This window comes from Brassica rapa, chromosome A10 (genome assembly GCF_000309985.2).
Source record: "Brassica rapa cultivar Chiifu-401-42 chromosome A10, CAAS_Brap_v3.01, whole genome shotgun sequence".
Classification (NCBI taxonomy): domain Eukaryota; kingdom Viridiplantae; phylum Streptophyta; class Magnoliopsida; order Brassicales; family Brassicaceae; genus Brassica; species Brassica rapa.
The window spans coordinates 5829128-5952124 of record NC_024804.2 but is presented as its reverse complement, the minus strand read 5'-3'; the positions used below and the strand labels follow the sequence as shown (position 1 = coordinate 5952124).

The 122997-nt window shown below is 41.7% G+C and overlaps 6 protein-coding genes, 1 long non-coding RNA gene and 1 other non-coding gene across 10 annotated transcripts; 3 read left to right on the top strand and 5 right to left on the bottom strand.

The window, feature by feature from the left end:
* Positions 1-12660: 12660 nt before the first annotated feature.
* Positions 12661-14162, bottom strand: LOC103843884 (nifU-like protein 2, chloroplastic). Its single transcript, XM_009120658.3, has 4 exons — positions 13902-14162; positions 13757-13832; positions 13275-13585; positions 12661-13031 (listed from the first exon to the last, which is right to left on the bottom strand). The coding sequence occupies exons 1-4, from the start codon at positions 14004-14006 to the stop codon at positions 12843-12845; spliced, it is 681 nt and encodes a 226-aa protein (XP_009118906.1). The 5' UTR covers positions 14007-14162; the 3' UTR covers positions 12661-12842.
* Positions 14163-17320: 3158 nt separating this feature from the next.
* LOC103843885 (mitotic spindle checkpoint protein MAD1) lies at positions 17321-22369 on the bottom strand. The gene is made up of 16 exons (XM_009120659.3): positions 21599-22369; positions 21434-21533; positions 21174-21334; positions 20896-21093; positions 20718-20810; positions 20473-20589; positions 20150-20397; positions 19629-19800; positions 19292-19402; positions 19013-19216; positions 18670-18832; positions 18386-18476; positions 18227-18296; positions 17855-17983; positions 17709-17747; positions 17321-17618 (listed from the first exon to the last, which is right to left on the bottom strand). The coding sequence occupies exons 1-16, from the start codon at positions 21770-21772 to the stop codon at positions 17529-17531; spliced, it is 2160 nt and encodes a 719-aa protein (XP_009118907.1). The 5' UTR covers positions 21773-22369; the 3' UTR covers positions 17321-17528.
* A 12084-nt stretch (positions 22370-34453) lies between these two features.
* LOC103843886 lies at positions 34454-37176 on the bottom strand. Its single transcript, XR_004452539.1, has 2 exons — positions 36418-37176; positions 34454-36318 (listed from the first exon to the last, which is right to left on the bottom strand). It is a non-coding gene; the product is annotated as an uncharacterized LOC103843886 (long non-coding RNA).
* A 714-nt stretch (positions 37177-37890) lies between these two features.
* LOC103843888 (exocyst complex component EXO84B) lies at positions 37891-41488 on the top strand. Its single transcript, XM_009120662.2, has 7 exons — positions 37891-38233; positions 38367-38464; positions 38542-39550; positions 39979-40497; positions 40689-40877; positions 40946-41082; positions 41180-41488. The coding sequence occupies exons 1-7, from the start codon at positions 38093-38095 to the stop codon at positions 41334-41336; spliced, it is 2250 nt and encodes a 749-aa protein (XP_009118910.2). The 5' UTR covers positions 37891-38092; the 3' UTR covers positions 41337-41488.
* Positions 41489-41908: 420 nt separating this feature from the next.
* LOC103843889 (probable leucine-rich repeat receptor-like protein kinase At5g49770) lies at positions 41909-48676 on the bottom strand. The gene is made up of 19 exons (XM_009120663.3): positions 48179-48676; positions 47974-48094; positions 47815-47886; positions 47658-47732; positions 46600-46671; positions 46343-46507; positions 46173-46247; positions 46027-46098; positions 45886-45957; positions 45731-45799; positions 45536-45610; positions 45386-45457; positions 44229-44366; positions 43660-44135; positions 43420-43572; positions 43202-43338; positions 42902-43121; positions 42591-42826; positions 41909-42516 (listed from the first exon to the last, which is right to left on the bottom strand). Exons 1-19 carry the CDS (start codon positions 48264-48266, stop codon positions 42082-42084), a joined length of 2823 nt encoding a protein of 940 aa, XP_009118911.2. The 5' UTR covers positions 48267-48676; the 3' UTR covers positions 41909-42081.
* Positions 48677-64573: 15897 nt separating this feature from the next.
* Positions 64574-64680, bottom strand: LOC117129398. Its single transcript, XR_004453047.1, has one exon. It is a non-coding gene; the product is annotated as a small nucleolar RNA R71 (small nucleolar RNA).
* A 1114-nt stretch (positions 64681-65794) lies between these two features.
* On the top strand, positions 65795-66602 carry LOC103849630. Its single transcript, XM_033282869.1, has 3 exons — positions 65795-65982; positions 66048-66526; positions 66568-66602. The coding sequence occupies exons 1-3, from the start codon at positions 65795-65797 to the stop codon at positions 66600-66602; spliced, it is 702 nt and encodes a 233-aa protein (XP_033138760.1).
* Positions 66603-92348: 25746 nt separating this feature from the next.
* LOC117128956 lies at positions 92349-106102 on the top strand. 3 transcript variants are annotated; one of them, XM_033282061.1, is made up of 3 exons: positions 92369-92621; positions 103968-104055; positions 104584-106102. In XM_033282061.1, exon 3 carries the CDS (start codon positions 104584-104586, stop codon positions 106039-106041), a length of 1458 nt encoding a protein of 485 aa, XP_033137952.1. In that variant the 5' UTR covers positions 92369-92621; positions 103968-104055; the 3' UTR covers positions 106042-106102. The 3 variants fall into 3 exon arrangements, with proteins under 3 accessions (XP_033137953.1, XP_033137952.1, XP_033137951.1); XM_033282062.1 differs by lacking the exon at positions 103968-104055 and having other exon boundaries at positions 92349-92621; XM_033282060.1 differs by having other exon boundaries at positions 92373-92621; positions 103968-106102.
* The last annotated feature ends 16895 nt before the right edge of the window (positions 106103-122997 follow it).

Genomic DNA, 122997 nt, shown 5'->3' with positions numbered 1-122997 from the left:
GACATGTAAAATATTCAGAAATCAACCCATGATGTTAGCTAGCATGTCCAGTCCATTTTTATGAAGTTACAAGTCCAAGAAGAATGAAACGCAAGTGGTTTCTTTACTATCCAAAAAAGTGACGAAAATCAAAAATTAAATTGCATGGAAAGCTTATGTCTCTTGCATGCAATGATGCTTGTTTCAAGAACACTCACTCTCCTCCATGCATTGCTTTTTGTGATTTCCTAAAATAATAAATATCTAGCTTTGTTTGAAACTTTTGTTTTCCTATAAATAAGTTGTAATCTCTATTGATATAAAATAAGCTTTGAGTATTATTTTTGGACCTTGAGAGTGATTCTGACTTTCTTTTAATGGTATGTAATATCCACTGATCTTTTCGATCCGTCTTGGTGCGCTATATCCAAAGAATAAAACCTATTCGTCCTAGGTGTGTCATATCCATGGAATCAACCTCATTGTCTTCTAGGTACGTTATATAATAGGGCACTGAGTTGGAATATCAGAGGCCTTCCGCATCTTCTGTGCGACCTAACGATCCACTGTAAATCAGAAGCTTTCCACATCTCTTGTGTCACCATTCAATCCACCAGTTTGTTTCTTTGGAGTTTTGCGTTCCATTGAAGTCAAAGATTATCCCTGCCAGTTCAGAGTGTCGAGTCCTTGGGAGATTCTCATTAGACTAGCAACACCATGCCATCCTTTTTAATCACACATCAGTTCAAGGTAATTGTATATCAGATCCCATACATAAAATGCTGCTAAGGCAAGGCAGGAGAAAGCGATGAAACTCAAAATTACAAGTAACACACTTGCTGCTCATCTAAATCAGTCTATGATTTTAAATAAAAAAATCTCATTGCATAGCGGTCTCTAGGAATGCTTTAGCCTAAGAAATCAAAACTAAGAAGCAATGTCACAAAGTTATTCAAATCATAGACAATAAAGCACAAAACACGATATTAATTTCAAAGTGATTCAAATCACAGACTATAAAAACTCATCTAAATCACAGACAATAACGCACATATCATCTAAAAGAAGAATTGATTATACATTTAATTGAGTCGGGTCTTCTTTCTTACACTTTCTTATGCTTCCTCATCTAATCCATTTTTATCTTCCTCGTCTTAATCGCATTCACCTATAAAAAAAAAAGAAGTTTCTCAATAGTCGCTAGTTTCACATATCAAAAACTCAATTATGAATTCAACAAACTCACCATCACTTCAAAACCACGAAGCCATTCGAGACAGCTCCTTAAACCGGGTTGAATTTTCCTTCCAATAATTGACGACATCTAAGCTTTTAAATGCTATCGTATCCAGCACCGGTTCACCTAAATTCACATCCAAAGCAGATTTCCCTGTTCATCTTATTGAGAAAAAAAACAAATAGAAGCCACCCTAACCAGCTGGTCGAGTATCTGTTCTTGCTTCTTGTAACTTTGTTCACTAGTATTCTTTTTCTTGTAAACTCTGTACAGCTTCAACATCTTTGTGTATGTAATCCATTTTGGATTTACAACTTGCTGAATCTATACTGGGCTAGCAGTACTCCAAAACCTTAAACTTTAGCCTAGGATCTAATACTGCTGCAATGGCGAGATTATCATTGTACTCTTCCCACTACTTATCGAACTTCTACCTCATAGAAGCCACCATTTCACTAATCACTTCATCTTCACAAAACTTGTTTGATCCCGACAAACTTTGAATTTTCCATACTTCCATAAAGTACAGATTCGCTGTAGGATAAGTGTTGGTGTCAAAATCGGTCACGACGGAATCAATGGCTAAAAGTTTCCGCAAAGATAAAAATACGTTTTATAAAACACAAGAAAGTGTTTTATAAAAATCTAAGGACTTTCCGAACAAAGAAAATCCGCGCGAAACTTGGAAATCGTCATCTCAGAAATCATCGGAAAAATGAACGAAACAATCTTCGATTGCACGATTGGCCAAGTTAAGCAAAAAACCGCATCCGCCACACACTACGAGCAGGTTCGACCAACAAGTTCAGTTCGCCGTACGGCGAGCTGAACCAACTTGGTTCGGCTCGCCGCACGTCGAGCAGACCATCCCCAGCCTTGCTCCCCGCGTTCTTGACACAAGGCATCCGTCCTTCGATTCGATCATGTTCTGAACCATGATCGAAACGTCTCTCCATTCGTCTCGATTCGTCTTACCATTCGAGTTTTACGATAAAAACCGTAAAAGTCTTCTTTCCTTGTAAGAATTCGAGAAGATCGTATAAAACGGCAACGATTAGACGAAACATCGGAGATTGCCCAACTATACGATTAGCTCGAGACGTTTTATAAAACGGCATCGTATCAGGAAACGATCTTGTCTAAAATCGTAAAACGGTTAAATCGCAAAGCGGCTTGGAAAGTCCTAAAACGCAATAAAAGTCCACTCGCAACTTTAGACGAAGTCCAGCCCGTAGATACGACGAGGGTTTGACTATTTACTCGCAGAAAGAAGATGAATTTCAAGTTTGAAGATAACTGTCAATTTTGAAGATAAATGGAAGATTTCCGATAGACTCGAATCTGGGCGAAAAGGAAGGACTAAACCGCCTAAGGAGGGAGAATATAAACAGAAGGCCAAGGACAGAGGAAGACACGATTTTCAGAACTCTCTGCACTTAGAAACTTATGCTTATTTCTCGACAAGTTTGGTTTCTATGACTAGCACTCAATCACTAGACGAACTCGCCTAGGCAGTTCGATCTCTTGTCCAGCTCTACCAATTGAACTACGTTCGGCTTGATCCTCGAAAGGGGTACTTAGGCAGCCTTTCATAAGGTTCAGTCCAAAATCAATCAAAACATTTTTCATATCTTTTTCGTCTATTGTTATCGAGCTGCGACTCAACTGGGTTTAGGGTTTTATGTTGCTAGAACTAGGTAACTCGCTGACGGCCCCTGCGGCCAAAGCCTTTGTAATCTAATGTAATGATCACAACGCTCTTATACGAATTCGAAATAAAATCTACTTTCTTTATAAATTTGTTTTATCATGTCTTTTCATATTTTCCGCATTTATTTGGTTACTTCTCGTTGGCTCTCGCAGAGATCCGGGTCCTCTGGGAAATTAGGGTTTTTCCTAAGTTCCTTATTTTATGGAAATCGACAGGGGTGAATTTTGGTTCCCATAGTTTGGCGCTAGAAGGAGGGGGGGCCAGATTACTCTTACTCATAGCCGCAAAACGCTTGATCAAAACGATGTCTGGATATATGAAAGACAAAGTCGCAGCTCGCAAAAACATTGGTAAAACAACTCCAGCAACGACTACTCCTACAGCCAACGCTCATGCAAACGCTGTAGTACTTAACGAAATCGAAAACCTAATGAAGACTCTTTACAGAAAGAGCACGAAACGAGGTCGTGATTTCTCCGTTTAAACAAAAGGGCAACGATAAAACCTATCAAACCCCGTAACCAAATCGGAGAAATCTCAACGTGTGAGGGTTTGACCAAAAGATGTTTTCCAAAAACTTTTCGGAAAAATAAAACTTGCTCTTCTAAAAACTGCGTAAAAACCCTAGGTTACACGCGGAAACACTCTTGGTTACTCGCAGAAAAAACCCTCAACGGACCTTTCCAACCATTAATTCCGCCTAACTTACCTAAAATTGGCTAACCACTCGCAAGAACCTTACGCTAGAGGCTCAAGGTTCTAGCAAGCTGGGGGGCTAACTATTGGTATCAAAATTGGTCACGACGGAATCAATGGCTAAAAGTTTCCGCAAAGATAAAAATACGTTTTATAAAACACAAGAATGTGTTTTATAAAACTCTAAGGACTTTCCGAACAAAGGAAATCCGCGCGAAACTTGGAAATCGTCATCTCGGAAATCATCGGAAAAAGAACGAAACAATCTTTGATTGCACGATTGGCCAAGTTAAGCAAAAAACCGCATCCGCCACACACTACGAGCAGGTTCGATTTCAGCTCGCCGCACGGCAAACTGAACCAACCAGTTCAGCTCGCCGCACGGCGAGCTGAACCAACCAGTTCAGCTCGCCGTACGGCGAGCTGAACCAACAAGTTCAGCTCTCCAACCAGCTCGCCGCACGTCGAGCTGACCGTCCCGAGCCTTGCTCCCCGCGTTCTTGACACAAGGCATACGTCCTTCGATTCGATCGTGTTCTGAACCATGATCAAAACGTCTCTCCTTTCGTCTCGATCCGTCTTACCATTCGAGTTTTACGATAAAAATCGTAAAAGTCTTCTTTCCTTGTAAGAATTCAAGAAGATCGTATAAAACGGCAATGATTAGACGAAACATCGGAGATTGCCCAACTATACGATTAGCTCGAGACGTTTTATAAAAACGGCATCGTATCAGGAAATGATCTTGTCTAAAATCGTAAAACGGTTAAATTGCAAAGCGGCTTGGAAAGTCCTAAAATGCGATAAAAGCCCACTCGCGACTTTAGACGAAGTCCAGCCCGTAGATACGACGCCAGTTTGACTATTTACTCGCAGAAAGAAGATAAATGTCAAGTTTGAAGATAAATATCAAGTTTGAAGATAAATAGAAGTTTTCCGAAGAAAAATGGAAAGATTGAGATAAATGGAAGATTTCCGATAGACTCGAATCTGGGCGAAAAGGAAGGACTAAACCGCCTAAGGAGGGAGTATATAAACAGAAGGCCAAGGACAGAAGAAGACACGGTTTTCAGAACTCTCTGCACTTAGAAACTTAGGCTTATTTCTCGACAAGTTCGGTTTCTATGACTGGCACTCAATCACTAGACGAACTCGCCTAGGCAGTTCGATCTCTTGTCCAGCTCTACCAATTGAACTACTTTCGGCTTGATCCTCGAAAGGGGTACGTAGGCAGCCTTTCATAAGGTTCAGTCCGAAATCAATCAAAGCCTTTTTCATATATGTTTCGTCTTTTGTTATCGAGCTGCGACTCAACTGGGTTTAGGGTTTTATGTTGCTAGAACTAGGTAACTCGCTGACGGCCCCTGCGGCCAAAGCCTTTGTAATCTCATGCAATGATCGCAACGCTCTTACACGAATTCGAAATAAAATCTACTTTCTTTATAAATTCGTTTTATCATGTCTTTTCATATTTTCCGCATTTATTTGGTTACTTGTCGTTGTCTCTCGCAGAGATCCGGGTCCTCTGGGAAATTACGGTTTTTCCTAAGTTCCTTATTTTACGGAAATCGACAGGGTGAATTTTGGTTCCCATAGTTTGGCGCTAGAAGGAGGGGGGGCCAGATTACTCTTACTCATAGCCGCAAAACGCTTGATCAAAACGATGTCTGGATATATGAAAGACAAAGTCGCAGCTCGCAAAAACATTGGTAAAACAACTCCAGCAACGACTACTCCTACAGCCAACGCTCATGCAAACGCTGTAGTACTTAACGAAATCGAAAACCTAATGAAGACTCTTTACAGAAAGAGCACGAAACGAGCTCGTGATTTCTCCGTTTAAACAAAAGGGCAACGATAAAACCTATCAAACCCCGTAACCAAATCGGAGAAATCTCAACGTGTGAGGGTTTGACCAAAAGATGTTTTCCAAAAACTTTTCGGAAAAATAAAACTTGCTCTTCTAAAAACTGCGTAAAAACCCTAGGTTACACGCGGAAACACTCTTGGTTACTCGCAGAAAAAACCCTCAACGGACCTTTCCAACCATTAATTCCGCCTAACTTACCTAAAATTGGCTAACCACTCGCAAGAACCTCACGCTAGAGGCTCAAGGTTCTAGCAAGCTGGGGGGCTAACTATTGGTATCAAAATTGGTCACGACGGAATCAATGGCTAAAAGTTTCCGCAAAGATAAAAATACGTTTTATAAAACACAAGAAAGTGTTTTATAAAACTCTAAGGACTTTCCGAACAAAGGAAATCCGCGCGAAACTTGGAAATCGTCATCTCGGAAATCATCGGAAAAAGAACGAAACAATCTTTGATTGCACGATTGGCCAAGTTAAGCAAAAAACCGCATCCGCCACACACTACGAGCAGGTTCGATTTCAGCTCGCCGCACGGCGAACTGAACCAACCAGTTTAGCTCGCCGCACGGCGAGCTGAACCAACCAGTTCAGCTCGCCGTACGGCGAGGTGAACCAACAAGTTCAGCTCTCCAACCAGCTCGCCGCACGTCGAGCTGACCGTCCCGAGCCTTGCTCCCCGCGTTCTTGACACAAGGCATACGTCCTTCGATTCGATCGTGTTCTGAACCATGATCAAAACGTCTCTCCTTTCGTCTCGATCCGTCTTACCATTCGAGTTTTACGATAAAAATCGTAAAAGTCTTCTTTCCTTGTAAGAATTCAAGAAGATCGTATAAAACGGCAATGATTAGACGAAACATCGGAGATTGCCCAACTATACGATTAGCTCGAGACGTTTTATAAAAACGGCATCGTATCAGGAAATGATCTTGTCTAAAATCGTAAAACGGTTAAATTGCAAAGCGGCTTGGAAAGTCCTAAAATGCGATAAAAGCCCACTCGCGACTTTAGACGAAGTCCAGCCCGTAGATACGACGACAGTTTGACTATTTACTCGCAGAAAGAAGATAAATGTCAAGTTTGAAGATAAATGTCAAGTTTGAAGATAAATAGAAGTTTTCCGAAGAAAAATGGAAAGATTGAGATAAATGGAAGATTTCCGATAGACTCGAATCTGGGCGAAAAGGAAGGACTAAACCGCCTAAGGAGGGAGTATATAAACAGAAGGCCAAGGACAGAAGAAGACACGGTTTTCAGAACTCTCTGCACTTAGAAACTTAGGCTTATTTCTCGACAAGTTCGGTTTCTATGACTGGCACTCAATCACTAGACGAACTCGCCTAGGCAGTTCGATCTCTTGTCCAGCTCTACCAATTGAACTACTTTCGGCTTGATCCTCGAAAGGGGTACGTAGGCAGCCTTTCATAAGGTTCAGTCCAAAATCAATCAAAGCCTTTTTCATATATGTTTCGTCTTTTGTTATCGAGCTGCGACTCAACTGGGTTTAGGGTTTTATGTTGCTAGAACTAGGTAACTCGCTGACGGCCCCTGCGGCCAAAGCCTTTGTAATCTCATGCAATGATCGCAACGCTCTTACACGAATTCGAAATAAAATCTACTTTCTTTATAAATTCGTTTTATCATGTCTTTTCATATTTTCCGCATTTATTTGGTTACTTGTCGTTGTCTCTCGCAGAGATCCGGGTCCTCTGGGAAATTACGGTTTTTCCTAAGTTCCTTATTTTACGGAAATCGACAGGGGTGAATTTCGGTTCCCACAATAAGAAGAGCCGGAAATGAGATTTGTCATCTGGTCAAACGGCTGTGACAAACAGAAACTACCTAAGCAATGAACCATGTTACAACTTACAAGCAATGACCATAAACATGTTACTATCTTCAGGCAGATTATAACAAGCTAAAACGTCAATAACCGAAGTGAAAATAACAGAAACGATCAAGTTAAGACCTTGATAACCATGAGACTTTACATATTCACAATCGAAAAAAGCCATGAGATCTTTCAGGTTTATCAGAAAACAAGCCATGAGACTTTACAAATTCATCGGATACAAGCCATGAGACCTTACAATTTTATTACAAACAAGCCATAAGACTTTACAAATTCATCAGAAACAAGCCATAAAGTTTACAAATTCATCAGAAACAAGCCTTAAATCAGAGAAACATAAACGAACAAGCAGACCCATCAATAGACTTTAACAAACCCATCAAACCCGCTTTATTAAGATGATGAAATCAGAGACACCCATCTGAAGAAGAAGAGTATTTCGATATAGTAGAGAGACGATATAGTGAAAGACTCGAGAGACTGAGAGTGAAAGGGTCGAGAGGTTCTTTCATCCAGGAGAGTGAGAGAGATGAGATGAGATAGCTTTGATTGGAGACGAGAGGGAGAGACTGAAAGTAACATAAACGCTTAACACAATCAGAGAAATCCATCAACACAAATCCATCTTGAAATGGTTTTTGACCCATTATTACTATTTTATTTGGGTCTAATATGGTCAGACAATTTTGATTTGAACTGGGGTAACCCATGGTCACTAAGCCTAATTGATATCTCTAACAGTGTGGGATAGACTAGCAGCAGACTAATTGGGCCAAGTATCAAACCATATTGCCATGATAACTTAGAGCATTTTGCAGAGATGGATGGTCAACCTAGTGGATGCAGTTCTTTTTCGGATTGTGTTACAAACAAATATTTACCATGTTTGAAGGAAGAGAAACACAAGAAGGCATCAAAAATCCTCTAATCATTGAGTTCTTATTGATCCTCGAATTGATAAAACTCGATAATGTGTAATTATGTATAATTGGGTCATCTATGTAGAAGTATATTTGGTCACATCAAGTATAACACTGGTTAATGTGTTTTTAAATTGTGACACCTCGATTTACATAATAATAAAAATAATACGATAAATAAAAATATCTAAAATCTTCATTTATAAATATTTGAAAGTCAACGTCTACGCTGAAATATAAATAACAACATAAAGCCGAAAGTCTCAAATATATAAATAAGCGAAAACGTGTGAAGCCCAAAGGCCGAAAAGCCCAATAACACCCAAAGCACCAAACCGATGTAATCATTCTAGGTCGCCAGTCTCACCTGAAAGGGGAGAGGAAGGAGGGGTGAGCAACAGGGGAGTTTTCCAGCGAGGTATGGGATGCTAAACCGCGAACCACTGACTCAGTTTATAGCACTACAACTATGTAGGCTTAGCTCTAGAATGAAACAAACACGTTGTCTAATACACCACACAGAAAATCAATATGTACCACGCATTTCCTCATAAGGATATATATAACCAGTGTGTCGCTAGTCCAGTCTGTTTCTGTACCCTCGCACAACCACCTGCTGCGTCGCTAGTACAAACGTCTATGTACCCCCGCACAAACATCCACTACGTCGCTGGTACCGCACTGTACCCCCGCACCACACCCGCTGCATCACTAGTTCACACGTCTGTGGGCCCCCGCACAACATCACACCCGCTGCGTCAATAGCTCAGACATCTCTGAACCCCCGCACTCGTCACATAATCCCTACTGTATAACTATATATGCATATACATAACAGTCTTTAACATCATTCATTTCACACAACCGTTGAATCTCCTATTATCCTATTTCCGGTTTACAATCCACAATACGATCAATAATCAAGACTCTCAAACAGAGTCGATTCACAGAGACGGATCACATTTTAAAACTAAACTTCCCATAACGGTAGTAATAAACTAGCTCGAGATTTGACGGAGTAGTCCTCACCTTAGCAATATATAGAAGTGGTATCTATAAACTCCAGATGCTCAAATAGACACTAAATCTAAGACCAGGGCGAAAAATCGAGTCAGAACGCCGTTCGAAAGGTTAAAAACGGGCATGATCAAGATCTACGAAAAAGTCAACCCGCTGGTCAAAGGTCAACCCGGTCAATCCTTGAGCAGAAATCAATTTGACCTTACCAACCGGTTAACCCTAACCGATTTCAAATTCAATTTAAACCGGTCAACGAGTTGACTCATCGAGTCACCGGCGAGTCACAGCGGCCGGCAGCAGCCCGGCGGTGGCGAGGCAGTGGTCGGGCGGTGGCGAGGCGGCGGTCCGGCGGTTGCGAGGCGGGGGTCCGACACTGTAGGACAGCGGCGAGAGCGGCGGAGACGATTTCTGGCGGCGGCGCGTGGCAAGCCCGCGTGCGCGGAGACAAAACTTCCGGAGGCTCTAGCAACTTCGTGCGAACTCTGATTGCGGCATGTAGGGGTGGGCGTTCGGGTACCCGTTTGGGTTCGGGTCAGGTATTTCGTATTTTTGGGTATTTCGGTATAGATGTGTTGAAGGACCCTAAGATCGGATTGCCCTCGACTGGATTCGTTTAGGATATGAACTCCGAAAAGGAGAACTCATGGATTGTTGGGTCGCACAAGGGTTGCGGATGTTCCCTTGATATTCCCGGCTTCAATGGCGCTTGATATGACTCACAAGTCCGCCAAGGAAGATCTCGAACTGGTTGCTTGATATGACTCACAAGACCAACTAGTTGAGAAGTGAATTGCTCGGATTTGACTCACCAAGACAATCGAAAACAAGTTCTAAAGAGAACAGAGAGTTTAAACTCAGAAACTTAATCCAAAATGATCTGATTTTATTAATGAGAAAGGATCACTTATTTATAGTACAAGTAGGAGACAAAGAGACTACTTGACTAGAAGTTTGAAAGACATAAGAAAATTAAAGACATTGACTAGAATTTTGAAAGACAAAAGAAAAAAGACTCTTCAATTTGCGGACTAGTCAAAATGACCCTTCGGCTGGCTTGTGTCCGGCTGGCTGAACCGCGGTAAGGATCAGTACGGTCGCGGGCTGATCCGTCCGTTCCGATTTGTCCATCTTCCGAGCCATCTTCGACCACAAGCGTCCTAAGTCTTCTGAGAGGTGAAGAATCTGTGCCTTAGAAAGATTCGGATGATCAAAGTCCATGAACTGATCAAACTGATCGATCAGTTCGTCCATACGGCCGGTATGTTCCAAATGGGCGAGCAAAGAGAAGTCGCGTCCTGTTCCTTGTCCGGCTCGGCCCAAGTTGCTTCTGGCTAGACCGTCAGTCTGAGATTGGCGAGTTGTCTGAGAGAAAGACGATCCGGTACGGTCAGTTCGGCTGATAGGTCGAGGATCCAGTCTAAGCTTCTTCCCGTCCGTCCGTGGATCGATCCGGTACACAGCTCGGCCTTGCTGATCGGTTCGGCTGGGACGATGAACCTCGGTTGGAATGTCCTGATCTTCCTGATGGTCGAGTTCCTCGGACTGAGGCATATCAGGTGTAGACCCCGTTCGGGTATTTTTGTACTTCGGGTCGGGTTCGGGTATTTTTAGTTCATTTTCGGTTATTTCGGATCGGGTTTGGATATTTAGATTTTGAAGAAAAAAAATGAAAATTTTCATTTCTCGACGTATGATGAGAGGAACACGGCGTGGTTGGTGGCTACGGCTTCGTCTTGACGAGAGGAACACGATGGTGATTTCGCATGCGCGAGATTCTCAACGGTTAAGGAGATATGTCCGATTTACTAAACGGAGGAAAACAAAGTTCAAAGGCATGGCGGTTTCCGGCGATTCTCAGCTGAGGCGAACGGTGGTGACGAGCTGAACGTGCGGTGGCTCCAGCTGTGGCTCAGTTTCTCTGGTGGTTCCATATCCACAAAGGTTTCCCATTTTTTTTGTTCTTGAACTCTCTCTCTCTTTCTCTCTTTTCTTCTTTTTCTTCTAACTTCTGATCTTTTATTTTTTGCAGGAGAAGAAAACAAAGCTGGACAATCTAATCTATTAAAACTGAAGTACATTGGTATTTAACCCCAATTTTTCCTAAATAATTACAAGTCTATGCTACTGCATTTAAAACAAATAATTATTCTAAATATAACAATTATCTTCTCTATGAATTTTATTATAATAAAACGTGATCCACTCTAAATCTAACTTTCTTAATTATCTTTCCTACAATCAAGCATAATTAATTTGAAATCTAAACGTGATTCTCTTTAAATCTAATATTCCAATATAGATTACGATTTTAAAATTTTGCTATTTATTATTCTAAAAGAAATTAATATTACATTTTTGTTGTCCAAAAATATGTACTCCATTTATAATATAATATTTATATATATATGTAATTAATAATTTCAACATTTTAAATATTGTGGTATGAGTACAATATAAAATTAACAATGAAACTAATAAAACAAAATAATTAATAAATGAATGTATTACTAATCATTTATTTGTGTTAAAAAATTAACTCTACACATTAACAATCCAACAAAAATCTAATAATGTTTGCCACAGTTTATACAAACAGTAATTACCAATGGTTTATAATGATTTTACAAGTTAAAACAAATACCCGCACGGATGTGCAGGTCAAGTTATAATGAGTTTTTATATCCAATACATTTGGGCCTTCGGAAATGGTTTGGGTCTTAACGGGCCAAAACTTTCCGGGGCCATAATCGGGTCTTTACAATATTAACAAAGAAATACTTTGAACGACTGATTCACCATTTTTTAAAAATCATTGTATAACAAGACAATACTTTTGAAAAGTGGTTATCTTGTTAATAAGAGCTTAGGATTATATAAACTTGATTAAGAAGAAAAATAGTGGTTAACCTATTTCTATTGTTAACAAAAAAGTAGAAATATCTAAACAAATTACCATAACCTAAAGTCCGGATTCTGAATGACACCCATGAAATAGACCTATCTCATTCCTCCATGACAGAGTCTATTGTAATCATAGTCCAACATTAAGAGAAAGGTATTATCCAGAAACCCCTTTATTGTTTATTCACAGTATGAATGAAATATAGGCATATAAGAATATTCTCATTCCAGTTAGAGAGCAATCAATAAACCACAGCGCAAAGTTTTTTAGCCAAGAGTAGTCTTATATGGACTCACGAAGCCACCATGTCGGTAGGAGAGTCCGTCTTTCTCTAAACAAGCTGTTTTGTGGCCTATACGGAAAGAGTTTTCAAAGAGGAACCCAGCATATCCCCTGTTAGCGAGATTTCAAACTTCCATATCAGAAAATTGAATTCTTAAAGTTAAAATGAAACAAGAAGAAACGAGGAACAAAGAAGTTTTGACACTCATGAGGCACAATATAAAGATAGCTTAGAAAAGAAGTTGACCAGAAATGTTTAAAGCTTATTTTGGAAACAAATATCAAACATTAACACAGTAACTATGCACTATACAAGGATGCTAGTAATACAAGGGAAAGAAAGATCGACAGGTACAAGAAAGGAGGTCGTGTTTATATAAGTTGAACAGCTGCAATTGCAGGAATTTTCTCTCTGAGTTTCTGAGTTACTGCTACTCGTACTGTCATGACTCCAGCAGCAGGTCCTGTGATTCTTATCTTCACGATCGGCTCTTCGATCTCCACCAGCTCAAGCGACCCATCTGCTGTTCCAATCAAGTAAGGCCTGATTTCTTCCAGCACCTAAATAAAATGTTTTAACATCGCACCACAACTCAAAAACATCAAGACATAAATATCTACTTCGCACACAAGCATTTAACAACTTTAACTTTTTAGCATTTGAAAATATCAAGCACCATATGCATGTAGATAACTTAAGCAACCTAGAGCTTATACCAAAACTAACACTCTTCATGTTTTGGGCATTCAGATCAAAGCCCAAACAAGAAAAACAGATGGGTTTGAGCAAAAAAACTAACATACCTTTTCAATGTTTTCTTCAGTGAGTTCAAGGCCAGTCTCTTCATCTGGAACTGATTCAACAGCCACTATTTCAGGTATCTTTTCCATAAGGCGACGCTCAATACCCATCTTCATAGTCATAACAGAACTTGGGCATGACCCGCAAGCTCCCTGCAATTTGACTCGCACAATATTTCCATCGATCTCATGTAACGCCACATTACCACCATCAGACATGAGGTATGGTCTGATTTCGTCCAGAACGCTCTCTACATTTTCCTCAGTAAGGGGTACTTCCAAGAGTGGGTCTGGGGTTGCCACTGCCTTTACAACTGTTAATGTTTCAGACAATCACATGACGAGGAACAAAAGAGAGATAGTTGAAATTATATCTTCTGAGTAGTAACCACCTAACTACGTCAAGCTCTCGGCTACTTCATCACAAGTTCAAGATTCAAAGACATTTTAAATCACGATGAGGAAAATAAGACAAGTATTCTGACCTTGAGATCGTGATAAACCTCGAAATCCATAACGAGGCCTAACTAGGAGACCAAAAGCGCGATGAGAGCTCAAAATCTGCCATAACCTTGGATCAGAGATACGTAGAGAAGAAGAACAAGGAGCAAAACGAAAGATCAAAATTACCTGAGCAGAAGAAAGAAGACGAGAGGCCGAGGAAGAGGAAGAAGGCTCAAGGCCTAGGGTTTGTCGCACCGACATGGCTGCTGGATTTAGCGCAAACGATTGCATCTCTCCTCCACTCTGGTCGAAAAGAAAAACTCTTTAGGGAGAAAGAAAACCAAATCACGACATTGTTTCTGAAAAATGATGTGAGATTCCTTTTTATCGTTGAACGCTTTCTTGGCCTGGCCAATGATTATCTTCGTGGGCCTATGGTAGAACGACCGGCTATTATTTTTATTGGTCTGGGTATCCTTGCAACCTTATATTAAATTTAGGGCCTTTTACGTTTTTCTTTCTTTCGAAGTTCACTCTTTTAATGTTGTCAGCGGTTTTTTTTTATTTTGAAAACAAACGGCTAATATGTTATCGGTCTGGGTATATAGACCGAGAAAAAAACAATTAATATAGCAAAGCGATCTATGAAAAAATATTACAATCTTAGCAAAAAAGTTATTTAACATTATACTCACATTCAGAGCATCTCCAAAAATCAAACTCTCAAAATTTTCTTTCTAGAGTGGAGATTTCCGGTTAACTTCCTTTGTGGTGGTTATTTCTTTTTTTTAATTTTCTCTTCCCACGTTGTGAGTAGTAATTTTCTTCCGGCCTTGCTACGGTTTCTAAAGCTTTTGGAAAGTTTTAAAATCTTTCACCTAAAAATCCTCCTATTTCCTTTTCTCCTTCATATAATTCTCCAGTTTTTACTGTTTCTTTCCTTCCTGGTTCCTTCGATCTGAGGACTTTACTTTTAACATGATTTCACAAAAGATTGTGGTGGAATTTTGCGTCAATAAAGGTTTATTTACGTCAATCACGCTTGATTTATTACCCAAGAACTTTCTCCACCGCAGCTCGGCCACCGCCGTAAGCTTCTGTGATCGAGATTCAATGGCTGATTTATTGCAAAAAGCTATTCAAGCTATCTCACTCGAGGAAGAAGAGCTGCTTACTCTCCCGGACAGTCCGACGTTCAGAGTTTTTGATGAGAATGAAACAAGTCTACTGGGACGTTTTCTGAATCCAGACTGCCAATCTATGGCAAGAATGATTGATTACATGCCAACGGCATGGAGAGTGTATGGAAAAGTCAGGGGCATAGCGTTGTCTAGAGAACGGTTTCAGTTTGTGTTCTAGAGAGAGGAGGATCTTCAAACTGTCTTCAAGGATAGACCGTGGTCTTATAATCACTGGGCTATGGTGATGGAAAGATGGACAGCTAATCCACCAGAAGATTTTCTCCACTCCATGGATATCTCTTGATTAGGATCCGCCATATCCCGGTCATTTTTTTCACATCCGGAACCATGTTTAAACTTGCTTCGGAAATTGGCAAGGTTGAGGAGATTGCTTATGATCCAAAAGTATCTCATACAAAGGATTATATCAGCGCATTAGTGAAGTTCAATGTCAATAATCCAGCTAAGGCGGCTCGCAAGTTCAACATGCCAGAAGGAGACACTGTGACGATTGAATTTGAGTACGAGAAGATTCATAAAAGGTTCTTCCACTGTCTCCGGTTGACACACGAGAAGATAAGGTGCCCGTTGCTTAGAAAAGGTGCTAGCAATGAGAGGAAGATGGCAGAAGGTTCTAAATTGCAATTGGCTACCGTGGTCTCTGCTGAACAGAGGGATGGTCCTCCAGGGTTTCCTGTTTTGTTTCCTGAACTCTCGAGGGAAGATCGCAAGATGGCTATGCTTTATATCTCGCATTCTGATGAAACAAAGAGGTTAGCAAGAATCCAGCGTGTGAAACAAGGAATTGCAGACAACATAGCCGATGCCTCAGTGCGCTTAACGCGTTTCACACATGAGTTGGATAAAGGGAAAGAACATGTATATGCCTACAAGGAACCTAATGTCTTATGATCATTATTATTGTAAACATGACAAAAAAGCAAAATTATCTAAGATCATTGAAATCATAACACATAATCAAAATTAGCTCACGATCATTGAGATTGTTCTCAGAAGAAATGTGAGAGGTAGCTCACGATCAGACCCAAATGACCATGTTGACCCATTGACAGCCATGCAAGCGATGGGTGATCATATGGCCCAAGGAACCAATCCAGTCGGAACCATGCACGAAGCTAACGGAAGAAAATCTATTTGGATATGGACCATGAGCTGAATATGTTGAGCCTAAACCACCAAACCCTTGATGAAGAACCACAAGATATAAAACATGGTATCAACTACAACTTTCAAAATATTATGCTAGAGTTGTATTCAGTTGATTGATTATAGGTTATTTGGCTTTCATATAAAAAAACTTCTTTTGCCTAAAATTGTATTCAATTAATTATTTATTTATAAAAGAAAGAGATTTCTAAATTAGTTTTATAGCACGGGAAATAATGTTTCCAAACCCTAAAGAGTTTTTGATAAAGCATTAAGAAGAGTATTCTCAAACTTTAGTTTCCGGGTATTCTTAAAATCAATGGATCTAATTCTATCATAAAAGCTTCTGCTACATCACAAAGGCAATGGAGAAGAAGAAACGTCTCAGCCAAAGCACATTATGCAAACCAAAAAGAAAAAAAAATCAGAACAAGTGATTGTTCAAACAAACTGGAATTATGTTTTTCAACAACCAGTTCAGTGGTTCTTTTCATGTCGAGATCATTTCCGAGCATTCTTAGACTCAACGAATTTGGTTCTATCCTAGAAGTTTCTGCTACATCATAAAAGCTATGGAGAAGGAAAAACGTCTCAGCCAAAGTACATTATGCAAACCAAAAAGAAAAATCAGAAGAAGTGATTGTTCAAACAAACTAGACTTATGTTTTTCAACAACCAGTTCAGTGGTTCTATTCATGTCGAGATCATGAACTTTGTTGCATTTGAGAAGCTTTAACATTTGCAATTGTTGGTCCTTTATGGCTTATACTAATTGAATCTGACCCAAAATATCTAAATCTATATATCTGAATTGAATCCAATTTATAAAATCACCCGAACATATACTAAACCCCTAAACTAAAAAACTCAAAATCTGGAATCCACCGAATCCGATCCCACTACCTGTATACGCAGACCTAATACTGGCTCCTCACTCACTAATTATGTGCACAAAAATTAAATTGACAGTATTCGTCGCAAGTCAACATTTCGATAGAATAGTAGAGGTTTTATTCCGGAAGTAACGATTTAAAAGACAGGTTTGCTAACGTAAGAAAAAAGAGTTTGACTACAGTATTTCTTAAAACATAATTTCAGATAAAGTTAGAGATTTTCGGTAACATTTTGATGCCATAGTTAGTAATACAAAATCATCCTAAAGGTTAAGGAATCTTATAGAGATATAGAGCAACTGCAACACTTGCTTATCGGGATCAAGGTGGTCTACAATCAAATCAGAGCCTCCAGCTTCTAAAAGATGCAAACAACACTGATCTAAATCACGTCAGCATCTTTTATACCAAAATAGAGTGTTACCAATCACCACACTTCCCGCAGAGATAACACAACCACAAATATGGATATAATAAATAGATGAGTTTGGTTTTAAGCCTGCGGTCTTTCAGCGGAATTTGTATTTATACAAACCAAAAAAAAACGAGTTGGGAATAATGACTCGGTACTCTCAGTATAGCGTGCGGCGGTTGAATGATTCCATTGTTAAATTGGCTGTAAAAGCTGGAATCGAGTTGAATTTCCTGATGAATATTTCTATCTGCAATCAACACACATAGAATGAGGACTGTACACTGCTATACTAAGAGGATGATCATGTTACCAAGGAAAAATAAGTTCTGCACTTTACCTGCTTCGCTATCTCACCCTGAGAGGTGTATTGATTGTCCTGATGGGATGAAATCAGTATTACTAAATCAACCGAGACAAAAAAAAAGCTTCAAATGCAACATTTGAAGTGTATATATATATAAAAGTTGCCATATAATGACTTACTAGGATGCTAGTGTTTCCAGATTCGTAATCAAATTCAAGTTTTTCATCGTCACTTTGAGCATAGATCGACTGGAGAGTAAAACGAGTAACTGGGATTCCATTGGGACGCTGATGTTCATCCATTACAATCTGCCACGAATAAGATAACAAGTTTCTATAGGTGAACAAGGATGTATGATCATCATTAATAATGGAAGGAATCACAATTAAAGACAGTAATACCCCCCCCCACCCCCCCCCCCCCTTTCGAATTTGATAGTTTTTTTTACATTTTATCAGAAATGTTACGCATCCATAATCATTGCCTTCATGGAACCATTGTAATGCTCATCAAACTTAAAGACATGCGAGTGCTACGAGCAAGTGGCATACCTTATAACCGAAAAGCTCACAACAAGCCCTCCTAAACACGGAAATCCTATCAGCAAAAACAGTTTTGTACCTGTTTCATAGTCTCCACATGCTTCAGTATGAGGAAAGAAAGGTTATATTTCGGACAAAAGTATGTATTCAACATTTACAACGACATACCTCTCTTCACGTTTCTCAAGTGTAGCAATTTGCTCTTTTAGTTGAGCAATCTTTCCAGTTATATGAGAATCAACTAGCTTACCTGCATCTCCTGTGAAAATATTCACGAAAAAAAATTGTCAAAAAGCTTACTCTGTAAACTACGATGACTTTTTTTTAAATGCATGCAGAGTATCATGACACAGAGAAATTAATGCATGCTTCTACAGGCTTAATTTAATTTGTAATTGTTGACTACTGGCAACATCATAAAAAGGAAAAAGGTTAAAAAATTCGAAATTTACCTGACTGGCTCTTCAATTCTTCAACAGCTTGAAGTCTTTCTTTTGTTTTTTGTAACTCTGCTTGTAAAGCTTCTATTGTTTGTTTGGCCTCATTCTCTACACCAAGAGTATTCACCATGCGCAAAACCCTTGTATTTGCAGCAGAGAAATCACCATGTCCCAGCTGCCATATAAATGTTAAATGGCATTTTTGATTTTGCTTTTACAATAATGGAACATTTCATGGTACCTTACACTAACAAAAGATGAAGTACATAAGACTCATTCTAACCATGGAATATGTTCAATTTTCAGTAAAAAATGTCAAGAGTTGGTCTTCAAACAGTGTGTTACAGTTAAGTACCTTTGACTCCAGTAAAGAGATCTCAGAGCGTAGGCGATCACTATCCCTTTCCAGCGACTTCATTCTCCTTGCTTCACTGACTAATTTATCATTCAGATGTTCTATTTCATCGCGTTGACGATTATTGACATCTTTAAGTTGGCTTAGCTCCTTCTCCAACTCCTTAAGATAGTTCTCCTTTTTCGCAAGAGAAGATTCAAAGCTCTGTACATACATAAAACGCAAACTAAGAATACGCTACGAACCAAAAATAAATAGTCAATAATGGTATTCTAGAACCTGAGCAAGGGTTCCATCTGTTGTCGCGGACACAGATCCGTCACTGTTGGACTTCCTTCGCTCACTAACAACAGCTTTTAGTTGTTCTTTCTCTTCTGTGACCAAAGCAAGCTGTCATTATAAGATAATATATCTGTTAGCAAGAGTGCCAAAAAAAACAGGTTTTTATCAACGATGTCCCGGCAAAACACTTGGGATATTATCCTATGAATATTGACTCTATTTACATAGCATTAATCCGCTTCTTATGAGCGCACAAACAATTTATCAACATGAAATACGGATATGATGAACCTTCCGACTCATACACAGCACAAGTAACAAAATTCAATCGTACCATTGCTTCAATCCTCTTCACATCAGATTTGAGTGCCTCAAATTTCTCTTTAGCTAATGCAGCCTCAGTTTCAGCATTCTGCTTGCCAAGTTGAGTAGCATCCAGAGCCGCCTCCAGTTGGTTAAATCGTGTACTTGCTTCCCCAATCTTCATAGTGCTATCAAGAACCTCCCTTCAAAAGACATAACACAAGTCACTAGGAAGTCAAAGATACAGGGGTAACCTCAGATTGGTATAAGACTACTCTAGATGATTGCTCTCACGCACACTTACCTCTCCTAAGATTTTCACTAGCAAGCCAGAATATCTCTAAAATATAAAGTTACATTTGTACAAACTGGTGTTGCAAATGTCTATGATAAATAATATCTTGTTCACCTACGAGAAATCGGGAAATGAGCAATAACGACCATCTCAAATCTCTCTGCACAGAAATCTTTTATGCACGTATAGTTATTTGAAACAACACCATAAGAAGACTAGTGATAAGCTTATAATCTGCTAAGACTATGTTGACATACTTTTGCAGCGCCGAGAATTTCATAACAACGTCATCAGGACAGGATACACCAGGAATGTTGTTTAGCAATGACTTCCAAGAGCACAACTCATTCTCCAATTTGTCAAAGCTTATCTGCAATTCAGGCAATTTTAATAACTCTGATTCTGCTCTCTCCCTACGGCTTTTTTCTTCCAGTAATTTCACTTTCAATAGCTCAGCATCTAATTGCTGTGATTTTAACTTTCTAGCTTCTCGGACTTCAGCTTCCTGATACAATTACCAAGTATCAATATTGTTAAGAAATACAATATGGAAACTAGCATAACATTTTGTCAAACTTACACAGCGCTTAAGTTCCTCCTGGAGAGTTTTAAACAATACATTGTTATCTGAAGGAGAAGCTGCTTCAGAAGTGAACGACGAAAGCTTCTTGTATACTTCAGTTTTTTCGTGCAAACACTGCAAAAGAAACAAATAGAAAAAAAAGTCAAATGAGTCAGCGAGAAATCTACCAAAATAGTTGAAAACATACATTATAAAGATTTGTTTTTATCATATTTAACATTTACGTCAAAAAAACAGCCTACCTCGTCAAATTTCTGTTTAAGATCCTCCAGCTGTGATCTTAAGAGATCTGACTCCGTCTCCGCACTCTGTGCTCTACATTGCATCCTTTCAAGCTAAAGAGCAAAGAAAAACTCCAGTCAAGATATCATGAGAAACATGCCTTGAGTGAATACATCAAGTCTCCTAATTGATACTTACATCTGCACCAATTCTAGATACAGAAAGCTTTGCTTCTTTACCCAAGTGGGCAATATCATTATTCAAACGATTTCTCTCCCTCTCCACACTACCAGACAACTGACTTAGTTTTTCTTCCAAAAGTTTAGCTTTTTCTTCTGCTGTTGCAACTGAAGACTCGGCTTTCGTTCGGAGGTTCATTTCACTCTGAAGCTTTACCTGGTGACAAAAGGATTATGTTAACAAAAACTTTTGCCACCAATGATATTGACAACAAATTAAAAGGAGAGTTGAACAACCTCCAGGTCATGGCAAGACTGTAGTGCTTTTGTATACCGCTCTTGAGAATTATTCATCTCCATTAGGAGCTGCTCCTGAAGCACCTTTTCACGCCCTTTGGCAGCAGCAAGTTCTTGCTCCGAGTATAAGAACTTATCTCGAAATTGCTTTCTCTCTTCGTCTGTTGTTAGTATAAGAAACCAAATCAGCAGCCAGAACCTAACTAGCATTTGGAATCAAGACTCTCTCTGGTTTCAAACTGAAAACAACACACACACACCTGCTTGGGTGAAATTCTGATTTAGAGTCTGTAACATGGTCTGATACCCCTGCGCTTGTTTCTCTGCTTTGCTTAAGGCATCTAGAACATCAGATTTAACCTACAAAACAATGAGAAAACCTTTAGATTTGAGCACCGTTGAGGAAGAAGATATGATTTAACAACCATTTGGCGGCACTGATAGGTGCAAAGGTGCTGATCGGAATGGTCATGAGAAGCTGTTTGAAGCGGAGCAGGAAGAGGAGAATCTTCGTAGATAACGAGCTGGTCCCCGGTGGGGGTGGAGCTGCCGCCCGCTTCGGACCGGGCTTTCTTCGGCGGCGGAGTCCTCAACATCATGTTGGACTTGAGCAATTAGGGTTACGTATCTCCCAAAAAGAATCTAGCTTCTCCGATTTGAAAACCAAGGCGCCACTGCCTCGAAAACCGACGAAGGTTTTGATGAGAGAGAGAGAGAGGTAGAGGCTTTCGGAATTCGGACGAGGAAGGGGAGCTAGATGGGTCTCTCGTCGATGTGTAAATGCATTTTAAATGGGCCGTTTCTCAATGGGCTTACGATTGTGGGCTAATTATCACATTGTATATGACAAATTGTTTTTTTTTTTTTTCCCGTCAAGTTTATTTTTATTAAAATTGAAAAGGGTTTTAGCCCAATTAACAGCCCGAGGCCCAACCAAAAGCCAACAAGAACCCATAAAATACGGGGGTAACATACACGCTAACGGCCCTACGGCCCAACAACCAAACCCGAACGACTTCAGCCGGCTCACGGCTCAGGGACGCTCGACACGTGTAAGGATAACGCCCCATCAGTGCGGCACGCGTCACTTCTGCATCAACCTGACCTTCACCATCTCGAGAAGTCGCCGGAGATACACCACCGGAGGCCAGGAGCTCGGACAAACCGCAAAGCCTCCATCGAGACCACCTCTTCTCTTTCACGCTTTGTTCTCGCTTCGGAGAGCATCATCGATCCGATCGAGAGCTCCTCCGACAGCACAAAACCATGAACCACTTGGAATCACGAACCAAGAGTCACCTACACACACCCAACGAAATCAAAAGCCGAACCAAAGGACTGGAACAACAAACCGGCGACGCAAGGTTGAGGAAACCTTCACCCCCCGGAGAACAGAGCCGACGACGGCGGAGCTGCAAAAGCCTCCCCTCCCGGAGACAAGAACCGGCGGCGACAGAGCTGAAGGAGCCTCCATCTCCCGGAAACGAAACATCCACTGGCTAAAAACCTTTAGCTTCTCCCCACCGTACCTTCACCTGACCGCGTCTTGACTCCAAAGACAGAACCGCCGCAGAGGAGACCTGAACCAGAGCTCAGACAAGGCGGAAGACGGAGGTGACGAAGAAGAGACGCACGACCAACATCTTTGAAGATATTCTAGGGGCTCCGGCGATGGCACGCACGCTCACGCGCCGGCCGCTCGCCGGATCAACCTTAGATCTACTTTCTCTCTCTGCTACTTCACTCTCTCTCAATATGTAAATTACTTACAACAACTTGATATGACAAATTGTTAAATGGGGAAAAAAATTTAAAAAATCTATTTATACAAGGGGGTGATTGGTTAGGATGTAGAAAGTGACTTTACCTTTAATTTTCATCTACAATTTTAAAGATTACCAATCATGTTTTATCTTAGTTGTTAAAGATACAACAAAAAATTAAAACTATAGCAAAAACATACAAAAAATGGTTGTAAAAATCTTATTTTCTAAAGTCCCATCTTTTTAGCCGTAGGAAATTTTAAAGCTATATCTCTTAAAGCTAAATCAAAAAATTATACAAACTAAATTCTAAAGTAAATTTTCTACTGTTACAGCCCAACCAATCACCCCCAAAGTTGTTAAACCCATTCATTAATAATATGTTTTATTTAATATTTGCCTTAATCAATCAAAATATCTCTACTCCTATTTATAAGGAATACACTAAGTTAATTATGTTAATTGTTGTTACTAATCAATTTAAAGCAAACACTACGGCCAAACAATAATTAATCTAATATTAAATAGCAGCTCACGAAACTAATTGATTTCTATTATAACATATGTACTTATGATATTACATTTTTAATGATTCTAAGTTTCCATCAAATCTAGAGTTATTGGGAATTGAATTCTAGATAATTTTACTCATAAGACAAAACTTCAAAAATCTTCCATATTTCTTCTAGATTCTTAAAATCCTTGAATTAGAACATTTTCATAAACTTTTAAAATATGAAATACTCTTTATAAGTCTTTACAAATTTACCAAATCTCTTGACTTTTAGAATCAACCAATTCTATAAAAATTTTACTCCCACTAACCCCCTAAAGAAAGAAGCACAATAACAAAGCACATAGTATGGTATGAAAACAAAATCATAATAGTAAAATCATTAATCTAACAATTTTGGGGAATATGTACGAAAAGTAACTAAAACAAAAAATATTTATGATAAAATTTTGTTATTTAATATAAGTTTAGAAACTATTTAAAACCCTATAAATCTATACTCTTAAATCATCCAAAAATCTGCTAATTAATCTCGATTCTCACAAACTTAACAGATGTAACTATTATAAAATGCACAAAAAATATAAGAAATATAGGCATCGAATATTCAGATTTGGAACAGATTGATTTTTTTTTGGGTATAGATCCTTAAAGTCCTAGCCATTTGGACCTAATTAGGTCTTTGAAAACATTTGGTTTGGGATTTAGGTTGGTTTCTTTCAGGTCTGAATCCATAATTTAAATACATCTAAATAACTCTAACTTTTGGGTATATAGCGGGTCCGGTCGGTTCTAATATTTTAAACCCGAAAAGATTTGAAATATCCAAAAAAATCTAAAAAGTACACGAAAACCCAAAAGATACTTGACACGAAAAACATACCTGAAAACTCAAACGAATATCCAAAAATATTAAAATATCTAAAAAGACCTAAAATTTTACCTCAAAATCTGATCCGAAAACCAAAAAAATATGTAAAATTTTATCAGAATGCGATTTTTTAAATGAAATTTTGTCTAAAACCCGAAACTATAACAAAAATCCAAACTTGAAAATTAAAAAATATTCGTAATTTCAAAAAACTTATTCAAAATATTAAAATATACCTAATAACTAAAAACTATTTTGGATGTTTTGGATACTCGATTGGGTCTCGAATAGGACATGGACTCGATAGAAACTTGCGGGTCCAAAAACTACCCAATAGGTACTTTGCCCTGGATCCATACATAAGTCGAACCTGTAAACTAATTCATAAATTATACAAATTTAAAAAATTCTCTTCAATATAATATGAATTTTAACATAATAATGTACAACATCACTAAATACTATTTCATATCAAAATTTGTGTATCATCCAAAAATAACCCGTGCTTTCAAAGCGCGGTTCAAAATCTAGTTCTTCGTTATTGCTCGGTGCCATTGTTGGGTCAAAATCGGTCACGACGAAATTAACGGCAAAATATTCTTTGAACATGAAAGCATATTTTAAAATTTTTAAGAGAGGTTTTATAACTATTTACAAGTTTTAAGAAACATTTTTCCGCAAAACTGAATTTGGAAAGTTTCGCGGAACAATCTTATTGGGAAAACTATGAGATAGTCTTTCGCAAAACAACTCTCAGGAGATTTACACAAATTTTTTTACGTAAAACAAATCAATTGATACCAAAAATTCACATAAACAACCAATGCAGATGTTAAGAGAGGGAGAAGGGGACCAACAATGTTCAAATCGCCCACATAGCTTCCTCACATCTCCAAATCGCCCACATAGCCTTCCTCACTTCTCCAAATCGCCCACTGTGGGAACCGAAATTCGCACTGTCGATTTCCGTTTAAATAAGGAAACTAGGAAAACCCTAATTTCCCAGAGGTCCCGGATCTCTGCGACAGCCAACGACAAGTGATCGAATATATGCGGAAATCATGAAAAGATAACAAACGAGTTTAGAGAAAACAGTAGATCTTATTTCGAGTCCGCGTAAGAGCATTGCGATCATTACAAGGGATCATAAAAGCTTTGGCCGCAAAGGCTGTCAGCGAGTTACTTAGTTCTAGCAAACTAAAAGCTCAAACCTATTTGAGTCGCAGCTCGATAACGAAAGACGAAAAAGATAAATAAAAGGTTTTTGATTGATTTCGGACTGAACCTTGTTAAAGGCTGCCTACGTACCCCTTTCGAGGATCAAGCCGAACGTAGTTCAATTGATAGAGCTGGACAAGAGATCGAACTGCCTGGGCGAGTTCGTCTAGTAATTGAGTGCCAGTCATAGAAACCGAACTTGTCGAGAATACAGCCTAAAGTTTCTAAGTGCAGAGAATTCCGAGTCTAAAAAGTTCTCCCCATGCCTCTCGCCTAGGACTCCTTATATACTAGCTCCAAGGTCGGTTTATGCTTTTACTCTTTTGCCCTTAAGCCGTCATAGCATAAAATGGAGATATTCCATTTTTTTCGATCTTCGTATTTATCCTCAAAATTTCGTATTTATCCGCGGAAACTTGACATTTATCCTTTCCTTGCGCGCCAAGCGTAAACCGTCATACGGTTTATGGACTTTTGGTTAAGAAATCGTAAGTTGGGCCTCGAGTCGTGTCTTAGGTCCCTTTGGGCCGTCTTCCGACTCGAAACGTTTATTACTACTTCTTTTGATAAAGAACGAACTTTCCGCGGTTTTTACCGCAAAGTTTGATTGATGTCTTAGAATGGTCGGAAGACATGAACTGAGTTCGCTACGGTCTTCGGGAGATAGCATCGTAGGATAGACGAGAATGCATGAATTGGTGTCGTATCGACGTTTCGGAAGAGTTCGGTCGCTACGTAACGACCGAACACCACGCACGCTCGGTCGCTACGTAGCGACCGAGCGGGACGGACGCTCGGTCGCTACGTAGCGACCGAGCTGTGTGCATGCTTGGTCGCCGCGTATCGATTGAGCTTGGCTTGTCCGTGGTCCGATTTCCGTACTCGAGCTTGTCCGCGGCCGAATTGGATACATGTCTGTTTCCTTCGTACAATCGGTATTGAGATTTGATTGAGGTTTGAACAAGATTTTACCGCAAGGCTCTTTGTAAAGATATCTTTACGAAGATTACTTTTTCGTAAAAACGTTCATGCTGACTTTTACGGACTTTCAGGCATTGATTCCATCGTGACCGATTTTGACCCCAACAGTTAGCCCCCCAGGTCGTTAGAACCATGAGCTTCTAGCGTGAGGTTCTAGCGAGTGGCTTGGCAAGTTAGGTGAGTTAGGCGGAATTAATGGTTGAAAAGGTCTGTGGTAAGTGATCTTCTCGCTCTCCTAAAAGTAGAAAACGCGATAAGATTGGGGCTGCGCCTTATGACGGCTGCCTACGTACCCTTGTTGAAGGGATCAAGTCTTTCGTCTTTCGTAGTTCGTCTTGGAGTTAAGGTTCTTATGACTAGTTTTCCAGTGGGACCTTTATGGTCTAGTTTTTATGTAGCTATTATAAAGCGTATTGCTGCCGATGGCATTTTGTATGGGTGTAGAGGGAAGATTACGAGTTGTCATCTCGTAATCTAACTCTATGTGAACTGCTATATCCGTAATCTGTTTCGAGAGTTTTCCGCAGTGTGTAAACTTGCGGGATTTCTGAAGATTCTCGAATAATGGCAAAGAGACAAATTTTGGGATCTCGTATCAGGGTGTTTAATACTATGCCTAGAGATGTTAGGGACCAGTGCACTAGGTTTAGGGCAAGACCTAGGTTTACTCCTGGTTTTAGAGGGTGCGATGACTAATTCGACTTACGTATCCGTTTCAGTTTCATCCTGATTCCATACCGATTTAAAGTCCGCGATAGGTTCTCGGCTTATACGACATGTATGGTTGGAATCGAGCATCTCTCCGGAGATCGGAAGTGCTAGACCAAAATTTTGAATTTCTTTTATAGCGCTATTATCCTTGTGTCGGATGTACAAGAGTCATCTCTACGAGATGGCTAAGTCTGTTTAGGACGTTGAGAGTTTGTTGTGATCAGCAACAAACTTAATGGTAAAAAATACCGTTTCGAGTCTTCGCGAAGGATATGTTTTGAGAAGATGTTAGTGCGTATGACTGTCTGGTCTTCCAAGAAAATGTTTTTATCGAGGAAGGAAATTTTGTCGAAGAATGAATCTTCAGGCGTCTGCGACGTCTCGCGATGCTGAAGATTTATTATTCTTTCGTATGCCGCATTTCGGGCTTGAAATGTTCGCGGGTTTGTAGATGTTTCGCGATGTTGCGAGGGTTTAGTCTTAGCCCTGTGTTTGAGAAACATTTTGGTTTGACTACGAATGTTCGCAGCCAAAATTGTTGTTCCTGTTTGGATGCTAATAGTTTTATTTGCGATCGAGGAATTATGACTGAGGTGTCATGTAAATTTGTCCATGGGAACAGGCCTTTTCCTTCATAGTGTTTTGTGAAGTGTTGGCCTTCCGAGATCTATTTCGTGGATTCTTTAGGATGTTTCGTATAGCTCTAGGAGCTTTGTTATGAATTTTTCCTTACATGCCGCGTATTACGGTTAAAACGTTGCGCGCTTGAAGGAGCGTATTGAACTTGGTCAATTTTCGAAAAGTTTAGATTTTCCGTTAACCGTTTGGTTGTTAGGACTTAGTTTCGTTACGGAAAATTTATCATATGATTTTCGACTGTGGGCTATACGATAATTTATCATATCATATAACCGGTTTTACGAAGGTTGTAAATCATTGATATGTATACATATGTCAAAGTAGCGTTGTTTCTGTGGGTTTTACAAGAAACGTTCCTGCTGTAATTTTGATCTTAGGTGAAAGTTGCTTGGAGTTACTCATGGAGTGTTACCGAAGTTTATTTCAATACGATCTAGTCGCATAACGTTTTTCATAGTTTTTTTGAGAGGATTCTCATGACACATTCGTTTCTTGAATGAATTGGTCATCCAGAGGTGGATCTAGCTAACCATCGGGAGGAAAGTGCTCCTTTTAACGTGCACGATGCTACATCTATTCTCGAGTTTTCTTCGTCGCAAATGTTTTCGATGCTTTTCCGTGACTTACTTGGTACAACGGAAACTGAAAGAAATGCTTTGGTGATTGAAGATTTCTCGTAAAAAATTTTTAAAACGAAACTAGCTTTCTGAAGCCGGAAAAGGCTTCAATACTTTGGCTAATCGTCGAGTTTCAGTTTGATATTGGTACAAGTTTTCTGTACGCATGATTGCGACAAGAAATGATGTATAGTTTTTGAGATTATGTTCATGGTCGTCTGGATATGTTGCTAGTGTTTAGACGAATATTAAGATTGTCGTTTGCCTATTCTTGACGATTTGCAGAAGTTTTTGAAGTTTGGGAGTATACGAGTATAGTATACGTACCTACTCCCCCCTTTTTTTATGAAAGAAAACGGTTGAACCGATACTTTGAAGGGTTGTGTACGTTTCTTCTTCTGATGTTTGGAATGATCGATAATTCGGGACGATTTATAGACGACGCTTGGACTGTGATTTGGTTGTTTCCAAGTTGACGACTTGGGATATGTCGGTTCCGAGAAAATTGCCAAAAATGAATCGGTTTTAAGATGACGTTCATGTCTCTAACTTTTTCTCTCTTTAGGAAGCGAGCTTGATATGCGTGGCGATCGTTTCTCGACTTTCGGAGAGTTTAGATCGGTTTGCAAGATCTGGATGAACAATTATGGAACAATATATCGAGACAAGAAAAATCGCTTAAAACTTAGTTCGCTAGACTATCCACCTAGATTTTACGTTCCCTAAAGTTCTATGGCAGCCTCAAAGTAATTTCCTACGAAAATTCCAAGTCTGATTTCAAAAATTTCAAGTCGGAAATACCTTAGTTTTCTCGAAGATGCAGTTTTATTTCTTCTCAGTTTTGCTTGCTCATTTCCCTTTCCTCTTCTCGTGTATGTTCGCCATTTCTGATATTGGTGTTTATCCTTTGAAACTTGATATTTATCTTCCGAACTTGACTGTTATCTTCTCCTTAGATAAAACGTTGATTTTTGTAAAAAGGTTCAACGTAATCGTATAGTTAAGGCGGCTAAGATGTTGAGTTAACCGTTGCCGTTTTATACGATTAATCTGAATCCATGCGAGAAAACAAGTTTTTGCGGGTTTTTTTATCGTAAAGTTTCAATGGTAACTCTGATAGAAACAAGAGACGTTTCGATCGAGATTTGAAGGAGAATACAAAGCTGGAAGTAAGCGCGAGTAGGAGCAAGCGAATGAGTTTAGACGAGTCCTACTTGTTTTCGTCGTAAAATCTCAACGGAAACTCCGATTGAGGCGAAACGAAAAGTGTTTTGATCGGGATTCAAAAGAGAACACAAAGGAGGAGATTTTTGAGGCCTTACAGGTCGCTACGTAGCGACTGACAGTCTGACAGGTCGCTACGTAGCGAGTGGAAGCAAGCCGAGAAGCGTCCTACTTGTTTTCGTCGTAAAATCTCAACGGAAACTCCGATTGAGACGAAACGAAAAGCGTTTCGATGAGGATTCAAAAGACAAACCAAAGGAGGACCTTTCTGAGGCCTTACAGGTCGCTATGTAGCGACTGACGGCCTGACAGGTCGCTACATAGCGAGTGGAAGCAAGCCAGGAAGAGTCCTACTTGTTTTCGTCATAAAATCTCAACGGAAACTCCGATTGAGACGAAACGAAAAGCGTGGCGATGTGGATTCACAAGAGAACCCAAAGGAGGACCTTTCTGAGGCCTTACATGTCGCTACGTAGCGACTGACGGCCTGACAGGTCGCTACGTAGCGAGTGGAAGTAAGCCAAGAAGAGTCCTACTTGTTTTCGTCGTAAAATGTCAACGAAAACTCCGTTTGAGACGAAACGAAAAGTGTGGCGATGTGGATTCACAAGAGAACCCAAAGGAGGACCTTTCTGAGGCCTTACCGGTCGCTACGTAGCGAGTGCAGAGTTGGCTTGAGCTCGGTCGCTACGTAGCGATCGAGTAGTGTGCGTGCTCGGTCGCTACGTAGTGACCGAGCGGTGTGCGTGCTCGGTCGCTACGTAGTGACCGAGCAGTGCGTGCTCGGTCGCTACGTAGCGACCGAGCAATGCGTGCTCGGTCGCTACGTAGCGACCGAGCGGTGTGCGTGCTCGGTCGCTACGTAGCAGCCGATCGGTGTGCGTGCTCGGTCGCTACGTAGCGGCCGAGCGGTGTGCGTGCTCGGTCGCTACAGTGCATGCTCGGTCACTACGTAGCGACCAAGCAGCGTGTGCGTGCTCGGTTGCTACGTAGCGACCGAGCAGTGTGCGTGCTCGGTCGCTACGTAGCGACCGAGCAGCGTGTGCGTGCTCGGTCGCTACGTAGCGACCGAGCAGCGTGTGCGTGCTCGGTCGCTACGTAGCGACCGAGCAGCGTGTGCGTGCTCGGTCGCTACGTAGCGACCGAGCAGCGTGTGCGTGCTCGGTCGCTACGTAGCGACCGAGCAGTGTGCGTGCTAGGTCACTACGTAACGACCGAGCAGCGTGTGCGTGCTCGGTCGCTACGTAGCGACCGAGCAGTGTGCGTGCTCGGACGCTACGTAGCGACCGAGCAACCTGTGCGTGCTCAGTCGCTACGTAGCGACCGAGCTAGGTAATCGTTTTGTTGTGTTTCCTTTTTCCGCGATTAACCTAGGGGTTTTTCAGCGGTTTTTGGGAGAACAGGTTTTATCCTTCCGAAATGTCAACGGAAAACGTGTTTTGGTAAAACCCTTACGCATCAAGATTTCTTTTGTTCGGTAATGAGCCAAACTTATGGGGTTTGATAAGATTTATCGTTTCCCTTTACGTTTAGAAAGAGAAATCGCGAGCTTGTTTTAGTGCTCTTCCTGTGGCGGAAGGTCGCAGCAAGGCTTTCAATTTTGTTGAACATAGGAGCAGTCAGTGCTGCAAGTTTGTTTTTCATATATCCAGACATAGTTTCGATCAAGCGTTTTGTGGCCATGAGTAAGAGTAATCCGTAAACCCCCTCCTTCTAGCGCCAAACTGTAGGAACCGAAATTCGCACTGTCGATTTCCGTTTAAATAAGGAAACTAGGAAAACCCTAATTTCCCAGAGGTCCCGGATCTCTGCGAGAGCCAACGACAAGTGATCGAATATATGCAGAAATCATGAAAAGATAACAAACAAGTTTAGAGAAAACAGTAGATCTTATTTCGAGTCCGCGTAAGAGCGTTGCAATCATTACAAGGGATCATAAAAGCTTTGGCCGCAAAGGCTGTCAGCGAGTTACTTAGTTCTAGCAGCCTAAAAGCTCAAACCTATTTGAGTTGCAGCTCGATAATGAAAGACGAAAAAGATAAATAAAAGGTTTTTAATTGATTTCAGACTGAACTTCGTTAAAGGCTGCCTACGTACCCCTTTCGAGGATCAAGCCGAACGTAGTTCAATTGATAGAGCTGGACAAGAGATCGAACTGCCTGGACGAGTTCGTCTAGTAATTGAGTGTCAGTCATAAAAACCGAACTTGTCGAGAATACAGCCTAAAGTTTCTAAGTGTAGAGAATTCCGAGTCTAAAAAGTTCTCCCCATGCCACTCGCCTAGGACTCCTTATATACTAGCTCCAAGGTCGGTTTACGCTTTTACTCTTCTGCCCTTAAGCCGTCATAGCATAAAATGGAGATATTCCATTTTTTCCGATCTTCGTATTTATCCTCAAAATTTCGTATTTATCCGCGGAAACTTGACATTTATCCTTTCTTGCGCGCCAAGCGTAAACCGTCATACGGTTTATGGGCTTTTGGTTAAGAAATCGTAAGTTGGGCCTCGAGTCGTGTCTTAGGTACCTTTGGGCCGTCTTCCGACTCGAAACGTTTTTTACGACTTCTTTCGATAAAGAACGAACTTTCCGCAGTTTTTACCGCAAAGTTTGATTGATGTCTTAGAATGGTCGGAAGACATGAACTGAGTTCGCTACGGTCTTCGGGAGATAGCATCGTAGGATAGACGAGAATGCATGAATTGGTGTCGTATCGACGTTTCGGAAGAGTTCGGTCGCTACGTAACGACCGAACAGCACGCACGCTCGGTCGCTACGTAGCGACCGAGCTTGGCTCGAGCTCGGTCGCTACGTAGCGACCGAGCTTGGCTCGAGGTCGGTCGCTATGTAGCGACCGAGCGGGACGGACGGACGCTCGGTCGCTACATAGCGACCGAGCTGTGTGCATACTTGGTCGCCGCGTATCGATCGAGCTTGGCTTGTCCGTGGTCCGATTGCCGTACTCGAGCTTGTCCGCGGACGAATTGGATACAAGTCTGTTTCCTTCGTACAATCGGTATTGAGATTTGATTGAGGTTTGAACAAGATTTTACCGCAAGGCTCTTTGTAAAGATATCTTTACGAAGATTACTTTTTCGTAAAAACGTCCATGCTGACTTTTACGGACTTTCAGGCATTGATTCCGTCGTGACCGATTTTGACCCCAACACCCACATTGCTTCTTGTGAGATCAAATCGCCCACATAGATCACACAAGCTCAAATCTCCCATATGGCCTCTCCAAATTGCCCACAAAGCTTCTTGTGGGCTAAAATCGCCCACATAGCCATTCCAAATTGCTGACATAGCTAGCACAAGCTCAAATCTCCCACATGGCCTCTCCAAATCGCCCAGATAGCTTCTTGTGAGCTTAAATTGCCCACATAGCCTCTCCAAATCGTCCACATAGGTCACACAAGCTTAAATTTCACACATGGCCTCTCCAAATTGCCCACCTAGACTCTCTCTCCTCACTTCATGAGTCCAAATCGCCCACATAGCTCCTCACATCTCCAAATCACCCTCATAGTCTCTCTCTCTCTCTCTCTCTCTCTCTCTCTCTCTCTCTCTCTCTCTCTCTCTCTCTCTCTCTCTCTCTCTCTCTCTCTCTCTCTCTCTCTCTCTGTCTCTATCCTCATTCCATGAGCTCAAATCGCCCACATGGCTTCTCACACTCTCAAATCACTCTCATAGGCTCTCTGAGGTTTAGCGAGACTTTCATTATGTTCTCCTTTGAATCTCGATCGAAATGTCTCTCGTTTCGTCTCAATTGGAGTTTTCGTGACATTTTACGTTAAAAATACGAAAGACTTGTTTTCTCATAAAAGTCTGAATCAATCGTATGCGACGATAATGACTAACTTAAACACCAATGTTATCTCGGTTAAAATGTTGGTTTACATCATCCCATAGGAACAACGCCATGGGAACCAACATCATATAAATATGTAATCTCTATGAAATTAATCGTAAAAACGTTCATGTCGAAAAACGGTCCGAGAATGTCTAAAACGCGATAAAATCCAACTTACGATTAAAACGAGAACAAATCCAAAGGATAATGACGGTTTATTCGATTTTGATGGAAGATAAATGGGAAAAAAGATGAATGTAAAACGTCCAAGATAAACATGAAGATCGAGAAGATAAGGAAGATTTCCGTGAAGAGATAGATTCAAATCGAGGGCAAAAAAGGAAAAGACGGCTGACCTTGGAGGCATATATAAGGAGAGACTGGGCGAGCAGCACGAGAGACATAAATTTTTCTTAGCAACTTAGGCACTTAGAGAAATTTTAGACATTTTTGTTTTGTTATCGAGCTGCGACTTAACTAGGCTCGAAGTTTAGGTGGTTAGAACTATAGATCCCGCTGACAGCTCTTGAAGCCAAGGCTTTTAGGACCTATTGTACGATTGCCACACTCATACACAGATTCGAAATAAGAACATCGTTACTTTGCTCTCAAGTTTTGATTCATTTTACTTCGTCTATTTTAGTATTTCGATCTCTTGTCGTTGGCTTAGTAAATTTTTGAGACTTTAAGGAACGTAAGGGTTTCTTTGCTTTCTTCTGTTCATTGAAATCGATAGTGTGAATTTCGGTTCCCAAAGTCATGTTACAATCTGCCAAATAAGATGACAAATATTTGCGGTGCGTTGATTTTCGAAGTGAAGCCATATAGCTTTGTGACACGAAGTTCCGTTACCATAGCCTATGATTCATTGACGAGGATATTCTTTTTTTGGTAGGAAGATGGGAGGAAGCCTCCCAAATTTATTTAAACTAAAACTTCAAATTACAGTCGAACTTGTCGTGGCTGTAACAGTCCATCGACATCCTCTCGTATCAAACTAACAAACTCAAGCGGAACAACATCAAAACGATGAAACCCAAAAGAAAGAGAAAACACAAGGTTAGCTAACCCATCAGCTAATCGGTTAGCTTTCCTATACACGTGAACAATTCGGACCAACCAGTCCTTGACGAGGATATTCTTTGCAACCTAGTAACTCGATTTAATTGTTTATTGTCCAATTTTGTGTAATTCCAACAAAATTTATCATTTCTATTGGATTGGCATGTATATGAATGTTCTATTTTTTAGGTTCTCCTTGTATAAAGTCACTGTTATTTTTGGATGAACTACTAGAGCAGTAGATTGTGTTGATCTTGCCGGGATTGTAAGAAGGGAAAATTGGAAAAATGGGACACTTTGAACTTTTGTTTGTCACAATAAGACTTCTCATACTTTTGGTAATTCTGGACATGTTTTACCCTTTTTTAATGGGAAAAATAGTAAATTGAATTTTAAAAATGTAAAAAAATATGAAAACTGTTGGAAACATAAGTATGACAATATATATGTTTAAACTTTAAAAAAAAAAAATTGAAATCATATTTTATTTTATCTTCTAGCTACAATTAGAATACTCATTCTGGTAATCTACCTAGTTTATATGTCTGATTCTAAGTTTTAAACATAGATATATCAAGGGTATATACCGTAAACTAACTTTTCTTGTATATTCTAGCAAAGATAGAATCAGTTACGTTATAATCAAGAAAGATGTATTCGGTATACCTACAGCTCGATAACGATATATAGCCACAACTCAATGATATATGTCAGTTATATTACGAGACATAACTTGTTCTGCCTTTTACCTTATATGACGCCTACATGAAGAATACATTTTTCACCTACTATACGGTGTTCTGCTTAGGTAGTGTACATATTCTAGGCAAACCGTGAAAATATGGAAACTTTCATATTCAGTTAAAGAAGTTTTCTAATTCTAAACTAAATCTAACATAAATCTCTCAAAATATATTTGAAAATATTTTATCCACGTTCTTCTCCTCCTCCTCCTCCTCCCACGATCTTTTTCTCTTTGTTTGTGTTTCTCTCTTCTTCATCCATAAAATCACCTCTTTTCTCTATCAGTACAACATGGTTCTAATCTATGTTATTGTGTCTTGTTTATTATATCATTCTCTTACCCATAAATACCGAGATTGTATGCCTCTTTACTCTACAAAATTAACGGTGAAAGTTTATGTAAGTGATGACTACTAAATGTTGCCACTTGCTTACCTTTATTGTCCAGTTTTACCATTTTCTTGTTTGTTTCTGTTTCTTGGAATATAATGTATGCCATGTATCGTATTATTTATGAAATTTATGTATTGTGTGAAGACGTCAAACAACTTCATGCCAACAAGAAAAGCAAGACAAACATTCAAGATCAACTTCATGCAAACAACTTAAACAATATGCTATGGAAAAAAAAAAGTGAACTGCAATGAGCTAACACTACATGGTAGGAGTAAAAACAAAAGCTTGGGACTGAACAAGAGTGTAATCAAGCTGTTGCAAAACGCCGGATTTAAATTTCATAGCTGTCTTTGTGTTCCAGATTGAGCTTGCTTGATCACATCAAGACCCTTGGATCAAAGCTATCACAGACTTCGGTTAAGCTCAATCTTGGTTAGCTATCACAGACATCAAGACCATTTCCTTCCTCACTGAGTCTGACTTGGATTGGTGCAACGTTAGGGGGATTCACCAATCCTTTGTCATCTCCATAAGTCAATATCATCACTCCAATCTTCAAAACAAATGTTAGAAACTTCAATAGTAAGTTTCATATGAGCAAGCACAAATACTTTTATACAAAACTAAAAAAAGATTTTCAAGATTTTCTTACCGTTATGGCACTATAAGCCCAAGAATTCGCCACACCTTTTACTTTTTCCTTCTTTATTTGTGAATGTGATGTCAAACATCTTTGCACCTTGTATACCACGACCAGTTTCTGGTATGAAAGCCTAAAACATAATCGCATTTACTGATTTGTAAATAAAGAGACTACATGACAACTTATAAATACATCAGTCCAAGTTTTTAAATGTAATTTTTACCTCAACGCTTGTGGTATAACGTGCACCTGCAAACTTCTTCTCACTCTTCATACCTTTTACAACTGGGACTGCAAAATACTCTTCATAAATGTGACGGTAATGGTCCAAAGCCTCAAGAACCTAAAAAAATTAAACACAGAAATTAACATGTTTTTCAAGTATATAAATGTTTAAGGTTTAGATCACGAAGAAAAAAAAACTAGTGTTACCTCTTTATCTGCGTCTTCTTTTGTGGCGTGAACAGTGTGTCCTTGCCAGAGGAACTCTCGGCTCCTGCGATGATTATAATTCAAGATTCAAACACACTTAAAACTATTAAGTGTCTTAACTCAAGAACTTATTAATCTAAGAACACTTTTATTTCGTAATGAACCGTCGAAACTCGTACGATTTCGTTTTTTCGTATGTGAGAACGAAGAGGAGGATGACGAAAACGAGATTAAAGACTAACCATCTGACGAAACATCGATGAAGAACAATGATTTTCCAAGAACCCTAAATCGCCATGAATGAAGTCAAGAGCTACGGCAGAGAAAAGAAGATTAAAAAAATTAGGGCAACTTTACGGGTTTTACCTCGACCGTATCTTTTTTTTCCTTTTTTTATTTTTAATACTAATCAATTACGAAAAATCATTGTTATAATTATAATTCATATTAATTGGTTTATTTTAAGGGTATTATGGTATTTACAAGAGTTAAAATCCTATTTTCCTAAATAATCTTCTAAAAATCCCATTGAGACAAATCTAAGTTGAGAATGTCCTATTTTTCCAATTTTCCCTTGTAAGAACCCATGGATCTTTCAATGCTCTTATATGAAAGCATAAATGCATTTTTTTTGTCTAATTTCCAAAGTCAATAACGGCCTAAGTCGTCTAACTACCATTAAAGTTTTCCATGTATAAGAAGGGTTATCAATATCTATTGCGCACAAAGACGAACTAAGCCTATAATATTTTCTACAAGAACTCTTGCAAGTAGAAAATTTGGAAACTGAATCAATTTTCATAGTCGTTTCGCTAACAAATTCAGATTAATCTCATTGATCAAACGAAAATCCAAGGTACCTTCTTCTTTGGCATTGCATAGTTTCTCTCATGTCGCAAAAATTGATTTTTAACGGGTTTAAAATGGCTTATTCACTCAAAGTGTGAGATTTATTTATGTTTTTAATTAGATTTGAAAGTATGATATTATTTTGATGATTTTTATTTAATTTAATCAAACATTATTTTTTTGTTGTTTTTTCTTCAAAGAGAAAAACCTTTATTGGTGACCGAGAAAAAGGAAAAATCTTTATTAAAATCAAGGTTCCGTGTTGGCTTAATCGCTGGTTGCCAACTCGATCGTCATCTATCATTCATCGCTACCTTTTCAATCTTGCAATTCCCTGCTCTGATCTCTAGCCGCCGCCTCAGATCTGAAACCGAAACACTGTAAAATTTAGGGTATAGGGAAGATGGCGGCGAAGACGGCCAGATCAAAAAGCACATCGACGAAGGAAAACGGCGTCAGAGTGGAGGAAGGCCTGAGTCTGTTCAAGTCTGATAAGTTCGACGCCGACGCTTATGTTCAATCCAAATGTTCTATCAACGAGAAGGTTGGCTTTTTCTTTTAAAAGGTGTTTCCGTAGGGACTTACTTGGTGGTAGTCGCAGGATGATACTATTTGTTTCCTGTATCAGAGACATCATTTGTTGCCTAGTATTCGATTTGGTTATGATCTGTTTGCAGGATATAAAGCAGTTATGCTCTTATCTATTGGATTTGAAGAAAGCTTCTGCGGAAGAAATGCGGCGGAGTGTTTATGCTAATTATCCAGCCTTTATAAGGTTAAGCTGATATCCTCTCTGTCGTTTTTTTTATTTTTTTCAATCTTAGCAGTGTGTTAATCTTTTGTTATGTGCAGGACATCGAAAGAGATATCAGACTTGGAGGGGGAGCTATCATCTATTAGAAATCTTCTGTCCACTCAGGCCACTCTAATTCATGGCTTAGCGAATGGAGTCAACATTGACCACGATGGATCTCCCGCAAATGGTGTGTTGAGTTTTGAAGACAACGACCTCTCTGATCTGGAGAAATGGGCTGCGGAATATCCTGACCAGCTTGATGCTTTGTTAGCTGAAAGAAGAGTAGATGAAGCTCTGGCAGCTTTTGATGAGGGTGAACTTTTGATATCTCAAGCCAACGAAAATCACACTCTAAGCTCTTCTCTACTTTCATCTCTTCAGTTTGCTATTGCCGAGCGCAAGCAAAAACTAGCTGACCAACTTGCCAAAGCTGCATGTCAACCTTCGACTCGAGGTGGGGAACTTCGTTCAGCAATAACAGCTCTCAAAAGGCTTGGCGATGGTCCTCGAGCCCATACTGTGCTTCTTGATGCCCATTTCCAGAGATATCAATACAACATGCAAAGTCTTCGTCCATCTAGCACCTCATATGGAGGAGCGTACACTGCTGCGCTTTCTCAGCTTGTTTTCTCTGCTATCTCTCAAGCGTCTAGCGACTCGTTGGGAATCTTTGGGAAGGAGCCAGCATATAGTTCTGAGCTTGTTACTTGGGCTACTAAGCAAACAGAGGCGTTTTCCCTTCTTGTTAAAAGGCATGCATTAGCATCTTCCGCAGCAGCAGGAGGACTGAGAGCCGCCGCAGAGTGTGCACAGATAGCTCTTGGGCATTGTTCTTTGTTGGAAGCTCGTGGTTTGTCCCTCTGCCCAGTGCTTTTGAAGCACTTTAAGCCTATTGTGGAACAGGCATTGGAGGCCAATCTTAAACGCATTGAAGAAAACACTGCAGCTATGGCTGCTGCAGATGATTGGGTGCTGACGAATCCTCCTGCTGGTAGTCGTCATGCCAGTACAGCATTTCAGAATAAGCTTACCTCCAGTGCCCACCGCTTTAATCTGATGGTCCAGGTAGCCAATCTTTTGTAAAACGCTTTTCTCAAAAAAAATTTAGATTTTGTTTCAAAGTTGTGCTAGAGAATATGAAGTTTTAGGAAATGCTTGAAGTTGGATTATCTGTGAATCTTAAAATGTCGTCTTTGTCACTGTTCAATATGCCAGTATCCTATGATAATTGCTTATTTCATAACTTATGAGTTAATACGAAATTGACTAGCCATTGTGGATGATGATTAATTAAACCCTTCACTAGAGTATGTCAAGGACTGAAACTGTTGCCATATTGCACGTGCATCCCCACTGAAAATATTGATGAAGTCTATGCAGTACCAATTCTGGCTTAGTCTGGTCTGATAGGCAAATGGACTGCCTAGTGGATTCTCCTGAATTCTGGAGATGTATTCCTAGTTGATCCTCTTACGATTTGTCTTTTGTTGCAGGACTTCTTTGAGGACGTAGGACCTCTTCTAAGTATGCAGTTGGGAAGTAAAGCGCTGGAAGGTCTGTTTCGAGTGTTCAACTCATATGTAGATGTGCTGGTAAGAGCACTTCCTGGTTCGATGGAAGAAGAAGAAGCAAATTTTGAAGGTTTTGGTAATAAGATTGTCCAAATGGCTGAGACCGAGGCGCAACAACTTGCATTACTTGCAAACGCATCATTGCTAGCTGATGAACTACTCCCGCGTGCTGCCATGAAACTGGCTCCTCTTGATCAGACAAGTCACAGGACAGACGACCTAAGGAGACATTCAGACAGACAAAATCGTAATCCTGAACAGCGAGAATGGAAGCGGCGTTTACTTAGTACTGTTGACAAGTTAAAAGATGCATTTTGTCGCCAGCATGCCTTGGATCTCATTTTTACCGAGGAAGGAGATAGCCATCTGTCCGCGGATATGTACATAAACATGGATGGAAATGGCGATGATGTGGACTGGTTCCCATCTCTGATATTCCAGGTAATTGTGGTTTAATCTCCATCTGTCCAGAAAGCCTTACTGTGATCACGTTGTGTACCAACTTAGGTACTTTGACTGTCGGATTCTATCTTGTCTAATTGAATCTATGTTTTTCATGGTCTATTTAACAATATTTTTGTTCTGTTAGCTTATTTTTCATATACTTTGGGTGTTGTGTCGTTGGAAAACAGGAACTTTATGCGAAACTTAACAGGATGGCAAGTCTAGCAGCAGATATGTTTGAAGGAAGAGAAAGATTTGCCACTTCTTTGTTGATGCGATTAACAGAGACAGTGATCTTATGGCTTTCCGGAGACCAGAGCTTCTGGGATGACATTGAGGAAGGACCCCGACCTTTGGGGCCTCTTGGCCTCCGGCAGGTTTGTAAGAAGATTTTACGTGCATCAAAACTGCTGAATACTTTTCTAACAAGCTGCATCTGTCACAGCTATATTTGGACATGAAGTTTGTCATATGCTTTGCATCCCAAGGTCGCTACCTATCGAGGAATTTGCACAGGGGAACTAATGAGATAATAACTAAAGCCTTAGCAGCTTTCAGTGCAACAGGACTGGATCCATATAGGTAAGTCGGTTTTGAGGGTATTTTGGTACATAATAACTTCTTCATTTTTTTTTTCTGGTTGTACAAATGGATAAATATGGTTTTGAATGATGTGCAGTGATCTGCCAGAAGACGACTGGTTCAACGAGATATGTCTGGATGGAATGGAAAGATTGAGTGGTAAAGCAAAAGGCAACAATGGGGAAGTCCACAGTCCGACTGCTTCAGTGTCGGCCCAGTCTGTTTCATCCGCGAGATCTCATGGCAGCTATTAAACCAATCGCATCTTTCATTTGTAAAGAAAGTGAGTGGTAATAACTTTCGATCTTCTCTTCTCAGCTCTGCTTCTTTTTTTTTTTTTTATAGACTCAGCAAATTATATGATGAGACATGATTCTGGGGTTTGTAAATGTGGTTGTGTTGAATATGTTATTGTTCTCTTTTATTGATTCTATTATCTGCATCGTTTGGGTTATGAAGTAAAGAGTATTGATCTTTAGTCACTACACAGTACACACTTTTTCTTTTGGTATGTAGTAAAGTTGATGCTCTGTTGGAAATTTCTTTAGCTTCTCTCTGCCTTCTGCTAAAATTTTTTTTGGCGATATAAACGGAAATCTTAAAGTAGCTGTTTTCTGAAGGAGATTATCAATTAACATTTTCTCTTGTACAAAAGTCAAGGTAAAGGGAAGAAAATAGAGTCGGCTTCGCAAATAAAATCTTTTAAACCACAGTAACAACAACACTCGAGATGAATTATATTCTTATTTGTCGAACGTTTAAAAACCGGTGTTTATGTTAAAAAGATCTAGTAGTTATTTTAATACTGAGTTTTGCCCCATTCCTCTGCTACGTGGGAAACACAAATAAAAATTAGTGACACATACAACAAATTAAATCATGCATGTCAACCACATTCACAAGGCATTTCAAATATGAAGTCAATTACAAAATATCAACAACAAAAAAAAAAACAATCGATCACTGGGGTTCGAGCTTTGAAGCTGGGAAATTCCCACTTTACTGGAACGAGTCCTTGCCATAAGGATCACCAGATCCTTTGATTGCATCCTCGTACGTTGCCGAAGTCGATGCTGAATCCCCGTTCGGGTTTAACCCAGCGAGCTGCATTATGTTCTCAATCTCTTTCACAACATCACCCATGGATGGTCTATTCACTCCTTCCTCCTCCACGCATCTCAGAGCCAAATCTACGTACTTCTCAAACCCTTTAAGGTTGCTGCTGCTTGTGATGATCGTCGTGTCCAACAGTTCTTGCAGGTCATACAAACTCCTCGACTTATTCATTTTCATCTTCACCTCTCTCACCACGTATTTACCTTTCTCTATTGGACTTTTACCGGTTAATAGCTCAAGCATCACCACACCAAACCCATACACATCACTCTTCTCGGTCAACTGATTTGTCATGTAGTACTCAGGATCCAAGTAGCCCTAATTCCAGATATATTGCGAGGTTAAATGTATATGATAAAAGAGAGAAAAGATGATGATGATTCTCTACTCACCATGGTTCCTTTCACTTGTGTTGTCACATGAGTTTTCTCAGGGTCTCCCACAAGTTTGGAGAGGCCAAAATCGGCAACCTTTGCAGTTAGATTTTCATCAAGTAATATATTATTTGATTTGATGTCTCTGTGTATAATTGGAGGATCAGCAAGCTCATGAAGATAAGCCAGGCCCTTCCCTGAACCAAGTGCTATTCTGAGCCTTCTTATCCAATCAAGTCTTATCCCACTCTTCCCTGTATTTTTTTTTAAAAAAAAATATTCAGCACCCAAAAAAACTATTTTAATTCCTTGAAGAAAGAGTATATTACCTGAGAGACTGTCTCTAAGAGAGCCATTTGGAATGTACTCGTATACAAGCATTTGTTCACTTCGATCAAAGCAAAAGCCCAAGAGTCTGACAACATTTTTATGATGGACCCTTGAAAGTAGTTCGATCTCAGTTTTGAATTCCAACCCTCCTTGCAAGGATCCTTGTTGAGCTCTTTTGATTGCAATGAGTTGCCCCGAGGGAAGAATCCCTCTGTAAACCTGTTTCACCATCAGACAGATTCGGGATCAGATATTTCAAATAAAGACCATTGATCAAGGCCACTGAAAAAGACACAAACCTTGCCATAACCTCCACCCCCAACATCATTTGCCTCTGAAAAGTTGTCTGTACATTTCTTCAACTCTTCAAAAGTAAAAGATTTTGCTCCCATTAGCTGCGGAGCATCAATACTGCTCTTGCTCGTACTCCACTTGGCTGAAACATACGAAAGAGAAGCTGTCAGCAGTTTCAGTCTTAAGGGATAAATCTTTTGTACTAAACCTTTTTTCCTCTTACCAAAAGGATTATTTTGGTCAGTTGCTCTGTCTGCTCTCTTCCTCTGGCGGAGAGCGTAAACTCCAGCTAGAGTTAACAACAACAGAAGAACCACACCACCAACTGCTGCTCCGATTATGACGCCCATGTTTGATGACTTAGAACCTCCTCCATCTGTGGAAAAGAAAGAAAAAAAGGACAGAGCAAATGAGTCATATTGATCCAATATAGAATGGGTTTGGCTGTCTGTATTGATCATACCAGAGAACTGAGTGTAGGGATCGGCTATGAAAATGTAAGGGCCAAATATAGGGGGAGGCTTATAAGTCTGGTTGCTAAAGGCAAAATTAACAAGTAACATTCCCGTCTCATTAAAACTCTCTCTGCCCAATGGAAAGACTAAAAGATCGATTAGAAGCTGATGATCTGTTGTGTTCTCTCTTATGTTTCTGACGGCCACGGAGTCCACTGGATAACTGAACTTATTGAAGAAACCAGTTATATCCTTCTGAAGAATTTCGAAGTTGGTGGAGTTGAATAACCCTGAGAAGGAAGGAGCCCTGAAATTGAATGTTCCTGTGAATGGATGCGCACAGCGGCACGAAGGACTCGCTTCCCTGCCATGATCACACGGAGAACAGGTTGTTGGAATGGTAGAATAAGAGGTATTGTGTGGGATTGCTGAGCAGTAACTTGGACTGTTTCCCCCCTCCTGGCACACTGGATTATCTGCCAATCTGTAGATTAGTATAAAACATAAGTAAATGACTGATGAAACAAAAAAAAAACAAAAAAAAAAAGTTTTTTTGATTTTTGACCAGGATACGTACATTACTTGGATGCGTGTGTTAGAGGATGGTTGTGTATAAACATCTATGTCATTGTATTGTAAATCAACAAACTCCAACTGGTTGCTATAGCTGGTACCAAAGTCCAACGCTGAATTTATTCGATTCCTCTTTAGGATACTGAAGTTAAAAAAAAAAAAAAAAAAAAAAAAAAAAAAAAAGTAAAATAAGAACAGATGTGGCAGCACTATGTTGATTTTGATATGGGTGCTGTTCGTTTGTTCATCTAGATGATCCATCTGGGTGAAAATGCAAATCAATGTTCGTTTTGTGCATTAAAATTTTACATCCATATGGATCACCCAACTGCATTTGTGAAAGCTCACCTCAAATTCTCACCAAAATAAGAGTGAGTCTTCACCAAAAAAACAATTTTTTTGTCAAAAACATAAAAACACATTACCTTGCCAAAACCGGAAAACACAATTTTCTGTCAAAACCGAAAAACACAATTTTCCGCTAAAATCGTAAAAAGGAACTTTTCCGCCAAAACTGCAAAAACACATTTTCCGTCAAAACCGTTAAACCCCACTTTATGTCCAAAACAGTAAAACGAGCTTTTCGACAAAATCATAAAAATGAATTTTTCCGCTAAAACCAAAAAATGCGATTTTTCGCAAAACCGTAAAAACACAGTTTTCCGCCAAAGCCATCATGGATCTCTTCATTACGGTTTTTTGCGAGAAATTACATTTGTTCGGTTTTGGCGGAAAAGTTCCATTTTACGATTTTGTGGTAAAGATCGTTTTACGGTTTTGGCAGAAACGTGGGGTTTTAAAGTTTTAACGAAGAAATGTGTTTTTGCGGTTTTGGCGGAAAAGTTCATTTTTACGATTCAAGCGGAAAATTGTGTTTTTCAGTTTTGACGGGAAATTGTGTTTTTCTGGTTTTGACAAGACACTGTGTTTTTATATTTTTGACAAAAAAATTGTTTTTTTTTGGTGAAGACTCACACAAATGCTCCGTGAAGACTCATCCTCATTTGGGTGAGAATTTGAGGGTGAGTTTTCGCAAATGCAGTTGGGTGATCCATCTGAATGTAATATTTTAATGCGCAAAACAAATATTGATTTGCATCTTCACCCAGATGGATCACCTAGATGAGCAAACGAACATCACCAATATATTGTTTGACTCACACTGTCTGCAACTGAGGAGGGCTGAAAAATGAGTTTGGTATTGAACCATTAAGGTTGATCCCTTCCATCCTTCTGCAGAGGAGAACCATTTGTTCTTAGAAAGTAAACACATGGATATCAAGAAGAAAGAGAAGAGAAAAATGCTCATACAATGTTGCCAAGGAGCGTAATGAAGAGATCCATGATGGTATAGGTGAGAATTCCAAAGTGTTATTGCTTACATCTCTGTTATATATCAATCACATTATGTCAGTTAGATTGTTTAATAATGAAGGTCTGAGAAGAGTAGTAATGGTAAATTGAGCAGTAAAAGAGTGAGATAAATATAATAATAATAAAACTTACAATGTGAAGAGACTGGTCAAGCTGGTTAAATTTGGAAGACTACCTGTAAATTCGTTGTTGGCCAAGTACCTACAGTGCATTTAACTAGAAACTATTTTACCTCTTTCTATATATATTTACAAACACAGAACACAACTTTAGTTGCTCCCACTTACAGTTCTTGAAGATTTGTGAGGTTATTAAGACTTGTAGGAATATTGCCAGTAAGTTTATTCCTATCAAGGCGTCTGTAATAGAGAGTAAAAAATAAAGAAATTGGGATAAAATAAACAATTTGAAAAGAATCTACTACTTACAACACTGTCAACGTTTTAACGAGGCTAAGGGTGTCTGGGATGTCCCCCGTGAGGTTGTTCCCATCGAATAGTCTATGGATAAAACAACAAAAAATGCAGTCAACTTGTGCTGAACTCTCAGCATTCATAAGTAATATGAAGCTTACACATGTATCAAAGTCATTTTTGAGCTGAAAAGTGTTTCTGGGATAATTCCGGAAAGCTTGTTTTTTCCAAAATGACTGCAGGAGGAAGTGAGGAGTGTAAGACTAATTAGCATAATACTAAAACGAGTGATTATATTAAAAAAAATGAAGAGATTTGGGATTATATATACAAATGCTTAGTTCCAAGAAGCATATCAAGTCCAGGTGAAGAAGTCCCATTAGAAACTGGAAGCGTTCCTTCAATCTGATTGTCAGCTATATCAAACCAATATAGGTTTGATAACCGTCCAATGGAAGCTGGAATTCTTCCACTAAATTGATTTAAATTCAGGGAGCTGTAGGGAAGCAACACAGATTAATACTACAAAGGCTCTTGATATCGCAAAGTAAAAAGAGACTTTTATATGAATAGGAAGAAACATCTTACAGATATATAAGTTGTTCAAGATCTCCAATGGACTCAGGGATTTGACCACTGAAACTACAGGCCACAAGGATCCTGGAGAGTAAAAAAAGTGTTGGTTATAATAGGAAAGTAGACAAGGAGATATATTAATCAATGACCCAATGATCTATGCTTGAAAGGGCGCAAGGTAAGGCAAGGCAAGGCAAGGCTACGAAGTACTAGAAACACGCTCCAAGCCTAGACGAATGCTCAGGTAGTCTTTGGTATCTGAGGCACAAACTACACAAGAAAATATTAGGTTAGTTATCTTCATTAATCCCTAAAGTCCTAACCTATGCATGTTGCCATTATTTGTGGTTCTAAAATCATGGGTGTGACTGATAACCCTGGGTTATCAGAATTGTGGGATTATAGTTTGAAAAACATAGAAAGGGCAATCCGATAAACTCTAAAGTCATGAGTCTGAAATAAATAAATGAAATTACTATAGAAACAAAGTCTTTCTTTTAAATGTCTGAAAATCAAAGTCTAATTGTTTAAAAAAAAAAAAGTCTAATTGTTTAAAACTCTAAAATTCCATAGCATCATATATCATCATCAGCTTCCATAAACAATCCATTACCCCGTCTTCTCCAAAATCTTCTACAGTTTCATTCTCATAATGCTCAACAATCAACATTATGTGTGTTTAAGATGGCCTTCGAGATGCTCCTGATCAGTTAAAGAGTGAAGACTTTTTGCAACGAGTTTCAAGACTTGGTTGGAAACTTGAAATAGTTAATTAGGTCTTAAGTATATTCTCACGGGTAAATACGTTTTGTAAACGTAAAAAGTAACTAAACATTCAGTTGTAATCATATTACCCAAAAATCCCCATGCAAAATGATGTTTTATGGAAAATCTACCTTTTAAGAGTCGCGCGAGCGGTGTGAGGCGCTATGAAGCGTTACTGAGCGAGCACATTTGTGAAATAGCATAGCCTCCTCACTATGCTACATGATGGATGCTGAGCCTTGCATTGCCTTGCCTTGAGCCTAGGTGCTCCTTTTAGAACACAGCAAATGGTCTTGTTTGCTTACAAGTTTTTCAACTTCTTAAGTTGACCGATATTTGATGGAAGTGGTCCAGTCAATCCAGTGTTGTAAGACAAATCCCTACAAAGAGTAGGATCATAAAATGAGAAAAAATAAATCAATTTCTAATTAAGGAATAACAGAAAGAAGAAGGAAGACATACAAGATCTGCAATTCAGTCAAGCTTGCAATATCACTGGAAAGCTTTCCTTCCACGTCAAGGTTACCTAGTGATCTGCAACAAGCAACAACATAATGTTAATACTCTGCGAATGATTATTGGAAGAAGAAGAAAAATTACAAATCACAAACAAGTCGTTACATTGAAACAACGCGGTCATTGGTACATGTGATTCCAACCCAATTGGTTCCACAAGGATCAGCACCTACCCAACTTTCAGGATACTTTGTCCAATCAGCCTTCAGGGCTTGTAAAGCAGAAGCTACACAAAATTTTCAGAAACTTTCAAAGATTTTGAAATTCTTACGTCTAAAACGGTGATCAGCATCTATTTTATTATACTTACCGTCAAAACCATTTGTGAGAGCAGAAACCGATAAAAATTGGAAGCAAAGCAAGATCAGGAGCATAAAGGCTCCAATTCTTGAACTCATCTTCGAACCGACAAAGAAACTCTTTCCTTTTCCTCTTCTTTTAATTGTAACTCAAAGAAAAAGTCATGTGGTCTACACAAGTTATGAAAGACTTTTTGAATAAAAAATACAGCCTCGCTTTCAAAACATGTAGGCAATAATGTTAACATAAAGGAGAAGACTTGAACAATTTAGTGAAGAACATATAAAAACTTGGTCAATTTGAAACAGCCAATTATGGGATTTTAGAAAGTTTCAATTCAACAGGGTAATGGGAAGGAACAAATCATGAATAATACTTTAAAAAACCATGAGTTGTCGTGATGCAAAACTAGCGTGGGGCCTCTGTATATCTAACTATATATTAAATACACTCATTATCGACTCAAAGAAAATAACAAAATATGTTTTTCGTGGGCGATGGAGTCCATGCTTCAGCTATGTCAAGCTTTTGGCACAGTTTGTAAGGATCTAATATCGATAATTCAAGACTCAAGAGTATGGTCCAACTTCTCAACTGAATTGGACGAGCTGCAGAAGCTGAAGAGCAGATTCCCAAAATTTTCGATTTTTTTATTCCTCGATCTGATGATTCATTAGCAAGATAGCGGAATCTTTTCATAGGAATATGTATTACATTGGTTATTTTATTTCGGTCTGGTTCTAGAAACCACCTCAAGCTTGAGTAATAGATCAACCGTTTGATGCAAAAAGAGAAGAAGAAAATAACAAAATATGTACATAAATGTTTTTTGAAACTGTTATTTCGGTCCATCGGGACCGCAACATCTTTATAATATTATTAAAAAATTATTTTTTATGTGTCCGCTTAATTTTTACAGTAGTCAGTTACAAAGATATTTTTCATAAACTAAAGTTATTACATAGCTGTAATTGTCAATATCTTTATTTTAATTTTATTAATGTTTTATTTTATTTTAATAATAACAAAAAAAGAAAATATCAATTTTTAGATTAAAAACTATTTGAGATATTTTTTATTGAATCATGCCTAAGTTATTTTTTCCAAGGTTAGTTTTAAAATATCTACATAGTCAAATATACATAAACGACATGTCAGCAGCAAATTAAAGCATAAATAACATACAAAGACAAAATTACAATTTCCAATGTTTTAAAAATATATTTCTTCTATTTCATTTTAATTGTCGTTTTAGATTTGGGCACACACATTAAAAAGTGTTTAATTTTGCATATTTCCAAAATAAAACCATCATTACCAATACATCTAACCACATTCTAACCACCAGAAAAATAGATTCAAATATAAAGTCAATAAATTTTGTATTGAAATTATAAACCGACACTTATTTTGAAACGAAAATTTAACTCTATAACGATAATTAAATTGAAATAGAGGAGAGTACTACGGTAAAATCACAAATATCTTCAAATGTATAATTTGTTTGTCCAAAACGTTTACTTATATCACAGAAAAAGAGTTTCGCAGAATTAGAGTCGTGGTCAGCGACTATGCAGTGATATGGGTTTTTTTCTAACAACATGGAATAAAGTATGGTCGAAGAAAAATTCAGCACAAGCGTTTACCAACAACTTTTTGATATGATAATGCTAATTGCAACAATGCTGATGATTTGATGATATATTGACCAAAACTCCTAAATTAATTATAGAATAATCGAGTGGGTATGAAACACATACATTCAAATAAATAACCTTCCCGTTTACCAAAAATAAAATAAAATAAACAACATTTCCCCACGGCCCCACCCCAGCCATGAGAAGAAGATGTGTGACGATTGTGTCTAGATTAAAAGGACTAAACCCCTTTAATATCTCTTAGGGGATGTATTCAACAGAAAATTTTAGGTGATTTGTATTAAAATGACGAATTCACTGTTATTTAAACATGAATTTTAAAAGCTCATTTAAAATTCACTGTTATTTAACTTAACATTTCATAGAGTACTCTAAAATCCACTGTTATTGAAAATATTTTAAGTTGTGGAGTTTTAAAGTTTTCAGCTGATTTTAGGGTGTTTGGGTGGAGTTTCTTAGTTAAAATAATTTAAATTCAAATCCCATGATTTTAGATTATATTCTAGAATGGCTTAACAAAAATCACCTAAGTCTCTGCAACTTATTAAAAACATCTAAAACTTCATTAAAAATCAAATCACTTCAAATATTTTATTGAATACATCCTTAATGTACTTATAGTTTACCAAGGGAAACAAAGAGAGTACAAGTAGCAGGACAATTAAAAAAGTAGGTAAACGTAAAGGCTGTGATGTAATGCTTCAAATATCTCCAACATAATGTTTTTGCCGATAATCTTGACAGAATTTGTTTCTGCATGCTGAGTGACTGCTACGTCTACAAAATACCCAACGCGTTATGCACATGATATTCGTGGTGCAGCAAACCACTTACATTGAAATCATCAGCTTTATAGTCGAAGCAATCATTAGAATTTTATGCCCTCACTTTTTTTTAGAGTTAAAATCTGCACAATCAAATTTGCTTATATTAAAAAATAAAAATATAAAATTGTCAAGTTGTCCATCAGCAGAGAAAATTTTTAAGCGATTATTTTGGCGACTGAAACTCTAGGGCTTTCACTAAACTTCTTGCTCACGCAATCGAGGTTAGTGCACCGAAAGTTACTAGTGATGATAATCTGGTGAAAGAAACAACATCAACGAGAGGGAACGTAAAGCCAATGGTCCCAGTAGAAGGAAACAAGAAGGGTTGGTGGGTTAACACTATAAATAATCATCAGAGGTAGATGGTGTAGTAGTTGTTCTGGAAGAGGTTCAGATGAGCCATTGTGGAAAGATTTTTTCGTCAGTCGCTTTCTTTCGGCAACACCCCATGTAGCGAAAATCCATGTGATTGTGAACAAAGTTTGGCCTTGAGGGGATTAAAAAGTTAAAATAGATGTGTTTGAGATGGTTGAGATGAGGGTGAAGTTTCAAATCTTTGATCAAAGAATGTGAAACATGATCTTGCGCAGAGGTATGTGGAATATTGCCAACATTCCGATGGTTGTAACACAATGAGCTCCGGTCACTGTGAAGGAAGAACAATAAGAGCCAATGATAGTGCCAATGTGGTGTGGGTAGCTAAAAAGAAGTTCCAAACTCAACATGTTTATGGAAATGGCTTAGCTTTGTTGCGAGCAAGGTTGAGTTTCCAAAGAGACTGCATCCAAACACAGCGCTCTGCAAACGTTTTAAGGAAGCTAGAGTGTTCGTTGAGGTTGATTTAACAAAGGATTTATCAAAGTAGCATGTCTTTAAACTTTGAGAGAAGACAATTGTTGTTAAATTTGTGTCTGTCTCCCATCAAAATGCACATACTGTGCCAAACGAATCTAGTGGGAAAACTTCCCTTTGTTACGTAGAGAGGAGAACAAGAAGGTGGGTGAAGGAGGTCCAACACTCTGTTTTAGGAAAACATAGTACATAGAATGAAACTGAAAAACAGAGTGCAGCGACAAAGCATGAACAAATGGTAACAAAAGGGAAAAAAGCACATTGTTCAGATGTAGAAGTGGTGACTGAAACACAACATGGGGAAGAAGAAATGGAAGATAAGAAAAACAGACAAATCGAGGAAGCAAATACATCTTTGCTACTTATGGTGGATCAAGGGAAAAGTTGGAACTCAGTTTCACCAAAAAAAAAAGTGTCTATCCGACATGCTTAAAATATTTGAATTTCAATGATATGTTACCATTACGATTCTCAATTCTAGAGAATAATGAGAATGACCCAGATGTGAGGTAGGATCTGCACATAGTGAAGAACGAAAAAATGAAAATAATGAGATAGAGAAAGACGTGGATGATGAGAATTCTGGGGAAAGAGAGGAGTCTGAAGAAGGAGAGATCTTGAAGAAGGTGGGAGAGATGAAATATGGAGAATTATGAAACATGGGGAATTCAAGCATGCCATCAATCTCGCGAAAATCTAAAACTGGATAGTTCCCGAGGGTCAATAAAAAAGAACTGCACAATCAACAAACCAACGACACTTTTGGTGGTCGAGAAGATAACCTTGCAAAAGGATAGTTCCCAAAGGGTCAAACAAATATGTTCGAGTTTTCCTTGCAACCATCCCCTAATTCTGTTAGGTTCCAAAAATTGGAGTTTAGGATACTTCGGGAAGAAGAGAGTGCCGATACTCCTCCTGAATCATTGGTACGAGATACAAAAACTTGTCTCTTCGTTAGTACTTGGACGTTGATGAATCTTTGCAAATATAAACCCTAAAAAGGGCGAGTAGGACATAAGTCAACATACTTATTACAAACATGGAACACATTCCTTCTAAATGCAAAACCTGTCATTGGGAGAAATTATAAAAACCGGAGCATGAATATCCAAACCCATAATCACCAATGTCAAGCGAAGCCTGAGACTAGTTAACCTCCTCTCCTCGCGTGGAGCAGCGGGTGCAACATCTTCACAATCAGGAGAAACATGGATCGGAACCAACCTTTCCTGAATAATACCCTCGATTTTAGACAGTAAAGGCTCTGAATAAGCATTCTGACCTTGATGATCGGAGTTCAACGCAAGCTTTGCATCATAGTTAAACGCCTCGGTCTCCCTCATATACTCCAAAACACCAATGTCACCACTACACTCTCAAAAATCATTGAACAGTACACATCTCCACCAACAATCTGAATCAAATGGTTCTGATAAATCGAGGCGGCCTCCCGCATTCCCTGCTTACTTCGGAGGCATGCACCTTCTCAAACTCGGCCTTACGAGCAGAACACTCACTCTTTTCGGCCTCAACTTCATTCTTCAAACGAGCAGCCTCTTTCTTGGTCTCTTTGGCTCTCAAGCGGATCGTCTGCGCCTCCAAATTGCTCGACATGAGAGCCTCGTTCATCGCACCCAGACCCTACAAGAAAGAGAGACCAATGAGTTAGAAGGAGAATTTGAAACGACAAAAATCAATAAAAGAGTTACCCCATGCACATGTCGAAAGTTTCCACATACTTTTCTGAGCCAGAAATCTCGTTAATTGTCACTGGCTATCTAAGAGGTCGCCTAAGGTGTGCTTGAAAGTACCATCGTCCCCAAACGCTGACATTTCCCGATTTACAATCAGGGTGCAAACTGTGATAGTGTTGTCAATGCTACCCTTTTAGCTCCACTCGGTCCTAAAAAGAGATGAGCATTCTTCCGCAATGAACACACTATTCAAAAAAATATAATGTAGGAGTCTCTCCAACGCCATTCATTTGACGTGAACCCTTTGACTATCGTCATATGCTCTCTCAGTCTGAAGCAATAGGAAATATTCTTCGATGTGTTCGCTATGGTCAAAAGCCCCTCTAGGTAGCCATCGCCAAGAATCATCCTACGGTCGAAACTTAGAACCAATGTCCCAATAAGGTGTTGCTAACCGCGAGGAGTAACCTGACTAAGCGACCCACTGAAGAGGTGCAGAACTTGAACTATAATTGCTGGTATGGGAACCATAAACGGTAACGCAAGGCTGTGCCTTGTAACATGTGAAAAAACTCGGCGGAGGAGTATCAGCACTCTCTCCTTCCCGCGGTATCCGAAACTCAACGTTATTTGGAACTTGACAGAATCGACGGATGGTTGTGAGGAAAACTTGATCACATTTGCTCGACCCTTCCGAAACTATCCTTTTGGAAGGTGGTCTTCTCGGAACCCACAGTTCGGGGGGGGGGGGGGGAAGGTTCCAAATTGCACCGAGCTTTCCAATACGCTGCTGCTTCTTCTGGGTCCACACGAGATACTCTGAACTCTTCTTTTGGAACTGCCTCGTCACTCAAATCATGAACCTCCTCTTTACTAAAACCAACAGAGGGTGGCTTATCAAAATTATGGGCAGAGCGTGAGAAACTCCTTGTCACTCTCCTACTAGTCGACTGATATATGGTGTTTTTGACATCATTGTGCATATGCATTCTAACTTGTTTTTAATGTTTTATCGAGTTAGTCCAGTCCTTTTAGAGTCATTTCAGGTCTGGAGTAGCGTGAAGAAAGGATCAAGAATTGTTCCCCGCGGAACGATCATGCGTAGCAGTCTGACGGTTGATCCTACTAGGAACAGCCCGGCGATTGTTCCCGACATTTATGAAAGTTTCCATATCTTTCAAAGATTTGACCTAATCACTTATTCCCTACTCTGAAGTCGATGGTGCCTCCATATAAAAAACCATCCTTATATTTATTTTGAGCTACACTAGTTTTGCAACAGACCTAAGACCTATTATTGGATTTTGCTATTTAAGAGAGACGACTCCTCTTCTTGACTGAGAAGATCATCCTGAACCCTATTGATTTCTCTTTGGATTTATATGCAGTATCATTCAGCTATTATGTCTGGTTAATCTTGTTTTATGGCTGACTAGTCGGCTAGCTTGTCTAGGGTTCTAGGGTGTTGATCGCAAAATCTAAACTTAAGTAAGCGACCTTATTGTGTCTTTGTTAATCTATGTTCTTAATGCTATTTATAACCTGATCACTTACTGCTAGATCTTAGGTTGAATCTGCTCATTAACCGTGTAGTCGATTGCTTGAGATTGGGTGAATTGTGGGAACCGAAATTCGCACTGTCGATTTCCGTTTAAATAAGAAAACTAGGAAAACCCTAATTTCCCAGAGGACCCGGATATCTGCTAATTACCACACGTCAAACATTCAGAACACGAGAATAACAACGATAAAGTATAAGAAATCGAAAAAGAGAGCAAATAAGATCTTATTTCCGAATTTGCGTATGAGCGTTTACAACAAGGTATAAGCCTGGGCTCGAGAGCTGTCGGCGAGATTCCTAGTTCTAGCAACCCTAAGACGGCTAAACCTAATTGAGTCGCAGCTCGAAATAATAAAAAGGGAAAAATGCCTAAATTGCTCTAAGTGCTAAGTTTGCTCTGAAAAAGTTCTCTTCCTTGCTCCTCGCCTAGGACTCCTTATATACTAGCTCCAAGGTCCGTTTACGCTTTTACTCTTCTGCCCTTAAGCCGTCATAGCATAAAAATGGAGATATTCCATTTTCCCGATCTTCACAATTATCTTCAAAACTTCCGTATTTATCCGCGGAAACTTGACATTTATCCTTCCTTGTGGACCAAGCGTAAACCGTGCTGTGGTTTACGGGCTTTTGGTTAAGAAATCGTAGGATGGGCCTCGAGTCGTGTTTTAGGTCCCTTTGGGCCGTCTTCCGACTCGACACGTTTACTACGAGTTCTTTCGATAAAGAACGAACTTTCCGCGGTTTTTAATTCGCAAAGTTTTGATCGATGATTTAGAATAGCGAAAAACATGGACTGAGCTTGCTACGGTCTTCGGGAGATAGCATTTGAAGGTTTTGACGAGAATGCATGGACTAATGTCGTATCGATGTTCGGAAGAGCTCGATCGCTACGCAACGACCGAACTTTGGCTCAAGCCCGGTCGCTACGTAGCGACCGAGCTTTGGCTTGAGCTTGGTCGCTACGTAGCGACCGAGCGGGATGAGCGCTCGGTCGCTACGTAGTGACCGAGCTTGGCCGAGCTCGGTTGCTACGTAGCGACCGAGCGGGATGCGCGCTTGGTCGCTACGTAGCGACCGAGCTTTGGCGTAGCGCCGAGCGGGACGATTGCTCGATCGCTACGTAGCGACCAAACTTTGGCTTGAGCTTGGTCGCTACGTAGCGACCGAGCGGGTCGGATGTTCGGTCGCTTCGTAGTGACCAGCATCGGCTCGGACTTGGTTGCTACGTAGCGACCGGACAGCGTGTATGTGCGGTAATTACGCAACGACCGAGCTTGGTTCGTTTGCTTTTGAATCTTCAAGGATACTTCTTCGTAAAAACTTCGTATCGGTTTTTTACGAAAATTATATCTTTCTTTTTACTATCTCTTTCGGAAATATGATCTCCGAGGATTTTCGGGTGGTAATTCCGTCGTGACCGTTTTTGACCCCAATAGTTAGCCCCCCAGCCCATTAGGACCATGCATCACAGGGTCCTATCGTGCGGTTAGGCATGTTTGGCAAGTTAGGCGTGTTGGATGGAATTAATATCTGAAAGTCCGAGCTTGAATAGTAAATTCTCATGCCTATAAGAAGGGAGGTAACTTGTTTCACAATTTTTTCACTTTCTTGTTTTCTCTAAGATCTTTCTTAAGAAAAACTATCTTTCTTTCTCTCCACCCTTTTCCTCTATTTTCTCAGGAGAAGTGTAAAATGTCGGGCAAGAAAAAGATTTCGAAAAAAGGGTCTTCATCCGCGAGTGCTTACGAAGAGCTCATTTTTCCGAAGATGGAGTTTGTGCCTCACTCGGTACATCCCGCCGAGAATGAGGCATGGTGGGTTGCGCATTATGGTTCGATGACTCCTCCCAAAGAAAAGTCGTTCCCGGTTCTGAACCATCGTGGAGTCGAGAAAGAGGATCCAAGCAGGAGTACCGACGAGTTTTTCGCGATCATGCGATCGTTCTACCATATCCCGGATTCTGTGGAGTTTCGGGTTCCCTATCCCGGAGAGTGTGCTAACAGCCTCCCAGAGGGTTACTTCACTTGCTACGAGGCGTTCGTAGTGCGTTGTCGCTTATGGTTCCCAATCTCCGAAATCCTCGTCCGAGTGTTGGACCGTTTCGAGGTTGCGATAAGCCAGTTGACTCCTCTCGCCATTCAGCATCTTATTGGGATCCTGATCCTGAGCTACGAGCATGGCCTTTCCCTTTCCGTCGATCATTTTGAAGCGCTTTTGAGGCTTCAACTCGTCAAAGATACGGACAAGCATAGGCTGGTCCCTCGGAACTTTATGCAGTGGTTAAGAAGTTCATTTCGAACTTCAACTCGTGGAAGAAGTTTTTCTTCTTTGTTCGTATAGACGTTGCGTCTGTCGAAGAGAGTTGCATTCCACTGTTCCGGAGGTTGCGGAACGATCGTCCTTTCATCAATCCTCTTGCTCCGTTCCCTGAGGACATCATTGCTGAGGGATCTTCTTAGGAATGGTCCCTTCTTTTGGACTTCCTTTACGCCGAAGAAGATTCGGAAGGCACTGAGGTTCGTGCACCCTGGTCCTGCCTCGGTTGCGGACACGGGAAGCGACTCCGAACCTGATAACCAGAATCCCGTTGTAGCCCTAGCAGTTGTGCCGGAGTCGAGCTCTGGGAAGGGAAAGGATATCGACCTTGGCGACATAGAATTTTCGATGGATAACTCTATGCTTCCAGGATGGGATCCGAACCTTGCTTATGGCGATGGGAGTGGCTCGAGCGAGGTCCCTATTCCGGATTTTGATGATTTCTTTGCTGATCTGCCACCGGGTTTTGATGCTCCTCCACCTGCAAAAGAGTCGGCGAGGCCGAAAGTCGTCGCGGAAGGGTCCCAAATCATCAATGGGGTATGATTTTTTTGAAAATATTTGTGATTGCCTGGGTATTTCTTTTTCTGCTTACAATGCGTTAATTGGTTTCGCAGGGCCTCAACTTGCTTGGCTCGGCCATTGAAGCGAGCCATAGGGAGGCTATGGTCTATCGTTTTAAAGCGGGGAAAGCAAAATGAGATCTCGCTCGCATGCAAGGCGAGATGTTGGAGCGAGAAGCGCAACTTACTCATGATCATGCGCGGGCTGTCCGTAAGGCGGAAAGGAAAGGCAAAAGAGATATCGTCGAGGTGATGAAGACTCGTGCCTATCAATTCCAGGTTGAGTATGGGAACCTCAAGAATGCCTTTACCTCGGTGGGTGATTTCCGTGAGTGCCGCGGTTCAGTCGGAAGTTTTTGGAGGACGCAGGCCGATGACTATGTGTTCGAGAAGGAAATGAGCTTGATGAAGAGTGGCATGAACGAACGCGCCCATGCTGAGGCGCTCATCCCGTCGATCGACGAGCGGATCCAAGGATTCTGGGATTCCATCCCGGTTTCCCATGATACCGAGGAGGTTCCAACCGGGTTTCTGACGGTGGAGAGGAAGTGGATCGTCCCGCGGATGTGTTCGGTGCTTCGTTGTCCGGAGATTTTGACTTTGGATTATGAGAGGTGGAGTGGTTATTGAAAGAAAGATGCTCGTTTTTTTTTTTTATTTTTTTGGCCGAGTGTGGCCGAGAGATTTGTATGGGCCTGTTTTGGCCGTTTTTATTGCTTATCGGGACTGGCCGTTGGTGGCTTTGAATCCATTACCGCTTTTTAAGCGGTTTTATATATATGATGAATGTTTCATTTCGAGTTTTCCCGAATAGGGTCGAAGTAAATATGAGTTGTCGTCTCATATTTAATTCCGATTAGACGTTCAATCTGTTAGTTCGCTCGTGATTCTCGTAAAAATTTACCTATCTTTACGATTTTTGGGAACATTGAGATTCGAACGGAGAGACATGGTTTAGGATCTCGTATCTTTTAGATATCATGTCTTGAGATGTTTGAGACCAGAACATTGGGTTTAGGGCAAGACCTAGGTTTACTTTCGGTTAAGGTTTGTGCGGTGACTAGCCGGCTATCGTTTTTCCTGTTGCGATTTCTTCTTGACTCGTACCGATTTAAAGTCCGCGATAGGTTCTCGGCTTATATGACTTGTATGGTACGAATCGAGCATCTTCTCAGAATCAACTGGAAGTGCTAGACCAAAATTTCGGATTTTTGTTGTAGCGCGCTTTTGTCCTTGTGTTGGACGTTTTTCAAGATCAAAAGAGTGATCGAATTGCGTTTGTTTAAGACGGCTGGCGTGTTCGTCGGGGCCAATCGACGAACGGGGTGTAAGGTTTTTGGTGGTCGTGTTTGGATAATTTGTTCGTATTATCTTCTAATTTTAACTTTGCGACGTCTCGCAGTTGTTTCGATGATTATACGTGTATGTTCAAATGTTTGAAAGATGATAACTTTACGATTTTTGGGCCGGATGAGGCCGCATACAAGAGTCTTAATGTTTCTAGGCGTGTCCTGAAAGTTTTTTGTGTTTAACTGAAGCGTAAACGTTTTCGATAAAAAGAAGAAACGTAGATTGTAGTAAAAGTTTTTGAAGTTTCTAAAAACTCGATTACAATAATGAAGATTTTTCTAAGTGGGAGTATCCGAGTATACGCACCCACTCCCCCCCCCCCTTTTTAGAGAGGGGGATAGCTGAACTCGTCTTTTGACAGGCTGCCTATGTACACCTTTCGAGGATCAAGCCATCTCGTAGTTCTGTTTCATGCCGCGAGTGTTTTTACTCGGCGGTAGATGTCGCGATGTCCGCCTTGACCATGTCGATCGTGGCTGGGTCAACGCTATTTTCCGGATGTTCCGGTTGAGTTGTAGCGTGGGCTTCAGACTCGTGTTGAGTTTCGACGTCCAATGTGTTTGCGTCGGCAGATGATTTTAATTCGTCTTTTCTTGGGGCGTTTTTGGCCGAAGATCGATCTATCTTCGTGCGTTTGCCGTTTGTAGCTGCAGAAGTCGTGATTTGGCTTAACTTGTGCTCTGCCAGGAAGCATAGCCGTGACTGTTTTTGGCATCCCCAGATAGCCGCGACTCCGCTTGGGGTTGGGAATTTGAGACCCATGTGGTATGTCGACGGAACTGCCTGCATGGCGTTGAGCCATGGGGCTCCCATGATCACGTTGTAGATAGCGGGATGATCGACTACCGCAAACTCGACGATTGTCGTGATCTCCTTGGCCATGACTGGCAACTGGATCGATCCAAGAGTCATCGATACTTCGCCTGAAAAACCAGTGAGCGATTTTGGCGTCAGAATTACTTCTCCGAGTTCGATGCTCATCCGCTTGAGAGTGTCGCGGAAGATTACGTTGACCGTGCTTCCCGTGTCGACGAGTACCCTTCCGACTTCTAAGTCTCGTATGACGAGATCTATGACGAGCGGATCGCAGTGAGGTTGATCGATGCCACCGGCTTCCTCCTTTGTGAAGGTGATCGAGCAATTTTGGCCATCTCGGGGAGAAAACCATGTAGGCGAATTTGCATCGACTTTGCCTTCCGTTGGTAAGCCTTGATGGCCGACACAGTATCGCCGCAGTATTGTGATCCTCCGATGATTATATTGACTCTGCGACGATTGTTATCGTTCCCCTTGTCGTCCGGCCTCCTACCGCGTTTATCCCCAGGCTGGTTTCGTTGAGGGGATTTTTCAGCGGGCGGATTTCTGTCCGTGTTTGGAGGGTGATCAGAATCAAGGATGAGATCCTTGACGCTAGTTACTTCCGAGAGCTCTCCAGCGAGTAGCTTCGCGGCCAGTCTTGCTCCCAAGAATTTGCAGTTGGTCGTGGAGTGTCCTCGGGACTGGTGGAACTCGCAGAAGGTGTTTTCGTCATACCCTTGATTGCGAGTCCATGTGTTGCCCGTGGTTCGGCCTTGATCCGAATTGATCGCATAATTATGCGCCCCTTGGAGATCTTCCCCCTCGTGATGGACGTATTTGTCGTTACGAGAGTTCTTATTTCTTCCTTTTGGATCCACGTCCTTCGAGGATGGTCTTACCGCCTTATGTTTTTGTGATAAGACTTTAGTTTCTTCCTCGACTATGATGTAGTCAGTTGCTTTGTGGAGGGCGTCCTGGATCGTTCGCGGTTTGTCGAGAGTTATCCACTTTCTGAATTTTGACTTGTACCAAAGCGTCTTCCTCAGCGCGTCGATGGCTACTTTGTCGCTTATCCCGCGGAGGGGTTCCTCTTCCCTCTGGGAGAGACTCCAGAGATCAACATCGGAAGTTTCTCTGTCTATGAATACAGAGTATTGTTTAAGAAATTCCGAAGCGAGCAGTCGGAAACTCCCGATGGTGTTACGACGAAGGCATGCGAACCATTCAAGCGCTGGTCCTTCCAGGTTTTCGATGAACAGGCGGCAGTAGCCGGCATCCTTTTCGCCGTCCTTCAGTATAGCTATTCCCATCGCGATGTGGAAAGCCTGAAGGTGCGCTTTTGGATCGGCCGTACCATCGTACTTCGGTACTTTGATTTTTCCCGGATCGGACACCCTCATGTCCAAAATGCGACTGGTAAAAGGGGTCTTCCGAGCTCCTTCCAGCAGTCGATCGATTTCGGGGGCAGCACTAGTAGCATGATGGATTTGAGACTTTACGGCCCTCACTTCTGCCGCAGTCTTGGTGATATTGTCGCGAAGATCGCGAATATCCGATGTCTCGTCAGTAGATTTCTGAGCCTGTCGGCGTTTACTGCGAGTGAGCTCGGTTTGCCTTTCAGCCAGCTCCTCTTGTTCGTTCCAATAGGCGATTTCTTCTTCTTCCATCATTGGTTTTTCGAACGGGGAGCCTTCACGAGCAGATCGGCTCCTGGTCCTTCTTGGATGTCTGTAGACGTCCTCGTCGGTGTCGTTGGAGACATCGCTAGGATCCAGTTCAATGCGTTCGGCTTCGTTATCCTCCGAGTCATTTGCAGGGGGCGGAAGACTTTCAGGGTTCCCCTTTTTGATGGGAGATTTCTCGCTAGGGTTTTGACAGGAAGGTTGTTCCCGCGCGACTCCTGATCTGTCGAGTGGGGTAGCAAAGTCGAGCCTCTTCCCGCGGATTTTGGTGGTTCCACGGGGACGGATTGCTTGGGTCCTTGCCGTTAAGGTTTCAACCTGTTTGGTCAAGGTATTCACGAGCTTATCCTGTTCTTCCGACCTTTTCTCATAGGTGGCGAACATCTTTTTAAACTCCTCGAGCATCGCGGCGTTGGCTTGTGCGTTGGCCGCAGATACGTCCGCTGCTGGAGTATGGAGATCGGTGCCGCTGCCTCCGTTAAGAGGGGATTGCACGTTATATGCGTCATTAGTTGACATGTCTGATTGAGAGTGTTGTGGCTTTTGCGGGTTAGATTGATCCGTACCCCCCTTCCTTCTAGCGCCAAACTGTGGGAACCGAAATTTGCACTGTCCCGTTTAAATAAGGAAACTAGGAAAACCCTAATTTCCCAGAGGACCCGGATATCTGCTAATTACCACACGTCAAGCAATCAGAACACGGGAATAACAACGATAAAGTATAAGAAATAGAAAAAGAGAGCAAAGAAGATCTTATTTCCGAATTTGCGTATGAGCGTTTACAACAAGGTATAAGCGTGGGCTCGAGAGCTGTCGGCGAGATTCCTAGTTCTAGCAACCCTAAGACGGCTAAACCTAATTGAGTCGCAGCTCGAAATAACGAAAACAGAAAAATGCCTAAATTACTCTAAGTGCTAAGTTTGCTCTGAAAAAGTTCTCTTCCTTGCTCCTCGCCTAGGACTCCTTATATACTAGCTCCAAGGTCGGTTTACGCTTTTACTCTTCTGCCCTTAAGCCGTCATAGCATAAAAATGGAGATATTCCATTTTTCTCGATCTTCACAATCGTCTTCAAAACTTCCGTATTTATCCGCGGAAACTTGACATTTATCCTTCCTTGTGGACCAAACGTAAACCGTGCTGTGGTTTACGGGCTTTTGGTTAAGAAATCGTAGGATGGGCCTCGAGTCGTGTTTTAGGTCCCTTTGGGCCGTCTTCCGACTCGACACGTTTACTACGAGTTCTTTCGATAAAGAACGAACTTTCCGCGGTTTTTAATTCGCAAAGTTTTGATCGATGATTTAGAATAGCGGAAAACATGGACTGAGCTTGCTACGGTCTTCGGGAGATAGCAGTTGAAGGTTTTGACGAGAATGCATGGACTGATGTCGTATCGATGTTCGGAAGAGCTCGATCGCTACGCAACGACCAAATTTTGGCTCAAGCCCGGTCGCTACGTAGCGACCGAGCTTTGGCGTGAGCTCGGTCGCTACGTAACGACCGAGTGGGACGAGCACTTGGTCGCTACGTAGCGACCGAGCTTTAGTCGAGCTCGGTCGCTACGTAGCGACCGAGCGGGATGATTGCTCGATCGCTACGTAGCGACCGAGCTTTGGCTCGAGCCTGGTCGCTACGTAGCGACCGAGCGGGTCGGATGTTCGGTCGCTTCGTAGCGACCGGCATCGGCTCGGACTTGGTTGCTACGTAGCGACCGGACAGCGTGTATGTGCGGTAGTTACGCAACGACCGAGCTTGGTTCTTTTGCTTTTGAATCTTCAAGGATACTTCTTCGTAAAAACTTCGTATCGGTTTTTTACGAAAATTATATCTTTCTTTTTACTATCTCTTTCGGAAATATTATCTCCGAGGATTTTCGGGTGGTAATTCCGTCGTGACCTATCGGACTAGAGCCGCACATCTCTAGTCAGCGAAAGTAGATACTAGAGTGCTCGGTGAACCTATCAGACTTGATCTCTACTGCTTGTGGTCGATCCTTGATCCAAATGAGAGTTTAGGTGTTAAGGCTGAACCGCAAAGGGAGCAGCACCACGACAGTGGGCTGTTCTACTTGAGTGATCCGTGTTCTAGATTGTGCTACATTATGCTTGAATAAATGTTTGGTTTAGCTTTGACACCCGATGAGAAATCCTAGATTGGCTTCTCTTTAATATTGAATTTACTCTTTGCAACTATTACTTTACTTGCACGTTACCACTTAATTCAAACCCCACTTTTAGTTTTAGCTAAGTTTAAAACTCATAAGAATAAAGTGTAGACTGGTCCTCTGGATTGAATCTTAAATACTACAATTACCACTGTTAACTTGACAGTAGGAAATGTTCAGTTTTGTGTATCAAGTTTTGGCGCCGTTGCGACGGGGACCAGAAATTTTCCTTTTATTTTTCAGTTCAATATTTAGTCTAACACATCTAACTTGCTTTCCTCTCTTTGTTGCTGCAAATGATCCAGGTGCATGACCAGTAGACATACTCGGAGCAACGCACAAGGACTATTATTCACGCTAAGCAACGAAGAGCTCGCAAGATTAGAAAGACAGAACCGCCAACAACTGCGGCCTACTAACATCAGGATGGATGATCACGGAGGCCAGTATGATCTCACTGCTGCAATGGCGCTCATGCAACAACAGATGCAGCAGATGCAACAGACCAACAACACACAGGAAGCTGATCGCCAAGCAGCGGCTGAACTTGCTGCACAGCAAGTTGAACAACAAGGCACTCCAATCGGAGTGCATAACATCCAGCGGAACTTCCCTACCACTCGCTCCGACATCAACCCACTCCATTCACTCGACAAGATTATGAGATAAAGCCTGCTTTGATCGGCTTGATGCAGATAAATATGTTCAACGGCCTCGCATCTGAAATTCTGTTGGATCACATCGAGAATTTTGAGAGAGTTTGCAACTTATCTCGCGCAAATGGAGTGCCACCAGAATACGTCAAATCCACGATGTTCCCGTTTTCTCTTGATGGAAAAGCAGCTCGCTGGCTAGCCTCTCTCCCAACCGGTACAATAACTACATGGGAATAAGTCAGAGCAGCGTTCTTAAGTCACTTCTGCACGAAGTTCAAAACGGCAGCTCTGAGGCATAAGATCTCCAACTTCAAGGAAAAGACTGACGAGCCCTTCTATGATGCTTGGGAGATTTACAAGGAATACCGAAGGGAATGCCCTCACCATGGGTTTGGGGACGATTACATACTGGAAGTGTTTTATGATGGAGTAAGCTATGAGTTTCGAAATGCTCTAGATTCCTCGAGTAATGGAGACTTCATGACTCAAACAACACAAGGCGCATTCGCACTGATCGAGAATATGGCGTCGAGCTCACTCAACAAAAACAAAAACAAAAACAAGGAGAACGATCACTCTAAGACCGTGAACAGAATAGATGATCTAGCGGCAAAGGTTGACCAGCTGATTAAGGGCAATCAGAGCTAAGTGTTTATCATGGAAGAAACCGCTTCGGAGAACGGTGCAACATATATCACACCTAACACATAGAACACTATAGACGATCAACAAGAAGTGAGCTATGTCACTGGACAAGGCTGGCAGTACAAGAACTACCACCCGAACCCTAACGTGAGGAACAACCCTCACCTCTTTACATATCCTAAGCAAGAAAAACCGGTTGACAACGCGCAGAACAGTCAAGGACAGAAGAGCGGCTATCAGAAAAGGAAGAACATATGTTCTGAGCCAGGCGCAGCACAACCAGTTCCAGAACCAAAAGCAGCAGACAGCTCAACAAGCTGCCCCTTCGCCAACGGCCGCTCCGCAAGACGAGATGAAGGGTCTAGCGACGATGATGCAGCAGTTGCTCCAGAGAAAGTGTTGAATCAGGTCACCACGGACATCAACTCCAAAATGAACCACATGTTCAATGACCTGAGTACCAAATGCGACAATGTAGCTAGCCATATGCGTCAGATGGATGTTCAGATCGCGTAGACAGTCGAGAGCGTCAAGAGACAACAAGGTACTCTACCTGGAAAGACCGATAAGAATCCTAAGGAATGCAGTGCCGTAACACTACGGAGTGCAAGAACACTGCCGGATGCAGTCCCTAAGAAACTATCAGCGGCAGAGAAGGGCAAGCAAAAGCAGGGCGAGCAGCCACAATCCGAAGCTGTCCCTCTATCTGACGAGGAACCGGAACAGCCTGCTTAGACTGATCCAACCCCTGCCGATACACCTGTCGAGCCTATTCCTTCGCGCAAATATACCCCTAAGGTTCTATACCCTGTTCCAGCAAAGACATCTCGGAAGGATCGGGAGGAGACAAAGTGTAAGAAGATGCTAGAGGATATAACTATCAAGTTACCTCTGATTGATGAGATGCAGATGATACCTTCTATGCGCTGTTTGATGAAGGGTTTGATCTCCGGCAAGATAACTGGAGACAGTGAGCTATTGTTGGTTTCAAAGGACTGCAGTGCGGTACTTCAGAACATGCCAATTAAGAAATTGGGTGATCCAGGCAAGTTTGTTCTCTCAATACAAATTGGGAAAATAATATTTGTTGTTCTCTTTGCGACTTGGGTTCAAGTGTCAACCTCATGCCTTACTCCATGGCAAAACGACTGGGATTCACACACTTCAAACCAACAAGAATCTCCCTGGTGTTTGCGGACAGATCAGTCAAGTCACCGGTGGGTATTCTGGAAGATCTCCATGTCCGAGTGGGCAACACCTTTGTTCCGACAGATTTTGTGGTTCTAGATGTTGACAAAGAACCAAGATATCCACTCATCCTGGGTCGTTCTTTCTTGTGCATGGTTGGTGCGATTATTGATGTTCGACAAGGGAGGATTGATCTTCACCTTGGGGACATCGCGATGAAGTTCGAGATGAACAAACTGCTGAAGAAACCGATGATAGACGCCCAAACCTACACGGTTGAAGGCGAAAATCAGGCGCTATCCCCTCAAGAGGGAATGATTGAGGAAATCTTGATCGACGACCCACTCGAACTGGCTCTAACCCGAGCTGAGACTGAGCACAACGTCATGAGCGTGGACACGGACGGTTACAACAAGATGCTTGACTCTGCCAGAAGCATGGAAAAGATGGTCACTTATCTAAGTATACGGGAGAAAGATGAGAGCAATCATAGCAGTCAGTCGGAGCAACTGCTTCGAAAAGAGCAACCATGCCGAACGTGCAACTCAACGATCTATGGAGCGAGCTGAAAGCTCCAAAGATCGAGCTCAAATCCCTCCCTATGGGGCTCAGGTACACGTTATTGGGACCAAATTCCACCTATCCTGTTATTGTGAACTCTGAGCTGAATAATGTGGAAACTGCTAAACTTTTGTGTGAGCTACGGAAGTATCATAAGGCATTGGGGTATTCTCTAGCTGACATTCATGGTATTTCACCTGATTTATGCATGCATAGAATACATCTAGAAGATGAATCAATGACTTCTATAGAACATCAGAGGAGGTTAAACCTGAATCTAAAAGATGTTGTTAAGAAAGAGATAATGAAACTTCTAGAGGCTGGTGTGATCTATGCCATCTTTGATAGTAACTGGGTTAGCCCGGGTCATGTAGTTCCTAAGAAAGGTGGAATAACTGTTAGAACAAATGATAAGAATGAATTGATCCCTACTAGAACTGTCACTGGACATCGCATGTGCATTGATTTTCGTAAATTGAATGCCGCGAGTCGCAAGGATCACTTTCCACTCCCATTCATTGATCAAATGCTTGAAAGATTGGCTAACCACCCATACTATTGCTTTTTAGATGGTTATTCAGGTTTCTTTCAGATTCCCATCCACCCAGATGATCAGGAGAAGACGACATTCAAATGCCCATATGGCACATTTTCCTACAGGAGGATGCCGTTTGGCTTGTGCAATGCTCATGCGACCTTTCAACGTTGCATGATGTCCATTTTTACTGATTTGATTGAGGATATAATGGAGGTTTTCATGGATAACTTTAGTGTCTATGGAAGCTCTTTTTCTGCCGGTTTGAAAAATTTGGGGAGAGTGTTGCAACGATGCGAGGAGAAAGATCTGGTACTCAACTGGGAAAAGTGCCACTTCATGGTCAAATATGGTATTGTTCTCGGACGCAAGATGTCTGATAAAGGAATCGAGGTTGACAAGGCAAAGATTGAGGTGATGACACCGACATCAGTCAAGGGAATCAGAAGCTTCTTGGGACACGCCGGTTTCTACAGGAGGTTCATCAAGGACTTATCAATGATCGCAAGACCGCTCACTAGGCTGCTCTGCAAGGACACCAAGTTGGAGTTCGATAGCGACTGCTTGACTGCTTTCCACATGATAAAAGGAGCCTTGATCAGTGCACCAGTCGTTCAGCCTCCACACAGGACTTACCTTTCGAGATAATAACAGATGCGAGTGATCTCGCAGTGGGAGCAGTGCTAGGACATCGGAAAGATAAGAAACTGCATGTGATCTACTACGCGAGCAGGACAATGGATGAAGCCCAATGCTGATTTGCCACAACCGATAATGAGCTTTTAGCCATTGTCTATGCCTTCGAGAAATTTAGGTACTACCTAGTAGGTTCTAAACTGATAGTGCACACAGATCACGAGGCTCTGAGGTGCCTGCTGACTAAGAAAGACCTTAAACCACACCTACTCCGATGGATCCTTCTACTCCAGGAATTCGATTTTGAGATCAAAGATAAGAAGGGAATTGAGAATGGAGTCGCGGATCATCTGTCAAGGATGAAGATCGACGAGGAGACTACTCTCGACGATAGTCTCCCTGAAGAACAAGTCTATGTGATTGGTCTGTATGTCGAGAACAGTCGAGATAATCTTCCCGTAGACTGTTCTGCAGACCAGGAACACTTCGTTGCTGCGATCAAGAAGAGATATTCCCATCTACGTTGGTTTGCTGAAATAGCTAATTTCTTAGCCACGGAGAAGGAACCAGTTGAGTTTACTGGTAATGAGAAGAGGAAGTTCCTGAGGGATGCAAAACTCTACTTTTGGGATGAATCGTTCATGTATCGACACTGCAAGGATGGAATGTTCCGACGATGTGTTCCAGAATCTGAGATTCCATGAATCCTACATCACTGCCATAGTTCCTCTTATGCCGGACACTTTGCAACATTCAAGACAGTCTCCAAGGTCTTGCAAGCCGGTTTCTGGTGGCCCACAATGTTCAGTGATGTTCAAGCTTTCATCTCCAAGTGCAATTCGTGTCAAAGACAAGGGAACATCAGCAAGAGGAACGAGATGCTTCAGAACTTCATCATCGAGATCAGGGTGTTCGACTGTTGGGGGATAAACTTCATGGAACCATTCCCACCCTCATATAAGAACGAGTAAATTCTAGTGGCAGTGGATTATGTTTCAGAGTGGGTGGAGGCAATCACCAGCCCCACTAATGACGCGCGGTTGTGACCGAGATGTTCAAATCTATTATCTTTCCAAGGTTTGGAGTACCTTGGATAGTCATAAGCGATGGAGGCACCCATTTCATCAACAATGTCTTCCAAGGCCTCTTGAAGAAGAACAGTGTCAAGCATAAAGTCACAACCGCATATCACCCTCAAATAAGTGGCCAAGTGGAAGTGTTTAATAGAGAGATCAAAAGCATTCTGCAGAAAACAGTCGGAACTACACGCAAAGACTGGTCTCTCAAATTAGATGATGCACTATGGGCTTACAGAATAGCCTACAAGACACCACTCGAGACAACTCCTTATCACTTGGTCTACGGCAAGGCATGTCACCTACCTGTGGAACTAGTGTACAAGCCGGCATGGGCTGTCAAACTGCTCAACTTTGATATCAAATCAGCTAAGGAGAGGCGCTCAATCCAGATCCACGAGCTAGAAGAGATCATGCATCTCGGTTATGAGAGCACAAGGATCTACAAGGAAAAGACCAAGGCATATCATGACAAGCTGATCATCAGCCAAAGCTTTGAACCGAATGATCAGGTCCGCCCCTATGGAGCAGTGGTGCTGCTGGACACGAATGGAGGAGAGTTTGTTGTTAATGGTCATCGTCTCATGCCATACCTTGCTGAAACAACAATCGCAGAAGGTAAAAAAATTCCCTTATGCGATCCCTGCACAACCTAATTGGCTATCCAAAGTCAACTAGTGACTTAAATCGAGCGCTTGGTGGGAGGCAACCCACTGGTAAGTGTAAATATGTTTTTCCTTTCATTTCTTTTGTAGTTGATTTTGAATTTTTGTTTCAGGAAAATGAAAACTGAAGTTTCCCGGAGGGACAATCCGTAGACTGTTCTCGCTGGAGAACAGCTGTTCCCTCAGGTAAGTCTTCGTACCCTAAAAAGAAAAAAGAAAAAAAAGAAGAGGAAGCGGTTAGGGTTTGCATATATAAGGCTAACCCATCCCACTTCCCACTTAGCCCCCACTCGCCGCAAACTCCTCTCCCTTAAGAATAGAACCCTAAGCCAAACTCTTTAACCTCTTTATCAATTGTCACGCATTTTGGTTCTAACTCCTTGGAATTTCGAGTTCATTCTGTTTTTGCAGTTCTCTCTCTCAACCGATCAAGGTAACAAATCGACATCTCCCACAAACGCGCATGTAAATCACTATTTTTGGTTCTTTCTCTTTTCTACTTCTCGCACTCTCAATCAATATTTGTTAGCAACATCCTTGAATGAACACATCCTAGGTTGCTAGAATGGTAGAAGAATCGAAACTGAGAAAGAATATGAACTGCCTTGTTTTGAGTTTTGACTATGAATTGGCAATATAATCCGAATGTTCGCGAGCCTAGATAATGTGGTTTCACTTGAGTTTCTTGATTGGTTTACTGATTGGTTTAAGTTTATGGTGAATCGCGGGTCATTATTCTTAATGTTATAGTTGGGTTGTTTGGAAATTGAATGGACTTAATTTTAATTTCGAATGGGTAAGGTTCCATCCTTTTCTAGACAACCCACGAATTGTACTAATCAACAACTACTTGTTCTGTTTTGCAGATGCCTCCACAGACCAATCAAAAGTTGGTTAAAACCCCGAAGATTACCCGCGAGAACTATGTGCCGCCTCCAAACCAAAATGCTCCGGCTTCATACCCATGGCCGCGTGAGGGTAAAGAGGGTCAGCCAATCACTATCGACGACCCGATGCTCCTCGACTTCAACGGTACAACTCACTCCTTCACATCGAGATCCTGCCCACTCGCTTCGGTCACGCGGACACCCTTGTCTTCCTTAGGCTCGACACTGATGTGTTCGAAACACTCCACGCCATGGGGATTGCTCCTCTCTGCTACTGAACACACGAGCTCTACCCCGACCTCGTCCGGCAAGTGCTCGCTACAGCTCACATCGGGTACGACGACCCTTCCGCGCCTACATATGAGAACTGCTCCTTCTCATTCATGGCCAACGGCAAGTTCTGCTCCCTATCGCTTGACAAGCTCAATGAGTTATATGAGATTTCGGACGAGCATAGGGAGGTGGCAGTGGAGAATAAGTTAGCGCCAACAGACCGCTTTTGGGACCTCATTGCGAATGGAATATTCACATCCCGCAAGGCGTACGAGTCCCAGATCAGAAACCGTACTTTAAGGGTAATTGCAAAGATGGTCTCCAACCTCCTATTCGCCAAGGATCAGACCTCGAAGGTCACCAAGGGGGAGCTGCTGATGCTTTACTCAGGGCTTGAGGACGAGATTCACAGAGCTAGAGCCATCCCAATCCAGCCGTTTCAAACTAACCCCAGGTACCATCTAATATGGATGTTCTATTCTCGAAAGGACTGCTTGATAAGGGTCGAGAACAAGTCTGAGAACAAGAAGGATCGATGTGGTAGCCTGCTCACTCCTCTGTTCAAATACTTTGGGATCAACCTCAGATCATACGCGGTCAACCATGAGATCGAGTATATAGACACCCTTTACCTGATCGCTTGCCACATCCTTCGCGACGAGTCCACCTACAAGTTCGCAGACAAGGAAGGAAACGTGCTGTACTGGAAGCTCCCGCCGCCACACCTCACGAACTTCAGCACAATCGAGAACATCCGCTTCCTGCCTAACCCGGAGTTCCTGTGCGCTGATCCACGAGCACCACCTCCCGATGATGACATGGATGATGTAGAAGACATCACACCAGACGAGGACACTGCGTATGAATTGGGTCCACTCGATGATGATGCGGATGATGCGACTTACCGCCGCTGGATTGTTGATTCCCAGCGCAAGAGCAATTGCCTCATGAAGAGGATCCTCAAGGCGATCACGGGTGGCTGTTTCGGCAGTCAAGAGGGCAGAACATCTGCACAGGAGCAGACGCCGCAGCAATCACATCGCCCAGGCAAGGAACCGGTTGGATCTTCCACAGTTGGAGAGTGACTGCCGCGGAATAGGAGGACAGCTGGTCGCTCCGAGAGCGGGGAGTCGGACTGATCCGCCCCACCATCATATCTCATTGTGTTATCCATCTGAACAATTTACTTTTCTTTGCTTTGATTTGTTTTTATTTGGTTTGTTTGAGCCTTCCTCGATTTATTGTCCCACCAGGGATGCTGTGAAGTAAGTATGGGGGAGGAGATTGTGTGCTACTAATCTATCTCTTGTTTCTTTTGGCTTTCATGTTTGAGTCAGTCCTTGTGTTTTCATCAATTCAGTCTAAACTCTTGTGGGAATTAGTACTGTATTCTATGATGTTCTTTTAACCACCTCGTGCTTTAATTTTCTTATTCAGTGACCTTAGCAATGACGAAAAACCCACACTTGGACCTGGAACAATCCTGGCTTATCTCACTTGATTCTCCAGAAGTTTTCAGCCGATCATGTTACACTGGGTAGACTTAAATCCACCTAACTTGTACCTAATATTGACTGCAAAATCCTCTTGTTATGGGCATTAGATCAGGAAAACGAGACTCACACTCAGGACTTCTTATCCTTCTTACCTATCTTGATGTTCCTGAGTGGTTAGCTCATTTTTAACTAGTACCTACCTTGTACCTAAACCTTAATTCCACCTTCATGCATTCTGTTTTTCAGTTTCATATGTGCTGATATGTGCAAAAATGTTGGAGAGGAAAGGATCGACGCAGCCTCTTACTCTTTACTGCTGCAAAGTTTCAACCAAAACAAGGAGAACAGTCAGTTTAGAAGGTGGAGCAGCTGCTCGAGAACAGTCAGTGGGGAACAAGGTAGAACGAGTAGAACCGCCAGTGGCACCACTCATTCCATACATTACCCCCTTCTCCGTCACACCATCATCTTTGATCTCATCGTTTGTACATTAAGTAAAAAAAAAAAAAAATATATATATATATATATTTATTTATTTATATGAGATCATTGATGGAGAAGGAGGATTATACCGAGCAGACGTCAACAACTGGTTGGACGTCGATCCTCTCGAGCCAATTTGGTTGGAGCTAGACGAAAAAGAATTTTCTGCTATATATACTTGGCCTGTTGCTCTCTGATGAGATCGATCGCAACTACTTCTACTTGTTTGACATGCCATTTCTTTTCAGACCGAGATTCTGATATGAGCTCTCCTTTTGATATTATGAGGATTATGGTAAAAGAACCAAGGGAAAGAGAATCAGTGAAAGGTATAACAAAGAGAGTTTGTACCATCAATAAGGGAGCATGCATCAGTCGGAGTAGTCACTTCAGAGTCAACAAAACGAGTGAGGGGTTGTGGACATCAATGGATCCGTCCTCTCTTGCTATTTTGCGCGATATCCTGTATCTACTACAAAAATTGGTAGCCCCTAAACACTCTTTAACTCCACTATAGAATTAGCCTGTTCAAACCTAACCCGTCTACCCTAAATAATGCATGTAATGAGAGGATCACACCACTCTTAAATGAATATTGGGAGCTCTGTCTCGATAGTGTGATTTCTCAGGTATGATATGTAGAGTATGGAGCCGATCTTTGAACAGCGATCAGAGGAAGTTCTGGTAAGAGTGTGTGGTCCTAGTTTCCTGCTTGTATAGTGATATACCTTGGATTTGACCCGTTTTCATCCATGGTATATAGGTGTTTTACTATATATATATCTATGTTTTCTACTCTTCTAAGTATGTTTTCAGGTTCAGGTGTATTTCGGAGTAAAGCTATGACTTTGGAGCATTTTGGAACTTAAAGGACATTTCACCCGAGCTGACAACATAGAGGTCACGAGAGGAAGAACAATCGATCGATGCGCATCCTGTGCTGACGATCGATAACAGGAGATACCTCGACAAATGAAGATTAATATCGATCGATGTACACAAGTACCATCGATCGATGTCGAGACATCAGACACGCGACATTTTGGATTCAGCAGACTTTAAACCCAAGGCCAAGCCAAATTACGAAAATGCCCTGACGAGTTTTTAACCTAGTAGATTATATACTGCCTAAGTGTTTTGACGGCAGGAGACCTTTTTTGTTACAAGTTTTACTTTGAGAGAAAAGAGAGTTTTGGAGAGAATATCACTTGTGGTTGGAACTCCTTGTTATCATTTCTTTTCATCTATACTATGAGTTTCTATTTCTTCATTGTTATGAATTGCTTTGCTATGTCTGAGTATTTCAATTATTAGATCCAGGGTTCAGATAGGTTTGTGGGATTAGCCCCAAACTATAGATCTGCCTTGTTGTGATATTCATTGCTTGTTTTAGCCTTGCTCACTAGAACTTGATCATAGGATTGCATATTCAAGCACCCTTGTTATCCCATCATGACATCTATCTATCATATTAGGACTGCTAGAGAGGGCTAACCGCCAATTTAGTATCTTAGTAGAGCATATCATACTCGCGCATAGGCCTGGCTAGAACCCGTCGATCGATGTCCTCAACTGACTGTCGATCGACGTTGGCAAACGTGTATCGGTCGACGTCCTAATAGGACCATCGATCGACACTCTCTCGTTGTCAACATACTAACCATTGAGACACGAGATCTAGCCTGTTAACCAGTGAAACATGCGACAGCTGATCACTGAGTTAAGCGGTTGAGCTCTAATATATCATGCATGCAACAAATAGGCATCTATAGGTATTATAATCTCCAACACCTGAATAGTGGCCCTGCATATAATATCATTTCCAACCTAGTTACATTTACTTGTTACTATTGCTATTTCATTTAAACATTTACAACTCTTAGAATTAATAAACACTAGATTTAACTGTTCCCTAGCTCCTTGTGGATTCGATTCCTAAGTACTACATCTGAACCTCTTTTGATGAGAGTAACACTCCTTAGGGTAATTTGAGTGGTATCAAATTTGGCGCCGTTGCCCGGGGAGTTTTGATCGCCATTAGATTTAGTTTTATTGATTCTTATTCTTTTCTCTACCCCCTTACTAATAATCTTTTTCTTGTCTTTTCAGGTGCATGCCCAGCGGTACCAGAAGCAACAAGGAGAAAGACTTGCTGTTCTCACACGATCCTGCTCATTTGGAACGCACCATCCGTAGAGGTCAACGTTCAACATCGCTCGACGCTACAACATCGTCGTCGATCGATACACACAACGAACCGTCGACTGACACCAGACCTTCATCGTCGATCGATCCCAATCGTTCGACAACAATCGATACTATACCGCGTACGTCGATCGATACCGTGTCCTCAAAAATGGTAAACATTATTATTCTAACACAAGACGAGAACGGAAACCTGTATGACCAGGACGGTCATCTGCGTAATGCAACATGTCAGAAAATAGACGCTCAGGGGACTGTAATCCCTGATGCTAATGCTACAGGAGCTGCTCAACCTATAGATGAGGACGCTCGATCGAAACCACTGGCTCACTGCAATCGCCCAAATGAGTACTATTCCAACAGATCAGATACTACACTCTCGTGTCGTAGATACCCTACTCTGGGTTACTGGACGAGCATCCTATGGACCATATGGAACGGTTTGAGGATCTAATCGCTGCTATTCAGATGGAAGGAGTCCTCGAAGATTACCTGCTGTGCAAGCTCTTCAGATACACGCTGAATGGAGAAGCGATGCACTGGCTTAGGCAGCAACCCACAGGATCTTTAACATCCTGGGCCGACATCAAGAATGCTTTCTTACGAAACTTCTTTGATGAGGTGCGCGCTGAAGAACTTCGGAACAAAATTTCCACATTCTCGCAGGAGGCTGGAAGTCCTTCAAAGATGCGTGGAATAGATTTAGGTTCTTCCAGCGAGACTGTCCACACCACGGATTTAACGAAGTGCAGCTGTTAAGCATTTTCTTCCGAGGTCTCGCCTTACAGTATCAAATGGCTCTTGATACGGCGAGTGAAAGAAACTTCACTACTCGGAATCCGTTGGAAGCTGTGAGACTTATCGAAAACCTTGCTAACAGCAGCAGCACCAAAAACACTGACTCTGAACGGAAGAAGTCTGTAGCCTCTATCGGGAAGGAACAGATGGACGAAGTAAGAGCTAAGTTAGATGTGGTGCACGAGCTTCTTAGGAAGCAAGTCTGTTCAGCTGAAGGAGAAGTTGCAGATACGGAAGGAGAAGAAAATGTGAACTACATCAGAGGTACCGGATTCCAGAAATTTGGAAACCAGGGCGGAACTTCTTTGGAAATGGTCAAAGAAGTAACCAAAGTTCACAATTTCAAAAACCCTTCAACAACAGCAAAAACTACTCGAACTCCTACTACCAGAATCCACCACCCCAGACTCAGGAAAGCAAGAGAGATGCTTGATCGAGTACTGTTGGGACAACAACAAATCACCGTAGATTTTAATGGTAAAATAAACTCCGCCTACAACAATCTGAACACCAAAATCGAGACCTTAGGGACTCAGGTGAGAAAACTTGAAACACAACTAATTCAGACGGGCGAGACTATAAAAAGGCAAGAAGCTTTCGCTAGAGAGGCAGGAGCCGACAAAGGGAAACACCACGTAAATGCCATCATAGACGATGATTTCTGGCAAGTGGTGAGAAATGAAAAGCTTGAGGAAGGAGACTTCAAAATCAAAAGCTCCATGAGTCTCTGCGGATCCCAATGGTGTCGACCGATGTCGATGAACTCGCATCGATCGATAGACCATGACAAAGATCGATGGACAGATTACTCCAGTCATCGATTGACGTCGTCCGCTAAATCGACTGAATGCAATGCACTTCGAATTCTAACTCATGTGAAATTCACAGCTAAGCATCCTCACCCACCCTCCCCTTTCTATGATAAAATCGATCGATCGGTTGAGCCAACCATCGATCGACAGAGTGAGTCCGACGTCGATCGTCACAACACACCTCCCATCGATCGACAGGCACCTCTGACATACCGAGTGCGGTTACCCTCAAATCGATAATGATTATATTAACGCACTCAGACCACCACCTAAACCATTAGCTAGCCCACCCGAAACAAAACCCAACCTTTTAAATAGTTCACCAGAACCAGTTCAAGAAAATCAAGAAACTGAAGGGAGAAGGTTAACGAAAAGAAAGGAGAAGATTCCTAAGAACCTTAAGAGGGAAGCTAACGATAAAGAGATGGATGGTTTCACTAAAAGAATCCTCAGAATCCCAATCGAAAAAGCTTTTGATGAAGCTTACTTCACACACCGGTTGTTGATGTTCTTCAGAGAAACAAGGGTAACTGAAGAGGACATTAGGAGAATGTTTCATCAAGTCAGAGAGAAGATGAAACACATGATCACATTGACAAAGAAGAGTGATCCTGGGAAGTTTGCAATACCATGCGTAGTCAAGGGTGTTGAATTTCTCCATTCAATGTGTGACACAGGAGCATCAGTTAGTATCCTCCCTAAGATCATGGCAGACCAGCTTGGTTTGACCATCGAACCTTCAACAGAATCCTTCACATTCGTGGATCTTTCAGAAAAACGATTTGGAGGTATCATAATAGATCTGGAGGTACAGATTGGTAATGCCCTTGTTCCTGTAGATTTTCATGTCCTAGACATCGAGCTTAACTGGAACTCTTCACTTCTGCTTGGAAGATCTTTCCTAGCTACAGTAGGAGCTGTATGTGACATGAACAAAAACAAATTGTGTCTGACGCTGATAGACCCCAACATCCACTACGACCCCATCCGACCTAAGAGAAAGGTTATTAATTCTGTGGATTACGGGAAAGAACTTGGCTTCATTGGCGTATGCCATTGTGGAGCAGAGTATGAATCGGAGTACGAAACAGAGTACTCGGAATCGATCGACACCCCCACCTTTCCATCGATCGATTCCAATGAGTCAACTGTGACCGATGACCACAACAACACGTCACTCGACGTAAAGCAGCCGGTTGACCATTTCGCTCCACCTAATCATTGTTACCCCCACTTTGCCTTCCACTCTTCAAGCAAGAGAGGACGTGATGATTATTCTATAGGCAGTTGGGCAGACAGTGGTTTCCATGAAAGGTTTGCAGTTGACACTGTAATTACTTCATCTAACGAGGAACATACAGAGGAATACAATGAGGATTATTGGAAAGAACGTGCAATAGAAATGTCTTTGCAGGATCAAAGATTCGAAACACATATGTTCACCAACACGTTTCCAACATCGATCGCCGAAGTGTACTCCACATCAGTCGATACCAACTCTCATCCAACTAAACAACCGCTCACATCGATCGACACAAGTACTGGAACATCGATCGATATTCGCGCCGCAGCAAAAATTCAGGAGCAGGAGAATATTCCCTCTCCAACTAGGTATAGCGATACCTATATAAAACGTTTTGCACCCCCGAAACCACCTCCACACACCAGATCAGACACACAAGCATAAAAGATGAACACTCTTCCATCTACATCAACAGGAAAATCCATGAAGAGCATTCATCTCAAGAACACAAGTTCTGCAGAAATTACTCTGCCATCGATCGATGCATATGTATCTACATCGATCGATACTACTCTAAACCCTAATCTTTCTATTTCTAAATTGACTGATAATGCAAACATTGATTACGGTTTTCTAACACCTGATGAATTTGGTATTTTCAGGGACCCAGATGGCAACGCACGTGCAATGGATGGAAGGATCTTACAAGTGTCCAGAGAGGACATAGCAGATATCCTTCAAGTAGCCAATGGACCTGACAACCTATTCTCACAGCAACGTGGCACTCAAGACGTCATTCACACCGATCCAAACAATCACGCAGGAGTCGCTGTGGGAACCGAAATTTGCACTGTCGATTTCTGTTTAAATAAGGAAACTAGAAAAATCCTAATTTCCCAGAGGACCCGGATATCTGCTAATTACCACACGTCAAGCAATCAGAACATGACAATAACAACGATAAAGTATAAGAAATCGAAAAAGAGAGCAAAGAAGATCTTATTCCGAATTTGCGTATGAGCGTTTACAACAAGGTATAAGCCTGGGCTCGAGAGCTGTCGGCGAGATTCCTAGTTCTAGCAACCCTAAGACGGCTAAACCTAATTGAGTCGCAACTCGAAATAACAAAAACGGAAAAATGCCCAAATTGCTCTAAGTGCTAAGTTTGCTCTGAAAAAGTTCTCCCCCCATGCTCCTCGCCTAGGACTCCTTATATACTAGCTCCAAGGTCGGTTTACGCTTTTACTCTTCTGCCCTTAAGCCGTCATAGCATAAAAATAGAGATATTCCATTTTCCCGATCTTCACAATTATCTTCAAAACTTCCGTATTTATCCGCGAAAACTTGACATTTATCCTTTCTTGTGGACCAAGCGTAAACCGTGCTGTGGTTTACGGGCTTTTGGTTAAAAAATCGTAGGATGGGCCTCGAGTCGTGTTTTAGGTCCCTTTGGGCCGTCTTCCGACTCGACACGTTTACTATGAGTTCTTTCGATAAAAAACGAACTTTCCGCGGTTTTTAATTCGCAAAGTTTTGATCGATGATTTAAAATAGCGGAAAACATGGACTGAGCTTGCTACGGTCTTCGGGAGATAGCATTTGAAGGTTTTGACGAGAATTCATGGACTGGTGTCGTATCGATGTTCGGAAGAGCTCGATCGCTACGCAACGACCGAACTTTGGCTCAAGCCCCGTCGCTACGTAGCGACCGAGCTTGGCTGAGCTCGGTCGCTACGTAGCGACCGAGCTTTGGCTTGAGCTCGGTCGCTACGTAGCGACCGAGCGGGACGATCGCTCGGTCGCTACGTAGCGACTGAGCTTGGCCGAGCTCGGTCGCTACGTAGCGACCAGGCGGGACGCGCGCTCGGTCGCTACGTAGCGACCGAGCTTTGGCTCGAGCTTGGTCGCTACGTAGCGACCGAGCGGGTCGGATGTTTGGTCGCTTCGTAGCGACCGGAATCGGCGACTTGGTTGCTACGCAGCGACCGGACAGCGTGTATGTGCGGTAGTTACGCAACGACCGAGCTTGGTTCGTTTGCTTTTGAATCTTCAGGGATACTTCTTCGTAAAAACTTCGTATTGGTTATTTTTTACGAAAATTATATCTTTCTTTTTACTATCTCTTTCGGAAATATGATCTACGGGGATTTTCGGGTGGTAATTTCGTCGTGACCGTTTTTGACCCCAACAGTCGCCACAACAGAAATCAATCCAGATCTATCACGCCAACCAAAAGGGCAAGCATCGATCGACGGAACAACTGAGACATCGATCGACAGGGTAACTCCAACGTCGATCGATAGGGATGACCCGACGTCGATCGATAGACGTTATGAATTTGGAAACCGCGCTTTTGACATGTACGGAGCCAGAAAGTTCACTTGGGAACGAAGGAACGAGTATGGAGTCTACAGAGATGAGTGTGGACACGCACGAGGCGTAGCTGGTGAGATGATACCTGTCACAAAGGACGACATCAGGATATTACTTGAAAAAGCATCTCTTTTTGAATAGAGCCACATCTGTCTTCCAGAACATGCCACTTCCTTCACACTCACTAGACTGGCACCAGAACTCTACACCAAAGATGAAATCAATGAGATGGTGTTTGGTATTTGTGGAGCTCAGGAAAGACTGGGAGAGGAGCTCAAATCATTGGTAGAAGATACACATCAACCTTTGGATAGAGGCTACAATGAGCTTTTCAGAAGTATGGCAGAAATGAGGACATAAATTGAGAGTTTACGTCAACAACTTGAGAAGGAAGCCACGACTTCAACATCGATCGACGCACCAAATGCACCATTGATCGACGTCAGTCTTCCTACAGCCAGATCCCTGCAGAACCGCAATGTTCAGCACAACACAAGGATGAATAGGAAGTCTCATACATCGACACAAGGATAAACGACGTGTACTACCCTCTCAACAACAACGTGGACTGGCTAAGCACTAAAATCGAGCTACTACTGCAAGATCTGGATACCATTCGCAAGAAGGACCAACAACCAGCCACATCGATCGACATGTGTACCATCACATCGCTCGACGCTAAGGTCTCAGCCATGAATGAGAGGCTGAGGACTTACGAGGACATGCATGACTGCTTTATATCACCAGTCATGATAGATTTAAACAAATTGTCTATTCAATTACTTCATGCCCAAAGGGATATTGATAACATTACTAATCAAAAATTTTTGCAGGCAAAATCAGCATCGATCGACAGGCTACGAGGGCCTTGGATCGATGGCAATAATCCTGTGGAGTTACTTCCCTACACAGTAGCAGAGGTTGATGAGATCACATCGAAGATTTACACTGCTATAGACAACATGGAGGAACGACTTGACAGACGCTGCGATGACATTTACTTTCTTATCGACAACAAAATCAGTGGACTAGACAGCCACGCAGAATGGCTACAGAAAGAAGTAAAAGCCATTCAGAGGCAACTCGCAGATCAGCACCAGATATCAGCATCGATCGACAGGAAGCGAGCGAAATCGCTCGATGGTAAGTCGCCGAGATCGACCGACGCACACATAATCGCATCGATCGACGCCGAGTCTACAACAGCCGGCGAGCAGCTGATACACAAGACGATAGAGTCAATGCAAAAAGAACTGACAGAACTTTCAGCATACGCCTATGACAACATAGGCTGGCACCAGGTCAGCATTGACAACGTTCAAGATAGGCTACAAAACATCTCCAATGTAGTTGAGAAGATGGATGACAAATGGACAAGAAATGATGAGGCCACAAGAAGTTTCATTGCATCTTGGTCCAGAATGTGCAAAGATGACGTGGATGCATGTTTTCCTATAAGCAGCTGTTTCTCCACCAAATAGCCAATCACTACCACAGTCAAGCTAAATGACTATAACCAAGCGCTGAGTGGGAGGCAACCCACTATTAGGTATTTTAGTTTGGTTTTATTAGCTAACATTTATTTACTTTCGTTTTATTTCTTTCAGATTTAGGAAACCAAGTAGGAGGACCTAAATATCGACCGTCGACGAGACGTCGACATCGTTCGACATGGACAACCACACGACGATCGATGTAACATATTCCCATCGATCGATATCTAATCCGGTCAGATGTATCTTCCCTACTTGTTACATTCCGTACATCATGAATTATTCAATCATAACTCCGGCTGAGTTACACTGGGACAGTGTAATTTAAGTCTGAGGGGAGATTTACTGATATAATTTATTTTATTCTTATATAAAAGGAATTTTAATAAATTATGCTTAGCTATTGAAAATAAGGACTATAATCTTATATTGATTTAAACTTGAATATCTAACCAATCTCTACCACCATTTTAGATTTACTGATTGCAGATAGCACTATAGATGCTAAAGCAGATCAACCTATCAACTACACACTTGCCTTGAAACGTATGAAGCAACCAAAGCTGATTTCCAACACTAAACCTGACATAACCGTTTGTCTTGGGGCTTGGTATACATGGGATCAGATTCTTCAGACAAGTCTGGAAGGTAACGCCTGGTGTAGATTATTTATCACATTTTCTCTCTCTAAATTTCGACCCTAGAATAGTAAGTGTTATTAAAAAAAAAAAGATCTATTGTTTACTTAGGATGAATCTGAACAGGACTTGGTGGCTAAAACCATTAAGGCTTGATTCATAAAGACTCCAATAAAAGAGTTCGAAATGGGACTTGGAGGCGTCAATCTTCAAAGCTCGCTTTCGCAAAGAACTCTTGTTTGGAGGCGGCAATCTTCAAAGCTCGCTTTCGCAAAGAACTCTTGGATATAGGTCAAAAAGAAGTGAACAGAGCTTGGTGGCAACCACCATTAAGTTTTGATTCATGGAAGCCTGTCCAATCTTGGTCACTGATCCTGCAATGGAAGCAGACTTTGACTTAAGAGAGAAAATTAGAGAGAGAGAAACTAGGAACTAACTTTTACCTGCAGATCCAGATACTTGTCTGAAATCCTTGCATCCTATGATCGATACTCCCAAGGTAAAGCAAGAACTTATATTTATGCTAAGAAATGAAGTCAGTAGAGGGGATGTCAGACGTGAATTGATGAGTTGTGTTATATTAGAAATGGTTGCTAAGCTAGGATATTGCATAGTGTGCTTCTGTGATTAGGACCTTTTAAATGTGGTTGCAAAATTGTTGAGGAAAAGATTTATTGCTTTAAAATCTTAAGTCCCTAATATTTTCAAACCTCTTTCAGAGAGACTGCCTGTATGTTTTGCTTGAGGACAAGCAAAATGATAAGTCTGGGGGAGTTGATATACCTTGGATTTGACCCATTTTCATCCATGGTATATAGGTGTTTTACTATATATATATCTATGTTTTCTACTCTTCTAGGTATGTTTTCAGGTTCAGGTGCATTTCGGAGTAAAGCTATGATTTTGGCGCATTTTGGAGCTTAAAGGACATTTCACCCGAGCTGACCACGTAGAGGTCACGAGAGGAAGAACAATCGATCGATGCGCATCCTGTGCTGACGATCGATACCAGGAGATACCTCGACAAATGAAGATTAATATCGATCGATGTACACAAGTACCATCGATCGATGTCGAGACATCAGACACGCGACATTTTGGATTCAGCAGACTTAAAACCCAAGGCCAAGCCAAATTACAAAAATGCCCTGACGAGTTTTTAACCTAGTAGATTATATACTGCCTAAGTGTTTTGACGGCAGGAGACCTTTTGTGTTACAAGTTTTACTTTGAGAGAAAAGAGAGTTTTGGAGAGAAGATCACTTGTGATTGGAACTCCTTGTTATCATTTCTTTTCATCTATACTATGAGTTTCTATTTCTTCATTGTTATGAATTGCTTTGCTATGTCTGAGTAGTTCAATTATTAGATCCAGGGTTCAGATAGGTTTGTGGGATTAGCCCCAAAATATAGATCTGCCTTGTTGTGATATTCATGATAGATTTGTATTCATTGCTTGTTTTAGCCTTGCTAACTAGAACTTGATCATAGGATTGCATATTCAAGCACCCTTGTTATCCCATCCTGACATCTATCTATCATATTAGGATTGCTAGAGAGGGCTAACCGCCAATTTAGTATCTTAGTAGGGCATATCATACTCGCGCATAGGCCTGGCTAGAACCCGTCGATCGATGTCCTCAACTGACTGTCGATCGACGTTGGCAAAGGTGTATCGGTCGACGTCCCAATAGGACCATCGATCGACACTCTCTCGTTGTCAACATACTAACCGTTGAGACACGAGATCTAGCCTGTTAACCAGTGAAACATGCGACAGCTGATCACTGAGTTAAGCGGTTGAGCTCTAATATATCATGCATGCAACAAATAGGCATCTATAGGTATTATAATCTCCAACACCTGAATAGTGGCATGCATCTAATATCATTTCCAACCAAGTTACATTTACTAGTTACTTCGCTTGTTACTATTGCTATTTCATTTAAACATTTACAACTCTTAAAAATTAATAAACACTAGATTTAATTGTTCCCTAGCTCCTTGTGGATTCGATCCCTAAGTACTACATCTGAACCTCTTTTGATGAGAGTAACACTCCTTAGGGTAATTTGAGTGGTATCATATGGTTTAGAGATTCGTGGTTAAGGTATGGTTATTGAGAAATAGGAGAGTTCCCACACTTTCAAATATTTTCCCTGTTTTTGATACTTGCCTTGTTCGAGGAAAAACTAGGATCTAAGTCTAGGGGAATTGATATATGGTGTTTTTGACACCATTGTGCATATGCATTCTAACTTGTTTTTAATGTTTTATCGAGTTAGTCCAGTCCTTTTAGAGTCATTTCAGGTCTAGCATGAAGAGTTGAAGGAAGAAGGGTGAAGAAAGGATCAAGAATTGGAGTCTTTCCCCGCGGAACGATCATGCGTAGCAGCCTGACGGTTGATCATACTAGGAACAGCCCGGCGATTGTTCCCGACATTTATGAAAGTTTCCATATCTTTCAAAGATTTGACCTAATCACTTATTCCCTACTCTGAGGTCGATGGTGCCTCCATATAAAAAGCCATCCCTATTTTTATTTTGAGCTACGCTAGTTTTGCAAGAGACCTAAGTGTGAGATTTAGTGAATTATGAGGTGGTTGTGTGATGAGATTAAAGAGATTAAGTAGATTAAGGTTGAATCATAAGAATAAGAAAGAGAGAGAGAGTATTGCAAAGTGAGAGAGTATGAATGTGGAATCTCTTATTCCATACTGATTTAGTTCTTACATGAATTACATAAATAGATAAAAAAATTGACAATGAAACAATAGAAAACTATAAACAATTGGGACCAGATCTGAGAATGTCACTCTCAACTTTGTAGAAAGGGACAGCTCCCATCTCTCCTCATTCCTTAAGAGCACATGTGACCTTTGTTTGTCACAAAGCCTCCAACGGCTCCTTCTCCTCCACAGCCTGGTCTCCACTTTTTTGAAACCATCCAGATCATAAGGAGACTGATGGCAAGACATTTAAATCCAACACAATCCTTGCTTGACTTCCAATGAACTCTTTGTATGGATTAGGTCATCTTGCAAGTATGAACTCAATCTCTCTCATCTTGTTTCCTAAGTTCTGGCTTCTCTTTATGTCTTTACTCTAGATCTTTATTGCTTCATCTTCACACTCCCCCTCAAGCTTGACCATAGGGACTGGCCAAGGTTGGAAACCATGAAGCATTCCCTCATTAAAACCATTAGCTTGGAAAAACCTCATGGGATAAAAACCAAGCCAAGGAAAAAGAGTAGAACACTTCATGGCTAAGAGGATCAGTGTGATGAAAGATCTACGAGTCCTAACTTGGAATGTATGAACTCGCAAACCTTGGTGCTTGCAGCCTTGGTGAAGATGTCAGCCAGTTGATCCTCACTTCTTGTGTAGCAAGGTAAGATGATCCTTTGTTCCACTGCTTGCCTAACCTTATGACAATCCACTTCAATGTGTTTAGTCCTCTCATGGAACACACTGTTGGAAGCAATGTGTGTTGCAGCTTGATTATCACAATGCATGGTGATTGGAGTTGATGTCTCTATACCCAAGTCTTGAAGTAGGTTTCTGATCCAGATTAACTCACTAGTGAGCTTCCTCATTGCCCTATATTCAGCTTCAGCACTTGAGCATGACACTATTTTCTGTTTCTTGCTCTTCCAAGTGACAAGGTTGCCTCCAATGAATGTACAATAGCCTGTGGTGGATCTCCTATCCACTCTGTCTCCTGCCCAATCAGCATCACAATATCCAACTATCTCTGTGCTTTTGTTGCATCCCATCCATACTCCTAGCCCTGACGCCTCTCTTAGATATCTTAAGATCCTTTCAACCATGTTCCAATGGTGTATCTTGGGAGCTTGCATGTGCTGGCTTACTTGGTTCACTGCAAAGCATACATCAGGCCTGGTGATGGGGAGGTATATCAACTTTTCCACCATTCTCCTAGTGTTTCACATCAGTATAGGGCTTGTCTTCAATCTCCCCCTCACGCAGCACCTTATACCCATCTTCTAATGGAGTCTTTGCTGCTCTTCCTCCTAGATCACCTGCCTCATTCAGGAGATCAAGTGTGTACTTTCTTTGGGATAAGAATAGCCCATCCTTGGATCGGCACATCTCAATCCCTAGAAAGTACTTTAACTCTCCCTAGTCTTTGATATCAAAAGATGATCTTAGGAAAGCTGTAGTGAGGAGTATACCTTTTTTGTCACTCCCAGTGATGATGATATCATCAACATATACTAGGATCACCACAATCTCTTGCTTGCTAGTGAGTGTAAAGAGAGTATAATCTGCCTCAGATTTCACAAAGCCCCTTCCATTGAGTGTAGTGCTGAGCTTATAGTACCATGCTCTAGGTGATTGTTTCAATCCATAGATAGCCTTCTTGAGTCTAAGAACATTTCCAGGCTTTACTAGGTGTTCTAGGACAGGAGGTGGCCTCATGTAGACCTCATCTTCTAGTTCTCCTTGTAGGAAAGCATTCTAAAGTGGTGGAGAATCACCAGGAAGTTGAATAAATATCATAGGAGTTGGGATGAAGAAGTTATCCCACTTTCATATAAGGTGATTCCAGTTTGGGAATATCATAGCTTCTTCGTCGTTACAATCAAACCAGGATGAATCTCCTTGTAAGAAGCTTGATTTGGATACATAAAGTGGTGGAGAATCACCAGAAAGTTGAATAAATCTCATAGGAATTGGGATGAAGCAGTTATCCCACTTTCAAATAAGGTGATTCCAGTTTCCCAGTTTGGGAATAGCATAGCTTCTTCGTCGTTCCAATCAAACCAGGATGAATCTCCTTGTAAGAAGCTTGATTTGGTGCAAAGGTATCTAGGTAATCCTCTCCATATGTTTGAGTGAAGCCTCTTGCTACTAGCCTTGTCTTGCGCCTTTCTACTGTCCCTTCAGCATTGTACTTGATAGTGAAGATCCAGCGGCTTGTTACAGCTCTCTTGCCTTTAGGTAGTTCAGCTTCATACCATATATCATTGATGATCATGGCATTAGTCTCACTGCCCAGTGATTCTTTCCATTCCTCATGCTCCATAGCTTCCTCATAGCACCTTGGAATGTATTCCTGATCCAAATCTCCAATGAACACCACATGTTCTTGAGGATACTGAGCTAGAAAACGCACTCCTTGAATGGGATGGGCCACAGCTTGAGCATTGAAGTAGACCCTATTGTTCTTCCAGTTTAGATCAACCGGCTTTCTGATCCTAGAACTTCTTCTTGGAGCCGGCTGTGAACTACTTTCCTCAGTTGCAACTTGATCAATATTAGGCTGAGGCTGGCTTGCAATCACTACTGGCTCCTCTTGAGTAGTGTGATGATCCTGCTCCTCTTGTATATGATGCTCAGCTTGATCATGACTTGCTGAATCCTCCTGATTATGTTCAGCTTGATCAAGGTGAGGAGTCTCAATCACATTAGTATCAACTTCAGTAGATGGAGTGGACTGGTGGGGAGTCGCCTCAGGTGTAGTGGCTCCTTGATCTTGGTGTACACTGATTCCAAGTCCTTCCATTACTCTCCTTAGATTGTTGGACCTATCCGAGGCTGATTGGGACAGGTTCTCTAACTCTTCCCAACTCTTTCCATCATAGTAACCTCTAGATTCCACAAATTTCACATCTCTTGAGATCAAGACCCTCCTGGTCTCTGGTACATAACACTTATAGCCCTTCTGGTGAGGAGAGTATCCAATGAATATTGCCTTTGTGCTCTTGGCTGACAGCTTATCTCTTTGTTCTCCTGGTATCAAAACAAAGCAAAGACACCCAAACACACGCATATGTTCTATAGATGATTTGTTTTTGTTAATTACCTCATAAGGGGATTGATCTTGAAGAACTTTTGTGAGGATCGTATTGATTAGATAGCAAGCTGTTAAGACTGCATCTCCCTAAAACCGCTTGGGCATACTTGTGTGAAACATCATACTCCTTGCTACCTCCATGAGATGTCTATTCTTTCTCTCAGCTACACCATTTTGTTGTGGAGTATATGGGCAGCTAGTTTGGTGGATCATCCCATGTTTGACTAAGTGTTGTTTGAAAGCATTGCTTGTGTATTCTCCTCCATTATCTGATCTCAAAATCTTAATCTTGGCATTAAAGTGATTAGATACATGAGTTTGAAAATTTATGAAAGCTTCTAAGACCCTATCTTTAGATTGTAATAATGTGATCCATGTATACTTTGATTTCTCATCTATAAAGGTCACAAAATACTTATGATGTTCTCTAGATATGCATGGAGCTGTCTATACATCAGAGTGGATTAAGTAAAAGCAATTTTCATAAATAGTACTTGATCTAGGGAACACACTCTTGCAATGTTTGCCTAGGATACAAGCCTCACAATCACTTTTAAAGGAAATACTAGGAAGCATGATGTTCAAAGCACGAGAATGGGGATGTCCTAATCTAGCATGCCATAATACATCTTTAGGTAAAGTAGAAATGCAATTTAGAGCATAAGATAAATCGGCTGAGAGCTTAGTGTCTTCAAGTAAGTACAAGTCTCCCTTGGTTACACCTTTTCCAAGTAACCTACTAGTTTCAATATCCTGAAAGTAGACATCATTAGGAGTGAAAGTAACACTACAATTCAAGTCATTAGTGGCTCTTTTAACTGATAACAAGTTAGAGGTAAAACTAGGCATGTAGAAAGCCTTAGAATCTTTATCAAATAGCCTAAGATCACCTACACCTTTGATTGGTACTTTCTCTCCATTAGCTATCATAACATTTCCTAGGGCAGGAACAATATTTTTAATTCAGCTAAGATCACTAATCATGTGGTGACTTGCCCCTGAATCTATAACCAATGGTTTTGTAATTTTAGGTTCAGTTAAAGCATTCAGCAAGATACCACAAGTGGAGGCATGTAAAGAGGTACCAAGTGTGTTACCAGAGTTGTCTTTGAGGAGTTTGATGAGAGCCTCAATGTCAGAACGCCTGATGACTTCATCTTGATTGTTCCTCAAGGTCAGGTTGCCACTAGAAGCCATTGCTTTGCTTTCACCACCTGCTGGAGCTGGGCACATGCTTGCTGGAGTAGATGGCTCTCCCATGTCACCAGAGAAGTTGGCTCTTGTATCATTGTAGTTGGTTCTGAACTTCTGTGGCTTGAGGTGAGGATGGAGGATCCAGCACTTTTCCTTTCCATGGCCTCTCTTCTTGCAATGATCGCATGTCCACACCTTCTTGTCTTCAGCCTTGTAGGTACCTTTATTTGCAACTCCTTCAGCTTGGTTTGCTAGTACCAAGTCTCTCTTGCCTCCAAAGAGCCCCACTGATCCTTGTTCTTTTTGAATCCGAGCACAAACTTCTTCAAGAGATGGGAGTTCCTTGTCTCTTAGGATGTGCTTGATGAGGTCATTGTATCCAGGGTTGAGAGTAGAGAGAAGAGCAAACACCTTGTCTTGTTCTCTCCTTTCATTCAACACATCTGGATCAATGGTTGCTGGCCTTAGCATCTCTAGCTCAGACCACAAGGATCTAAACTTCCCAAAGTGTTTATCAAAGTCATTGTCCTCTTGACTGAGAGTATTGATAGCCCTCTTGACTTCAAACACCCTACTGATGTTGGACTGGTTTCCATAGACCTTCTTGAGTGTATCCCATAGGTATTTGGAGGTTTCACAGTAGCCATAAGCTTCCTGGAGTGGAGAATCAAGACTGGACTGAAGAATAGATAGCACCATAAGGTCCTCTTGGTTCTTCTTCTTATCGCCAGCTTCACTCACCACCACTTCTCTACCATCCTCTCATAGGATTGTTTTCTTTGGGTTCTTGCCTTCTTCAACTATATCCCAGTAGCCTCTGCCACCAAGAGCTGTCTTAGCAAGCCTTGCCCACAACAGGTAGTTAGCTCCCTTAAGGGTAGCTGGAATAACAACAAGTTTTGAATTTTCTCCAGAATCCATCAAGAACAGCTCAAGAACAATTCAAAAATGTTGAGAGAAAATAGAAAAGATTTGTGTAAATAATCAGAATGAAAGGTTTGCGGAAGTAATAGATTTCAAGAGCTTAAAAGCTCTGATACCATGTGAGATTTAGTAAATTATGAGGTGGTTGTGTGATGAGATTAAAGAGATTAAGTAGATTAAGGTTGAATCATAAGAATAAGAAAGAGAGAGAGAGTATTGGAAAGTGAGAGAGTATGAATGTGGAATCTCTTATTCCATACTGATTTAGTTCTTACATGAATTATATAAATAGATAAAAGAGTTGACAATGAGACTATAGCAAACTATAAACAATTGGGACCAGATCTGAGAATGTCACTCTCAACTTTGTAGAACTCTCCTCATTCCTTAAGAGCACATGTGACCTTTGTTTGTCACAAAGCCTCCATCGGCTCCTTCTCCTCCACAGCCTGGTCTCCACTTGTTTGAAACCCTCCAGATCATAAGGAGACTGATGGCAAGACATTTAAATCCAACACAATCCTTGCTTAACTTCCAAGGCACTCTTTGTATGGATTAGGTCATCTTGCAAGTATGAACTCAATCTCTCTCATCTTGTTTCCTAAGTTCTGGCTTCTCTTTATGTCTTTACTCTAGATCTTTATTGCTTCATCTTCACACTAAGATCTATTATTGGATTTTGCTATTGTAAGGGAGACGACTCCTCTTCTTGACCGAGAAGATCATCCCGAACCCTATTGATTTCTCTTTGGATTTATATGCAGTATCATTCAGCTATTATATCTGGTTAATCTTGTTTTATGGCTGAGTAGTCGTCTAGCTTGTCTAGGGTTCTAGGGTGTTGATCGCAAAATCTAAACTTAAATAACCGACCTTATTGTGTCTTTGTTAATCTCTGTTCTTAATGCTATTTATAACCTGATCAGTTACTGCTAGATCTTTGGTTGAATCTGCTCATTAACCGTGTAGTCGATTTCTTAATATTGGGTGAATGAGCCGCACATCTCTAGTCAGCGAAAGTAGATACTAGAGTGCTCGGTGAACCTATCGGACTTGATATCTACTGCTTGTGGTCGATCCTTGATCCAAACGAGAGTTTAGGTGTTAAGGCCGAACCGCAAAGGGAGCAGCACCACGACAGTGGGCTGTTCTACTTGAGTGATCCGTGTTCTAGATTGTGCTCCATTTCGCTTGAATAAATGTTTGGCTTAGCTTCAACACCCGATGAGAAACCCTAGATTGGCTTCTCTTTAATATTGAATTTACTCTTTGCAATCATTACTTTACTTGCACGTTACCACCTAATTCCCCACTTTTAGTTTTAGCTAAGTTGAAAACTCATAAGAATAAAGTGTAGACTGGTCCTCTGGATTGAATCTTAAATACTACAGTTACCACTGTTAACTTGACAGTAGGAAAGGTTCAGTTTTAGTGTATCATCGACCTGAAGGGAAATAAAAAAATAAGGGAAAGAGAGAAGTAAATTTTTTATCTATCTTAGGGAAATTCCTTGAAGATATAATTGTGAGCAAGTAAGACCATGATTAACGGAGTATTTTAAGTGGGGTTGTTAGTGTTATTAGGATTTTAAAAAAAATTAGCATTAATGTGAAGATGCGTTTCTTATTAGGGTTTTTTAGAGTCGGGTCTTGTGGGACACGTGTTCCCTTTTGCACGTTCATCTCTTTCTTTCTCGAGATAGAATCACTCGGCATCTCTCTCTCTCTCTCCTCCATGACGCCTTGTCTCTCAATCTTTCCTCGGCGACTCCGCATGTCTTTTGATCGGATGAATCAGTCGGCGTCTCCGTCGGTGGAATCTTCGTTTCTCTTGCTCTCCTCGACGACTCCGCCTCTCCGCTTTTGATCTCTCGGTGGCTCTCCTAGATGGCTCCTCAACGAATCCGCCTCTACGCTTTTGATCTCTTGGTGGCTCTCCTCGATGGCTCCACGTCTCTCTAGCTCTCCTCGACGACTCCGCCTCTCCGCTTTTGATCTCGCGGTGGCTCTCCTCGACGTCTCCTCGACGACTCCGCCTCTGCGCTTTTGATCTCTTGGTGGCTCTCCTCGACGGCTCCGCCTCAAGTGCCTTTTGATCTCGCGGTGGCTCTCCTCGACGAAGAAAAGCAGAGACGTCTCTCTCGGTGGCTCTCCTTGACGGAATCAAAACGGTGATTGTTGATGATTGCTCGAATCGAAATGTAAAGCTATGTCTCTTGATTCTGTCTCATGTGTTTGTTTATGTCTCCTGATTAATAAATCGTTCACCACTGATCCATTTTCGATTGGGTTTATTTCTTTGTGTGTTGAGATGTACGGATCAGGAGACATGCTTGGAAGGTCTAAGCAGAGGACTACACCTAGCGAGAAGATCCAGTTGCAAAACAGGTAAAACGTATATCTTGATCTGTTACATAGATTGGAAGTGTTGAAATGTGATTGTGATTCTTGTATTGAATTCGATTGTGTTCTGAAATGAATATATTGTGATTCTTGTGTGAATTGAAGCCTCGGTAATTAATGTTTTGGTTATTGTTAGATTATGGTTGTGCTTAAAATCTTTGGTTAATTTCGATTGGGTTCTTAAATGAATTGAATGTGATTCTGGTCTGAATTGAAGCCTCGATAATTAATGTTTTGGTTAGTGTTAGATTAAAGTTAAGATAGGTAATAAATAGATGAAATCTAAGGTGTTAGCTATATTTCTACTCGAATTCATTGAGTGTTATGAATGCGTTGATCAAAGCTTCTTTCGTTCTTCTCTTCTATAAAACACATACTTCTTCTCTTCCTTCTATAAAAAATCGAGTTTTTTTCTTTTTCTCTTGACACATTCGGATATGAATTCTAATTCATATACTCTGACGTCAAACTTTGTTGACTTTCTTCAACTCAACAACACACTGTCTTTGGTTATGTTCAAGACAGTGTCAAACTATGTTCCATTACAAGTCCCTTTGTTTGGCACTTATCCTACAGAAGCTTCAATCCCAAGTTTAGACACTCATGCAGAGCGTATTCAAAGGAGGAAATGGACGCTAATTGATGATATTGTCCTGATCAGGCAGTCTCTGTAAAAGAGGTTTTTAAACAGGCAGTCTCTCTGAAAGAGGTTTAAAAAAAAACAGTAGGGACTCACATGATTTAAAACTTAGAATCATCATCTTTACAATATTGTAATCCACATCTAAGAAGTCCTAATCACGAAAGTACATCATACGATATCCTAGCTTAGCAACCAAATTCATCTAGCCAACAACTTAGCATAATCTTGTCTTCATTCCCCTCTACTAACCTCATTTCTTTGCATAAAATAAAAAAGTGAAGGCTTTACCTTGGGAGTATCGATCACATGATTCTAGGACTTCCAAACAAGTATCTGGACCTGCAGGTAAACATTAGTTCCTATTCTCTCTCTACTATTTTTCTCTCTTGGTCAAAGTCTGCTTATATGCATGATCATTAACCAAGATTGGACAGGCTTCCATGAATCAAGCTTTAATGGTGGTTGCCACCAAGTCCTGTTCACTTTTTTTTTACCTATATCCTAGAATTATTTGTGAAGCAAGCCTTAATGGTTATAGCCACCAAGTCATGTTCTAATCCTTTACCTATGAAATTCTTATGAAGCAAGCCTTAATGGTTGTAGCCACCAAGTCATGTTCGAATTCCTTCCTAAGAAATCTCTAATATATTAAATTTTTTTAATCATTATTTCGAAAATAGAGAGAGAAATGGTGATAAATCTATATACGCAAGGCTTTACCTTCCAGACTTGTTTGAAGAATCTGATCCCATGTATACCAAGCCCCAAGACAAGCAGTTGTGTCAGGTTTAGTGTTTGAGGTCAGCTTTGGTTCCTTCAAAACAATCTTAGCAGGAGTGGTTAGTTGACAGGTTGATCCACTTTAGTATCTTTAGTACTATCTGCAATCAGTAAATCTAGAATGGTGCTAAAGAGTGGTTAGATATCTAGCAAAATCTATAAGTTCATAATCCCCTTCTTGACTCAATAATAACTTAATTTAAAAACATTTTTAATAAGACTAATAAGTAAATAAATACCAGTAAACCTCCCCCAGACTTAAACTACACTGTCCCTAGTGTAAATTCGGTCGGAGTTATGGTTAGAAATAAATCATAAGGACTCAATGTAAAAAGTAGGAACGATATACAAAACAAGAATAGATGTCGACCAATGTAAGGATGTTGATGTCGGTCGACGCAGGTAAGGCAATGTCGATCGATGTCGACTTGTTCACTTCGGTCGATACAGATGGCAATCGTCTACTCGGATCTTCTTTTTGTTTATTTTATTTTATTTTATTTATGACCTGCAATAAGTAAAAACCAATATAAATAGTAAATTAAAAAAAACTTAATAAATATTACCTAATAGTGGGTTGCTTCCTACTCAGTGCTTTGTTATAGTCATTTAGCTTGACTTTGGAGGTGTTTTGGCTAGTAGTGTTGAGAACTGAGACTTGTTGGAAAAAAAGTATCCATTTCCTCTTTGCGATTGTTGAACCATGTACCAGTGAAGTCTCTCATTGCTTCATCCCCTCTGCGCCATTTATCCTTCATTGCTGCAGTTGTGTTTTAAATTTTCTCAATTTTCACCAAGACTTTCAAGGTTGAATTGATGTCTGGTAAGTGCGGCGTAAGTGTCAGCTGAGATCTCCTTTCCATGGTAAGGTGTGTTGGACATGTCGGATGTCGTCTTTGGTACTAGCCGGCCTCGGTTTGTATCACTGTCGATCGATGTTGAATGGTTGGTGTCGATCTATTTGTTGTTGCGTCTGTCGATCGATATCGATGCTTCTGGTCGACGTGCAATGTAACTTTGAAACTCCACCAACTCCCCTTGTATAGCTTCAACCTTGGAGGTCAATGCACTGATGGTAAGATCCATTGGGAAATAGATGTCATCACATCTCCCATCAAGCCTCTCCTCTGTAGTTTCCAGAGGTCTGTAGATCCCTTCTATCAACTGATCTATCTCTTCTCTGGTGTGGAAATTCGGTTGAGACTTCATTGTGTGTGGGCGTGGCAGATTGGTGTCGATCGATGCAGCCAAGCGGTTGTTGATCGATGCGTGATGATGTCTGTCGAGCAATGGTGATTGTCTTCTGTCGATCGATGGCAGTCGAGCAGTGCCGGTCGCGTTCTGAATTCTGGCTATGTCCTTCTTCATCTTCTCCATGCAAGTAGTTTGCCAACTTATACTATCATTCAATGGATAGTAGACACCATCAAGCTTCATCTGAAAAGCTTCTTTGTTCCTATCATGTTCACCACATACTCCATAGAACATCTCGTTGATATCGTCCTGGGTGTAGATCTTTGGTACCAACTTTGTCTGTGTGAATTGGTTAGCATGTTCAGGAAGACATATGTAGGCTGGTCATCTCTTGAAGCACTTTCCAGAAGTCTTCTGATATCCTTGTTGTGAATAGGAATGGTGTGTCCATCTAGATCTCTGGCAAATTTGCGATCATCTCTGTAGACTCCATACTCATCTTTCTCTTCCCAGTAAAATATCCTGTTACCATAAAGATCATAAGCTCTTTTGTCGAATTCTGGCTGTATGGTGACCGTTGGAACGTCTATGTTGATTGATGGATGGGTTGTATTGCGAGATTGTTGTTTGAAGCTGTTTTCTATGCCACCAGCTATGTCGTAGAACTCCTTTGTAGTCTTCTGTTCGCCGTTGCTGTGTTGATGTGTGAACAAATTGTCTGCTCCATTGGCTGTCTGAAGGATATCTGCAATATTTTCTCGAGATACGTGTAGTGTGCAACCGTCTATGGCTTTTGCGTAGCCATTAGGGTCCCTGAAAATACCAAATTCGTCTGGAGTTAGATACTTGTAATCTAATTTATCTTTTTCGATTACAGTGGTTTTCGGTATTGAATGGGTGTCATTCGACGTGGTATTGTTGTTGTCGATCGATAGTTGAGGAAGCTTATCGATCGATTGCTGATGACGAGTTTCGATCGATTGGCTGAAACGAGTTCTTTCCCAAGCAGCTTCTTCTTGAAATTGATCTGTATCATCGCGCTTTTGCATGTTGAGCAACTCCTCGTCTGTGAAGCTATCTTGTAGTTTAGCTGCTCCTGGTGTGTAGGTTACTGTTTCTACTGCAAAGCTCTCGTGGTGGTGTTCATCTGCCCCAACTACCAATCGAGTAGTCTCCATCTCGCACACAGTTGAAATCAGTGTCGACCGATTTGTAGTAGGCAGTGTCGGTCGATGCTCGCGTTCGGCATCGTTGTTGAGGTTGAGTATCGATCGATGGCAAGTTTGCAATGTCAAACGATGGTGCATTCCTTTTCCAAGAGGAATGATGTAAGAATTTATATTCCTCACCAAGGATGCTCTGTACTCAATGGCTCGTTCCTCCTCTAAGTCGTCATCATACTTGTCTGTATGCATATTTTGTCTTGTGTCCCATTCATCCGGATACGTGTCGACCCATTTCTCTTTGTCAGCGTCGGTCGATTTTGTATTGTTTGTGTCGATCGACGTAACTGGATGAGTGTGTGGGAACCGAAATTCACCCCTGTCGATTTCCGTAAATTAAGGAACTTAGGGAAAACCCTAATTTCCCAGAGGACCCGGCTATCTGCGGAACCGCACACAAGCAATCAAGTTAACGAAGGGAATAAGTAAAAGTATGTTAAAAACGAGATTGAGAGCAAGAAGGATCTTATTTCGATTCTGCGTAAGAGTGGTACAATGAGGTAAAGCCTTAGATGCGAGAGCCGTCAGCGAGTTTCCTAGTTCTAACAATCTAAGACTAAAACCCTAGTTGAGACGCAGCTCGATAACAAAAACGGAAATATTCCTAAGTGCTAAGTTTTGGTGGTGAGAGCTCTGAAAATCGTCTCCCTTCTTCTGTCCTTGGCCTTCTGCTTATATACTCCTCCCTAGGCGGTTTAGTCCTTCCTTTTCGCCCAGATTCGAATCTATCGGAAATCTTCCATTTATCTCGATCTTTCCATTTTTCTTCGGAAATCTTCTATTTATCTTCAAACTTGACATTTATCTTCAAACTTGACATTTATCTTCTTTCTGCGAGTAAATAGTCAAACCGTCATTGTATCTTTGGGCTGGACTTCATCTAAATCGTGAATAGGCTTTTATCGCGTTTTAGGACTTTCCGAGCCGTTTTGCGATAAAACCGTTTTACGATTTTAGACGAGATCGTTTCCTGATACGATGCCTTTTCATAAAACGTCTCAAGTTAACCGTATATTTTGACAATGTACGATGTTTCGTCTAATCGTTGCCGTTTTATACGATCTTCCCGAATTTTACGAGAAAAGAAGACTTTTACGATTTTTATTGTAAAACTCGAATGGTAAGACGGATCGAGATGAAACGAGAGACGTTTCGACCATGGTTCAGAGCATGATCGAATCGAAGGACGTATGCCTTGTGTTGAGAATGCGGGGGAGCGAGGCTCGGGACGGACAGCTCGACGTACGGCGAGCCAAACCGGGTTGGTTCAGCTCGCCGTTCGGCGAACTGATTTGAGGTGATCAGCTCGCCGTACGGTGAGCTGGTCCGGGACGAGCCAGTTCATCGTGCGGCGAGCTGAACCGGCTGGTTCGGTTCATCGCACGTCGAACTGGTTCGGTCGAACCTGCTCGTAGTGTGGTGGATGCGGTTTTTGCGGTTTTTCGCTTAACTTAGGCAATCGTGTAATCGGAGATTGTTTCGTTCATTTTTCCGAGATGACAATTTCCAAGTTTCGCGCAGATTTTCTTTGTTCGGAAAGTCCTTAGAATTTTTTAAACAATTTCTCGTGTTTTATAAAATGTATCTTTATTTTTGCGGAAAGTTTTGGTCATTGATTCCGTCGTACCGATTTTGACCCCAACAGAGTGTTGATCGATTCCGAATAGTCAGATTCGTACTCGGCTCGACAGTGGCAAGCTGCAATGATTCCGACATCATTGATTTTTCTGGAGATCGTCTATGGCTTCTTGAGTGGGATAGGGTCGTAGTGGGCATTAGGATCGATTAGTGTTAGACACAACTGGTTGGTTTGCAAGTTGCACACTGCTCCCACTGTTGACAAGAAGGCTCTCCCAAGTAGTAGAGAAGAGTTCCAGTTTAACTTGATGTCCAAGACATGGAAATCAACTGGAACTAGGACATTACCAATCTGCACCTCTAGGTCTCTCACAATTCCTCTTGAGTTCTTTTGGGAACAATCAACAAAAGGGAACAATTCCTGCAAAGGCTCCACCTGCAAACCCAGATGGTCTGCCATAACCCTAGGTAGGATGCTGGCTGATGGTCTTGTGTCACACAAGGCATGTGGGAATTTAATACCCTGCACTGTGCATGGTATTGCAAATTGCCCAGGATCACTCTTCTTCTTCAATGTAATCATTTTCCTCATCTTTTCTCTAGCTTCACATAACATTCTCTTATTGTCTTCTTCTCTCTCTCTCTAGTTTCTATGAAGAACATCCACAATATGTGGCTGTAATAAGCTTCTTCGAATGGCTTATGTAGAGGACTCCTGAAGACTCTCTTTTGGAAATTTTTCTTTTCCTTTTCATTAGCCTCCCTCTTCAGATGTTTCGCCACTTTTTCCTTTCTTTTCCTTAGGGTTCTTCAAGTAGAGACCCTATCCTCTGTTGAGATGAGATCAATATATAGGAAGAGAAAGACATGAGGAGTTGAGTATGATGAAGAGGCCGTAGTAATACTAGTTATCCGAGTAAGTTACAAAGGGTAAACCAAAGTTACCCAAGTAATACTAGTATACCAGTTATACTAGTTACCCGGGTAAGTTTGGAAGAAGAAGAGAAGCCCGATTCCCTTTGCTAAGGCATCAGTCCGTTGCAAGGGAAGAGGAAGCGCGTGTGACAGGCTAGAGACGAGCTAGATAAAGCAAAAGGAGCTTTATACACAAGGAAGAAGCTCATTGGATGGTTTGAATTAAAGCAAACCTTATCTCTTGTAATAGTGTCACTTTATGAAACCCTCATCCTAGTGTTACCTCCTCATATATATTGTAAACTCTGATCAGATTAATAATTAAGAAATATGAGATTATCTCTCTAGACTCTCTCTCTCTTGTTCATGATGATTCTTAAATACTCTTAAACATGGTTACTACATAATCTCTCTACAAGTCTCCCATTAATCTTCTCTAATCTACCTTTAATCTCTCAATACCTACTATATTCTCTAAAATCATATGGTATCAGAGCCCGGTTGGCTTTGGTATTGAGAAACCTCATTCCATTTTTTTCCTTTCTCTAGCTCTTGTGTTCTTGAGGGTTCCGTGAAGCTGTGTGATAAAGTTGAGTCCTGTGGTGCTGTGCTTTGAGTTCGTGTGTTCTTGAAGTCTAGTGATAGACCATATATTTTACCCATTTTTAATAATGGTCTATAAGTGTTTTAAAGTGTTTTAAGATACAATTATTATGTTTTGGAGTCTATTTAGAGTATTTACAGATTCAGGGACGTTTAGGAGAAATATTGTGATTTTAGAGTCTTTTGGAACCTTTGGAGGTGCAGAGTTGCACAGACGCGTCAGATGTTTAGCTATGGATGGAGATCTTCCGACCGTTAGATTGAGCCCATATTTTGACATAAGATAGAGCTTTGAGTTAGCTTTCCAATGCCACCGGTCTCAGGTCAATCAGCATCCTATAGCAGAAATTATACCTGTTTTACTGAAGAGTGATCAGTCTGCCTCGCGAGAGGAAGCTGCCGAGAAGAGGAAGCCGCGTCGATCGATGCAGCACTCTGCACGTCGATCGATGGAGATCCCAGATCTTGGGCCTTGTATATTTTATGACCAGAAGTAACCATAAATTACCAGAATGCCCTTAGATGACCAGAAATCCTATTTATGTTATTTCTAAGCCATTGTTGATGGCTACGCTTTACAGACTTCTTTACGCTTTCATTTCCATTGTTTCTCTGAAAGGAGAGAAGGGATGAGCTCCTATCAGAGTCCTCCTGGAACTCCTTTGGTTTTTCTTATCTATTCTATTTCAGTTTTATATCTATTCATCTATGATTTATGTTTTCATGTTTGAGTAGATCCACCTGTTAGATCCAGGGTTCAGATAGGTTTGTGGGATTAGCCCCAAACTATAGATCTGCCTTGTTGTGATATTCATGATAAATTTGTATTCATTGCTTGTTTTAGAGTAATTAACTAGAACTTGATCATAGGATTGCATACTCAAGCACCCTTGTTATCCCATCCTGACATCTATCTATCATATTAGGACTGCTAGAGAGGACTAACCACCAATTTAGTATCTTAATAGGGCATATCATACTCGTGCATAGGCCTGGCTACAACCCATCGATCGATGTCCTCAACTGACTATCGGTCGACGTAGGTAAAGATGTATCGGTCGATGTCCCAATAGGACCATCGATCGACACTCTTTCGTTGTCAACATACCGTTGAGACACGAGATCTAGCTTGTTAACCAGTGAAACATGCGACAGCTGATCACTGAGTTAAGCAGTTGAGCTCTAACATATCATGCATGCAACAAATAGGTACCTATAGGAATTATAATCTCCAACACCTGAATAGAAACCCTAGATCTAGCAACCATCCTTCCATCGAACAACCCTTGCCAAGCTGAACAATTTCCTTGTTCATCTTGTTTATTGCTTTATTTATTACTTGCTTTATTACTGCTTTAAAACCTATTAGCCTAGCTTAATCATATAACTCTTAGATCTAATCGGTTCCCTAGCTCCTTGTGGATTCGATCCCTAAGTACTATAACTCGACCTCTTTTGATGAGAGTAACACTCTTTAGGGTAATTTGAGTGATATCATCTGGTACTGTGTGTTCTTCAGCTGAGTTGCAAGTTTGAAGCTTTCTGGTCATTTCTGGTTCAAGCAAGAGAAGATGGAAGGAAACTACTTCAGCAAGCTAGTTACTGCCCGGTTGCGTTGAAGGGTGGTTCAAACTACCTCTTGTGGTCTAGATTTGTGAAGACTGCCATTGGAAGGCTAGGGATGTGGAGCCACATCACTGATGATGGTCCGAAGCCAGTGGCCAAAGAAACTGAAGAAGGTGAAGAGGAAAAGACTCTCACCAAAGCTGAAGACAAGAAGTAGGTACAAGAAGACTTGATGGTGCTTTCCGTGCTGCAAGGATCTCTTGATGTTTCTCTTCTTGAAGCTTACAGCTACTGTGAGACTCCCAAACACTTGTGGGAGACCCTCTCAAAGACGTTTGGAAACGTCTCCAACATCATCCGTGTGTTTGAGCTGAAGAGAGTCATTAACTCCATGAAGCAAGATGGAGGAGAGCTCACCAAACACATGGGAAAGTTTGGATCATTATGGTCTGAACTTGAAAGTCTAAGACCTAACACCACTGATCAAGCAGCTCTTATGGAAAGAAGAGAACAAGATCAAGTGTTTGGATTGTTGATGACATTGGATCCTTGCTACAAGGATGTCATCAAACACATCTTGAGATCGCCTAACCTACCATCCATGGAGGAAGTATGCGCGCAACTTCAGAAGGGGGAGGGTGTAGAAACCCGTTAAAAAAAAAAAAAAAAAAAAAAAAAAAAAAAAAAAAAAATATTATTTAGTGGTCGTACCGCGGGCAATGGATGGTCGAAGAAATGATCATGGGTGAACCATAAGCTGCTGGACCATGGTTAGAAAAGTGTTAGATTGATCAGAAGGATGTTTTGGAAGCATAACATTTTTGGAAGCACGACGGTTTAGAAGCTCGATGTTTCAGAAACCCGTTATTTCTCAGCCACTAAGTTTGCCGCAAAACTTAATGGCTATCACCAGAATATCATTTGGAAGATATTATAAGTTGGAAGCAGGACGGGAGTTAAGCAGGACGGGAAGTAAGCACGACAGGATCGAAGCACGACGGGAAAACCCGAAGTTTGGCGAAAACCCTAATTTTGGGTATTATCGATTTTTCGAAGAAGCCGGAGGCTCGAGAAATATTTTCCATCAAGGTCAGGATTCACTTGGAGTTTATTAAAAATATTCATCTCATCAGAACGGGCGTAGAAAAATATTCGGGATTGATCGCGGGACGAAAATTCACCGGAAGGGTCGAAATCAGTCGAATGGACCGAGAAGCTCGAGCTGGCCTTATTTATGAGATAAGGACGTGATGTAACCTGCCTGGCATGGTATGTGGCAAGGGAAGCAGGAGGTGTTGAAGCCCAGGAGAGCACAGCATGCTGATTGACACCCAGAAGCACGAGGTGCCGCGAAACCTGCGATCGGAGCATGCTGAGCGACATGTGTGCGCTGAGTGTCAATCTGGATGAGGTCAGGCCGTGGATCAGACATCTGGAGGGCATGGTGTCACTCTGCATGATGTCCTGGTCATGCCATCAGACATGTGGAGCACGAGGTGCCGCGACGCATGCGTCCGGAGCCATGCGAGGCGACACACGGGCTGCCACACGGCTTGTTTCTGATTGGTTGCTGCATCCTATATAAACCCCACGACCCCAGCTCATTTCAAACCATCCAGCACACCTGAAACTCAGAGAAAAACGTGAGAGAGAAAGCTAGAGAAAGAAAGTTCGAGTTTCGATCGTTTTCGAGTCTTTTCAGCAGTTTTCGAGAACAGTTATTCTACTCGATTCGAGTCTACATCTAAGAGAGGTTCTGCTCGACTCAAGATCAGTTCAGAAGTGGGTCTACTTGTGAAGGTCAAGAAAGGGTTCGGAACGCAGAAGACGGATTCGGGGTCAAGGCCACGGTCAACCAAAAACAGTGAGTTATAATCAATTGTTTGCTAAGCTGTTTTTATGCAGGTTCCCATTACTTGGAAGTTGGATCATGGCAGGAGGCCAGGTCTAAACTAAGTAATGGTTTGATTAGTTGATATTAATGGTTAGGTTGATAGCATGCTTAGTTATTACTTGAGAACCGTAGTAGCATGCTAATGGTTAGGTTGATTGGTTAGCAATTTCTGATTGCTTAGATGATATTGCTAGGTTGCGGATAGTTAGATATTCTGGAATTAGTATTTATGCTAGATTCTAGAATATATTTGATTGTGTTTGGTTGTGATGATTGTGTGAAACCTTGGTTATATTACCGGGTTTTGGTATTTGTTATGTACTGGCCGACAGCATTGTGTAACCCACATTGCTAGGCATGTGTAGGGGTGAGTTAGTGTTCCTTCAGACCTCGTACCCAGCGGGTTCAAGAAAACCCCTTATTCGCTGGATCGGGAAGACTCAGAGAGACGGGGTCATGGCCTATGGCTGAGTGATTACACGACGGTGTAATGTGGCAGTGACCCGAAGGACTGTGGGCTGTCGCGCGGTGACCCGAATGACTGTGGGCCGCGGTCGGTTGAAAGTTCCTTCTTCCTGGCCTGTGTGGTGGGAAGTTAGGATATTGCCGATAGTGAAGGGGGAACCTAACGTCACCGGGACCCGAGTTATATATATATATATATATATATTTTATAAAGGGATTTGGTAAACCCTAGTTTATTGGGATATCGATTTACAAAGACTATATTATAGTATCGATATTTTACTCGTATTATTTTACTACGGGTTTCAGATTTTATATTATTGCTGCTATTCCTGATTTATGCTATTAGGTGAACCTCTCGCTTTAGATTGTTTGGGGTTGGGATAGCGAGGGGTTGTATTTGTTAGTTGGGGATTGTAACTCACTGAGTAATGCTAGATTACTCACCCCTCACTCGTTGTTGTTTTCAGGTGACCAGTAGTTTGTAGCGGTCGCGGGAAGCTAGGCAGGCTGGTGTAGATTTTGCATCTTTTTGCTTGCGACGTTTTCAGACTATAAGTATGTATCTTTTGCTCGATGGCATGCCACTACGCTTATAATATTTTTGTGTTGTGAACCGAATATGATATAAGATAAATAAATCGATGTTTTATGTAAATGCGTTGTTGTTTCTGATATTAGCTTTGTCCAAGCTAACACAACGCCAGGTCGGAGTACGGGTTGAGAAGCCTTAGGCTTCGATCTGACGGGACGTGTTAGCGGGGGAACCGGCCAAGTCACGAATTGCACTCTTTGTGACCAGGCTGGAACGCCCCTAACCCGTCATGTAGCGCTCCCGGGCCTTGGTAGAAAGTCAGCCGTCGGTCATGTTCTTGTTTGATTGTTGGCCGGTGGTTCGACCTATACCTAGAACGGTTCGGGGGTGTTACAGAGGTGGTATCAGAGCATGGTTTCGTCCATGCGTGACACAAGTGCTTTCAATGTTTTATCTAGTCAAAAGAGTCACAAAAAGATGTTTTAGGAAACCAGCCGCTTCCCGCATTAGGTTTAAATAGGAATATGACTTACCTTTTTATGTGTGTGCAGATGGCTAATCGCGGGATAGGTGATGATGGACGAGATCGGATTTGGGGAGAGGGTAGGGTCTCAACAGGCAGAGGATTGGGTTACAGATCAGAGCAAGAGAATGGAAATGGCGTTAGTGAAATGTTTGGACACGACAGGAGCCCTCTGCAGAGAACAAGATCTTTTCCAGTGTACGGTAACCCGACCAGAGTTACAAGGGAGGCCAGTTTGGCAAGCGTTAGTCCAAGTCGTAATTGGGAGCAGAGACATCAGCAAGATCAATCCGCTCAATCAAACCCGAGGACAGATCAGAACCGTGCCACAGAAAGACCACAAGATCAAGGAGCAGAAAACACTTTGAAGCTGTTGCACGATGTGATGACCCAGGCACTTAGTAACCGGAGCACACGTACTGATACCCCTGAAGTTTCGAAGCTGTTATCTACCATGAAGAATATCGGATCCTACAGATACAAGGGAGGATCAGATCCTATTGAAGCTCTCAAGTGGATTACTATGATGGAGAAGAATTTTGAAGCCATGGAGTGCCCAAAAGAATATATGAAGAAGATCGCAGTGTACTATCTTGAAGGAGACGCAACCGGATGGTGGGACAGCATAGAGAGGCAGTGTGGACATACCATCACATCATGGGAATCTTTCAAGGGAGAGTTCGAAAGGAAGTACTTTCCTCCTGAAGCAAAGCATCGGTTGGAGCGTCAGTTTATGAACCTTGTTCAAGGAGATAGGCCAGTGAGGAGTTATGATTCTGAGTTCACAAGGTTGAGGCAACATGTTTTTGATGGACGTGAAGATGAAGGAACGATGATCCGTAACTTCATGTACGGATTAAAGCCGGAGATTGGAAGTCGTTTAGCTGGAAGCAACTTTAACAGCTTATCCGATCTGGTGGAGAAGGCTGTTAATGTTGAGACTGCAGTAGAGACAGAAAAGATGGTTACACAATATTCTGGAAGACACTCCAAGTTCAACCAAGGAGAAAGGTCAAATTACAACAATGGTCCAAGGTTTAACAAAGGCAAAGGGCGAGGAGGCCAGAGCAATTATCGTGGTAACTCTGGAGTCTGTTACACATGTGGGCAGCCGGGACACATATCAAGGGTCTGTCCCAACAATCAGCGGAACAACCAGTGGGGTAACCAGCAGGGTTATCCACAGATAAGGATCGAGGATGTGACTTGTTTCTCTTGCGGAAAGAAGGGCCATTATGCGTCGTCATGTCCAAACAAGCCAATCCCTGCGACCCTTCTCGCGATCCGAGCTCCTCCTAGCCGTCCAGGAATTGAGCCAGCACCAAAGAAGCAAAACCTAGGAGGTAGGGTTTATGCCTTAGAAATAGAGAACCCTGACAATGCAGGACCTTCCCACGGTCCCATTACAGGTATAGTGGGTGTTCAACCTCCTCTTTTTAGTGTATGGAATTTAGTTAGGATTCTGGTTATATTGCTTGATCGTTAGGTTGCGCGTTTAGAAATATTATGATTGTGATTGTGTGAGTTTTGATTAGTATTATTGTGATTGAGATATTGTTGATTGAGTTACTGTGGCAGGAACAATACATGTTGCTGGTAAACCCACTCATGTATTGTTCGACTCGGGGGCAACACATAGCTTTGTGACCCCTGAAGTAGCTGCCCAGTTTTGGGATTGTTTTGTGGTTGACAGGGTAAGCGTGGCAGTCTTGACCCCTGCAGACCGAACCCTTCAAGCGGATCAGCGTATCAAGAATGTTCCATTGGTTATTCAAGAGAAAGAGTTCGTGGCAGATTTGCTAATCGTGCCTTTGGAAGGGTACGAAGTCATCCTTGGAATGGACTGGTTATCGAGATACGAAGTTCAGATTGATTGTGGAAAAGGGAGATTGTTGTTTGGCAGAGGCAAGCGTCCAGAGATGGTATACTTTGGAATCAGTCCTAGTATGACCGTGTCACTGATAGCAGCATTGAGAGTTCAAGATTTGTTTCAAGACGGGGAAGTGTATTTGGTAACTTTATCGGTTAGTGGAGGAGCCACTGACGATGAAGTTAAGGTTGAAGACATAGACGTGGTCAAGGAGTTTGAGGATGTATTTGCACCGCTAAAGGAATTACCTCCACCTCGGAGTAATCCCTTTACCATTACCTTGGAGCCTGAAGCAAGACCTATTGCCAAGGCACCGTATCGGATGGCACCAGCAGAGTTAGCTGAGCTAAAGAAACAATTGGAAGATCTATTGGAGAAAGGATTCATCCGATCAAGTTCCTCACCTTGGGGAGCTCCTGTTCTATTTGTGAAGAAGAAAGACGGAAGCATGAGGTTGTGTATCGATTACCGCGGTATCAACAACATCACCATCAAAGACAAGTATCCTCTTCCGAGGATAGACGAGCTATTGGATCAACTTAAAGGAGCAAGTTGGTTTTCGAAGATTGATTTGGCATCAGGGTATCATCAAATTCCCATTGCCGAGTCAGATACTCTGAAGACGGCATTTCAGACAAGGTATGGGCAGTACGAGTTCGTGGTTATGCCCTTTGGTCTCACCAACGCCCCTGCAGCTTTCATGCGTTTGATGAATGAAGTGTTTCATGACTACCTCGACAAGTTCGTGATCATCTTCATCGACGACATCTTGGTGTACTCGAGAAGCGAGGAGGAGCACAAAGAGCATCTCAGACTAGTTATGGAGAGGTTGCGAGACCAGAAGCTATTTGCCAAGTTCAGTAAGTGTTCGTTTTGGAAGAGAGAGATTGGATTTCTTGGTCATATAGTATCAGGAGAGGGCGTGGCTCCTGATCCAGAGAAGGTCCAAGCCATACGGGAATGGCCTAGACCTACCACAGTGACGGAAGTGAGGAGTTTTCTCGGACTCGCGGGCTATTATCGGAAGTTTGTTAAGGACTTTTCTTCCATTGTAAAGCCCTTAACTAAACTGACCGGTAAAGGAGTACCTTACCTTTGGGTGGAAGCAACAGAGAATGCATTCAAGACGTTGAAGGAAGCTCTCACCACCGCACCGGTGTTAGCTTTGCCCGAGCAAGGAAAACCTTACACGGTTTACACGGATGCTTCACGAGTTGGGCTGGGTTGTGTTCTTATGCAAGATGGGAGAGTCATTGCATATGCCTCGCGGCAACTACGGAAGCATGAAGATAACTACAGCACACACGACTTGGAGTTAGCGGCCGTGGTGTTTGCTTTACGAATTTGGAGATCATATTTGTACGGGGAAGAAGTGGAGGTATACACAGACCACCAAAGTCTTAAATACCTCTTCACTCAGCCAGATCTCAACCTGCGCCAGCGTAGATGGATGGATTTTGTAGCTGACTATGACCTAAAGATTCGTTACCATCCTGGTAAAGCGAATGTTGTGGCAGATGCCTTAAGTCGAAGGAAGATGGATTCAGATTTAGAAAAAGAAGTGGAGCTGTTGAATCAAGAGTTGAAGCAAGTGAAGTTGGTGGCTTTGGAAGGGCAGACAAGTGAACCATTGGGAGTACAAGCAGGGAATCAAGCCAGCTTGATTCAGAAGATTCGAGAGGAGCAACTTAAAGACGAGAAGCTACAAAAGATTGCTGAAGAACTCAGAGGGCAAGATGGACCAAATAGTGCTGGCTACTACTTGGCGGATGATGGAACGTTACTTATTAATGGGAGGATCACGGTCCCAAAAGGACAAGGGCTGAGAGATGAGATACTAAGGGTCGCACACCATTCTTTACTTAGTATCCATCCTGGAAGTTCGAAGATGTACCGAGACGTGAGAAGATACTATCATTGGCCGGGCATGAAGAGATTGGTAGCACAATGGGTCGCGCAGTGTGCAACATGCCAGCAAGTCAAAGTGGAGAACCAAGTTCCAGGAGGACTGTTGCAGAGTCTTCCGGTACCACAGTGGAAATGGGACTCGATTTCCATGGATTTCATCACCGGTTTACCCACCGCTCCAGGTAGATCGAACAACTCAATCTGGGTGATTGTGGATAGGTTAACCAAGGTCACACACTTGTTATCGATGAGGGATACGGATAAAGTTGAAGTACTGGCCGAGCTGTACATCAACGAAATCGTGAAGTTACATGGAGTACCTTCAGACATCGTCTCAGATCGTGACCCTAGGTTCACCGCAGCATTTTGGGAAGCGTTACAGGAAGCCTTGGGGACGAAATTGTTTAGAAGCACGGCGTTTCATCCAGAAACAGATGGCCAAACGGAGAGAACTATTCGGACAATCGAGGACATGCTTCGGATGTGTATTCTCGATTGGGCAGGAAGTTGGGAGAGGCATTTACCGTTGGTTGAGTTCTCATACAACAACAGTTATCATGCGAGCATAGGGATGTCACCTTATGAAGCTTTGTATGGAAGGCCATGCAAGACACCTTTATTTTGGACGGAAGTGGGAGAAAGAAGAATGTTTGGATCGCCGATCGTTCAAGAGACTACGGTAAAGTTGGAGACGATTAAGACCAACATGAAGAAGGCTCAGGACCGTCAGAAGAAGTACGCAGACCAGTCAAGAAGAGAGGTAACATTTGAGATAGGAGATTGGGTCTATTTGAAGGTTACAGCACAGAAAGGAAAGGACAGATTTGGCAAGGTTGGAAAACTCGCGGTCAGGTTCATTGGTCCGTACAAGATCATCGGTAGAGTTGGTGAGGTAGCTTACCGTTTGGATCTGCCTGAAGATATGCATCTACATCCAGTGTTCCATGTCTCCATGCTTCGGAGACATATACGAGATCCAAGTGCTGTAGAACCCGAGAGAATCGAGGAGCTAAGGTCAGATCTTACATATCCAGAAGGACCGATCCAATTGGGAGAAAGGCGTATTAGAAGACTGAAGAATCGTGAGATTGCTCAAGTACAAGTTTTCTGGGGGAGACGAAACAGAATTCATGTTACTTGGGAGGATGAAGAGAGATTTAAGGTCGACCACCCTGAGGTTTTCCGAGAGGATGTTGTGATGGAAGAAGGAGGCCCCTCAGAGGCTTAGAATTCGAGGACGAATTCTGTTAAGGGGGGAAGAATGTAGAAACCCGTTAAAAAAAAAAAAAAAAAAAAAAAAAAAAAAAAAAAAAAAAAAAAAAATTATTATTTAGTGGTCGTACCGCGGGCAATGGATGGTCGAAGAATTGATCATGGGTGAACCATAAGCTGCTGGACCATGGTTAGAAAAGTGTTAGATTGATCAGAAGGATGTTTTGGAAGCATAACATTTTTGGAAGCACGACGGTTTAGAAGCTCGATGTTTCAGAAACCCGTCATTTCTTAGCCACTAAGTTTTCCGCAAAACTTAATGGCTATCACCAGAATATCATTTGGAAGATATTATAAGTTGGAAGCAGGACGGGAGTTAAGCAGGACGGGAAGTAAGCACGACGGGATCGAAGCACGACGGGAAAACCCGAAGTTTGGCGAAAACCCTAATTTTGGGTATTATCGATTTTTTGAAGAAGCCAGAGGCTCGAGAAATATTTTCCATCAAGGTCAGGATTCACTTGGAGTTTATTAAAAATATTCATCTCATCAGAACGGGCGTAGAAAAATATTCGGGATTGATCGCGGGACGAAAATTCACCGGAAGGATCGAAATCAGTCGAATGGACCGAGAAGCTCGAGCTGGCCTTATTTATGAGATAAGGACGTGATGTAACCTGCCTGGCATGGTATGTGGCAAGGGAATCAGGAGGTGTTGAAGCCCAGGAGAGCACAGCATGCTGATTGACACCCAGAAGCACGAGGTGCCGCGAAACCTGCGATCGGAGCATGCTGAGCGACATGTGTGCGCTGAGTGTCAATCTGGATGAGGTCAGGCCGTGGATCAGACATCTGGAGGGCATGGTGTCACTCTGCATGATGTCCTGGTCATGCCATCAGACATGTGGAGCACGAGGTGCCGCGACGCATGCGTCCGGAGCCATGCGAGGCGACACACGGGCTGCCACACGGCTTGTTTCTGATTGGTTGCTGCATCCTATATAAACCCCACGACCCCAGCTCATTTCAAAACCATCCAGCACACCTGAAACTCAGAGAAAAACGTGAGAGAGAAAGCTAGAGAAAGAAAGTTCGAGTTTCGATCGTTTTCGAGTCTTTTCAGCAGTTTTCGAGAACAGTTATTCTACTCGATTCGAGTCTACATCTAAGAGAGGTTCTGCTCGACTCAAGGTCAGTTCAGAAGTGGGTCTACTTGTGAAGGTCAAGAAAGGGTTCGGAACGCAGAAGACGGATTCGGGGTCAAGGCCACGGTCAACCAAAAACAGTGAGTTATAATCAATTGTTTGCTAAGCTGTTTTTATGCAGGTTCCCATTACTTGGAAGTTGGATCATGGCAGGAGGCCAGGTCTAAACTAAGTAATGGTTTGATTAGTTGATATTAATGGTTAGGTTGATAGCATGCTTAGTTATTACTTGAGAACCGTAGTAGCATGCTAATGGTTAGGTTGATTGGTTAGCAATTTCTGATTGCTTAGATGATATTGCTAGGTTGCGGATAGTTAGATATTCTGGAATTAGTATTTATGCTAGATTCTAGAATATATTTGATTGTGTTTGGTTGTGATGATTGTGTGAAACCTTGGTTATATTACCGGGTTTTGGTATTTGTTATGTACTGGCCGACAGCATTGTGTAACCCACATTGCTAGGCATGTGTAGGGGTGAGTTAGTGTTCCTTCAGACCTCGTACCCAGCGGGTTCAAGGAAACCCCTTATTCGCTGGATCGGGAAGACTCAGAGAGACGGGGTCATGGCCTATGGCTGAGTGATTACACGACGGTGTAATGTGGCAGTGACCCGAAGGACTGTGGGCTGTCGCGCGGTGACCCGAATGACTGTAGGCCGCGGTCGGTTGAAAGTTCCTTCTTCCTGGCCTGTGTGGTGGGAAGTTAGGATATTGCCGATAGTGAAGGGGGAACCTAACGTCACCGGGACCCGAGTTATATATATATATATATTTTATAAAGGGATTTGGTAAACCCTAGTTTATTGGGATATCGATTTACAAAGACTATATTATAGTATCGATATTTTACTCGTATTATTTTACTACGGCTTTCAGATTTTATATTATTGCTGCTATTCCTGATTTATGCTATTAGGTGAACCTCTCGCTTTAGATTGTTTGGGGTTGGGATAGCGAGGGGTTGTATTTGTTAGTTGGGGATTGTAACTCACTGAGTAATGCTAGATTACTCACCCCTCACTCGTTGTTGTTTTCAGGTGACCAGTAGTTTGTAGCGGTCGCGGGAAGCTAGGCAGGCTGGTGTAGATTTTGCATCTTTTTGCTTGCGACGTTTTCAGACTATAAGTATGTATCTTTTGCTCGATGGCATGCCACTACGCTTATAATATTTTTGTGTTGTGAACCGAATATGATATAAGATAAATAAATCGATGTTTTATGTAAATGCCTTGTTGTTTCTGATATTAGCTTTGTCCAAGCTAACACAACGCCAGGTCGGAGTACGGGTTGAGAAGCCTTAGGCTTCGATCTGACGGGACGTGTTAGCGGGGGAACCGGCCAAGTCACGAATTGCACTCTTTGTGACCAGGCTGGAACGCCCCTAACCCGTCATGTAGCGCTCCCGGGCCTTGGTAGAAAGTCAGCCGTCGGTCATGTTCTTGTTTGATTGTTGGCCGGTGGTTCGACCTATACCTAGAACGGTTCGGGGGTGTTACAGAGGGATCTCTTGGCCTGTTTGGAGGAAAGGGTGAGCTTACTATGGCTCATCAAGCTGAAGGAATGCAAGCAAACATAACTGCATACAGAGGCTCAGGAAGAAAGTATGAAAAGTATGAGGGAAGCTGTGAGCATTGCAAGAGAACCGGTCACAAGAAGAATGAGTGTTGGATCCTACATCTTCACCTCAAGCCATGTGGGGTCAACAGGGATAGGGAAGCAAAGGCTCATCTTTCTACTAAAGCAAATGGTACTGGTTCATCGGGAGCTAGCTCAGGCGCTAAGGTGGGTGAAAGTGAAGGTAGAGCCTTGGCGTCTCATCAACTAATTGGAAAGGGTATGGATCAGGAGGTGTTCAAGAGAGCTAACCTTGAAGCCTTCTTCAAAGCTTTCAAGGAGTCTGGTAACACCCTCGGAAACACCCTTGGATACTCATATACTGCTCATACATTACCTAGTAATACTGCTAAATTACTAGACAGCTCTTACACTGCTGCTAGTAATCCTAGTAATACTGATAAGTTACTAGACATTTTTAAAAGCGCCTACACTACTGCTAGTGAGCCTAGTATAACTAGTAAGATGTTAGGATTACTAGGAAACCTTATAAAACAAAATGAACCATCAAGGACTGAAATTACTAGAAACATGCATAAACCTTTGATCATTGATTCTGGTGCATCTCATCATATGATTAGTGATAATAACCTGATTAAAGACATAGAACCGGCTCATGGACATGTTATGATTGCTAATGGAGATAGAATTCCTATTAGAAGAATTGGTAAACTAAAACTGTTTGATAAGGATTCAAAAGCATTTTCATGCCTGAGTTTACTTCTAATCTTTTATCTGTCAAAAAGTGCACCACTGATCTTCAATGCAATGTTATCTTTAGTCTTGATGATGTTAAGTTTCAGGATATTAAAAGCAGTAAGTTGATTGGGCAAGGAGCAACCAAAGGAGACCTTTACATGCTCGAAGATCTTAGTCCCATCTCTAGTTCTTGTTTCTCGTTTAGTTCTGTTTCTTCCTTAAGTAAAGATGCATTGTGGCATGCTAGACTTGGACATCCATATGTTAGGGCTTTAAGCATTATGTTACCAGGTGTCATGTTTAAAAATAATGATTGTGAGGCATGTATTTTAGGCAAACATTGTAGGACAGTGTTTCAAAGATCATCCACTATTTATGAGAATTGCTTTGATTTGATTCACTCTGGTGTTTAGACTGCACCTTGTTTATCTAGGGATGACTATAAGTATTATGTCACATTCATTGATGAAAAATCCAAATACACCTGGTTAACACTCATCAAAACAAAAGATAGGGTTCTTGATGCATTTAAAAAATTTCAAAGATATGTTACTAACCATTATCATGCCAAGATTAAGATTTTCAGGTCATATAATGGTGGGAAATACATAGGCCATGCATTCAAAGACCACCTAGCTCAACATGGGATTCTACATCAGACTAGCTGTCCTTACACTCCACACCAGAATTGAGTTGCTGAAAGGAAGAACAGACACCTCATGGATGTGGCCCGTTCAATGATGTTCCACAAGAATGTCCCTAAGATATTTTGGAGTGATACTGTGATGACTGCTTGCTAACTAATCAACAGGATACCAACCAGAATCCTAGAGGATCAGTCTCCATTAGAGGTACTCAACAAGAGTCGACCAGTTCTAGATCACTTGAGGACATCTGGGTGTGTGTGCTATGTACTGGTGCCAGGAGAGATGAGAAACAAACTTGAAGCAAAGAGCACCAAGGCTATGCTTATTGGCTATTCCGCATCTCAAAAGAGATACATGTGCTTTGATCCCACTGCTAGAAGAGTCTTGGTGTCTAGGGATGTGAAGTTCATGGAGGATAAAGGTATTATGAAGAGAAGAATTGGGAGGAGCTTGAAGGGCTGTCTCAACAATCATATAGAGCTGCTAGTTTGAGAAACATACTAGAAGAACTTGGTATTGGCGTGTCCCAGGATCAGAGCGGGCGTGAAGAGCCTACTTAAGTGGCCGCTGAAGAACCAACCCACTTTGAACATGAGGGGGAAAGTGAATCTGAAGCTGAAGGGTTAAAAGATCAAGGTTCAGATGAAGCTGGAGGTCTAGAAGATCAAGACTCAGATTCTCCTGTCCAAAGTGGAGATGAATCAGGAAGAGAAGTTCAGAATGAAGGTCAGGAAGCTGGAGAAGAAATCCAGATAAAAGAGGAAGCTGTTGAGCAACAAGTAGAAGTTCCTTTGAGAAGAAGTACACGGGTAAGGAGGGATGCTTCCGAGTGGGCAAACACAAGAAACTAGGTAAACACGAGAGTATTACAATGCCCAGGCTGTGGAACATCCTTCCCAAGCTGTGTGCTCTTTTTCTGAGTTTCCGGAAGAACACTACTCCTTTATGGTAAGCTTAGATGAAATCTATGTGCCAAGAAGCTATGAAGAAGCAATGCTGATTCAAGAGTGGAGGGATTCAGTCAATGATGAGGCTGATGCCATGATTAGAAATGATACATGGTATGAGAGTGAGTTGCCTAAGGGGAAGAGAGCTGTGTCATGCAAGTGGATCTTCACCTTCAAGTATTTATCTAATGGGAAGATTGATAGGCGTAAGACAAAGCTGGTAGCAAGAGGTTTCACACAAACCTATGGAGAGGATTACATTGATACTTTTGCACCTGTTGCAAAACTCCATGCCATTAGGATTGTACTATCAGTTGCAACCAATCTTGGGTGGGATCTTTGGCAAATGGATGTGAAGAATGCTTTCCTCCAAGGAGAGCTAGAAGATGAAGTCTATATGCTACCACCTCCGGGTCATGAAGGAATGGTGAAGCCAGGAAATGTTCTTAGACAGAAGAAAGTCATCTATGGATTGAAACAATCACCTAGAGCATGGTACAATAAGCTAAGCACAACACTGAATGGTAGAGGCTTCAGGAAGTCCGAGCTTGATCACACTCTCTTTACTCCATCAGGTATCATTGTTTTGCTTGTGTATGTAGATGAAAGCATCATAACAAGCAGTTATAAGGAAGGAATCCGAGCCACCAAGGAGTTTTTGAAATCAGTATTTGATATAAAGGATTTGGGAGAGATGAAGTACTTTCTTGGGATTGAATTGTGCAGATCAAAGGAAGGGTTGTTTATCTCTCAAAGGAAGTATGCATTGGATCTATTGAAGGATGCTGGTGCGTATGGAGGAAGAACAGCCAAGATGCCCATGGAGGATGGGCACAAGGTTCCACGTGAGGGGGAGATTGAAGACAACAAGCTGTTCCATGATCCAAAGCTGTATAGAAAGCTTGTGGGGAAGCTGATATACTTGACCATCACTAGGCTAGACATTTGTTTTGCTGTGAATCAAGTAAGCCAGCATATGCAAGCTCCAAAAGAGCATCACTGGCGCATGGTGGAGAGGGTTCTCATGTACCTGAATGGAACTCAAGGGCTTGGAATATGGATGGGCTGCAATCAAAGCACTGAAGTTGTGGGTTATTGTGATGCTGATTGGGCTGGTGATAGAGCAGACAGAAGGTCTACAACAGGCTACTGCACTTTCATTGGAGGAAACATGGTCACTTGGAAGAGTAAGAAGCAGAAGGTTGTATCATGCTCTACTGCTGAAGCTGAGTATAGAGCTATGCTAAAGCTTACCAACGAGTTGGTATGGATCAAAGGGATTCTTAGGCACTTGGAGATTGAGCAAACAACACCAATGACTATGCATTGTGACAATCAGTCGGCTATTCGCATTGCTACAAACTCAGTGTTTCATAAGAGGACGAAGCACATTGAAGTAGATTGCCACAAGGTGAGGCAGATGATAGTCTTGGGAGTGATCTTGCCATGTTATACAACAAGTGAAGATCAGTTGGCAGATGTGTTCACCAAGGCAGCAAGACAAAATACAATGGAGTCCATTCACATCAGATTAGGACAAATAGATCTTGGGAAGAGAAGGAGCTCATCCCCTAAGTCATGAGGTCTTTACTCTTTTTTCCTCATCAAGGTTTTGTCCCAATGGGTTTTCCTTGGTGAGGTTTTTAATAAGGAAGATCTCATGGCTATCCAAGCTTAGACTTATACAAAGGTAAGCTTGAGGGGGAGTGTTGAGATGAGATCAATATATAGGAAGAGAAAGACATGAGAAGTTGAGTATGATGAAGAGGCCGTAGTAATACTAGTTATCCGAGTAAGTTACAAAGGGTAAACCAAAGTTACCCTAGTAATACTAGTATACCAGTTATACTAGTTACCCGGGTAACTTTGGAAGAAGAAGAGAAGCCCGATTCCCTTTGCTAAGGCATCAGTCCGTTGCAAGGGAAGAGGAGGCGCCTGTGACAGGCTGGAGACGAGATGGATAAAGCAAAATGAGCTTTATACACAAGGAAGAAGCTCATTGGATGGTTTGAATTAAAGCAAACCTTCTCTTGTAATAGTGCCACTTTATGAAACCCTCACCCTAGTGTTGCCTCCTCATATATATTGTAAACTCTGATCAGATTAATAATTAAGAAGTATGGGATTATCTCTCTAGACTCTCTCTCTCTTGTTCATGATGATTCTTAAATACTCTTAAACATGGTTACTACCTAATCTCTCTACAAATCTCCCATTAATCTTCTCTAATCTACCTTTAATCTCTCAATACCTACTCTATTCTCTAAAATCATATCCTCTTCCATAGGATCATCTCCATCATCTGAAGGTGTCCTGACAGGCTCCAGTGGTTGTTCTAAAGGTTTAGGTTTGGGCCTGAGTGCGTTAAGTCGTGCCACATCTATCTTCGGCATCTGCACTCGGTAGGTAATAGGGGCACGTCGATCGATAGGAGGTGATGGTTGTCGATCGATATTAGCTTCTGAGTGTCGATCGACGTTGTTGTTGGTATGTTGATCGATTCAGACATTGTCAGGGCTAGGTGGATGTGGGTGTTTTGCTGTGAACTCCTCGTGAGTTAGAATCTTCACGGCATTGCAAGATGCGGTTGACTCCGTTGGTGTTGTCGATCGATGCTCTGGTACTCCTGTCGATCGATTTGGGTTGGTGTATGTCGATCAATGCTCTGTGGCTGGTGTCGATCAACACCAATGTGACCCGCCGAAACTCTTCAAACTTTCTACCTCGAAGTCGCCTTCTTACAGCTTCTCTTCCTTCACCACTTGCCAAAAGTCATGCTCAATAATGGCATTCACGTGGTGCTTCATCACATCATCCCCTACTCCTCTTGTTGAAGCTTCCTACCTCCTAATAGCATCACCTGTCTCCACAACATGTATCTCCATTTTCTTCACAAGAGATCTCAAAGTCTCAAACTTTGTGTTCAGATTTGTGTAGATGGAATCTATCTTCCCATTGAAGTCCACTGTCATTCGCTGCTGTGCCTGAAGAACCCTATCGAGCATCTCCTCAATCTTGCTCTCTTGAGTAGGCGGCAGTGGCTTCTAGTAGTAGGAACTTCCAAAATTCATGTTGTTGCTGTAGCTGTTGTTGTAGGGTTTCTGGTACTGCAAATTTTGGTTGAAGTTACTCCTATTTCCATAGGAGTTTCTGTTTCCACCCTGGTTTCCTAGGAATCCAGCTCCACCAATGTAGTTTACTTTTTCTTCCTCTGCTCTACCCTCTACAGCTTCTGCATCTTCAACAAAGCTAACCTGCTTCTTGAGAAGCTTGTGAACACTATCCAGTTTTGCCTTCACCTCATCCATCTGATCATTCCCAAGGATGGTAGCCGAACTCTTCCTCTCAAAATCAGTGTTCTTGGTGCTGTTGCTGTATGCTAGGTTTTCAATCACCTTGACTACCTCCTCTGGATTCCTGGTGTTGAAGTTTCCATTGCCGGAAGCATCAAGAGTCATCTGATACTGCACCGCGATGCCTCTGTAGAAAGTACTGAGTAGCTGTACTTCATTGAATCTGTGGTGTTGACAGTCTCTTTGGTAAGACTTGAATCTGATCCAAGAGCCTCTGAATGATTCTGCAGGCTCCTAAGAGAATGTAGCAATCCTGCTCCGCAAGTCTTCAGCACGCGCCTCATCAAAGAAATTGCATAAGAATGCATTCTTGATGTCGCTCCAGGACTTAAGAGATCATGGTTGTAACTGCTTGAGCTAATGCAGAGCTTCTCCAGCAAGTGAATATCTGAAAAGCTTGCATAATAGGTAGTCCTCAGAGACTCCCTCGACTCTAATAGCAGAAATCAGATTCTCGAACCTTTCCAGATGGTCCATAGGATGCTTGTGGGATAGTCCATGGTAGGGTAGCTGTCCCACAAGTGTGTAGTACTGTGCTTTCAACTCAAAATCCCTCTCAATGGTTGGAGGTAGGTTAGCTAATATGTTGGTGTAGTAGCGATCTGGACGGTTGTAGTCAGCCAACGTTCTGGGTTGCGCAGCCTTATCTACAGGTAAGGTAGTACATGTAGTAGTAGCATCAGGCTCAGGGATTGCAGCCCCCTGAGCATCTATTCTCTGACCTGCTGCATTACGCAGATGACCCTCCTGGTCATGCAGGTCTCCATTGTTGTCCCGAACAAGTATCAAAGTCGCAACCATGTCTCGCGATTCAGTATTGATAGATGTCCGAGATGGAATGTCAATCGATGTCGGGTAAAGGGTATCGGTAGACGGAAGGTTTGTGTTGTTGATCGATAGGGGTGAGCGAGAATCTGTCGACGGGACTGGTGTCTGGGTCGACGGTGGTTGAGTAGAATCGAGCGACACATAAGTGGTTTTGTCGGTCGATAGGGAGTGTGCTTCCTTACGGATCGTGCGTTCCAAACTTGCAGGATCTGGTGAGAATAGCAGTTGGGATTCCTTGTTGCTTCTGGTACTGATGGGCATGTACCTGAAAATCCAAGAAAAAAAATTTTCTGTCAGAATACTTAACAAAAATTAGAAAATAGGCGATCAAAACTCCCCGGCAACGGCGCCAAAATTGATACCACTCAAATTACCCTAAGGAGTGATTTATACTCTCTCAAATAAGAGGTCGAGTTGTAGTATTTAGGGATCGAATTCACAGGGAGCTAGGGAACCTAGGGATTCTAATATGATTTGTTAAGCAAGGATGTTTTAAGAGTTTTAAAAGTAAATTGCAGTTTTATATTGAACAAGTTTTTTTCAATAGCAGGTTTTTTTGGGTTTTGATGCTTAAAAAGAAAAGAGCTAGACTTATGGTTTTATTCAAAAAAGTTGAATTTATAATCCTATAGATGCCTAATGAGTTGCATGCATGATAATGTAAAGCTCAACTATTTTATCAACAAGTCTTTCGGCTCTTGCCTATATTGACTTATTGTCTATTAACTAGATCTATGATCTCAACTCTCGTTATATTGATTTATAGAAAGTGTCGATCGATATTCCAATGGACGTATCGATCGATACACCTTTTGCACCGTCGATAGATTATTCAAGTATGATATCGATCGACACGCTCTAGTCAAGCTTTATGCGCAGGTTGAATGAATGCTTACTAAGCTCACTAGATCAGCTCTCGCCTTGCTCATAGCAAGAAACATAGCTCTATTAGAATGTTTTCAGGATGAGAATAAAGCTATGGCTTTTATCAATCTATCCAAGGGCAGGTTCTAGGTAGCTAATCTAGAAACATGCATTAATGAACAATCCTAAAGATGTTATCATAACTCAGCAATCTATAGCTGGGGCTAATCCCTTCTAACCTATTTAAACCCTAAAATCTAACAAGAGAACTACTCAGACATGGCTAAGCAATTCATAACAATGGTTAAGTATAAAAACTTCATAGAATAGATAAAATAGGGAGTTCCAATCACAAATTATAACTTTGGATCTTCTCTCCTAACTATCAATAAAACAATGAAACACAAAGAAAGCACACTTTGCCTATAACATGGCGGCAAAGCTTATATAATTAGGTTAAAAACTCGCCAGGGGCAATCTTGTAAAATAGTGAAATCTTGGGCTTCAAGTCGGCTGTGACCAAACGGGCTTCCTGCACGCTTCGCTGTTGATTGATACCATGTCTTGTGTATCGATCGATTCTAGCTCTCCAATATCGACCGATAGTCGATCTCGATGGTCATCTCGGGTGCTTGCTCCAACTATCTCCAAAATGCTCCAAAATCATCACTTATCTCCAAAACATTCCTGATCTTATAAATATAATAAATAGACTCTATAATAATATAATTATTAGTAAAAATACCTATAAACTATGGATGAAAATGGATCAAATCCATAGTCTATCAATAAGTCGACGGGACTGCCTTCATGACACTTCAGCCAAAGTGTGCCCATAATGACATTATAAATGGTCGGGTGGTCGACGACCGCGAAGTCGACGATCTTGGTGACTTTTTTTCCCCCGCAACGGCCAGTTTGATTGACCCGAGAGTCATTGACGTTGTGCCCGAGAAGTCATTTAGCAGCTTTGGCGATGGTACGACTTCTCCTAACTTGATGTTCATCCTCTTGAGAGTGTCGCGGAAGATGACGTTGACCGTGCTTCTCGTGTCTATGAGAACCCTGGCGACCTCGAGATCTCTTATCACGAGATCGATCACGAGTGGATTGCAGTGGGGCTGATCAGTCCCGCGAGCGTCTTCTTCATCGAAAGTGATTGCTCCTTTCGAGAAGTCAGTGGGCGTGGACCAGGTCAGCAAATTTGTGCTTGTCGCAGCCTTGCGCTGATAAGCTTTGGTGGCGGAGACGGTGTTAGGGTCAAAATCGGTCGCGACAGAATCAATGTCTAGAAGTCCCCAGAAAATATACCTGGCAATATAAATTTTGTATCATTTTTATTGAAAAGGTTGTACGACGTTCTAAAATTATTTTACCGACAATAAGAAGCAAACATTGTTGGGGTCAAAAACGGCTATATCGAAATAAATGTCCAAAAATTGTGTTTCTGTACGAAAGCTTTCTCGACACACTCTCGACAAAAGTTCCTGAGCAAAAAACTCGAGAGAAATGGATCACGGAACAAAACAAGCAGTCCAATTCGTTCATTCAGACCTTTTGAGGTGTAGAACTGCATAGACGGCTTAGATGTTTAGCTATGGATGAAGACCTTCATATGGTTTGATTGAGCCCATTTTTTACACAGGAAATAGAATTGAGTTATCTTTCCAATGCCACCGGTCTGAGGTCAATCCGCATCCTGCAGCAGAAGTTATGACAATTTTATTGAAGGGTGGACAGAGCACACCGTCGCCGAGCCGGATCGACCACACAACCAGCTAGGCTATTCGCCGCCAAGCTGGATCGACCACACGACCATCTTGGCCATCCACTGAGCTGAAACCGTCCAGCTAGGCGGATGGCCGAGCTGGATCGACCACACGACCAGCTCGGCGGACGGCCGAGCAGGATCGACCACACGATCAGCTCGGCTGTTCGACGGGCTGGACCAGTCCAGTCCGTCAGACGGGCGAGCTGGATCGACTAAGCCATCTTCATCCCGTCCTTGCAGCTCCCCCCCTTAGGGATTAGAACGAACCTGTTCTTGTTTCATCTCCATTGGGGTCACCGTTGGAACTTTACGATTTAAAAAACCGCAAGAACTCTTTCTCTCGAATAACATTTGGATTGATCGTATAAAACGTTAACGGTTAGCTGAACACCTCAAATTGCCTATGCTATACGAGGAATTTGAATGTACTTCATAATCGACGTCCTTTCGAAAGAGCTCTTTTTTTATAAAATCGTAAAAACGCCTAAGTCGGAAAACAGCCTGAAAGGTCCCAGAACGCGACTAAGAGCCCAATTACTATTTTATACCAAATCAAGCCCAATCCTTATGACGGTTTATCTTTTGTTATGCAGGAGAAGATAAATGTCAAGTTCGGAGGATAAATGTGAAGTTTCCAAAGATAAACAGGAAGATCGAAGGAAAATGGAATATTTCCGACTAAGGGCAGAAAGGGAAAGAGAAAACTGGCTCTTGGAGGAGTATATAAGGACGTCGAGGTTGAAGAGGGGTTGAAGAGGCAAAGAGACAATTATTTTAGACTTAGAACTCTCCGCACTTAGAAATTTTTAGGCATTATTTTCGACATGCTTTGTTTCTATGACTGGCACCCAATTAGCTGATGAACTCACACATGCAGTTCGATCTCTTGGTTCACTCATTCAATCGAACTACGTTTGGCTTGATTCTTGAAAGGGGTATGTAGGCAGTTTTTCATAAGGTTCAGTCCGAAATCAAATCAAAACTTTTTTCATGTCTTTTTCGTCTTTTGTTATCGAGCTTCGACTCAACTAGGTTTAAAAGTTTTAGGTTGCTAGAACTATATAACTCGCTGACAGCTCTTGCGGCCAAAGCTTTTATCATCTTTTGTAATGATCGCAACGCTCTTACGCGGATTCGAAATAAGATCAACTTTTTCTAATCTCGTTTATTGTCTTTACATATTTTCCGCATTTGTTTGGTCACTTGCCGTTGGCTCTCGCAGAGAATCTGGAACCTCTGGGAAAGTTGGGGTTTCTTGACTTTTCTAATTTAAACGGAAATCGACAGTGCGAATTTCGGTTCCCACAGTTTGACGCTAGAAGGAGGGAGGGGGTATGGATTACTCTAAATCATAGCCGCAAAACGTTGATCAAAACTGTATCTCGAAATACGAAAGATAAAATCGCAGTTTGCAACAAAGCTGGTAAGACAACTCCAGCCGCCACTGCGCCTATGGCCAACACTTACGCAAATGCCACAGTTCTTGAGAAAATCGAAAACCTAGCCGCCACTTTTCACCACA

Bases quoted from the DNA above. Each gene is read 5' to 3' on its own strand.
- LOC117128956 (XM_033282060.1), top strand. From the start codon at position 104,557: ATGACTTACCTTTTTATGTGTGTGCAGATGGCTAATCGCGGGATAGGT.
- LOC103849630 (XM_033282869.1), top strand. From the start codon at position 65,795: ATGCTAGAGGATATAACTATCAAGTTACCTCTGATTGATGAGATGCAG. The intron at 65,983-66,047 runs GTTTGTTCTCTC...CTTGGGTTCAAG, and splicing joins AAATTGGGTGATCCAGGCAA to TGTCAACCTCATGCCTTACT. The intron at 66,527-66,567 runs GTTACAACAAGA...AGCATGGAAAAG, and splicing joins CATGAGCGTGGACACGGACG to ATGGTCACTTATCTAAGTAT.
- LOC103843888 (XM_009120662.2), top strand. From the start codon at position 38,093: ATGGCGGCGAAGACGGCCAGATCAAAAAGCACATCGACGAAGGAAAAC. The intron at 38,234-38,366 runs GTTGGCTTTTTC...ATCTGTTTGCAG, and splicing joins AATGTTCTATCAACGAGAAG to GATATAAAGCAGTTATGCTC. The intron at 39,551-39,978 runs GTAGCCAATCTT...CTTTTGTTGCAG, and splicing joins GCTTTAATCTGATGGTCCAG to GACTTCTTTGAGGACGTAGG.
- LOC103843885 (XM_009120659.3), bottom strand. From the start codon at position 21,772: ATGATGTTGAGGACTCCGCCGCCGAAGAAAGCCCGGTCCGAAGCGGGC. The intron at 20,590-20,717 runs GTAGGCTGTTTT...TTTCTTTTGCAG, and splicing joins TTAAACAGAAATTTGACGAG to TGTTTGCACGAAAAAACTGA. The intron at 18,297-18,385 runs GTATGTCGTTGT...ACTATGAAACAG, and splicing joins CTTGAGAAACGTGAAGAGAG to GTACAAAACTGTTTTTGCTG.
- LOC103843884 (XM_009120658.3), bottom strand. From the start codon at position 14,006: ATGCAATCGTTTGCGCTAAATCCAGCAGCCATGTCGGTGCGACAAACC. The intron at 13,833-13,901 runs GTAATTTTGATC...AGGTTATGGCAG, and splicing joins GTCTTCTTTCTTCTGCTCAG to ATTTTGAGCTCTCATCGCGC. The intron at 13,032-13,274 runs GTATGTTAGTTT...CATTTTATTTAG, and splicing joins CTGAAGAAAACATTGAAAAG to GTGCTGGAAGAAATCAGGCC.
- LOC103843889 (XM_009120663.3), bottom strand. From the start codon at position 48,266: ATGAGTTCAAGAATTGGAGCCTTTATGCTCCTGATCTTGCTTTGCTTC. The intron at 47,733-47,814 runs GTATGTCTTCCT...TACTCTTTGTAG, and splicing joins TTGACTGAATTGCAGATCTT to GGATTTGTCTTACAACACTG. The intron at 45,611-45,730 runs GTAAGTTTTATT...GATATATAACAG, and splicing joins TTGACCAGTCTCTTCACATT to AGATGTAAGCAATAACACTT.